This window comes from Lontra canadensis, unplaced genomic scaffold, assembly GCF_010015895.1.
Source record: "Lontra canadensis isolate GAN:19392208 unplaced genomic scaffold, GSC_riverotter_1.0 scaffold1, whole genome shotgun sequence".
In the NCBI taxonomy this organism is placed as follows: Eukaryota; Metazoa; Chordata; class Mammalia; order Carnivora; family Mustelidae; genus Lontra; species Lontra canadensis.
This window is the reverse complement of record NW_022630995.1, coordinates 63372515-63494164: the sequence shown is the minus strand read 5'-3', so window position 1 is coordinate 63494164 and position 121650 is coordinate 63372515. Positions and strand designations below refer to the sequence as shown.

General features: G+C 49.2%; 1 protein-coding gene across 4 annotated transcripts; it reads right to left on the bottom strand.

Moving 5' to 3' along the window:
* Positions 1-14191: 14191 nt before the first annotated feature.
* Positions 14192-96026, bottom strand: KIAA0232 (KIAA0232 ortholog). 4 transcript variants are annotated; one of them, XM_032855438.1, is made up of 11 exons: positions 68752-69230; positions 66702-66792; positions 62001-62499; positions 45805-45942; positions 38342-38392; positions 34141-34207; positions 32938-33019; positions 27533-30815; positions 21327-21435; positions 16732-16829; positions 14192-14618 (listed from the first exon to the last, which is right to left on the bottom strand). In XM_032855438.1, exons 3-11 carry the CDS (start codon positions 62229-62231, stop codon positions 14439-14441), a joined length of 4239 nt encoding a protein of 1412 aa, XP_032711329.1. In that variant the 5' UTR covers positions 62232-62499; positions 66702-66792; positions 68752-69230; the 3' UTR covers positions 14192-14438. The 4 variants fall into 4 exon arrangements, with proteins under 4 accessions (XP_032711329.1, XP_032711334.1, XP_032711331.1 ...); XM_032855443.1 differs by lacking the exons at positions 66702-66792; positions 68752-69230 and adding an exon at positions 95844-96026; XM_032855440.1 differs by lacking the exon at positions 66702-66792.
* Between the last annotated feature and the right edge of the window lie 25624 nt (positions 96027-121650).

The following is a 121650-nucleotide window of genomic DNA, read 5'->3' as shown; positions in this document are numbered from 1 at the left end:
CAAACCCCAGCAAGCCTTCCCCCTGCTTACTTTTTTTTTTTAAGATTTTATTTATTTATTTGACAGAGATCACAAGTAGGCAGAGAGGCAGGCAGAGAGAGAGGGAGGAGGAAGCAGGCTCCCCACTGAGCAGAGAGCCCGATGATGCGGGGCTCTATCCCAGGACCCTGAGATCATGACCTGAGCTGAAGGCAGAGGCTTTAACCCACTGAGCCACCCAGGCGCCCCTCCTCCTGCTTATTTTAGGAAAACACTAATAGGAAAATACAGACTTGCTTCAGGGCTTACTTAATCAGCAATGTAATAAATAGGATTAATAAGTCCACCTTCCCAGTGCTCCTGGCCACTCCCCCAAATCCCCTCCTGCCCTCATACTGAGTCTTAGGGTTTTAAAACCCCGTAATGACTAGGAACCATTGTTCTGAATCCAGAACCAAAAAAAAAAAATTGGGGGGGGCCCTCGGATTTACACATGGCGCCCTCTATCTGCCTTTTCCTCACCCTCTCCCCCATCCTGCCGCCCACCCCAGCTCCCTGCCCCAGCCAAGAGCCCTTCCTCCGGGCCCATCAGTCACTTAACAGCCTCAGTGAGCCTACCAATTAAAAATAAGAAGAGTGAGATAAGCTATGTGGGCGTTTGCACTCCCATCACCCGTTTGAGAACCTTGGCGCCTCCCAGCACCCCTCCGTAATAGGGAGACAACTCTGTAAGGGGGCCCGTGCTCGTGCCAGTGATCTCTGCCGCTCACTGCTGACTGCCTTGGAAAAGCCATCCAGCCTCCCCCATGCAGACCGAACCCCGAGACCCCCAGAATGATTCTCATCCCAGTTGTTCCTTTGAGGGCTGGCTGCAAAGCTGTTGCTAGAGGAAAACAGGTACGGGCTGTCAGCTCCTGCAGCTCAGTTCCGGGCCCAGGACTGAGTGACCCATCCTAGACTGTGTCCATAAGGCTTTCCCTGTCTACCAGATTCCTAACACCTCTACCTCCCAAGTTGTGCAAGGATTAGAGACCAAGTAAGTGGCAGAGAGGTTAAATGTAAAAAACTGTCTGGCTTTGTCATTTTCGGGCCTGTTTGGGAAGCTCTTGGCACCCCCCAGTAATACGGCATAGAAAGAGTGTGTTGGTCAGCCCGCCGAGGGGAGGGGGTATGTGGGCCTCCTCAGAGAGCCCACAGAGGGACCTCAGGCCTGACCTCTGAGCCTCCCTGGGCTTACAAGCAGGAGCAGGCGCCTGGTACCCATGGGAACCACTCTTGTGTTGGTCCCATGCTGGGCCCTGGCCACACCAGAGGGACAGACAGCCCATAATTCCTGCCCTCGAAGATCCCCAGTCTCGAGAGACAGGTGGACATTCACCAATTCAGCCCCATCTCCTTGCAAGGAAAACGGTTCACTGACCAGAGGCAGACCTCAGGAGGGTCATAAGCACAGCATCAGGATCCTCCAGCCCATCCCTCAGAGGGGAAACAGGCCCAAAGAGTAGGGGGTATAGGTGGTGGGCACAGGATGAGGCCAGAGGCCTCTTGCCCTGCAAAACCCCTTTGCATCTCTTCTCAGGAGATACGGGGATCTAGTCTCCCAAACACCCATTTTGCCCCAACCCTGCCCCACCCAGCCCCCAATGGGAGCTCCATAAATTTCTGTTGAATGGATGAGTAAATGCTGCTCACAGCTGCATCTGTCCCCATAACCTGCCCAGCTCACACAGTGACTTGAATTTTGTGGGTAAGGAGACAGGCGCCGGGCCGTGAGGCTCCCCGGTCCAGGGCTCACAGCATGCTTTCCACGGTCTGGAAGCCCTCGCCCATTTGCCATCCTCCCTCCCATCCTCCTTGTCCCCAGCCTCTGTTCGAGCCCCCAGGGCCAGACCATCCCCACGGGGTAGAGGCAGATTGCACAGCCCTCAATGATCTCAAAAGAGCTTCCCCTCAGCCCAAGCATCTTCCGGAATCCACCAGAAAGCTCATCCTTTCTGCCTTGAGTCCCGGGAGGGTTACCTTCTTCCCCGTGGACACGGGAGTGCTTACTTTTTGGAAACAATGCCTGGAATTTGGGGTTCTCTTGCTGCTCCTGGAAATTGAGCAGTATCATAAAAGTAACAAATAAATAAGAACGGGCAGGGAGAGCCCGGGAGAGCTGCATGCAGGTCAGGCTTCCCACAACCTCAGCCCAAAGAAGACAGCCAGAGACACAGAGATGGAAGAGTGTCAGAACCAGCAGAGAAGACACCACAGCCTCTGCACTTGGCTGCAAGAACTGGCCCTCAGACCCTCACACCAGAGCCATCAACTGGCATTTTCCTCCCAGTTTTAGGAGGTGCACTTACTGGTTTCCTACCTGCACTAGGTTAAACTCGATGAATGCAGGGGAGATGTCCTAGTAGCAAGACTTTCATCAATGAGATAAGGCATGGCTCCAGCAGAGAAGGAAGGGAAAGAAGAAAGTGTAACACACAGGATCTCTCCGGTCTGTGCATATGCTTGAAAGGAGCTATCCTTAGACAGTTACCCCCAAATTCAGGCAAAGACTAGTGTAAAAAGATGTTCACTGGTGTTATTTGCAATAGTGAAATGGACATGATGTAGATGTCTGATCACAGGGGAGATTAAATGGAGAGACTCGAATGCAGCCATTAAAAAAATGTTTATTATAAGACAGAAGATATCCTTAAGTCATAAGAGTAATACTGAATTTTAAATAAAGTATAAGCAAAGAAAACGGAATATGCATCATTCACAGTCATGAACAGGCAGAAACACTGAAATAAGTCTCAGAACACACTTGATGGTCTTCTGTCCCTGTTTTGAAACTCAGAATTCCCCACGAAAAGTACATGCTGTTTTTAAAGATGGGCAAGGATGCTCGCTGATGGGTGACCAGCAGACTTCGAGAAGCATGGTAAACAGTCCCGTGAGGGCTCCGTGTCCAGAGCCCTCCTTACCAAGAACTTTAAGCAAAGCAAGCCCCATTCCGTGCTCGCGCCCCAAGAGGCAAGAGGTTAGGGATCCATGCACAGCCAGGCAGCACAACAGAGCCCCGAAACTGGTCGGTGTGGCCCACCCTCTGTCACAGTGTCTCTAGCCGCCCTAGTGACCCTGTGATGCCCTACCATTGCCCCTTTTCACGGGAACACTTGAACCCAGCTGGATCTGGCCCGGAATCAAAGCTCATCCTTTCCCAGAGCATCCCAAGTAATTGCCTGGAAAAAAAAATGAGTTACAATGAAACCAACAGACCCTCCGAATTAGGGAATGCATGGCCTTGCTGGGGGAGTGGGGGAGACTCAGGGGGACCCCCTGTGGCCTTGGCTTCCTGAATATTCAGAGGAGCAAGAGGCCTGGAAGGCTCTAGGTATGAGGGAAGCAGAGTGCCTGGGGGCGGGGCTCCCCGTTCCTGAACACCCAAGTGGAATTTTCCAAATAGCCTGGTTTCTTACAGGCATCATTCTGTTGCCTGCTGCTGTCATCCTCAGAAAGCAAAGCCTGGTTCAGAAGCTGTGGGATGCATGAGGAGGGTGCAGAGGGCAGAAGGGGGCAGGGGGGCAGCTCCTTTCCACATGCAATGGTCCTCTGCGGGGCACCCCTCCCGGCCACCCGTGAGGCTCTGTCACTGGGCCTGAGGTCTCTCCAAGTTCACAGAACTACCAGGGTTGTCCTCACAAATCAGCCTTGGTACCTGCCCTGCCCTCTACCCAGAACTCCCAGACTCCCTTCTTGCTCAAATTCCTGGTCCCTCCAGCCAGTGCCGCCCAACACTGCCCCAGCGGCTGCCAGACCCACACCAGCCTCACTCCGTTCATGCTCCCCGTTATGATCTCGGGGCCACCCTCCCAGGTAACCTTTTGCCTTGTAGGATCTCTGCACAGTCCTCAGATCCCTAGCAGACAGCCTGGGACCCACACTGAGGAGTGCACCATGGATGTGCCCATGTCCTTCATCCTAGCACCTGGCCATGTCGTCGTGAGGAAACTGAGACTCAGGCAGAGGGACCTTCCAGCCAAGTACACAGGCAGGATTTGAACCCAGGCCCTCCAGCTCCAGAGCCCTGTTCTGGGCTGCTGTACTGTATGGTGGATTCACCTCCTGTCCCTTGTGGTGGGGGGGATGGGAGGGTAGGGGGAGGAGGCCCCACCCACAGGACTCACCCCCCACCCCCGAGCCCTAGTTTGTTCATCTGTAAAATGGAGATGCCCATGGATCGCTTGCCACGTCCTTGGGCTCTTGGGAGGACTTGGGGAGAGGCGGCCCCTGGAGACAGGGGGGCTGCAGTGGGATCTGGGAGGAACGGGCTGGAGTGTAGGTGTAGAAGGGGGCTCCTGCAGCATCACTCTGAGGGCGCATGGACTCAGGTCCATATTCTGGGGGACGCAGAGGCCCCCCAGCTTGCTCATCTCCCTGTCAGGGCTCCAAGTGGATGTCTGAGCTGGAAACAGTCGAGTGAGGGAAGGGATTCAGGACACTGAGTGACGATGGGGGCAGTGCACTGAACACGCCCGGTGGGAGGCCCGGATCTGAGGGGTAGAAAGGTCCCCCATCTCCCCTGCATTCACCTGGCCCTGGGGAATGAAGCTCAGCAAGGCCTGGAACCCTAACCCTAACCTGCGGTGGAGGGGGCACGGGAGCCTCGCTCTCTGGGGTCTGCTGTGTCCAGAAGGGAGCCTGCTCCTGGCAGAGGGCAAGGGCCCAGGCTGTGCCGCCTCTATCCCTTCTGACCCCAGTAAGGCCCTGCAGAATGAGGTCCCGCTGTGGGGCGAAAATCTGGCTTTCACCTTTCAAACAGTTTTAATGATGGAAAATGTCAAATGTGTACAAAGCAGAGCGCTGGGGGTAGGCGTGGTTGGTATCCTGCTGCTCCCCACTCCCTCCACTGGGTCAGGTGTGGCTCCCATCCAGCTTGTCCAGTGCCCGTCTCCAGCACTGTTCTCCCCGTCATCCCTCTGTTTCAATCCCTGCGTAGCCGATGGTGGAGGCCGGTGCAGGGACAGGGAACCCCAGCATGGTCCCCATCTGTGTCACCCTGCTGACAGGGCCTGCGTGGCCAGAGATGGCCCTGTCAGTCCTTTCTGATGCCAAAGTACCATAATGGGTGTAGACTGGACACAATGAACAAGAATTCCTCAGTATCCCCAATTATTTCTTTGTTAAGATTTTATTTATTTATTTGACAGAGACACACAGCGAGAGAGGGAACACAAGCAGGGGGAGTGGGAGAGGGAGAAGCAGGTTTCCCACCAAGTGGGGAGCCCGATGTGGGGTTTGATTCCAGGACCCTGGGATCATGACCTGAGCTGAAGGCAGAGGCCTAATGACTGAGCCACCCAGGCGCCCCCCACCATTATCTTTAAAAATGTCTTTCTGGGGCGCCTGGGTGGCTCAGTCAGGAAAGTGTCTGCCTTTGGCTCAGGTCATGATCTCAGGTCCTGGGATGGAGCTCCATGTCGGGTGCCCTGCTCTGTGGGAAGCCTGCTTCTCTCCCCTCTCTCTCTTCCTCTGCCCCTCACCACTGCTTGTTCTCTCTAATAAAAAAAAAAAAAATCTTTAAAAAATAAAAATTTCTTGGGGCGCCTGGGTGGCTCAGTGGGTTAAAGCCTCTGTCTTTGGCTCAGATCATGATCTCAGGGTCCTGGGATTGAGCCCCGCATTGGGCTCTCTGCTCAGCAGGGAGCTTGCTTCCTCCTCTCTCTCTGCCTGCCTCTCTGCCTACTTGTGATCTGTCAAATAAATAAAAATTTCTTTTTATCATACAGTTTATCATTCAGTTTATCTTACCAAACTGCACTTGGTAGACAGATCTCTTACACCTCTTCTAATTGAAATAGTTCCCCCTTTGTTTTTCCTGTGCTCTATACTTGTGGGTGACCCGGAATTGCTTATCTTGTAAGAACTTTGCACATCGTGGATTTGGCTGGCTGTAGCCTGGCGGTGGTGTTAAACGAGCTCTCCCCCACCTCCTATTTCCTATAAACTCAAGCAGTGGTTCTCAGCCAAGGACAACTTTGCCTCCAGGGAACATGAGGCCAAGTCCTCTGAACTGAATCCTTAGGAAGCTCTGAGTGGGGGATGGAGGCAGGGGCCCATCTCGGGGTCACTCCCAGAGTCTAAATGTTTACTTCCTCCAGGTTCCATCAGGAGGGGTGGCTCGCCTCACCTTGAACGAGGTCACCTTGCTGGCTTCTGTCATCACTAGGGCCGCAGAATGGTGAGGCCCGCTATTTTTAGCATAACGCAGTTATGACCTTAATGCTTTGTCACACACAGTTTACAAAGGGCTTTTCTCTCCAGGATGGACTACCCAAACTCCCCGCTGTGCTGGAGGCGGGCTGGGCGATCTCGGAATTATTTTCCGCAGACGAGGAGACGGGTCAGAGCGGGGAAGTGGCCTGCATAAGACCCTGAGGGCAGCAACGGCACCTGGCTAAGCCCAGGCACGGTCACCTGCCTAGAGCCCCGTTCACAGGAGTATACGGAGCTCACCCAGGGGTAGGGGAAGGAGGATACGCCACGGTGAGCCTCTCTGAAAAGCTCTAAAAGTTCTAGAAGAGTACTGTGCACCGCTGATTCTGAAATCCCTACCCAGCCTTGGAGACCACGGTCGCATGACACAAACCTTGCCCTGTTCACACCCCTCGACGCTCCCTGCTACCTCCAGGACCAACCTTTCCCAAGAGACACTCAGGGCCCCTCACAGACTGACCCCTCCCACCTCCCTACTTCCGTCTCTTCCCAAACGAACATGCGCACCCCAGCCACACCCATCCGGCCTCTGACAGACAGACCGTCAGACTAGACTCTCGGACAGACGAACCAGAGAGTCTGGGATGGTCTGACCGGTGGCTTGGGCGGCCACTGCGGAGGGAATCCGCTCCTCTCCCTCACCCCATTCGTGTAGGCACACTCTTCCTGTGCAGCCTGGCAGCTGGCCTTGCTTTGCCAGCTGTACAGGGGAGGAAACTGAGGCTCGAGAGGGTGAATGGCTTGTGGAAGGCCACATGGCAGCGGCCATGACTACTGGACAGCCGGGCAGTCTGGTCCTTGTCCCCCACCCTGGGCCCCCCCAGCTGCCCACGAAGCCTCCCTGCACAGGCCTAGGAGGTGGAGGCTCCCCACGGCACACTCCATCTGGCTTTCCAGGCCCCAGGAGGCCGTGCCCGGGCAGTGGCTTGCCCCAGCTTCCTGGGGTCTGTAGCGAGGCCAGAAAGCCAGAGCCTGCCCTGGAGGAAACCACACTGTCGCCCGCGGCCCATCTGTGGTGATGGGTGGAGACAGAGGCTCAGAGTTCTCTCTGGGATGAAATGCGTTAACTGTTCTGCAGAAAGGGCCACGACCCCTGACTGTGTGCCTCCCTCCTCTCTGTGCCCCGCCCTGAGATGCCCATGACCTTGGCAAGGCCACCAGCTGGTCAGGGTAGCAAGGGGCCTCATCCACTTCACCTTGCCCCTCCCCCCAGCCTGTGGTCTTCCCGTGGCTCCCCAAGTTGGGTGGGGCTGAGGGCCCGAAAGGCAGGGAAATCGGAGAGGTAAGACGAGGAAGAGCATCCACACGCCTTCCTTCTGAGCCCTGGAGAATGGTCGTGGCTCAGGCAGGCTGGAGAGATGGAAGAGGACCTTGAGAGAGGTTTCTGACCAGAACCAGGGCTGTGGGAGTTTTACTGATAGAGAAAAATTAAGCTTATGACCAACTTCAGGGTTCAGGCCTAGCACATAGTAGGATCTGGATACTGTCTGTTGAATGAACGAATGTTTCCAAGCCCTACTTATAACCAAGGCCCAGAGACCTCTTTTCTTCCTAATTGTCAGCTTCGTTTCGTGCCAACATAAAGACGCCCCAGCCCCCAAAAGACCTCAACGTGCAGCCTCCGTTTCCACCGTGAGAACTCAGTCAGGTTGAGGCATAACAGATCGGTAGATAATGAGGCCCCGCAGGCCCAGGACCACCGGACTAAGAGGGAAGAGGCTCAGCCTGCATCCTGGCTGGGGCCCTGTGTGGTGGGGGAGCTGCCAGGCAAAGGCAGGTTCCCATGGGTGGGGCACTGAGCCAGGTGCAGGTGTTGGGGAGGAACCGGCAGCAGGAGCCAAGGGCCAGGTCTGCCCCCGCCAAGCTGTCAGCTGAGGTCCCTGATGTCTCTGAGCAGTTCCCAGGTCTGTGATCGCTGGGTGGGAGTGGGGCCTGAGAGCTTTGTCATGACCTGTGGCCCCGCAGCGGAGCCACCCGCTGGGCTGTCCGTTATCGCCGGCTTGCAGCTTGCAGTCTGTGGGAGGATGCCGGGGGCATGCTTGACATTTGTGACCAGCAGGAACTGGGGCCCCAGACCTGGGAGGAGAGCTAGAGTCAAGCCCAGGAGGGGGCCAGGACTTGCTCAAGGCCCTCAGGAACCCTGGGGTCGCTTGAGCCTGGGGTTTAGGGCACTTGGGATGAGAATCCTTCCAGGCTGGGTCCCCTCAGCAAGGGGAGAAGGCACCACGAAGCCTCCCCGGGGCTGGGCTAGCAGCCTCTCCCAGCAGGCCAGGCCCACAGTGGGCCAGAGGTCCTGTGGGGGCTCTTCCCTCTGCCCGGGGGGCCTGAGCGAGGAAGAAGCCACAGTGGTGGGAAGGTGGGCCCCAGACTCAGCCTGGGGTCTGAGGCCAGAGAGCGAGAGGACCAGGAGACGGTGGGCTCGAGGCAGATGTGCTCTGGCTGAGACAGCAGCAGGGGGAGAGCAGGCTGACTGCCGTCCCATGTGACACGCAGCCGCATGGCCTCTGCAAGGGCCTTGCAGAGGCTCTGCTACCCACCGCTCACCAGCCCCCTGGGGGCTTGGGGGAGGAGAAGAGGGAAGGAAGGGCAGCCTGAGGATGTGATTTCCTTGAGTTACCGAACCAGGGTGCAGCAGCTTCTTCTCTGCGCTCCTGGCTTCTTTCCTGACTGCACCCCCAGGACAGGATAGCGTCCCCCCAACTCCGCCTTCTGGCTGCCCCAATGTGTTGTTTTATTCTTACAAACTACCCACGGGAGGCACCGCTAAGATCTCTGCCTAGCGGACTTCGGATCCTGGCTGCACCATGCGGCAGGTGCGAGGCCTCAGTCTTCTCACCCGTCAAATGGGGCAAAGGCACCTACGTCACAGCATTGTCGGTTAACATGACTGATGCCTGGAAGGATGCCCGCTGTTCCTGTTACTAGCAGACACGTGGACCCCATCCAAGGGCTCAGTGGGGAGGTCACTGCCAGTCCCTGCTAGTTCGGTCAAGTGACACAACTGTCCCTGGCGAACCTCTTTCCCCACACCAGTGACGCAAGGCCAGTGGTGGGCTCTCAAGCAGGAGCGCCTTTCCTGACCTCTGTGCCCATGACAGTGCCTTGCCTGTGATGCCATCCAGCCACTGCCTGCTTTCAAGAGAAACCTGGGGCTGGGCCCTTTTCTGTTCCTGGACAGCCAAGCAGACACAGCCCCCCCGCCGGCATGCGAAGCCACAAGGCCAGTGGTTGAACATGTAGGTCATTTCATGTGGAGAGGTCTGCAAGGGGCCTGGGTGGCTCAGTGGGCTGAGTGTCCATCTAGCTCTTAATTTCGGCTCAGGTCACGATCTCAGGGTGTGACATGGAGCCTCATGCTGGGCTCTGTGCTCAGAGGGGAGACTGCTGGAGACTCTGTGCCTCTGCCCCTCTCCAAAATAAAGTCTTTAAAAAAAAATTAAAGGGATTTATACCCCTTTGGTTTAGAAGTACTTAGCTGAGATGTCCCAATTCCTGGGGACAACACCCCATCTCCAGGTGAGCATGAGCACAGAGCAGTGGTCTAGCCCTGCCCCTGTACCCTGGTCTTGCAGGTGTGGGCCCCAGTGAAGCAGGCTGAAGACAGTCCAAGGCGGCCACAGGGCACACCTCCCCCGGACAACCTCCTGCAGGGGAACAGATGACCGCCATCTCGCCCCACAAACACCCTCCAGCCCAGCCTCTGGTAATTCTGGGAGGGGAGTGCAACAGGGCACTGCCGCCATTCCTGGGGAGACTCGGGCCACACCAGGTGACAGTAACAAACGGAGTTGCAGTAGCCGGCCAACAAGCCGGAAAAAAAAAGAATGAATCCGTAAGCCTCACTCCTTGTATGTAATTTACATGCTTCCAAGACTGCCTGGCTGGCTCAGTTGGAAGCGCAGGTGACTCTTGATCTCCAGGCCACGAGTTCAAGCCCCACATTGGGTGTACAGCTCACTTAAAAAAAATAATAATAAAAATAAATCAACTCTACAAAAGGTACATGGGTTCTAGAAAAACCACAGAAGTGTGTCTTTATACTCTTTTAAGGTGAAGAAAGCATGTAAAAACATGCCCACATATCCCAGAAACCATTAGAAATAAATCTTTTTTTTTTTTTTTTTAAAGATTTCATTTATTTATTTGACAGACAGAGATCACAAGTAGGCAGAGAGGCAGGCAGAGAGGCCGAGCAGAGAGCCTGATGCGGGGCTCGATCCCAGGACTCTGGGATCATGACCTGAGCCGAAGGCAGGGGCCTTAACCCACTGAGCCACCCAGGCGTACCAGAAATAAATATTTTAAAAAAGGATGAAACAACACTGAAATGCTTCTGTATGGAATCCACTTGTCCTCTGCCCCAGATGAAAGACAAATGCTAACCAGAGAAAGTACTTGCCTCAAATCACCCAAGCTGATCCTCAGCTTTCAGATGGTGAGAGAAAGGCTGTGCAACTTCCAGAAGAGGCCTGAAGGACGTCCTGCCCCACGTGCTGCTGGAACACCACGGGGACAGCAGGCACTCCACAGGCCGGACTCTCCCCTCAGGAGTGACTGTACAAGGACACCGTTTACAGGCATCCGCAGAAGTGCTATCCAGAATACAGAGCACTCTGTATGATGGAACGTTCTATAAGATGATCAGTAAGGGACATATTAAATCTCTAGAACAAAATAACACAGCTATAAAAACTTATGTACAGGCCGCCTGGGTGGCTCAGGCAGCTAGGTGTCTCCCTTTAGCTCAGGTCACGATCCTGGGGACCCAGAATCGAGTCCCTAGTCAGCTCCCTGCTCAGCAGGGAGCCTGCTTCTCCCTCTTGCTCTAACCCTCACTACTGCTGTCCCGCTTTCAAATAAGTAAAATCTTAAAAAACAAAAACAAAACCTCTCACACACCTACAATCACAGCCACGAGTTGACGTCTGAGTGAAAACCCACTTCTGAAGTCCGAAGAAGGGCGCCTGGGTGGCTCAGTGGGTTAAAGCCTCTGCCTTAGGCTTGGGTCATGATCCCAGGGTCCTGGGATCAAGCCCTGCATCGGGCTCTCTGCTCAGCGGGAAGCCTGCTTCCTCCTCTCTCTCTGCCTACTTGTGATTTCTATCTGTCAAATAAATGAATAAAAAATGAAGTCCGCAGAAGAAGGGAGAGGGGCGCCTGGGTGGCTCAGTGGGTTAAAGCCTCTGCCTTCAGCTCAGGTCGTGATCTCGGGGTCCTGGGATCGAGTCCCGCATCGGGCTCTCTGCTCGGCAGGGAGCCTGCTTCCTCCTCTCTCTGCTTTCCTCTCTGCCTACTTGTGATCTGTCTCTGTCAAAGAAATAAATAAAATCTTAAAAAAAAAAAAAAAAAGAAGAAGAAGGGAGAGCACCGTCCCGTCACATCACACGTTCTCTGCAGCCCTGTAGGAGCTCAGCTGTCTGGAGAGGCTTTGGGCACGAATGGGAGCAGCTTCCGGCGCCCGGTGGTGGAAGTGCAGAGGAGTTTCCCCTATACTTTAAAAATACACTGATTTCTTTTCTTACAATGAACGTTGATCGTGTTAACAGAGATTTTTTTTCCCGTTTTCCTGTAACAAAGAGATGGAACTTTTGTCTACACCTCTGGACAAAAATCCCATGTTTCTTGAAGGATTTAGGTAGGAGCTGGGGTTGGGGGGGGGGGGCGCGCCATTTATCCACAGGCCCCCCCCCCCCCCTTTTCCAGCAAAGCAGTGCACCAGCATTCTGAGCAAATGCCTGTAAGAGCTGCATGCCCTTCATCTGGAACGATGTGACCTGGATGCTTTCTATTTTCTCCTGACACAGGTCACTAAGGCTGCAGATCTCTACAAAGGATCCTCTGCTATGATAAACAAAGACAACCAACTGTTTTTTGAAATTTTTATTTGGTGTTAACTCCACAAGAAAACAAAAAAATCAGTTACTCTGGTGTACGTGAAATCAGAACAATACAACCACGGGGAAAAAAATCTCAGCCCAGGAATGGAACACGGGTACTTCAGTGCTATGGATATGCAAATGCGCGTCATACCACAGTGCGTCTCAGCGTTTTGCCAACTTTTTAAAAAATGCTTTTTCTTTGTGATCATCCATTCACAAAACTAAAAACCACACTTTCAACTCTGTTGCTGAAAGCCTCTGGACTTCAGCCATTTAGCTATGAAAACAAATAAATACACAATCTGTTAATCCCCTTGCCCATTTTATAATCCATCCCGGTTCCCCCGTGGAAGGTGCACTGTCCTCCCGCCAGTGCATGAGGAAGTTGGCACCTCGGCCACCTGGAGCCCTGTCTTGATAAAAAGCAGCTGTCCAAAATCAACTGAGCTAAAGGTTGTATCTGAAATATATTTATTTGGTCTCTGCTACATAAGCAACGATTTCTAGAATGATCGTCACTGTAGTGATTTTAGGAATTTACAACTTCCAATTCTTTTTTGCCTTTGCTGTTAAATTATATTTCAGTGCAGATGCTAATCACTTTTTAGGAAGCTCTGGAAGAAAGAAAAATACATAAAACCTTATAAAGTCTGTAAATAAATAACAGCAACATAAACCTTACATGCACACACACACCCCTGCACACGTACACGCACACATGCGCGTGTGCGCTCGCGCACACACACACACACACACACACACGCACACGCACACTTTTTAAAGTGTCATTAGATGTGCCAAGTACGAACAAGCCCTGGCGTGTGGTGAGACCCCAGCCCGCCGTCTGCTGGGTTTCTCCCAGCGAGGACACCGAAGCCGGGGCGGCTCTGCAGCCCTGGAGTCATCTGTGTCCTCAGTTACAAGCAGGCAACTGCACCTGCGGCTCGGAGCAAACCAGGGATCTCCCAGCCACTCCAGCTCCCAGCTAGCGAAGTGCAAGTGTGCACCGCCTGCCAAGACTCACGGTGAAGCTGTCTCGTCCACGCCAGACTTCTCTGCCATTCTTGGTGTTATGGGCACGCTAAACTGATTTTACACATTAGGTTTTGTTTGTTTGTTTTTTAAATAGAAAAACAATTTGGTTTTACAACACTGCTCCTCGTAGCTTCACCTGCTGCCCACCGGCGTGAAAACTCGAGGTGGCGGCCATCCTGAGTGGACAGGACTTGGAGGAGACGGACTGACTGCTCAGCCCCCACGGAGAGCGGGAAGCGAGTCCCATGAAACCATCACAAAGGTCTGGGAGAAAGGACGTCTCTGCCCGCCCCCAACCCACCACACAGAACTTGCCCAGAACATTCTCGCCAACACAAAATGAAATCTAAGCTCTACTCGATCACAGCCATGACAGCGGCTAGCTGCAGCAGCCAGGGCTTCTCTGGGGTGACGAGGCGGCCTGTACTGCATATCAGACGTTTATAATTTGGAGTTCTGGAGGCTTCGATTCAATGGAGGTCACCAGAAAATCATGATCTGCAACTAAGACCCTCACCACAAATAACCCTGAAGGGCGTTTGGCGCAAAAGTCACCACAACGTCAAACAGGCCAGGGGTGCGCCCTTGCCCCGCTCTGCCTCCACTGCTACCCCGCACCTCAAAGCCTTGGCTCCTCCAGTTAGCAAGAAAGTCACAAACCATAGTATCTTCCATGATACTCGAGGGGGGAGAATCCTAAGAGAGAAAACAGTATTTTGTAAGTCTCTAAAAGCACACCCTTGTGGCTCCTATGGCAAATGTACACGAGAGCGGACCTTGTGAAGCCCGTGGACGAGTCACCCATGCTTCCCTCTTGCCTTGAGAAAGACCCCGATCCATGGCAGGGGTGGGTGTTATATCCCAGTTCTGAGAGAACAAAGCCTAAAGGTTTCAAAGCTCAAGTCTCTGGAGAGCGGCAGCAGCCGCAGACACCGCGGCGCTAAGGTGACAGTGACCGGGCTGCAGCTGGAAGGACAGACAGCAACTGTGGTCAAGATGTGGAAAGCAGGGTTGCTTCTAGACAAGCACATGCACACCCATTCTTGATTTGACAACACAATCTAGTCTATTTCAGATAGCCAAGAATTCAACAGCTTGGAAAACAAAAAAATCTTCAACAGGATAGCTGTCCTCAACTCTAAAATAAGCAAGAAGAGAAAGATAATTGCTGATCTGAATCAGTTAATTGAAGAAGAAACCTAAGTTGTTGCTTTAGATTAACAGGCCTCACAAAAGGGTATTTGCCATCACATATCGCTCTCAAAAAATAATTTGTACTACGCTGCAGGATTAGAGATGAGTTCGAGAAAAGAGCTCTTCTTCGCCAGGGTCCACCCACTCGCCTCCGCCCTCCGAGCCGGAGCCCTCCGAGCCGGAGCTGGCGCTGGAGTAGATCTTTCTGCGGAAGCCGCTGGGTTTTGCTCCGGCACCTCTCTCTCCCGCACACCTTGCTTCATAAACAGAAGACACCTGGGATGAAAGAAACAGTTTTCAACAGATCAAAAGCCAGACTTTTCCCCCAAAGGGCAACATGACACACTCCCGACATACAGAGGGCAAACAGCAAACCGCCGGCTTCCTGGGGAGACCCGCAGGTGACGAAGAGCTGCACTGCTTTGGGGCAAAAAACCATCACACTCTCCTCTGCAGTCCGGAGAGCGGCCAAAAGGCTGATTCTGTATGTTGAGTCCCTGGGACAAAACGTTCCAAGTGTGAGGACTGACTGCACAAGCCAAGGTATGAGGGCCGCCCCGCTGGGGGCTGGGCCGAGCCCCGGGAACCCGGGGAGGTCGGCGCGGCCGTGTTGTCCCCGGGCTCACATTCTGGGAGAGGCCACGGCAAGCTGACCAAGCAACAGCACGGCACGCCGCGGTTTTTGTAAATGGGGTGCTGCAGCCGCCAGGCGAGGCACGGGCAGGGGACACACACACACACACACACACACTCTCTCTTTCTCTCTCTGACAGCTGTGGCAGGGGAGGCCCTTCTGAAAAGCGTCCTCACCTGAAGGCCGAGAAGCACGCCTTGTGTAAGGAACAGCCAGAGCTTTCCTGGGGGCCGGGCTTCAGAAACCGGAGTTCTAAAAACTCTCTATTGTGTGGGACTGTCCCCCACACACCAGATGGTCAGCATCTCTGTCCCCCAGGACACTGACTGCAAATGGCAGCCCCTCCCTAGTCACAGCAACTACCAATGCTCCCCGAACCCCGTCAGACAATGAGTGACACCACCCTCCCTCCCCACGGCCACCTGAAATGCCACCCCCCCACCCCACCCCGAGGTGATCAGCAAAGCTCCCGTCCCTCAGTGGCCAGAACCAAGCCGCCCCCAACGGCCAGTTATAGTAACCAGCGACATCCTGCCGCCTCTCCAAGTCACAGTAACGAGCAACGCCCACCCCCCCTCCCCCACAGTAACCAGCACACCCCCAGTCACAGTAGCTAGCAATGCCCCTCTCCAACAGTAACCACCCCCCCATCATACTAGCTAGCAGTACCCCTTCCCCAGTCACAAGAACCCCCATCACAGAACCCAGGACCACCCCCCTCCTCAGAGTAGCCAGCACCCCCCATTTCCAAATGGCAGCACTGTCCCTGGTTGGGACCCCTGAGGCAGCAGCAGAAGACAGCCACAAGGAAGGACAGGAGAAGAGAGGATGTGAGGCCAGAGGCACATGAGGGCAGAGCATGACAGGGCCTTTTTCTGGGCAAGGCGCAGGGACATAAGGCCATTCTGGTTAGGAGCAGGCGTGGCTGAGTCCCAGCGGAGGCTCGAGGCTCAGGTCTGCACTCTGCAGTGAGGCTGCATAGCCTCAGACAGGACGTCCCGAGTCTGTGCAGAATGGCATAGGGACAGCCCCCCCATCAGGCGTCGTGAGGAGCAGCGAGGGAGTGCTCAGCCTGGACAGGGTGCAGGAGGTGGGAGAAGGGGAGAGTGGGGTGGTCAGGGCCAGGGGCCAGAGAGTGGCTCCCAGGCATGGGTGTGGCGGTGGGGGTGCCACAGGGCACCCCCCACAGAGGTGGGAAAGATAGGACCACGGGTGCCAACACCCTAGGGTGCCCTGGGGGAAAAGTCCTCACAGGACAGCGCTGACACAGAAAAGAGACACGTGTCCTTATTCACCCACCTGCCTGCCTAGCGGGAGCTCACAGGCCTGGTGGGGAGGCAGTGCTACAGAAACCAAAAGCAGCCCGGGGTCAGGGCTGAGGCCAGAGTGCCACACAGGGCATGGTGAGGGCAGAGGAAGGTGGGGTCCATCCCTGGAGCTCACCAGAAGGGTCTCCCGGTGCTGCCCACCCAAGGGCTTCTGGGGGAGTGCCAAAGTCCAACTGGTAGGCAGGAATTACCAGTGGCAGCACTGGGAACGACAGACTGGGGGTAGTGAGGGCAGGAGTGTGGGAAGCCTTGGTAGTAAGCGGACAAGGTGGGAGGAGATGAAGGTGGGGACTGAGGGCCTGGGAGCTGGGTCACCCGGGACTGGCAGGGGAGTTGGGGGGAGCTCCCAGGGCTCCCAGGCTCCAGCCTGAGTGGCAAGGAGATGTGGCTGTTAGTAAGTTAGTAAGGAGGAGGACAGTCCACTTACCCTATTAAAATCTAACAGACGCTCTTCGTTACTGGGTATGTCTTTACCATCTGGACACTCTTCTATACCATTCTCTCCCTTGGCATTTGTATAACAGTCTTAATCATTTTGAATGGAGAAGGGAAAAGAGGGAAAGGGGGGGAAATTTCATTAAGACACAGTTATGAAACATACATTTTTGTTTCATTTTTTGCTGAGTCAGATCAGTTAGGTCTACCAACCCTCTGCAGAGTTTAAGCAGTCACTAAAAGCAGACATGCGCACACCAGCCAGCCAGGTGTGCACGAGCAAAATGCTACGTCCATTTAAAAATTCTAGTAAACTGTTTATCGAGTTTTTAAAAGATAGGCTGGCATAACCAGACATGCCTATTATCCCAGCATGAGACAATCATTCAACAAAGCACAAATTCACACCTGTACTAGGGTAAGCCCTGGAACACAGGATAAAGACCAACAAGGCCTGAGCTCTCACAAGCGTACGGAGTGCAGAGGGAGACAGACGATGCGGTGCGTGTGTGTTCATCTAACAAATGAACAAAGGGGCTTCCGACAGGAGGAGTGCAGTGGGAAAGACAGAACGGCGACCACCTTGTCTGTTCCCTCTCAAGCCAACATCACGCTAAAGCTCACCTGCCCTGTATCTGCAGGACAGGGAGGAGAAAGGAGGCTTGTGGTCTGAGTAGGCAAGCAGCCCACAGAAGAGGATGGAACTGGAAGATGGAATTAGAAGGAATCAAACAGATCATTTAGGCCAAAGTTCTCAGCCCTGGGAGCTTGAAGCCCAGCCCACCAGCCCAGGCCCCTGCCTGAGATCCTGATGGATCTGGGCAGGGCCAGGGGGTTCTGATGCGCAGCCATGGCTGACCACTGCCAGTCTCAATCCAGACCAGCGCCCCCACACAGCTGCGGACACACAGTGACGAGAGAGGAGACAGCTGGTAGGCCCAGGGCAGACCCTGGCTTGAAATCACCATGTGCAAGTCCTGTAATGCCCCCAGTGGAGCATGTTTCCTGTTGACTGTGGTCCAGTTACCACGAGGAGTTCAAGGAGATGACATGCTCCCCATGCGTGACATGGAAGCAGACAGGACTGATGCTCAGTGACCGCTGTGCCCTTGTACCACTGGGAGTGGGCCACATCACATTCTCCATGACCTTTAGCTCTCTCTGCCTGCCTCAGGACCTTGAAGTCACCAGCTCAGGTTCACGAAAATAACCCGGACACCGGGACTACACCCACGTGAGCGGACCCCTGCTTCTGCACTCACCTGCGATGTAACTGGCTCTCTTTGAGCCCTGGCTCCCTCAGCTCTAAAACAGAGTCACCATCTGCCCGCCTGGGGTCCTGTGCACAGCAGAAGAGGTGACGCGCGGGCAGCCTCAAGAACGGCGCTGGCATGCCGGCTGGTGAACCAACACCCTGGCCAGCTCGCCCACTCAGCCCACCTGACCAGGCACTATGGGCCCCATGCACCCCATCAGTTCATCACCACAGGAACGGTAACGGTCTCCTGGACTAGGATATGCCCTGGGTGGAGCCGGAGTCAGTCATCCCTGACACCTGCACTTCCCGGCCCCGCTGTCAGGATTCTGTATGTACAAAAGGAGCTCGTGACACCACAGGTGTCAGGAATGGGCAGTGGTGACTGTGGACAATGTTCTTTGTGATCTGCCCATGGACGGCTCCAGTGTTCCAGGTCAGGACCACGTGCCAGGGCTGTGCTATGCACGTTACTTCTCAGAAGTACCCCCTCGGGGAGGAACTATCGTTAGCCCCTTTCTACAAACACAAACAATGGAGACACAGGAGGTCTGGTCACTGCCCCCAGGTCTACCAGCTGGCCACTGGAGGCCCTGGGCTCCAGCTCCGTTCTGTCTCCTGAACCCTTAACTGTTATCTGTATGGTTTCCCTGCAGGGCTTCCTCCAGAAGACTGAGAGAACACCCACACACTTACAATGAACGAGCCTTCCAAAGGTTCAGAATTCAGTGCATGAGCTCTCGAGACCACCACTCAGGACAGACCCGTCATGGCTTGGGGTGCACAAGGCCCTCGTGCTCTGGCTGCTGGCTTCCGGCAGACCATGTCCCCACCACGCTCTCACATTGCTCCTCTCTGCCAGGCACACTGGGGTACATCAAGCGCATCCTGCTCCAGCGCCAGCCAGAGCTGCTGCCCGGACACTTCCCACTGCAGGTGGCCCCCACTGTCACAGGGCTCATGTCCTCACTCCCTGTGCTGGTGCTGGGATGTGAGCTCATCAGGAGGGTCCCCAGGGCCTGGCACAAGGCAGGCCCGTAAGCAACACTGGCATGCGGCTGCATCCGTGAAGGCACAGGTGGCAGGGTGCGGGGCTCAGACTGGCGCCCCAGCAGCAGGGTGCCTCGATCTGCTGGCTGACTCCGAGTCTCCACCTCCTGCCTTACCGTAAAAACAGATGATCCCCCTCCTCTCCGGGGAGGCTGGGAGCTGCCAGGTCACCCCTGACTCGGGGGGCTTGTTATTAACCCCCAGCCAGGCTACAAGAGACTCTAGTCACTCCTGCTGAAAGGGCAAGAGGCTCCCCATTTTCCTGGCCAACCTGCTCCTGAGACAGGTCGCCCCAAGCCCACAGGCCGCGAGAGTGAGGCTGGTCATGTCACGGTGACAAGGTACCTGCGCAGGCATTTAATGAATAGCTGTGAGGCGAAAGTCATTCCCAAGCCTGGTGGCCATTACCTACCCACTGAGAGTCTCTCTGTCACTTCACATTAAAACAAGCGCCGTGCACTAACCATCCCTTAAGGGCCCAGGCTAAAGGTCAGGACTGACTCCTAACTAATGTCAAGAAACCAGACTAAGGCTGCCAAGACGTCCTTGACACACTAATGAAGCTTGAACTCAGCATCTGAGAGCCATTCTAAACCCCCACAGGGACTGGTCTTCTGGACCCCCAGCGCTGCCTATTGCCACTTCCCTCTGTCCATCTGGCTGCACCACTCTGGGGCACTGGGCTTCCCTTAGCTGCATTCCTGTTAAACTCACTGGCGACTGGACACTCGCCGGGTGCACGGAATGGATCTATGTCACGGCCAGATCTGGGCTCCCCTGACCCTGGCGCCTCCCTGGGCACCGAGGGAAGACGGTCTGGATGCGAGCCTGAGCTTGCCGGTTAGTGCAGGATTCTGGACAAACCGTCAGACCTGAGTCTCAGCGCCTCCTCATCTGTAAACTAGTGCTGCCGCCTCCCAAAGCTACGGTGGGGCCTACATCAAAGGAAAGCCTGGGAGCACTGTAAACCAGAGAAGGCGGCCCAGATACTAGCTCAGAAGCGGAATGACCGCTCTCTAATAAATGCAGTTAAAATAAAGATGCTCCGCCATGTGCTCTTTCTGACCCAGTGAACCTCTGGGAAGGAGGAAGGCAGGCTCTGGCGAGGGCGTTCAGGGGCTCACAGCACAGAGAGAAACAAACAGCACCCCCACCATTGGTGAAGGCCAGGCTGCAGAGGGAGGCCAGCACTGGCGGCCCGAGTGCTGGACCGAGCCAGGCACGGCAGGCAGTGAGCGGCGCCACGGGCTCCACGGTCATTACATGAACCGGGAGACACGACGGACATGTGCACGTGTGAATACTAACCAACGGGGTATGTGCCACTTCCAGCTCCGATGGCAGAGACTGTTGGATGGCACAGCCCACGGCAGCCCGGGGCCGACGGCATGCCCTCCGCAGCCCTCACTCCCCCCAAGGCTTGCAGAGTTTTCATAGCTGCCAGGCATGTCCTCCCAGGAGGCTCCCAGACCCAAATCCCCTTCACCCAATGTGCTCCTGCTCCGCCTGCCCCCTGCAGGTGCCCCTCCACCCCCTCCTGCTGCTCACACCTCACAGAGTCACTCCTGAGGCCCTGGAGTCCTCGACTGAGACCTCTCCATGCTGTCCTCCCATACTACCCTTGCAGGGCCTGAGGCCAGGCCTTGACCTGGGCCTCCCAGACAGCCCGTACCAGGGGCCCAGAACCCCAGCTGGTACCAGAGCTATTCTACCTTCTCCACTCTGCTGTGAGTACTGTCTTAAAACACACATGGACCTGACAGCCTCCAATTTGCTGTCTTCTCAGTGGCCGTCCCTTCCTGCATACCACACTCCACCCATACCAGCGGTACTCCCGCACCTCCAGCTAGGCTTCTTCCCTGCCTGCCCTTCTGGCCTCAGCTACCACCCAGCTGGGCCCACTTGGGACCACTGGGCCCAGAGACCCTCCTACCCTCCTGCAAGCTGACCCTTTCACGGGGTCTGCCCTCCCCAACCTTCCCCACCTGGGCAGCTTCCTGAAGATCCCCCCCATAGGTGATTCCCCCAGGATTCACAGAGATCTTGAACAGGCCTTGGTAAAGGCCAGTCCTGCTTTTATGCATTTCCATGCCTTTCCCCACCTTTCCCCACATTAGGCTAAGGGCAGGCTCCAGTCCTCACTCATCTCTGCGTCCCTGGGGCCTGACAATGCCACCACCCAGAAGCCTCCCGGTAAGTGCCTGGTATAGTGAAAGAATGTATTGTTCTCAATGATGAGAAATCCAATTGATGAACCGATGACCTAACACAGGCCTCCTTACCTTCACACTCTGACGCAGGAAAGAGAGGAGAGTACAAGGCTTTTTCCCACCAGGTTTGCTTTTCTTGGCTCCTATTCATTCCTTGAACATCAGTGTTCAATACGGGAAACTGTTTAGGTTAAACAAATATGAAAAAAAGTTTACAAACTTTCAGGATAAAGGAGAAAATTCAAACATTATTAACTAGAAACGACAAATCCAGGATTTTTAAACTGATGAATTTCATTTTTAATATTGTTCTAGACAAGGTGAATTTATTTATTTATTTTTTTAGATGTTACTTTTAAGTAATCTCTCTACCCAATGTGGGTTTCAAACTCACAACCCTGAGATCAAGAGTCACATCCTCCACTGACTGAGCCAGCTGGGTGCTCCAAGGAGGTAAATTCAAAAGGCCTCAGGGTTGGGGCACCTGGGAGGCTCAGGTCACAATCCCAGAGTCCCAGGATTAAGCCCCGCACTGGGCTCCCTGCTCAGCGGGGAGTCTACTTCTCCCTCTGCCCCTACCCCATACTCATGCTCTCTCTCTCTCTCTCTCAAAAAAAAAATTAAAAAAAAAAAAAAAAAAGTGTTCATAACATATCAAGGAAGTTTTTCTTAAGAAAGACTTATGGTGGAAGTGAGAATGAAGATCTCTTTAAAAAACAGGACAAGGGAAGCCTGGGTGGCTCAGTGGGCTAAAGCCTCTGCCTTCAGCTCAGGTCGATCCCAGGGTCCTGGAATTGAGCCCTGCATCAGGCTCTCTGCTCGGCGGGGAGCCTGCTTCCTCCTCTCTGCCCACCTGTGATCTCTGTCCAATAAATAAATAAAATCTTAAAAAAAAAAAAAAAAGTAAAAAAAAACCCCAGACATGACAAAACCCTTCCAAGGCAAAATATCCCCAATTAATATCCAAGACAAGGCAAATTTCTAGATTTGTGAAATGCAGAGAAATAAAAGGGCGGCCCTAAGTGTCCACTGGTATGAGACACTCCAGGGAAGAGAGAGGACCCACTTCTTCACACACTCGGCAGGAAGGAGTCAAAGATGACAGCACGGGATGAAAGAAACTGAAGAGAGAGAATTACCAACTTCCATGGCTTTTTAACTCCATTATGTGCTTTGCTGAGAACCAGAGGACGCTGGGACTCAAGCCAAAGAAGGCCTGTGGACCCCGTCTGCGCCCCCTGCTTCAGAAGACATTCTCACCATGTGTTCAAGCTTAAAACCTGAGTGCTCTTAGCAAACAATGACTGTCAGTCCTCTGACAGGACTCTGCTTTTCTCTTACATGTGAACTGTCTTACGGGTAAAAGACTTTTTGATTCAATGAGTTTATTATTTAACTAATAGGAAACACCTCAAACCTTTATTTTTTCTCACTTCACATAATTTTGCAGAAAGAAATATTCTTTTTTTTTTTTAAAGATTTTATTTATTTATTTGACAGACAGAGATCACAAGTAGGCAGAGAAGCAGGCAGAGAGAGAGGGGGAAGCAGGCTCCCCGCTGTGCAGAGAGCCTGATGCGGGGCTTGATCCCAGGACCCTGAGATCATGACCTGAGCCGAAGGCAGAGGCTTTAACCCACTGAGCCACCCAGGCGCCCCAGAAAGAAATATTCTTAAGTGAGACACTGAAGGAAAACAGTACCGTGTACCCAGCGTGGCCAGTTAACTTCACTGCGTTCTCCCCCAGCTTCCTCCAACAACAGTAGTCAGCACCCCTCTGTTACGTACGCAGGACAAGACTCAGCTTCATGCAAACAAAGCCACAACAGCCAAGGTCTATGGCTAGTTCATGGACATTAACTGCATTTGGCATATAATTCACAAAACCCCTAGACCTTTCCAGAAAGGCCTTCTCTCCAAGGCGCACCTACTCTCACTATCTGGGAGGAGCAAGAGGGCTCCCTGGACAGAAGAGCTGCCCTCCTCCCCAAGGCACCACTGCAGGCAGACGGATTTGGAGGCAGCAAGTTTCCACCTGCAGAAGAAAATGTCCCCAGCAGCTGTGCAACGATTAGCATTTACTCGTGCGACCCCGTCCCAAGACCGTGGGAGTCGGGGCAAGGGTAAGCAAGGGAGGGAGAGAGAACTCATCGCAGGGTATGGGAGACGGCTGGGAGAGCAGGCCGGAGAGGTCAGCATGAACGAGAGGAGGCTAGACAAGAGTAGAGTGGGAAAGGCAGGAAGCCCGTTAGGGCAGAGCCCATGCCTTGATTGTCCGTGTGTCTCCAGCACAGGGCCTGCACAAAGTGGATGCTCGAGTCCGCTAGCCTGAAGGAAAGGCTCTCCCCCAACGCAGGTCCCCCATTATGTGGCCCACCGTCCCCCACCCCCCTTCCCCTGACCTGTTCAAGTCATGCCAGTTTCTGCTCTAGTTTTAGGAAATTTTCTGCATCCTCCCCTTGAAAGTCAGTTCCCAAGGCAGAGTTCTCTGTCCTGTTCTGTGCTACACTGAGTAACCCCCTGATGAACATGCATCATCTTAGGACATCGTTGCACAGCAGCAATGACCATGCTTTGCTTAAATAGCCTCTTCTGGATGCACGATTCCGTTTCTGGCTGACAGGGAATGGAGGGAAGGAAACCAGACGAGGCCACAGCCGTGGGCGGGCTGGGCTCCACTGTCCCTGTGCCGCTCTTCCTCTCCCCCGACAGCTGCTTGGCTCCCTTTCTCACCTGCCAGCCTGTCTTCAGACAGCACCTTCACCGAGAAGGCAGCCCCGAGCTCCAGCTTCTTGTGCCCAGTCCTCCAGGCGCCCCACTGCGCTGCAGCCCTGAGCCAGCTCTCCGCCCTCTCCAGACGCGGGCACACCGGCGCACTGAGTGACAGGCCACGGGCTGTCGCTGAATGTGACCCAGCCAGGGCAGTGCTCTGTGCTGGTCCCCCACACCCAGGCCAGCACTCAGACAGGGCGTGCTCCCCAAAAATACTCAATGATGAATGAAACCGTGAAGTAACAGAGAAGACAATTTAAGCCAGAAAGCCTGACCAGTAATGTTTTCTAGCAAAGACAGGATACTAGAAAGTCTTTAGAAGCTGGAAGCTGGGTAGGGGGCACCTCCCTGCACTCTTACTAAGCTCCTGGGTCTGGGAAGACAAAAATCCCTGCTGTTCCTCTTTGAGTTCTACTCTGGGAAGAGCACAGAGAAGTGCCCCTCACCCACAGTCCGCTCCCACCCACCTAGGTCACAAAAGGAAAAGCCAGCCCATGTAGATGAAGAGCTGCAGAGGGCCACTGAGACCAATGAGAGATGCTGCGTGGCAAAGCAGAGCAAAGAACTCAGGCTCTGTCCCTGACGGTGGACTCAGGGGCAGGGACTCCACCCCTCTGGGCCTATGTGGACTTCACAGTCCAGGGAGGGGAACAGAAACCCATCACAGAAGGTCACTGTGGGCACTCAGCGGGATAATGGTGCCAGGGCAGAGTGGGCACAGTGCTTGGCATGGGGGGCCAGGTGCCATACCCCAAGGATGGGCCCCCTACCCCCTCCACTCATCAGAGCCTTCTGATGCCACTGCAAATTGTCTGTGGGCAAAACGGCCTTCTCCCCGGGACTGGACTGCAAACTCCGGAGGGCAGCCCAAGCTTTCTGCTGCTCTTCTGTGCTCCTGGACATGTGCCGCTACAGTGGCAACAGGTCAGTGACGAGGAGAACCCTTACACCACAAACTTACGCACAGACATGCGAGACACACTGTGCTGCTCCTCACCTCCCATTTTGTATTTCAGAAGCCAAGAACTGACCGCTGGCAGATGCCCCCTCGCCTTTGCTGATGCTGATCCCTCTGCCTCAAGTGCCCTGCCGCCTCCTCACCCTCCTGCCCCGGGATGCTCGGATGTTTGCAACCCCAGGTGTGAGCCACCCCAGGTGTGCGCCACGAGTGTCCGTCCTTCCATGCTTGCGCTCACACTCATGCTCACTGCTGAGAGGGCTTCCTTGGGCTCCCGAGGCCGCCTGCGGTCACCTCCACCACGCCACCTCCCCTGCTCCCTTCAACTACTTCTACCCAGATGCCCTGAAATGTAAGGAACTGGCTCAATAAACCCTAGTATATCTGTCCATGCAGTGGAACAGGACACAGAAAATCAAAAAGGCTGATTACAATAAAGTGCCATTTCTCTGAGAAGAGAAACAGAAGAGGAAACATATGTGGATGTATCTTTGCCTCTACACACATAAACAGCCTTGGAAAGCCGCGCTGGGACGCAAGCTTGCAGCTGCCACGGGAACGCCCTGTTCGCGGTACACACCCCCTCCCGTAACGTCTGCATTAAAACCAGGTGAATCAATGACCTACTTCAGTTGAAGTAAATGACTACTTCCAAAGCAGTCTTTGTAACTAGACTGACTTCTTCCAGTGTTAGGATGGGGACCTGTTTGTACATGACACCTACCTTAGCGATGAGCATGTAACAGGTATTCAGAAAATGTTTGCTGTACTGACTGAACTAAGTTTTTGAAAAGAATCCATGCTTCTGGACACCAATTCTATCAAAATGCCTACATTTTAAGTTTTCTCTTTTCAAGTAAACCCCACACCTAATGGGGCTTGCGAACTCACGACCCTGCAATCAAGGGTCAAGGCTCTGCCAACTGCACCCGCCAGGCGCCCCTAGAGTTCCTACATTTTGGTCCACTTGCTCTGAGCCAGGTGGCCTTGCACTAGTGACCTTTACCACAGGGCTCCCAGACCGCCCTCTCTCAGGAAAAGGGGGAAGATGACTCTGGTTGGAGCTCGCCCGGACTGCCCAGGCGGTGTGAGAGTGGCAAGGAAGACACCATCGTCACTCTGGTCCCTGCCCGGCCCCCACGCTGTCCCTTCAGCTCAGGCTCTCAGGACGTGAGCCCCACCCAGCTCTACACTGGAGCACCGATGCCCAGAGCCTGGGGCTGACGGGAGCAGGCCGCTGACTGACAACCCCACAACGTCCCTGCGTCCCGTTCTAGCCGCTGAGACCTTCCGAGACAACCTGGAATTCTGGTAACACATAAATCCATCAACACACTAGAAAGTGAAGGAATATGGCACTGGTATGATGCAGAATCTCGCTTCTTCCCTCTTTTTCCTTCTTTCCAATCTGGAACCAGGTGAAATACAAAGGTACACAAAGGAATATTCAAAGCTACAAAGCAGGGACAACAAACAAACAGGTGAAGGCTAACAACACGACTGCTTCCCACTCCTGGCAGCTCAGCTTGTGGGAGGGGGCGGGGAAGGGGAGAGAGGAGGAATTAGGATGCGGGTCAGAAGGGGGGGCGGACTGAAGAGAGCCTCGCTGTCTGGGGAGCAGTTAGCAGCAGCAGAGGTGGGGGGGAACGAGCACCGGGGTGGAGAGGAGAGAGGACATTCAGCTGCTCTCCGGCCACAGGCAGCACGACTTCCAAGCACCTCCGACTGTCTTTTCACTAAGCCGCTCCTGGACAGAGGCCAGGCACTGCTGATCGAGTATGGGCTGAGAAATGGGCAGATCGCTGGGCTTTTCTGTGAAACAGATTAGCACCTTCAGTGACAGTTCCAGCACACTCCATTTAACCTCAAACCACGTCTCAGAAGTCGTCAGAGGGTACAATGACTCCCATTCACAAAACTACCACCATTAGCCTCATTTTAACGTGTGAATTGCAGCGCTTTAGGACGGTACCCTTCGTACACAGCGGGTCTCAGCTCTGTAGGTCCCATAGCGGCTCCTCTGATGCACAGGGACTGGGGGTTTTTACACGTACCACCATCTGTTTGAGGGAACTCCACACAGATGTAACTTATTTTACGTGTAAAACCTAAGTCTTAAACCAATCTGTGTTTCGGGGACTGTGAGATGGGTTGCTACCTCAAAGAGGCCCTCTTTGTCTCTGCTTCCGAAGAGCATGGGGCCTTCCTCAGGGCGAACGGCCACTTTGTGATGCGTCCGCTTCGAAGGCCGGAATGCCAGGGTACTCGGTTTGAAGCACAGTACGTGCGTATTAAGACAGACTCTTACTATCTTATAATTTAAAAATGTCTTTTCTCTGCAGAAGAGGTCTACGGTCTAGCTCCGATTTATAAATATCAAACCCATTTTAAGTCCTGACGTAAAATCATAAGCATGTAAGTTTTAAGACACTGAAGTTAATTTCCCAATAACTTCACCCTATCTCCCACTGCATGATCCAGCTGCTCCTGCATTCGAGTCCAGTTAACAACTTCGATCAAGCACCAGCACACACAGACAACCACCTACCTCTTCCAGCTGTCCCGAAGAAACAGGATTATCTTCGTAAGCAGGAAACTGACAACCTGCTTTGCAACTGCAAAAATTATTAATTTCTTCCTCACATTGTGCCATTATTTTACAATTAGCTTCTGAACTTTCTAAAGCAATTTCCAGAGATTCATTCATGCTACATTCCAAACACTGCTCCTGCTTTCCCACTGGCAGAATCCCAGCTGATTCCTCCTGAGAATCCAGTGATGTCTGAGCACTCTTTTCCATGCCAGATTTTTTTAACCTGGGGAGGAATTTTCCAGACTCCAGCTCTGATTTTCCATAGTAATGGCCTTCTTTCTCGGCATCTTCTTCCAGTGGTTGGAGATCTGCCTGTGGGTCTTCAAATGTATCAACCTGAGAAGGAATGGGAATATTTGCTTCATCTTTCTCAGATTCAAATTCTGACTCACTTCCTCCTCCCGGGGACAGCTCGGATGCAGAAATGGGGCGGAAGTGAGTCCGAGGAGAGATCCGAATCGCCCGGTACTGTGTTCTGTCGACGCCACAGATTCTGGGGTGAAAAACTTCGCTGTCTGAATCAGAGCAGAGGATTGACTTCGGTTTGAAACTAGGGCTGAAAGAGGCAATCCCCTCGGGTTCAAACGAACACTCCACATGAAGAACCTGCGAGAATGGATTGCTTAAGTCAAAGGACGAGAAGGAATATTCCAGCCCAGGATCCTCAACCTGAAAGTTACCACAAGCTCCTAGTAAGTCTTCATGGAAGATAAAAGAAAATCCCTTATTTAATCCATTTTCCCCACTCCTCGGCTGATCACTCTGTTCGAATGACACGAAGGGCTTCCACAGCTGCCTGTGACCGGGAGCGAAGCTGTTTCCTGGGGTCATGAAGACGTCCGTACCAGCTATGGTCACGACGTCGGAAGCCGCACACTGTAACAGGCTTCCCTTGGTGTGACTGGGTGGCACGACCGCCCACTCCCCGTCGCTGCTGAAGGTCTTGAGCTCGCCGTAAACTCCGCCGAGAATGAATGTGTTCTCTTTGTCTGGGGCCACGTCCCAGGGTTTAGAGGGTGTAGTGTAGTCGCCCCCGTCCACCTTCGAGAGCGCCCCGGAAACGAACGCTCTCTTCTCCAGGCTCTCCTTCTGCCCCTCCCACAGACGATACTCGGACCTCTGCACGGCCTTGTGGGGCTCCCGCAGGCTCTCGGCCTCAGCCTCGGCGTCCAGGCAGCAGCAGTAGTTACCGACGTCTGTTGGGAACAACTCCTCGTCAACTCTATCCATGTCCACTGGCGCGGCAGATCCCCCGTCTGCCATCTTTGTCCAAATGTCTTTAATAACCCCTGAGCTGTAGCCGCCACCACGTGGACCGCTCTCGCCACCCCCTCGGGCAGTTTCCATGGTTTTGTGTTCTGTCTTTTGTTCGAGCTGAATACCACAGACAGATTCTAGTTTCGATTTTTTTTTGAAAACTAAGGTAGGAATTTCTCCTAACGTTCTACTGTTTTGCTGGCAAGTTTCATCTTGCAAAAAATCTAGAAGTTCTTCATCTACATAATTTGACGAGACTCTAGGAACTACATAATTAATATCTTCTGCATTAAACTGAGTGGACTCTTCAAACTGAATATTTAACGTCTCGTTGTCTGAACGTGTTTCTTCTGAATGGGACCATGGGCTACAAGTTCTTGTTGAAAGATTAGAACAGTGTTCATTTTCTTCAAAGGCACTATTTTTGGTCCATATTAGCAATCTAGACTGGGTTTTCCCAAGCATATTAGCACTAGAATCCGTATTTTCATTTCCCAAGTTGAGAGTTTCAAACGAAAATGGTAGAACAGAATTACTGCATTGCACTTCAAACACTGAAAAACATGAGTTTATGCCAGATCCTTCATTAATATCTGAAAAGAGCTCCTGATTGCCAGCAAGCAAATGCGGACTGAGTGCTGTGCTGTCCAGGATGGGAGAGAGTCTAACTGGAGAGTCTCCGCCGAAACTCTCTCCGTCGGCATCACCCGAGCTGGATGAACAGCACTCCCAAAACTGAGCCAGGTTGCCCAGGTCTTGCAGGAAGAATCCCTCGGCACCCACAGTGCTGGTGGAATCTGTCCATATTGCACGTTCCCCTTGCAACTCCATTCCATCTAACACTATGCAACATTCTGCCTCAAAATCCGTTTTCTCTTTGCTTTTTTGTCGAATCATATTCAAAATCCGACTTTCTCCTTGCATTGTTTCTGAGGCACCAGGATCCAACATGGATTGATCAATATCCACTTCATAGAAGTGTGTTAATTCTGACAGATGAATATCATCCAGATACTTGTTGTCCCCTGGGAGAGAACAGAACGAGGTCCCAGTGAGGTCAATATCCTCATTGATAACCGCAGGCATTTCTACAAAATGACCATCAATGAAAGTACCTGCTGCGAGGTATGTTTTATGAATATTACTGTTGCTGATACAAAGACCGTGCACAGACTCTGACAACTCTTCCACCGCCTCTGACGTCAGATCACTCGTATCCTGTCGGTTTCGGTACGTGGTCTCCAGTTTGCTTTTTCTGCTCAAAGGAACGAAATACTCAGCAATCGGTTCGGTGTACCACAGTGGTTCCTCTTTATACTCTCGGTCGTTTCTGCTCTCCAGGGACAGATCTCTTCCTTCCGCGCTGCCAGCGTCTCTTCTCCCCGGGTCCTTCAAGGGCCTCTTCCCGCGCCGGCACAGCGGCTTGATGGGGGCTCCCCCACCGCCGCTCCCTGCCACGTGCGTGCCCCTCTCAGCCTTGTCGCCGGTCCTCAGCGAGAGCCTGCTTGGCCCGTTCCGCCCTTTCTTGTTACGAATCTCTCGGGTCTTGTGTCTGACTTTCACACACTTCACGGATGCTTTTAGTTCTCCCTGATGACCACTTGAACTTGAGCCTGCTTCACTCGAGCCAGAAGACCAAGAGCGAGGGCGAAGCTTTCCTTCAGGTTTATGTCGGATCTGCTTTTTGTACAAAGCAGGCTTTTCTTCCATTGTGCCATTACTGAATTTGTTCTCCTTCTCACTCTTACTTCTGCCCTGGATTTTCGTGTGTACGGTGCCTGGCGCTTCACTGCTTCTTTCCTTGCTGACTTCGCCTTCGCTGTTGCAGTCCTTGGGGGAGGATGTGTCTGTGCTAGCTGCTGGGGCTGTGGATGATGAAGAAGGGCTAGAGTAAGAACAGACTTTAGACTTGTTCCACACAGTCATGATTTCCTGCAGGCAAACTGGTTTCTCAGACAGTGGCGGAAATGCTTCATAGTACCTGAAAAACAGAGGACAGAGTTCAAAAGCCAGCATTTAGATGTACAAGATAGAGCAAAACAACATTCCCTCCCAAGTGGGGCGACGGGGTATTTCACTTTAACAGTCAACATTTACGTCATCCACAGACTAAAACTTAAAAAAAAAAACAAAACTGAATAATACAGTAAAATATACTTTTTGTTTAGTCCCGTGTATCAAGCACTTTTATGTTCAGCACTGAGGTTGCCACTAATTTAGAAATATTTAGAAAACAGGGAAGAGGACAGTTCTTATCTTTAAAGTTGTCATTTTAATTAAGGAGTCACAAAGGACAAATGCAATATGGTGGAAAGAACGTCACCTCGAGAAGAAATGCCTGCACTTGCATCTCAGCTCACGTCAGTTACTACACATGTGACTTTCAGCTCATTATCTGATGTGTCGGTCCACATTCTCAGTTGCACACTGATGAGGACAGGACTTACCTCCCGAGACCACTAGGAGCAGGGGAAACAGAAGGAGCTGAGAGCCGAGAGCATGTGCTCTGAAGCCGCGTTCCCCAACTGTGAACCCTGACTCCACCCTGAGCAGCTGTGTGACCTCAGGCCCATGACACAACCTCTCTGTGGCCTGTGAGATACAGGGACTACTACTAGCTGCCTCACAGAGCTGGGAGGAGTGAAGGAATTAATGTACAAGAGGAGCTGGAATATTACGAGGTTGTCGGTCCCCACGTGTTCTCATGAGGCCCTCAGAAAACAGGAGGGATTATGCAGGGCGTTCAAGTGGTCAAAAAAGAAGATGCTGGTGCAGCTGAGAACCCTGAGGACAAGTGGCCCACAGCAGAGCCTGGACGCTCCGGAAATGGAGCTTAGGGCCACTACTCGTGAGGCATGGGCGCCCATGTGCGGACACAAGATCCGAGGAGACCAGTGACTGCAGGAAAAGCCAGGGAGGCTGCTTTTAGAGGGATCGAAAACAAGAACTTGTTTCCAATCTGCCAAGAAGCTGGTAGCTATCGCAGATTTCAGAGCAAGATAGACTGCCAAAGCAAGAACCTGGAGTCAGGTTGCCTACCAAAGGGACTGTCATTCTGGAGGCAACAGTCAAGGTCATACACCAAGTGATAAAAGGCCATGTTTTCAAAGGGCCTATACTTGATTCTCCTTTTCAGCCTCTACCAGAGCTGTCTAACAGACATACATGGTGAGCCTCACATGGAATTCCTAATGTCCTAGAAGTCACATTAAAAGTGTAAGAAAAAAAGGTGAAACTGAATTCAATTAAGTATTTTACTTAACCAAATACATCCATAACATTATTTCAGCATGTAATTGAGATTTAAAAGTATTTTTTTAATATTAACATATAATGTACTATTAGCCCTGGGTTTACACGTCTGTGAATCATCAGGCTTACACACTTCACAGCACTCATCATAGGATATTTAAAAATATTAACGGAGTATTTTACATTCTTTTTTTCTTTTTTTTAACCAAGTCTGTGAAATCTGATGAGAATCTTACACCTAAAGCACATCTCAATTTGTAGTAGCCACATATCAAGTGCTACATAGCCACACGCAGCTTATGGAGACTACGCGGGACAGCGCAGGTCCCTACCAGCCAGGAAAAGCTATGTTCACCTTAAGTTCGAGAAGTTCAGAAGATTCAATAAAACGTATCAGAAGGAAGTTCTGCTTTTAGTGCAGCCAATATTACTAACTATTTACAAAAAAACTGCAAAGAGTATCTTCAGGAAACAAGCTCGACAAGGTCAATGACTTGCCCACATTCCTCTGTAGAAGAAATGTGGTCTCCTTGTATGTAAAACAAGGATGCCCGTATTTTCTCATGGCCGCCTCCAGGCACTGGAGTGACAGCACGCGAATGGACTGTAAATAATAACCTTACTTGTTCCATTCATTCCTCTCACAAGAACGGATTCTGTACTAAGCACAGGACCATTTTATTCACATCTGAATTCCGTGTCAAACACATAGTAAATGCTCAATGAGTGTTTCCTGAATTATCAAATACGGAACCAAATACAAGACAATGAACAAAAACTGTAAACCACGCAGCAGTTATAGTCTGATTTTAACAAATGCACACTTTATTACTGAATACAATCTTACATACATTTCCACTTGATCCTTTGCTGTAGGGGATAATTCTGCCTCTGGAGAGGGAGACCCCTCTAACTTTTTGTGAATCTTCTCTTCTGTTACGAAACAAAAATTCAGAAAGATATGTCGTATATCTAGTTAATAAACACTCCTGTTTTTTTTTTAAGTTTCTCAAGTAACTTTAATCAGAACTTATATAAACTTTATGGCTGAAAAAGAACTCTATACCCATCTGTCTTTCTAATAAAAATCCATTTCTTCACAGCCCCAGACGGAATTCTCCAGCTTAACCACACTAATGGTGGGCTGCGAGGGGACAGCTGTCTGTCTCATCTCTGATTGAGTGCTCCAGAGGCACCAGATTAAAGACTAAAATCCTCTATGTTAATTTTGCCAGATGGAGAGAACATCTGTTGAGATCCTCACAAAATTCTGCACCCATGGATTCTGTATGGACTCATGTTGGACTGACACTACTCCGTAAAGAAAGCCCATTATAATCAGCTCTCTGTTCCAACATCTAGGTAAGCAAGGGCTGTGGAGTCAACTAAAACAAAGGGCCGAGCTCTCAGCTCAGCCCTTGGGAAGCCCTTTAGTTACAAACAAACTCTTCAGCAAGGCTCAAGGCTTGGCAGGCAGCAAAAATGGCCATGAAGAGGACAATGAAACCAAGACCCTTGACCTCAATATGCAGCTCTCATTCCAAGCGCTTGCAGAAAAGTATCCACAAAAAGCTATGAGGCTTCATGCGTCAAAATGACCTTTATGAGCTTCAAGACTGCCTTTCCAAAAAAACCCGAGTCAAGGCAGAAGTTCCTTTCAAACCTGAAATAGAGACAAACACCTCTGGAGGCCTTGATGTCAACAGGCAGATGCCAACAGGGAGGCCAGGGTGGGAAAGAGAAAATATTGCTCCGGGATCCTCGTGCTTCCATGTGAAGGGGAAACAAAACGTGCCCCCCAGCCCCCGCCCCCAACGACGGCATCTGTGAATTAATATACTCCTTTGAGTGGGGATCTATCCACAAGCGACTGCTAAGGATGACCCGGGAGCCCTAACAGCTGAAGGCACAGCGTGATGCTGGCAAGGCGACACACTGAACACAAAGACCAACTTCCTTCTGTCTGTCTCTGGCCGACTCTAGCGCCTCTGGAATCAAACCCCTCGGGGCCCACAGCCCACTGCGTGCGGATGGGCTCTGGAGGCTGCACTCACCTTGCTTGCTCTGAAGGTCCTTCAGTCTGGAGCAGAGCTCCTCCACTAAAGTCTCGATGCCAGAGCTCTGCGTGACAACAAAAATACATGTTACTTCATTGCCAGGCCCTTGGACATGCTTATTTTCATACAAAGGTTTGACTAATCTCCCATGTTCTAAATGAAATATGTTAGTAATATTTAAACTCCACGAGAGGGTTGCCTGGTGGCTCAGTTGTCAAGTATCTGCTTCAGCTCAGGTCATGATCCCAGGGTCCCTGGGATCATCAGGCTCCCTGCTTGGAGAGCCTGCTTCTCCCTCTCCCACTGCCTGCTGCTCCCCCGCTGCTATGCTCTCTGTCAAATAAATAAAATCTTTAAAATAAATAAATAAAGTACATGAGAGCTGAAACACTCCAGGTTTGCTGCTCTGATCGAGCATACATATTTTATTAACTGAGTACAGTCAATGGCTTACTGATACAATGTGCAAACATTAATATGGCTCCCAGGACGGCCGGTCTTCCTGGGGGGTTAGCATCTCACTGCCCGTGCAGCCGACATACCCTCGTACCTATCGCATGGCTAGAAATCAGTCGCCAGCCAGAGTAATAGTCGGTACCTATGTGAGCAAGGTTCTGTACCAGATTCAACACACAGGAGGAAAAATCACAGAAATCTCATGTGGTTCCTCTAGGAGCTTACAGTCTAGAGAAAAGAAGGCCAGTGTTTTCTTTTTTGAAGCGAACACTGGTGACGGCAACAGAAAGAGCAGTGCACAGCATTCAGAGCCGTGCATGAGCGTGAAAGCTTTGTGTTCTCTGAAAGGTCATGAACAGGGTATTAGGCTCCACACGGGGTGGGGGGTGGGCAGCTGAGGACACCACGCGCAAGAGCCTGAAATGGGGAGGATAACCAAAAGAGCCAAAGTTGAAAGAAAAATGAATACTGGAAACAGGCACGAACAAATAATCTTCCACTATGTGGACTTTCCAACTTCAACAATTTTCCCTTTCTCAAGGAAGAAAGAAAATTCCTTCACAGGGTACGAGAGGAGCAAACGCGTTTCTGAGGCCCTTTATTCAGTGGTCAAAGTCGTGTTTAAACTGGAAGTGAGTCTGTCTGAGGTGGGCCGACCCGGACAGGTGCCCGTGACTCTGCTCAAGCGGCTGCCCTCCTGGGGCCTGGAGGGTCTAAAAATAGAACTTTTCCCCATTCACTCAACTCAAAATGACTCAGCACAAGTCTCAGAGATATCCTAAACAAGAAAGCGCATAGCTCCAATTTGAACAGCAAGAAACAGAGCACAGAGGGAATGGTTAACGGTAGACACGGACAGTTACATCCTATCCACGGCAGACCACAGCTTTTAGCGGGGAGACAGGCCAGAGGGTGACAGGGAAACGGGCCACAGAAGAGCCATCCTGCCCTTAAAACCACTCAGAAACCCCGTAGCAAATGTTAGTCACAGACCCTGCTCGGCCGCCACAATCCCATCAGAAAGCCTCGGCTTACCATAGCGCGCAAGGTGTGCTCAACGTGGCTGTTTTATTGCATTCCCTCCCGACTACGAACCTAGCCCGGCGTCAGCTGACACGCCACCTGCTGCACGCTGCTGAGTACAGCAAGCCTATGTCACCGTGTTTCTAAACCTGGCGCCAGGCTCTGGCGAGGAAGGCAGAGCCTCCAGGGATCGCCTGCTCAGCCCTGTTTGGGGCCCTGCGGTGCCTGCCAGCTGTTCCACAGTGTCTGGGGAAAATCATGAGAACCAAGGGATGAGATACTATGTTTCATGCTTTGTCTGGGAAATTGCATCCACACATCTCTCCAGCTGAGCTGTTTCTGGGCCGTAATGCAGTGTGGAAGTAGATCTATTTGCTCTTGTATATGAAGGGCAAAAAATACAGTGAGCTTACTTCTTAACTCTGCACAGAAAGGCCAGCTCTCCCCACCAGGGCTTCCGCCTTTCTTCCTGGACTCCTGCAGCAGCCTACTTAGATTACACATAATCATTTGACCGCGGGGCTATAACTGTGAACTGAGACACAAAAAGGGGTACCCAAAGTAGCACTGTACCCGGTCATCTCCCAGCAGGCATTCTGCTGCGTTAATCTGGTGCTGTGAATGAGAAATGCCATTTACTTTCCCAATTATGATATAAATCATTAGATATTTTAATATTTCCATAGTACAGCATATCCTGAAGACAATCAAGAATACAGAGAGTCTACCGGATCTTTTTAATTTTTTTAAAGTTTTATTTATTTGATAGAGAGAGAGAGCAAGCGCGCACAAGTAGGCAGAGAGGCAGGCGGGGGGCGGGGGGGTGGGAAACAGGCTCCCTGCTGAGCAGACAGCCCGATGTGGGACTCGATCCCAGGACCCTGAGATCATGACCTGAGTCACAGGCAGAGGCTTAACCCACTGAGCCACCCAGGCGCCCCGAGCCTACCGGATCTTAAGAAATAAAGTAAATCAGGGGCATCTGGGTTGCTCAGTCAGTTAAGCAACTGACTCTTGGTTTTGGCTCGGGTCGTGTCTCAGGATCGTGAGATTGAGCCCCGCGTTTGCTTGTCCCTCTCCTTCTGCTCCTTTCTCTCTCCCAAATAAATAAATAAATAAATAAATAAATAAATAAAATCTTAAAAGAAAAAAGGGAATAAAGCAACAGCGACACCTGTAAGGAACAACATGCTGCAGGTGAAAACACTGTTACCGTTCTAGCACTGAATTCATGAACTGCTTTTTCAAGCAGTATCACCTAACGGTCACTGCCCAGCGTCAAACGAACACGTAAAAATGCCGCACCCCCCCCCCCCCCCCCCCAAAAACAAGAGCATGCCAAGCCGCAAGCAACTGTCCTCCAAATCCGGACCCAGGGGAGCACACACGAAGACTGGCTCGTGCTGCGTGCACAGGCACCCACGGGGTTAGCACTGGCTTGGTCAGCAGACGGTCATGAGCACGGGTCCAGGCGTGACCCCGGGAGAGACAGGGCCCTGTCCTCCCAGAGCGGACACAGGAACAGTGCCTGCCACTCAGACAAGATGGCTGAGTAGCATGTATTTGGCCCTGGGGTCCCAGGGGCCGGGTCTGAATTCCCACCCTGCCTCGTACCCACTGGGTGGCAGGGTGGGTGCCGTTCTACCTGGGAAGCCGAGGACACTACACCTTCCCCTCGAGGCCCGCGAGGGCGAATTAGGAGGACGTGCCTGTCAGGCATCAATGTTGGTGCCATTTCTAGACTTTGTGTATGCTTTCCATTTTCCAAAATCTCATTGATGGATTGGATTCACTGCTTCTAAAATGCCTTTATATTTTGCTCTGCTTTGAGTTGGACGTTGGAGGAGTAAGAAAGATAATTAACCTGACCCAGGTCACCCCAAGTTCCCTGGATTCTGCCAGAATCCAGGGCCCCGGCACGGCCACATTCCCTCGCCAAGCCCATAGGTAGAGCAGCAGACACAGCCACGCCCCTGGAGTCCAAGCCACAGTCGAATGCAGCAGCTACTGTCCTACTGCTTCTGAGGAATTCTTTTATGTGCTCTCTTCCCACAACATGCTCAATCCTTCTCCATCCTCTCCACACTGCACATCCTTCTCAAAATGAGGAAAACAAAGGCAATCACACTCAGTCCATTATCTCTCCTCTCCACATTCAAAGCTTTCTATCGCTATCTCTCCATCTCAAAGCTTCATCTTCTATGGAGAGATCATTTGAACCGGATACTCCCTAACTGCTGGGCATGCACTCCCACCCCAACCCTGGGGTCACTAACCAAAAGGACACACAAGTGTTCCATTCACACGCAGGACCGCATGAGTCAAAAAGACCTGGTCTGCATGTCATCCCAGGGCTCACCACGTGACCGTGGCTTTCCGCACCGGGAAAATGATGACACCAGGGCTGATGTACGTCCTGTAGGCTGTTACTCCATTTCCTACACCAGCCCCAACTTCTCTCCTGCCCACCACTCCCACAGTGCTCCTGTGCTACTTACTGGGGGGTGTCCCTCCTCTCTTCCTGCCAACCCTTCAACTGAGCGTCTTCATTTCTGTTACATGTTTAGAACTGAAGACATTATTTTGTCCCCTGAATGTCTCTTCTTCACAGCACCGCTGACCTGCAGCACCACGGCAGCTGGACAGAAGAAAGGGACAGGATTCATTCACCCGTCAATTTGTTGACTTTTACTCTGCAATTTCCATTAAGGTATTTCATCTCATCTTGGGTGCCTGGTGTCCTGCCTGGTTCCATCACTCCAGAAAGTACCTATCAGGACTGGGAAAGCCTAGCACTTTGGGGACCCCAATGAGCCACATCTCCTGGCACCCCGCCCACCAGAGGTTCTGCCCACAGTGAGACACCAGCAGGTGTGATGCATGGGCTCCTGAAATGCTACCTCCTGGGTTCCACCTGCCTGTACAGAGGCCTGTACTAGCCACACAGAGGTCACAGCTAGTGATCCCCGCAGAAACACGAGACAAGTGAGGAGAGCAATCTTGGATCTTCCAGTCCCAGCTGCCATATGATTTCAAGAGCATAAGACCCCACACAAGACCAGCAACAGAACCTCCCAGCTGAGCCCTAGCTGACCCACACTGCTGTGAGGAAGTGAAAACAGCTATCAGTGTAAGTCATTAAGCTTTGGAGTACTTGGTCAGGCACCAATAACCAAGGTACACACTTCCAAATACCCATACCCTGCACATGGACAGAACTCGTTTATAATTTTTCAGATCTCAGATTTTTATTTTTTATTTTTTTAAAGATATTATTTACTTATTAGACAGAGAGAGACATAGCGAGAGAGGGAATGGGAGAGGGAGAAGCAGGCTTCCCGCAGAGCAGGGAGCCCAGTATGGGGCTCAATCCCAAGATGCTGGGATCACGACCTGAGCCGAAGGCAGAGGCTTAACCCACTGAGCCACCCAGGTGGCCACCCCCCCCCCTTATTTTAGAGAGACAGTGAGAGAGTGCACTCACAAGCTAGGGGGTTGGGGGGGTGGGGAGAGGGAGAATCTTTTTTTTTTTTTTTGAGAGGGAGAATCTTAAACAGGTTCCATGCCCAGAGCAGAGCCAGCCCCATGAAGGCCTCAGTCTCACAGCCCTGAGATCACAACCTGAGCTGAAAACAAGAGTTGGACGCTTAACTGACTGAGCCACCCAGGCACCCCTCAGACTTGGAATTTCTAAAGCAGAATTGTAAGATGAGTGGCAGGAAACCTACTGATGATGATAAACTGTAAAGAATCACTTCCATTTTAAATTGCCTTTTTAAAATGCAGAACTAAGTTAACGTTAAGCCAGTAAACAAAAGGGTACCAAGTGAGACAACAGAGAATCGATACCAGGGTTCCCAGGCTCATGCCTCAGTGGCCAGGGAAGGAACAGAAACACGTGCCATGGCTAGCTGTGATGCAGTAGGAAGTGGAGGATGGGGCACGCGCTATGCAGACAGAACAGACATCTTGGCCTACAGCCATTCAAAGATTTAGGGGAAAAAAACCAAAAAACAAAAACCCAAACAAAAAGTTGTTTCTGCCAAGGCACCTGCACAAGGGCCGCGACTCCCATCCTTGACCACCGGAAGAGCTACAAGAAGCCACCCCGGGGCTGCTTCCAGCTCGTTACACCTGCTCTCCAGAATACGGTAGAGGGGAGCAGAGAAATACCCACTGGGTACTACCAAATGCCTACCACATGCCAGGGAGGACAAGACCCACATCTTCATAGAAAGATGGACAAAAAGCACTTACAATTTGTCCTAAGAAGTAGAGGATGGCAGCGTCTGTTACAAGTAACGATCAAATAAGGTGATTCACAAAGGCTTCAAAAAAGGTAACTCCACTCTGCCTCATCTGTGGCTGGGGGCGGGGGGGGGGCAAGAGCCCCCTCAAGCACCCAGTCGGATTCACGACTCACGCCACCACCCTCACAGGTCGCCTGCTGGCCCTCCCGCCCCCTACCCTGCCACAGATTTATAGCAGTTCCCATTTCTTCCCTTTCCCATACCCTCACTTCTCGACATTTGATATTCAGGACTCTCTTGTAAAAAACACAATTTCCTACCTTTTCCAAAGAGAGATCAGAAGACCTAGCCCTGTCAGGCCCGCACCTGCCACAGTCACAACCAGTGACTGTGGAGACAAGCCTGTGCCTGGCAGGCCTCATGCTCTCTACTGTCCTACTCACTCAGCTTCCTCCTTGGCCCTAGAGACATGAGCTCTCCGGGTCTGGGCGAGACACACAGACAAGCCATCGGTCTGTTACTCCACCTCCCTCCAAACCATGCAGCAGCAGCGGCAACCCCCTCACACCCAACTGTCCTTTCCCAGTCTCCACGTGGCCTTCTTCCCACCAAGCTCACGTTCAAAGCTCTATTCATACCTCCACCCACAGATTTGTGTCTTTTCCCTAATTTCCTGTCCTCAGAAATGAAAATCGCATTTTTTTTTTTTTGAAGATTTATTTGAGGGGCACCTGGGTGGCTCAGATGGTGAAGCACCTACCTCCAGCTCAGATCATAAACTCGGGGTCCTGGGATCAAGGCCAGCGGTCAGGCTCCCTGCTCAGCAGGGAGACTGCCTCTCCCTCTCCCTCTGACGCTCTCCCTGCTTGTGTGCTCTCTGGCAAATACATAAAATCTTTAAAATAAAAAGATCTGAGAGAGTGAGCACGTGAGCAGGGGGAGTGGCAGAGGGAGAGGAGCCCCAGCAGACTCCCTGCTGAGCGCAGAGTCCCATGAAGGGCTTGATGTCCCAACCCTGAGATCATGGCCTGACCTGAAATCAAGAGTCAGATGCTCAAGCGACTGAACCTCCCAGCCAGGCATCCCTGAAAACTGTATTCTTGCAGTGGCTCAGACCGAACACCATAGCTATCCTCCCCAATGCCTCCCTTTTCTCCACCCCAAATCGAGTCCTGTCAGCTCTACCTTCAAAATACATTTAGAATCCCACTAATTCTTGTGGTCCTCTCCCTTCCAGACGGCCACTTTCTCAGAGTCGGCCCCCTGTCAGTGCAGCAGTCCACAGGGTCCTAGCAGCAGAGACGTCAGGTTACACTAGCCTCTGCTCCAGACTCACCAACACTTCACCACTTCCCAGAAGAAAAGCCAAAATCCTCCCAAAGGCCTACAGGTATCCTTGAATGCCTCCCCTCCACGGAACCCGGGGTAAGGCAGAGGCCGCGTGGGCGGGGCCGGGGCCAGTTGTGACAGCACAGCCACCGGGAGCGCACTCAGCTTTAGAGACCACTGACCAGCTTCTCGGGGGTCTGGCCTACAGACTCAGCACAGCCTCACCGCTTGCAATGTTCAGAACCCCCCTAAGTGTTACTTATCACTGTTTTGATGCTATTATCATCCAGAATGAGTTACGGTCAAAAGTCAGCATGCAAAGACACAATCAATATATACTGTCAAAGCTGACTTCCACAGTAGACCACCAGGGAAAACAGCTTTGGTACATGTGGCCCTAGACAGCACGGAAACACCACCAACTCAGATACGAGGCTGCGCAACGAGCTTTTGCTGGGGGGCTGCAGGCACTGCGGGCACATGAGCCATGGCCACAAGCCCCTGTGAGGCTCCGTGACAGCCTCAGGCCAGGCGACTGCCCAGGCTGATCAGCAGCTCTACTTCCCAAACTTCACCAAGTTATCACCTTGAGCCTAACTCACTCCCCAGACAGGGGTCCGGTGCGGTGCCTCGCCTTCCACGAACGCCCAAACTGGGCAACGACACACCAGCTGCGGAGCAGCTTTCAGTAGCCCCATTAGAATAAGCAGAAATATCACTCATTAAAATTAAAATGAAAAACAAAAACAAAAACAAACAAAAAAAACCCCCAAACAATATAAAAAGCTCCAATTCTGGGGACTGAGAAAACAGAACCAAGGAAACTTGAGGATTCCAAAATACAAGTCGGCAAACTCCAACACTAAAACAGGACAAGACAAGGTCTGGATATAGGGGACATCAGGCACACGCCCCGTCCTCGGATGACAGAAACCACTCAGGAGAGCATCCCTTGATGAAACTAGCCACCTGCAGGGCATGGGGGCCATGCCTGGCACAACCCAAGCAGAGCGAAAGCAAACATGCTGGAGCAGACAGGTGCCTGGGGAAGTGGGGTCACTCGTGGGTGCAAATGAAGGCCATCCACAAGGGCAGCTTGGGTCGGGCCTCACCAACAGCAAAGCCCACAAGGGTCACAAACTCCTCGGGGGTGTGTGTCTGTATGTGTGTGTCTTGATACCAACTGCCCAGAGTCTTCGCGGGGGTTGCGAAACTTTATTCAATGTCTAACATGAAATTTGACATAGCGGAATTTCCTACTGTTTCGGTGACATCTCTTAGACAAAATATTGGGCTGAGCAGGTCAAAGAGATGTGCTGTGATGTGGGGGCACAACCTGCTACAGGGAGAGAGCGGGAGGAGACACAGCGTCACTTCCCAAGTATATAAAGTGGAGTCAGGGAAGTCCACCATCCTCCTGAAACGACCCAGGGAAGTCTGAGGCTGTGGACGCTTTTACAGAAACAACTAGCCCAGTCCCTGGCACAGTCACACATGCACACACACACGGACATCAGGAGAAAAGAACCCATGCAGAACACGTACCAGCACCCCTACCTACCCACCTAATACAACAGCCTCATTTATGTTGCTGTCATGTAGTTATGTCAGGAACATTTTAACTGGATTGTAGACTTTTGGATTCTGGTCAGCTGGCAGTGACTGGGTGGGAAAGCAAAGCCCAGCACCACGGATGTCACCATCCTCGGTATTTAGGGAATGAACACCATACCCATATGTGAACATTCACTGTGGCCAAAACAGAAAACAAAACTTCTGCATTCTAATTTCCTAGCTAGGACCTCTTTGTACCTTTACTTTTCACTGAAGCTGCCAGACAGATTCTAGAAAGAAAAGCCTAGGGACACAGAGCCTACAGTTTATGAACACCAACAGTGATCTCTTTCTATAGTTACAGGCCATAAGGAAAGAGGGATTTTTTTCCAGTTCTTTCCATGGACTCCCTGAGTCATGCTGAGCCAGCTGGAGCGCTGGCTGAAGGACTCTGTGCTGATGCACACACAGCAGCAGGCACTCCGAGAAAGGCCGTGGGGCTCCAGAATGTCCTACTTCCTCTTCCTCCATTTCCAAGCATGACCGCAGCTCCTGATACATGCCTTGCACATTCACTTACCTGGCTCATTTTCATTTGGTAAGATTAAAAGCCATCATTAGGAAAAAGAAATGCAACAATTTTTTATAAAATGAGAAGAACAAATCGGACGACTTCACTGGGCTTGAAAACAAAAATACCCCCTTTGACTTCCCAGCAAAGGAAAGCATTTTTTCCAAAGCAACAAAGGAAAGAACCACTTTCCTCTGCCTGCACTGTTCCTGCTTCACACCAAATCCTTTCCAGCACACACCACGCTCAGCGAGGATGAACCAGATGTGAGTGCCACAAGGCAAGGGAGTCTTGTGTTAGGCTAGGAGAAGGCACCCGTACTCATCAGCGGAGTACTGTACTCCATGAGGCAGGGGAGTCTTGTTTTAGGCTAGGAGAAGGCACCTGTACTCCTCACTCTTTCACGGTTCACGTTAGGCACCCTGGTTTTCTTTTTCTTTTTTTAAAAAATATTTTATTTATTTATTTGACAGATCACAAGTAGGCGGAGAGGCAGGCAGAGACAAAGGAGGAAGCAGGCTCCCTGCTGAGCAGAGAAGAGAGCCCCATGTGGGGCTCAATCCCAGGACCCTGAGATCATGACCTGAGCCAAAGGCAGAGGCTTAACCCACTGAGCCACTCAGGCGCCCCGCACCCTGGATTTCTACTCCGCTTCCCTTCACCATGAGTCGAAGGCAAGAGTCATTTCTCAGGAACTTTGGTCCAAAGCAGAAATAAGATCCTCTCCCAGACTGAAACTCCTAACTCATATTTTCCTCTTAAGCATGACTCAGCAGCTTTGATTTTACTCAAAGAATTTACCTAAACTAAACTCTCCTTAAAAAAACCACCTGCCGGGAGCCTGGGTGACCAGGAGACCAGTGCCCAGGGAGCTCATGGTGTCAGTCCCCAAAGCACAAAGTCATAAAGGGAAGACAGAAGTGAACAATGGCAGTGGCGGACACGAGGCGTGCACAAGCAGAACAAGACAGTGCCAGGGCTCGGGTCTCAAAGATAGTGCTGGGCGGGGGGAGAACACAGAGCGGAGGCGCCCTGAACAAGCCTGGGGAGCCGTGCGTGCTGTGCGGTGGCCACACAGAAGACCCCTCCACAGATCACCCAAATGCAGCAAACCTGGTTATCTCAACATCAGCCATGAGGCAACTCCTGTAACTGTTTTATCTTCTAATATTACATAAAACATTTTGTCACATCCCTTAGCATCCTGAAAGAAAATGGTTTTAGAATATAATCACCCATTTAAATTAAAAAGTTTCTAGAGGACAGTATCTTTTCACTTCAACTCTGCTTTATAAAAGGTACTTAAACCATACCATCTCAAATAACTGCTAAAAGCAAAATAAAATAATTTTCTAAGTAGTAGGATCTCAGAGAGTATTTCTTATAGTGAGTATTAAAAATTGCATAGTACTGGGGCCCCTGGGTGGCTCAGTGAGTTAAGCATCTGCCTTCAATTCAGGTTATGACCCCAGGGTCCTGGAATTGAGCCCTGCACTGGGCTCCCTGCTCAGCGGGGAGTCTGCTTCTCCCCCTCCCTCTGCCACTACCCCCTGCTTGTGCTCTCTTGCTCACTCTCTCAAATAAATAAAGAAAAAGAAAAGAATTGCATAGTATTAATTAAATGGGTGATCATATCTAAAACCATGTTTTTTCAGGATGTTAAAGGACATGACAAATATTTTATATGAAGTATTAGAAGACTGATATAATAAAATAATCTTATATGGGGTGCCTGGCTGGCTCAGTCAGTACAGCATGTGACTCTTGATCTCAGGGTCATGAGTTCAAGCTCCATGCTGGGCACAGAACTTACGTGAAAAAAAATCTTGTAATATTTTGTAAAAACCAACAAAAAATTATGAATCATAAGCAAATGTAGTGTCCTCAAAATACTAAACTACTATCCCACTTCTAGGAATGGATCCAAAAGAAATAATCTAGAATATGGAAAAAGCCACATATGAAAATGTTCAGGAGAATATAACAGAAAATAAAGAGTGGCTGGCTCAGTCAGGAGAGCATGCGACTCGGATCTCAGGAGTCATGAGACGGAGCACAGAAATTACTTAAAAAAAAAAAAAAAGCAAGCTAAGTAAATATCCACTAATAAAGAGTGTATTATATTGCTGTTGGAATATTATTTGATGAACCAGAACTCAGCCACTACAAAGAATAAAGATAATGTAGTAAAAAGATGGAACATGTTTAATGGTAAAAAAGGATATAGAATTTGGTGTATACTCTAATTGTAACAGTACTTTAAATGAATCTATTTTAATGCAACTTCATTTATGCATTAAAATGTCCTAGAGGAAAGAGTGATACTGTTCACATTACAGCATTAAGATAACGAGTAGTTTATTTTTCTAAGTTTCTTTGGTCAAGATGTTGTAATTGTGTACTTTTAAAAAAACACCCTCCCCCCACCCCAGTCTCTTTTTTCTTCTCTTAAGCATTAGAAATAAAATGTGAACCTACTTCGTCAGAAGCAGAGCGAAGACACTGGACAGCAGCCTGTTTTTTCATTTCTTCTAGAGTCAGGTCTGAGCACTTTTTCTTACTCTTTCCCCATTTCTTGTAAGCTCCTCTTTCCCAGCCCAGGAAGATGTCATTCTCCTAAAATAAGATTAGACAGAGCTCAATGAACAGTGAACTAAGAAGCAAGTTTCAAACACTGTTCCTTCCCACATGCTCAAACACATTCCCTCCCAAGTGCACTCATCGCTAGTAAGTTCAGAGACCACAGACACAGTCAGTCTGAGCGCTTTGGAATAATCATTCGTTTGGTACCTATTACCCAGATTTGCATTATATTATGATTTATCTACGATCTTAAGGAATATGACCCACTGAAATGAAGTGGTAATAAACGCAGACATTTGTTTGTAAATCAAGTACAGTGTAAATAAACTCCAGACTGAATACACAATTAAATGTCTTCTGTACTTCCCACTCTTTGATAATGAGTATATATAACTACAAGATTTTAACATTTAACAGTTAAATGGTTCAATTGTCTAAAAAACAACAGATATAAAATATTTTATGTTGGCATTATAAGTTTATTTTTCCCTTGGTTACACAGGCCCATAATCAAAATCTGAAGAAAATTTGGAAAGTGGGAAGAAAGCAAAATCATCCATGAGACTACCACCCAGTGAGAACTTGAATTATTTGGTCTGCTTCATTTGGCCTTTTCTGTATGCTTTAAAAATCACAGACTTGAATTCATGCTAGTTATAGAATATTGTATTTGACTTAACTGACTAAACCATAAGCATCACCTCAACATTACCACAAATTCTTTGGCTATAGAGTATTTTAAGATGTAAGTTTACAGCTATTTCCCTAAGCTGGGACTTTAAAGTAATATTTTTAATTGCTTTGCTACTTTGTCTCACCCAATTTAAAAATAAGTAAATAAAAAGCCTTCCATTAGATAAATTATGATTAAAACCAGTGGACAGACAATAAGAAAAAAAAAAAGGACCAGAAAGACAATGGCAAAATTTTAAAAATTACTTAGAAGATGACGTGGCCTACAGCAGGCCCTCAGGACATGGCTACGAATATATGTACAAGAGGAGATAAAGATGGAAAAACATAATAAAAAGATTTTAAAAATCAAATCATATACCATCAACTGTGTAACCCAATTTTTACTTTGATTCAATACATAAAAATTACTTTAATGCCACCAGATAAGAGTGTGAGAACAGTCCCTCCCTCTATACCCCTCATCATTAGCATACTTTCCTTAATTTCTTGGGCATGTCTGCAGATCTCATGAACCTGAAAAACATATTTTCTGGCTGAGTGGTGTCAACTCCAGTTTTCCAAGGGAAAATGTGTTTAATGGCCAAGTAAGTACTATCAGTGTATTTCTATTTATCTGACGGGTCTGGCTGGACAACACCTGAAACCTGACATTCCTTATCAGTGATATCTTCTGGTGATCAGGTTTGTCCTCTAAGAGGAGCAGCAGACAGACCCGTAACAACACAGACCCGAAGCTTCCAAACGCAGAAAGAAACGTAGTAATTCTACTGTTCATACTATATAAAACAAAGGAAGTAGAAAAGCTATTTCTGTAATGATGAACACAGGACTCGTTTTTGTGTGAGCTATTGAGCCTGGCTCTTTCTCCTTCTTGAGATTATCAACATGTTTCTGTACTGAAGCTGTATTACAGCTCAGCAGAGGTAACACACATTCAAAGTCCTAACGAAGTTTTATTACACAGAAGGGGCTTTCAAAATTCAGTTCACGTGGTCAGGTGCTCTTTCTGGAGGCAGTCTGACAAAACATCTCAAACATCTTAAACACAGGTGTGTACTTTCAATCTAATAGTTCTATTTCTGAGAATTTATCCTAACAAAATAATCAGCTCTGTGCGCACAGGCTTAGCTGCTGTGGTACTGATCACAATGCTGTCAACCAAGGCAAACAGCCAGAAACCTAAATGCCAAATAAGGAAGACTTGGTTAAATAAGTTATAGTTTATCCAGGCGATAAGATATGTACGACAGCCATTAAGGAGACTACGCAGTGCACTGACAAAGAAAACGATCTGCAATATACTAGGAGAAACAGTCTACACAGCAGTACAACCTCATTTTGTGTGAATGTGCGTGTGTGCACACGTTACCGTGCACTAGAAGGTATCAAGAGAAATGACCTAAGAGGTCACTGAGGAGCTTCTCTCTCAGTGAGCAGGAGAAGCACACTAATATTATTTTCTGATTTTTCTTATAATTAGGTCATACTGTTTAATAGTCAAAAGTTGTTGGGGGGGGGGCGCCTGGGTGGCTCAGTGGGTTAAAGCCGCTGCCTTCGGCTCAGGTCATGATCCCAGGGTCCTGGGATCGAGCCCCGCATCGGGCTCTCTGCACAGCGGGGAGCCTGCTTCCCTTCCTCTCTCTGCCTGACTCTCTGCCTACTTGTGATCTATGTCTGTCAAATAAATAAATCTTTAAAAAAAAAAAAAAGTTGTTGGGGCACCTGGGTGGCTCAGTCATGAAGGGTCTGCCTTCGGCTCAGGTCATGATCCCGAAGTCCTGGGAGCAAGCCCCACATCGGGCTCCCTGCTAGTGGAGGGCCTGCTCTTCCCTCTCCCTCTGGTGCTACCTCCTGCTTGTGATCTCTCACTTGCTCTTGCTCTTTCAAGTAAGTAAAATCTTTTAAATAAAAAAAGTTGTGATATTGTTTTAATAGAAAATTTACGAAGTCAAAAATGGAGAAACTTGGAAGAGCGTCTGCCACTCTTCACCTAGGACAGGTTATCTGGCAGGGGCTTCACGTTTCCTACCTGGCATCCTAGGTCTACCCCTAAATGTGGACTCCCCCATTCATCCAGCAGTGACTTCAGTGTCTGCTCTGGGGCACTAGGGATCATAAGTATGAACACAGCAGAGGCCCTGCCTGCCAGAGGTGCCCAGGCTGGTATGAAATACAAACTCAAAGGCCAACACCTGAGAATGGCTGTTGCCGCTATAAAGGTCTTCAGAACACATTCTTTTTCTTGGCCTGGTTGGCCAGGCTTTTCCCTCTGCCTGCCCCTCTCCCAAACTAGTGCTCTCTCGATCTCTGGTAAGCAAATAAAATATTTTAAAAATATAAGTAAGGAGGTGCACCTGGGTGGCTCAGTTGTTAAGTGGCTGCCTTTGGCTCAGGTCACGATCCCAGGGTCCTGGGATCGAGCCCCGCATCAGGCTCCCTGCTCCGTGGGAAGCCTGCTTCTCCCTCTCCTACTCCCCCTGCTTGTGCTCCCTCTCTTGCTATCTCTGTCAAATAAATAAATAAAATCTTAAATATATATATGTGTGTGTGTGTATGTAAATAATTTTTTTTTTAATCTATTTCTCGCCCCAAAGGAAACCCTATACCATTAGCAGTCCCTTCCCATCACTACTCTACTCTCTCCTAAGTCACTGGGAACTCCTGGCCTGCCGTCTCTATGCATCTGACTATTCTGGCAATTTCATATAAATGGAGTGATATGATCGACCACCTTTTGCGTCTGGCTTCTTTCCCTCAGGGCAAGGTTTTGAAGGCTCATCCTTCGTACAGGCTGTGGCACGTACCAGGGCTCCACTCCCTTTTCTGACTGAGGAATACTCCACCGCGTTTCCTCCATGAACGCGCTAACTAACGAGCATTTGGATCATTTTACCTCCTGGCTATTCTCAACATTCACATACAGGTTTTCGTAAGGACATACAGTTTTCATTCTCCCGATTGGAGACCCAGGAGTAGAACGGTGGGGTCACGTGGCATCTGTGTGTTCAATCCTTTGAAGAACCGACATATGATTTTCAAAGTGGCTCTCATTCACCACCACACCAGCAGCATCTCAGGGTTCTGCCTCCCCCACATCCTGACACTCGCCATTCCCTGGGTTTTTATCTTAGCCGTCTCGGCGAGCAGAAAGTGGTGTCTCATCGTGGTCTTTATGTCCCGAATGACTAACGACTAACAACATGGGGCGCCCTCTCACGGTCTTGCTGTCTTCAGTTCAGGAAAGATACACCAACAGGCCATTCAAGTAGTGGCCTGTTTTAAAAGAATATATTCTGAACAAAAATCTCTCACTAAATACAGGATTTGGGAACATTTTCTCCAATTCTATATATTTTTTTCTTCACTTTCTTGATGATGTCCTTTGGGGCACAGAAGTTTCTTATTGTGATAAAGTCTCATCCACTAGGGTCTTAGGCTGCTTGCTTTTGGTGTCCTGAGAAATCACTGCCTCCAAGTTGTGACAATTCACTCCTACGTTTTCTTCCAAGAGCTTTACAGTTCAGCTTTCACTGATGACTCGGAACCAGTTGGACTTAATACTTGCACGTGGTATGAAGTAGGAGTCCAACTTCCTTTACAGGTGGCTACTCTGCTATCTCGGCAGCTTTCATTGAAAAGACCATTCTTTCCCCTCACGTGGTCTTGTTAGACCATAAACACACAGGTTCATTTCTGAACGCTCAGTTTCATTTCCTACAGCCATCCGTACACCAGGACCAAGTGGCTGTGGTTACCAGAGCCTTGTGCAAGTTTTGAAACTGAGACGTGTAAGTCCTCCAACTTTGTTCTTCAAGATTTCACTGGCTACTCTGAGTCTCTTTAGAGGTCTATATGGATTTTAGGATCAGCTTGCCAAAATCTCGGCAACAGAGGCAGTGGGGACTTTGGCGGGGCTGCGCTGTGTGTGAATCAATGCGTGGGACACCACGGTCTTACCGACATGGAGTCTCCTGGTCGTGAACACGGGAGGTCCTTCCATGTACAAGGTCTTCCTTCGTTTCTCTGAGTGACGTTTTCAGTGTGCAAGTCTTGCACTTCTTTTGTCAGATTTATTCCAAAGTATTTCATCCTTTTTAATACTGCTATAAATGGACTTTTCTTAATTCCATTCCTTAAGGTATTCTCTATACAAGACTGTGGTACCTGTGAACCATCACTTCCAAGCTGGCGGTCTTTTCTTCTCCTTCCCCAGCCGCCCTTGCTAATGCTGATCTATAATAAGACTTGGTGTATTTTGTCTTTGAAAATGTCTTTTCACACAGATACTGCCAAATACTGATATGAACCGCAGGCATGCATTTAACCAAACATGTTAATCGACTAGAAGACATTTATGAAATCTGTTAGATTCTTCCCCTTCCTATTTGCCTTTCCACATGTCCCTGTAGTGCAGACCAGTCGCCCCTAAGTCAAAGTTTGGTAGAAGCTTCTCAGCTGAACAGTGACACAGATGTGAAGATACAGACGGTCCCCGTGCACCATGGCCAGTGGGAAAGCACAGCTGCACTACAGTGTGACCCTACACAACGTCCCACCGCTGAGCCGGGCCGGAGTGGGGAGCTTGCTTCTTGTTTTCCCTTTTGACAGAATGAAAATGCACAATGCAGCTTGCCATTATTTGTGAGTCAAACAATGTTAGCTGTGAGGATGGCTTTAGACATTTTGCAGATAATGTGCTGTTTTGCCTTGTAATTTTAGGGTGACCTCACAGAAACATCATCAAGTGTGTAGAAAAAGCTATGTGAACAAGCAACATAGCAGATGCACCAGGCCTTCTGGCTCTTCCACTTACTGTATCCGAGAGCTCCCTCCTTTTTCTGGCTTCCTGTACTGTGTGAATGTATTAGGACTTCTTAAACAATAGCACTGAGCTAATAATCAGCTTTTAAAAGAACACAGTATAAAAAGACACTTCAAGATATTTCTAGGTTATTATTTTTAGTCCCCGATGCTATACTCATTACAGATCTACTTAGGCACAAACATAAAATACTGACTGTATGCCAAATATCTCCTTGATAAACTCAGTAAAATCAAGGATGATTTCTCGAAGTCGTCATCTTAAAGACAGAAAACATTACCAAGTACCAAAAGAAGATACGGCTAAAGAACATTCTCGGCTTGGAAATCTATTACCAAGTACTTTTCCAGACGCTACTGTGAGGTGATATAAGGCAAGGGTTTTGATTGACTTTCTCTGGCTGCCTTCTGTCAAAACGGAAACACTAGGAACTGGAGGAAGAAAAAGAACACGCCATTCTGAAATACAGCTGGGGTGATGACGTCTGCTGCTGGCTGCTCGGCACCCACCCCTGCCTCCCACACCTTCCTGTTAACAGCACCCTGAAAAACCCAAACCGTGAAGTGTCTGAATGGGACTGGTGCCGCCCCCATCTTCAGGCCCTAACTAGCTTAATACAAATCCACGTGTTTCATTCCTTTGGCCATAAAGATTGGCTCATACCGGCATGTGACCAATCAGACGTGGGCACTTGAAAATGAGCAAAAAAAAAAAGAAAAGGGGAACACATCCTCGGATGCCAGACCTATGCTCACTTTCATGCGCCCTCCATGTCCCTGGGAGCTGGCGGGAACAGCAAGCTGCCATAGGGAGGCAGGACAGCTCTAATGACACCAGGAAAGCTCTGAACTGAACCAGGCTCGGGCCAGCCCTACTTCCGGAAATTCAGTTATAGGAGACTTTTCCCCCTCGTAAGCCAACTTGGGCTAAATTTTTGGTTGCTTACGAATAGAAGATATAGCTAGAATTTGAGGAAGGGCGTAAGTAATAAATCCTCTTCTTTTTGCTCAAAAGAATGGAGACTTGCCTCTAAAAAATAAGCATAACTTCACGTTAATTCCGGCTAAGTCCTCAGTCAACAGGAACAATTCCTCACTGGCCTCCCTGTACTCAGCAGCCCAACCGGTCTACCCAGCAGCACACACGCCATCCTGCAGTGCCGGCCGTCTCCAGCAATGGGGGGCGTGCAACTCCCCCCCCCACAGCACACCAGTTCATCAGGATGGGTCTGCCCACCTGCCCTTCTCATTCCCCACCCCGACCCCACTCTTCTGCGGCCTCCCAGCACAGGCCCTTCCTATTTCTGTGACCTCGCATGCACTCTCCCTTCCTCCTTCCTTCAACTGCTCAAAGGTCTCTCTTCTCTGTCACTCCCACTGCCACCGTCCCCCATCCAATGTTCCTAGCTCTGCACAGCCAGTGTTTCACAGATCTCAAAACTAGCGGCTGTCTCTGGAGGACTGTTCCTAGTCAGCCCTGGATTCCTGGCACCCCGTCATAGTGTCTAGCACATCATGGACACCAACCTGCTGAATAAAAAAGCAGACATGTGCATTTTAAAAATGCAATTATTTATTAAAAAGTAATAAAAATGCAATTATTTATATTCAAAACCTTTCCTCTATTTCATTTGAAGATTCTACCCCCACACCCCCCAAAAAACACATTTTTATTATGGTATCTTAGGGAGTCTGTGGACAGGAACTTGTGGGCCCACCCACAGTGCTAACTCCCTCTCTGACTGTAATGTCGTATTCCCTATGTGTAAGGCTGACCTAATCAGGGTCTGCTGAGTACATGTATGCTGAAATACAGCATATGGGTGAAACACCCGAGCAACCCAGGACAGATCCAATTTTGTGGTAGTTATCATTAAAGAAGACAACAATCTTCCAAGGGAACACTGCAGATGCTAGCTTCCCCAGGTGGAGATGTGCTCAAGAGCAGGTCACAAGCGGTTCCAGGAATAAATGAGCTGTGCCCAATGTAGACGTCATCAGTCCAACTTAGCAATCAGTCCTGGGGTATTCTTTTTTAACCTCTGGGAACACAAATAATGTGATAATGCAGCTACATTTCTACAATGATGGACTCTGAGCTAGAAGATACAACTCAATTAGGAGATTTAAAAGAAACTGCAACAAAGCTACACTAATCAAAACAGTGTGGTACTCACAAAGAGACAGGCACTAGACCAAAGAAATAGGACAGAGAGACCAGAAACAGACTCTTGTGCATGTGTCAAATGATTTTCAACAAAGGTGCCACAACCACTCAACGGGAAAAGGACAGTCTTTTCAACAAATGGTGCTGGGAAGACTGGACATCCACCTGCAAAAGAATGATACTGGATCTGTACCTCACACCATATACAAAAATTTAACCAGAAGTGGACAAAAGACCTATATGTAAGAGCTAAATCTATAAACTCTGGGAAGAAACACAGGGTAAAGCTTCACGACTTAGTTTTGACAGTGATCTCTTAGGACAGCAAAGGCACCGGCAACAAAAGAAAAAATAAACAAACTGGACTTCATGAAAAATTTTGAATTCTGTACATCAAAGACGCTCTCCACAGAGTGAAAATAACAGAGCACAGGATGGGAGAAAATATATCCAGCCATGTCTCCGATGGGGGGGTTAACATAAAACATATGGAGAACTCCCAACATTCAACAACAGCAAGAAACAGCCCGATTCAAAAATGGGCAAATGACATGAACAGACGGTCTTCCACAGAAGACATGCAGAAGGCCAGTGAGCACACAAAAAGATGTTCAAACATCACTGATCATCAGGGAGAATACGAATCAAACCACACCGAGATACCACCTCATACCCATCAGGATGGCTACTATCAAAACACCAAAAAACAAAGGTGTGAGTGACTTTGCAGAGAAATTGGTGGGACTGTAAAATGGTGTAGCTGCTGGAAGTTCCCCAAAAAATTTAAAATAGAGGGGTGACTGGCTGGCTCAGTCAGTTAAGTGTCTGCCTTCAGCTCAGGTCATGACCTCAAGTAGGGCTCCCTGTTCAGCAGAAGAGTCTGCTTCACACTTTCCCTCTGCCCCTACCCTGTTCGTGCACTCTCTCACTCAAATAAAATCCTTAAAAATTTTTTTAAACAGAATTACCATATGACCCAGCAATTCCACTTCTGAGTATGTAACCCCCACCCCCCCACCCCCACCAAATTGAAAGCGGGATCTCAAAGATACTGTTTCCCATTCATGGCAATGTCATTCGCAATAGCTATGACATGGAAGAAACCCAAGCGTCCACTAACAGCTGGATACATAAAATGTGGCATTTTCCTACTGTGGAATATTATACATTTTCCTACCATGGAATATTAAAAGGAGGAGATTCTGAAACATGCAGAAACTTAAATGCATATTCACCTAGTGGTGATGGAAGCCGGTCTGAAAAGGCCACATACTGTGTGATCCCAATTCCCTGACATTCTGAAAAGGGTGAAACTGTGGAGGCAGTAAAGAGCCCAATGGTTGCCAGGGCTTGGGGGAGAGAGAAATGAACAGGTGGAGCACGGGGGATGTCCGGGGTAGGGAAACTAGCCTGCAGGCTACTGTGATGATGGATACATGTCATTCACTCTGCATCTGTCCAAATCCAGAGACTGTTCAACACAGAGAGTGAATCCTAACGTAATTTCGGACTTGGGGTGATTATGTACCAATGTGGGTTCACTAACAAAAGTGCTGCTTGGGTCAGGGTGTTGATAACGGGGGAGGCTCTGCATGTGTGCAGCAGGGGGTATGTAGGAAATCTCTTCTTCTCAATTTACTGCGAATCAAAACGACTCTAAAGAAAAAGAAAAAGAAAGAAAGAAAGAAAGGTAAGTGGTAACAGACCAACTCCCCTGCCCAGACTAACCGGAAAAGCCAGATAAATACAAAACCAAAGCAACATGAACACCTGTGCTGAAACATCCAGGCCTTGATAACAGGTGAGGAGACCATCCTAGGCAAGGGCGGTTCATCTGAGTCGGAGACCTGAGCCTGTTTTCTCCTCTGGGAAATGTACCCGTTCTAGGCACGGGGCAAGAGGCCGAGAAAAAGGTGGCCCTTTAAGAGACAGAGAAACCAGGGGAGCTGGGGGCGACTTCTCAGGCCTGGACAGAACACATCAGTAAGGCAGGGGCCAGTAGCCCAGAGGGAGTGGAGAACGGGCCACACGGCCAACTTCTCCTCTGGACACGCGGTGCATAGGGAGGCTGCAGGGCACCCGGGAGCTTCTGTGTTGACGGTAATGTGCTGTCTGCGTGTCATTCCGTAGATGGGAACTTCGTGACCATTCACCCATTACTATCCTGGTCAGTACAGACCGTAGGCTTCAATAAAAAGCGTAAGGAAAAAAACTCTCTTATATTTCTGCACAGAATCCCTGGTTGTTCCCAATCTGGAACCTACAAAAAGTCTACCTAAGAGCGCCTGAAGCAACCACAGAGACGGAGGGATGACCACGGGAGGACAGTCTTGGAGGAGGCGTGCAAGGTAAAACCCCTCAAAGAAACAAGGAGAACAAAGTCATGAAGAGTGGATAACATGACAAAGAGTTGATTTGTCTGAAACACAAATGTCAGAATGCAGTACCACCAGTGCGCGCTCCCCAAACCTACGAGCATTTGTATGCAGGTACTCTTGAGAGGACCACTTTCTTTCTTCCTTTCTTTTAAGTAGGCTCCACACCCAGCACAGAGCCCAGTGTGGAGCTTGAACTCACGACCCTGAGATCAAGATCGGAGCTAAAATCAAGAGCTGCACACTTAACTGTGCCACCCAGGTGCCCGGAGGACTGTGTTTTTCCAGCTCAGCACCCTAATCGCCCCAGACTACCTGTGGGGCACGACCTTCTCCAATTCTTAGTTCCTATGGCTCCAGGTGCTTGTAGCTCAGCCAAAGTCTCCTCATCCCAGTAACTGGGTCAGGAGTCGTGCCATGACCAAGCTGCCCTACCAGGAAGAGGGAGTCTGGGGTTGCAGTGGAGAGGGGAGTGGGGGGGCCAGGGGTGTGGCTCGGAATAAAGGCAATAGATAAGGCAAGCTTCACAGCTGGGGGTGGGGGGCACAGATTCTGTGGAAGGCTCTGAGTCAAGCTGCCACTGGGGCCAGCCCTAGCCTCTGGACATTCCAAGTTTTTATTTATTTATTTATTTTTTAAAAGATTTTAAGTAACTTCTACATCTAACATGGGGCTCAAACCTACAACCCTGAGATTAAGAATTGCAGGCTCGGGGCGCCTGGGTGGCTCAGTGGGTTAAGCCTCTGCCTTCTGCTCAGGTCATGATCTCGGGGTCCTGGGATCGAGCCCCATATTGAGCTTTCCGCTCAGCGAGAAGCCTGCTTCCCCTTCTCTCTCTGCCTGCTTCTCTGCCTACCTGTGATCTCTCTCTGTGTTAATAAAATCTTAAAAAAAAAAAAAAAGAAAAAGAAAAGAAAAAAGAATTGCAGGCTCACTGAGCCAGCCAGGCATCCCTGGACATTTCAAGTTTTTAATCAATAAAGGCTCCCAACTGACTGGCTTTGTGATGCTAGGCAAGTGGCTTCACCACCATGTCTAAGTCCCTCCCGTGCGCCAATGGTGAGGCAGCAGGCTGGGAGGGTGAGTGGCGCCTTGCGGCTGGCTCACTGCTCGTGGGGCGTATACGCTTGTCTGGACCACCACTTCCGTGTGAGCACAAGTGAGCTGGGCTCTCTGTGGTCATCACACGCTCCTGATACAGATTTCATGATGCTGAGAACATTAATATTACAGACACGAAAAATGTTTCAGTGAACTCTTGGATGATAGTTTTAATTTACTAATTATAGAAGAAAATTCAGAAGATGTGGAGTTCTAAGAAATGGGGTAGTGAAAGGCAGTCCTATCTTCCTAAAATAACTCTTCCTACTCACAAAAGATTATGGGGAACTTGCCGTTGACCATCAACCCAGCATAACCTTGAGGCAAGAAAAGGAAACTCCCACTCCCTTTAAATTACAGTTTTTACTGTAAGCTTCCCTTTTAACCAATAATAAGTAAGACTATCTGGTATTTCTGAGGGGCAGGTGAGTGGCTCAGTCAACTAGACGTCCAACTCTGGATTTCAGCTCAGGTCCTGATCTAAGGGTCATGGCTCCAAGCCTATACTGGGCTGCACACTGGGTGTGAAACTTGCTTATACTTAAAACGTGTGTGTCTGTGTGTATTTTGAAAGAACTTAAATCCAGTTTTTTTTTTTTTTTTAAAGATTTTATTTATTTATTTGACAGACAGAAATCACAAGCAGGCAGAGAGGCAGGCAGAGAGAGAGGAAGGGAAGCAGACTCCCTGCCGAGCAGAGAGCCCGATGCGGGGCTCGATCCCAGGACCCTGAGATCATGACCTGAGCCGAAGGCAGCGGCTTAACCCACTGAGCCACCCAGGTGCCCCAACTTAAATCCAGTTTAACACTCAGAGACCTGATGCTCTGAGTTTCCTGGCAGTGCATGCTGCCATGGCTCTCACTTTTACTTTGCAGGGACTCAACTCCTAATTCAAATGTCAACTAATACAAATGGATTTTTCCCCACCTCTACAAATCGTGAGCACATTAGAAAAAAATTAAACCAATTCCACGTGGTTTCTAAAGTTTGCCTTTATGAGAAAGTGTTCAATAATTATCTGTTATATATGAAAACAAATAAAAACAAAACACTCCCTGACATAAAAGTGGGCACGTGATCTGGGTCTGGCAGACACGAGTCTACACTCTGACTCAGTACTGTGTGGCCTCAGGAAGGTCACCAAAACTCCTCTGAACGTCCGTGTCCACACAAGAGGAACATACTACTACTCACCTGCAAGCTATGGAGTGAAGGCTACCACAGTCCCCAGGGCACACAGCTGGCGCTGCCCTGGGCCTGCTGCGGCGCTCTCTGCGTGATGGGGCCAGCGTTCCCCTCGTCCAGGAAGGCCAGCTAGTGAATGCAGAGGGGACCACGGAGCTAGAAAAATCACCAGGTACAAGTGATTCTGGCAGAATCACCCAGGCAGAGCCCAAGCACCAGTCTCCCGCCTGGGCCACCGGATGGTTACAAAGAGAAGAGTGGAGATCTGGCAGACGTCACCAAAGCCAGTACTGCCACCACGAAGCAGACTGATGTCCGCGTCCGCTGTGGTGCAGGGGAAGAAAGGGAACCCCAGGCTCATGAAACATCACTGCCATCAGCACACACTGACGCTAAATGGGAGCGAGCATCAGGCAAACCCAAGGTTAAAGGAAAGGCTGCAAAACAGCTGGCCTGCTATCTTCACAAATGTCAAAGCTGTGAGCTCCAAAGAAAGACACGGAACTATTCCAGATTAAAGGAGTCAAGACCGGCAACCAGTGAAGTCCGTGTGTGGTCTTCAACTGGATCCTGGACTAGGGGAACGCCATGATGCAGGAAATTACTGGGACAACGGATAAAATGGGAACAAGGACATATGTTATATACTAACGCACTGGTGTTAATTTTCCTGAATTTTCTATTGTGGCTATCTAAGAGAAAGTCCAGTCTTAAGACACATATGCTGATTTATTTAGGGTGAGTATCAAAATGAGAGAAATAAAGCAAAAGCAGGAAAATATGGGCAACAGGTAACTGAGTGAAGAGTACACAAGAGTTCCTCGTCCTGCTTTGTCACTCGGATGTTTGGAATTCTTTAACGAGAAGTCAAAAATGTTTAAGAAAGTGAGTATCTGAGGGCGCCTGGGGGGCTCTGTCGGTGAGGCATCCACCTTAGGCTCAGGTCACGATCTCAGGGTCCAGGGATCACCCCACGTTGGGTACTCTGCTCCGTGGGGGAGTCTGCTTTTCCCCCTGCCTTCCCCCAACTCCTTGCTTGTGCTTTTTCTCCCTCTCCCTCTTTCTCTCTCTCCCAAATAAATAAAATCTTGAAAAAAAGAAGAAGATGATGAAAATCTGATTTCTGTGCTCAAAGACCTTATAAACCCCTGGGAAAGACAATACTTCCTAACAGCTGCGAAGACGAGCTCTCCAGCAGAAACACTGAGTCTGGAAGCAGAGGACGCAGTCACGTCGGGGAGCAAGCAGAGGCCTCACAGGGCACAGGGGCCTCGCCCCACAGACAGGTTAGAACTGGGATTCCTACCTACATCTGAAAGTGACAAGAAGCGAGCTCCTAAGGGGCTGCAAGTGCCCTTACCGGAGCATGGTAATTGTGAGCCAAAGGAGAAAGGAAGGAAGGAGAAAGAGAAAGAAGAATTTGTGGAAACAAAGTGGCTGCGGGGGTACCTGGGGGGCTCAATCAGTGAAGCGTATGCCTTCAGCTCAGGTTATGGTCCCAGGGTCCTGGGATCAAGCCCCATATCAGGCTCCCTGCTCAGTGGGGAGTCTGCTTCTCCCTCTGCCTGCCGCTCCCCCCGCTTATGCTCTCTCCCTCTTTCTCTCTATTGAATAAATCAATAAAATCTTAAAAACAAAACAAGAACAAAAAAATAACTGGGGCATCCCCAATGTCCACCTGTCAGAGGTGCTCCTCACCAGGGCCGCCCGGGAACCAGCAATGCCACCGCTGCATTCACAACCCTGTGCAACTCTGCTGGGCATCCCACCTCACAGGACCATGGCGGGTCGGCCTTTCTCCTATCCTATCATCCGGGGCAGGGGCAGCGGAGACCAAAGTTCTGTGCATAATCTGTTTCTTAGGACTCAGGAGCTCTTTGTAGGGTTGTTTTAACCAAGATTAGGAAAAATGAGGAATTAAATGTGGCAGCACCAATAGCCCTAAAACTAGTCACGTGCAAGTCAAGATTAGACTCATTCATGGACAGAAGGTGTGAAACTCTCAAGGAAACAGACCCCCAAAGGAGAATCTTCTGGCCTCCACATGAGGAGCGAGACTACCACACTCTGACCCAGGAATCAAGAACTACAACTGGCTGGCGTCTGAACCACGGAAGGTGGGCGAGGCTCGGAGACTGGCCTCGGCTCTGAGCCTAAACTCTCCTTCTGGGGGGTACAGTGAGTCCATCCTCCCCCAGAGTCATGGGAAAGGATCACCAGGGCTAACTGACCTCCTAGGCCACCCCTTACTAAAACAAGTATTGTTTTCAATTCGACATTACCCATCTGCACGGGACTCAGCACTGGGTTGAGGGCAAGAGTATTTTAGGAGCCTTTATTTCCCTTTGGATTCTCCTTGCAACTCCAGACACATTGTGTTTTCGCTAACCTTTATCTGTCCTGCTCCCTAAAGACAAAGCAGCACTCTGGAAGATCAAGTTGGGCACAGAGAGCTGCCTTGCCCCTGACCCTCAGGCTCTCCTAAGAAAGGAACCAGAGGAATCACAAACTCGTCTTATCAGAGAGGTGTCAACTATAAACCCACACGGTAGGCCCGTGTTTCGTTCCCTTCTCAATGCCCTACAGCATGCAGTACGTCAATACTTTGTGCTAATAAAATATTCCAGGCGGATACTGTTAACACACAGTCCTAAGTGTTACATTTACTGGGAAGATGACAGGAAATAGTAGAGCCTTAGTAAGGAACTTATACAAAATAGTGATTACCAACACGACATGTTTTCTGATTACTGGGTTATAACTCAACCCCCCGAAAATGCGAACCTCATTCTCAGCAGCCAAGGCAGTAAGCACCCCGTTAAGCAGGAACACACTGCCGCGTCCAGCGAGGACGGGTAAGGAGCACCAGCAGAAGAGGACACACTCCACACAGCTGATGCGTGACGAACGCTAAACACAGTGGGGAAACGAGGGATTTATAGTACTTGGAGGCTTTTCTGTGGTTTGGAAGGGTGAAGCCACTTGTTCTGTCAGTGGAACTTTATTCCTGCTTTCAGCGTTAGCAATAATGGTTTAAAACACAAACAACAAAAACAGCCACAAACCACCTGGTTTCAAGTGAACTCTGCACAAAGAAGCTGCCCAGAGCCCCTGTGGTCACCAGTGACAACTGTGCTGCCCTCTGGGCAGACCTCACTTTCAGAAGCAACTCTCAGAGGGTGGAACTAGTACTGGTTTTTCTTCGTTTTTCTCAAGAACTTAGATTTGCTTACTTTCTCACTTTCCACTCAGCCCCGCCATCAGATAAAATGCATAATGGCCGACTCATGGGTGACCTACAATGACTTACACCATTACGTGCTTTACTCAGCTTTATAAGTCCACTGGTTTATAACACACACTTTGGTTAACCAGCAATTTAACATGAAAAGGAAATACTCACCCCTAGCATGTTAAGGATCACAGACACAAGGGTCACCAGGCCCAGTGGTCCCATATGAGGCGCCTAACCGGCAGAGAGCAGCACTCCTCCAAGGCAGGTCCCCAAATCTGCCCTGCCTACAACCAGAGCTGAGCCAGGGTGCGGTCCACATGGAGGAGGTCTCCCCCCAGAGCAAGCAGCTGGACTAACTGCTGGGACCACTCCCCTAAGCCCGACAGGACAGGAGTGTGTGGCCGGCACACCGACAAGCCTGTCCTGCAGCATAAAAGCACTCCAGGAAGAGAAATGCAAACATGCAGACACAACGGGGAGTTGTCCCAAAGCACAACAAGGGGCAGTACCTGTTCCTGCAGGTCGTAATCGTAGCTGTCATGCAGCAGAAGACTGAGGACATAGCGGGTATAAATCATGGCATCGATGCCACATTTCTCCAGCTCCTGCCCCAGCCAGGTCTGCACTGGGCCCAGAGCATGAAGCAGAGACATTTCAGAAACAGATACGGGGCCTGGATAAGAGCTTGAGGAGCTTTCAGATGGTAAACCATCCACAGCTACTGTGCAGACAGGGCGCATGAATTTAGGTTGCTGACATCCTTAAAATGTGAAGCATTTTCTGCAGTTGATGTTCTGTTGGTATCTGGAGGGGATTTTCACTCCAGTAAAAAGGAGAGATGCTTGACATCTAGGATAAGCATCTATTTTCACTGGCAGTCAGCCATTAGGACAGAATTTCCCTCTTCAGGCATGACCAATGAATCAACATTCTGATAGCAATACACATGTAGATGCGATTTTCTACTCTACTTTCACATTGAGGCCAAATGGAAGTCTCCGGCAGAACCTATGAAAATGAGAGAGAGAGAGAAAAAGGTACGCATTATATAAAGATATAAATTACCAATCTTTTGGGGGAAAAAAACCCCAAATGAACTGTTTTTTGAAATTTGGTGTCTTAGAACACAGATTTCGTTTTTATTATAATGTTTAACATTTTAAAATAAGTGACATCTCAAAATTTTAAGCTTAATATCATTTAAAAGAAAGAGAACTCCAAAATCTACATTGTTGTGCTCATGCTCCGTCACACCGATGCCGAGAGACTGAGCTAACAAAATTTTGTTCATCCGTAATGCTGAAAGAATTTGCGTGGTAACAAATCACTAGTTCATTTTTGAGTGTTCACAGACACAAGCAGCTGCATAGTAATTCCATTTAAACCATCGCTAAAAAGTAGTCCTTTAACTTGAAGGTCTCATAATCATAGTCAATCATCTCCTACGGCTAAAAGATTTGCATGGCTGCTCGCTACTTATTTCATAAAAGTTAAGGTAAACCACGGATTTGGCTCAGAGCCATGCCAGGCTGGATGGTTAGACCTGCTTTATTCTACTATACTTTGGCTGATGGTCTGCCTACTTGCATGAAGGATGCCATGCTCTTAATAGCTTTTTCCCTTAAGTTAACCTACTTTCATATGTCAAACTAATCTAATGGCTTTGTTAAATCACTCATGCCAGGAGAAGATGGAAACTACCACAGCGACAGGAAATCTCATCAGCTCAGATTGTGCATGAATTTTAGCAGACAATAGGAGGGCTACCATAAGTGACTTTCAGGGGCACTTGGGTGGCTCAGTCCATTAAGCATCCAACACCTGATTTAGGCTCCAGTCATGGTCTCAAGGTCATGAGATTGAGTCCTTTGTCAGGCTCCCTACCTGCTCAGCAGGGAGTCTGGTTGAGATCCCTTCCCTCTCCCTCTGCCACTCACCCCACTCATGCACTCCCTCTCTAAAAAATATAATCAATCTTTTCTTAAAAAAATGATTTTAGGGGTGCCTGGGTGGTTCAGTTGGTTAAGCAAGTGTCTGCCTTCAGCTCAGGTCATGACTCCTGGTCCTGGGATCGAGCCCCACATCAGGCTGCTTGCTCTGTGGGGATCCTGCTTCTCCCACTGCCTGCTCCTCCCCCTGCGTGTGCTGTGCTCTTGCGTGCATGTTCGCTCATTCTCTGTCTCTGACAAATAAACAAATCTTTAAAAAAAAAAAGTGACTTTAAAGAATTGTTAGTAAAACATGAAGTCTGAAAGACTCTTCACTAACGATTTAAGACTTCATTTCTTGCATTTCATGAGAACTACACAGTTTTATCTACATTAAAGAAAAAATGTTATATCTACCATATGACTAAGTTATTACATTAAGTTGTTACTAGTGTATATACTATTTTTTAAAATTTTCTCCACCATACTGTCTTTTCTGAATTATGGAAAACACAGGTGCCTGGGTGGCTCAGTCTGTGAAGTATCTGCTTTCAGCTTGGGTCATGATCTCAGGGTCCCCAGGACTGAGCCCCACATCAGGCTCCCTGCTCAGCCAGGAGCCTGTTTCTTCCTCTCCCTTGCCTGCCACTGCCCCCTGCTTGTGTACACACTCTCATTCTCCCTCTCTCTGTCAAATAAATAAATAAATAAAAACTTTAAAAAGTTTGAATTATGGAAAATAGATAAAGCAAATGTTTTTCTATAATTTTCACCTGCTGAAATTTTCTAGCTGACTCTCAAAATTAAAACATTTTTCATTAATTCTTTAGTATGTTTGAACCTTGGGATGCCATACAGATTGTCAATTAAACAATACACTGAATTCTGGGAACATCCCCTAAAGCAAGGTGACAAGCTGGTACTCATTTAGTGAAGATCAACCAAGACTGAGGGCAGACGAAGCAACAGCGGAAGCAGCTGGGTCAAAGACAACAGCAGCCTGAGCTCACAGCACACAGCACCAGAGCTCAGCAGAGGGCAGCCTCAAGAACTCATCATTTAATCAGGGCATGCATGGGAGGAAACTCCCTGAGCACAGGAAAGGGTCATCACGAAGCCTAGGAGGATAAACAGGACTTGATGCTCAGCATGGCCAGGAACAGCATCGTTTCCCACCAGCCAGACCAGAAAACCTCCTAAGTTCGGGGACACTGGGTACTTGGAAGCCTCCTAATTTTAAAAGGGGAAGCAACTAGCCCTAGACAGAAAACAGTGTGTGCCTAACACATCCTAAAAGAAAGACCTGAAAGGACCAAACTATTTCTAATTTCACTATGGTCCCAGAACAAACCTCAAGAAGTTTATAGGAACACAAAAAATACCTAGCACCTAACAAAGTAAAATTGAGAGGCGCCTGGATGGCTCAGTCGGTTTAGCGTCTGCCTCTTGGATTTGGCTCAGGTCCCGATCTCAGGGTCATGGATCGAGACCCACATTGGGCTCCAAGCTTGGCATGGAGTCTACTGGAGATTTTTCCCCCTCTTTCTTCTTCCCCCTCTACTCCTCTCCTCATTCGTGCTCTCTCAAGCAAGTAAAATCTTTTTTAAAAAAGGTAAAATTTACACTGGTTGGCACCTAATAAAAAATTAGCAGACATGCAAAGCAGAAGCAGAAATTAAGAGAAAAATAAACTCACTGAAACCAACTAAGAATTGATACAAATGTCAGATTAGCGGAAAGGACTCTGAAGCAGTTACTAGGACAAAAAGCCATATATGTGATGAACAGAAAATATAGAAGATTGAGAGTCAAACATCTACAAATGAAAACTACAATATCAGAGAGGAAAAGCAGGCAGCATGGGGTAATGGCAGATCAGCCACTTCAGAAGGAAAGAGTCCAGAGTCTTAAACTGCAAAAGAAACCATACAATGTGAAACACAGAGAGAAAAGGAATAAAATAACACAGCTTCGGCAAGCTGGGTGACAATTTTCAGAAATCTAACATACGTTTAGTTGGAAGAGAAAGAGAAGGGGTCAAGAAATACTTGAAAAAATAATGACCAACATTTTCCCCAAAATTGATGACCGCTAAAAGCACAGATTCAAGAAGTTCAATAAACTCTAAACATAAGAAACATAAAAAAAATGACACCTAGGCTTCCTGCAGCAAAACTGTCCAAACAAATAGTAAAGGGAAGCAGCTCAAAACTGCTGGGAAGAAGAGACACACTACGTAGAACACAGCAAAGGATGAATAAGGACACCAACCTTCTTGTCAGAAACATGCAAAGGAGAAGATAATCAGGCAAAAAAAGTTTAAGGACTGGAAGAAAAACCCATCAACTTAGAATTCTATACTCATCACAAAATCTTCCAAAACAAAGGTGAAACAAAGACTTTTTCAGACTTGCCAAAGCTGGAGGTTTCCAGCAGCAGCAGCAGCAGCAGCAGACAGCCATCAGAAATGTTGGAGCAGAAATAAAATGACACCAGAACAAAAGGTGTATCCACTCAAAGGAACAAAGAGTAGCGGAAACAGTATAACTACATTCTTCTTATTATTTCAGTATCTTTCAAAGACAATTCCACTATTGAAACAAAAATAGTAACAATATCTTATGAGGTTTGCAATATCTGTAGAAGCAAAATGGAGAGCAAGAGAGCACAAAGGCTAGAGGGGGGAAATCTACTACTACTACCTGCAATGGTAGAACACCACTTGGAGACAGGCGGTGATATGATAGAGGTTAATAATCATAACAAATGTAAACAGCCAAACCAACCAATTAAAAAGCAGAGAAAATCAGAATGGACTTTAAAACTGCAAGACCCAGATACATGCTACTTATAAAAATATCCACATTAAATATAAAGGCATGGATAGGTTCAGAGTAAAAGGATGGAAAATGATACACCATGCCAACACTGACAAAAGCAAGGTGGAGGGGTCCCAGTGGGTCAGTCAGATGGCAGCTGACTCTTGATTTTGTCTCAGGTTGGGATCTTGGGATCCTGGGCTAGGGCTCTGCGTTGGGCTCGGTGTTTGGCAGGGGGTCGGCTTGGGGATTCCCTCTTCCTCTCTCTCTGCCCCTCCTCTAGCTGGCCCTCTCACACATTCTCTCTCAAATAAATAAGTAAATCTTTTTTTTAGTACAAGTACAAGGTAGAATGTCCACATTAATATCTGACAGAACAGAGCATTAACAGAAGTAAAGGTCATTTCATAATGATAAAGAGGTCAATTACCAAGAAGTTTTAACAGTCCTATTTATTATATACCTGGTCGCAGAGTTTCCAAATGCGTGAAAACTGATAGGAGAAATAAACAAATCCATGATTGTACTAGATTTCAAAATCCCTCTCTCAATCACTGAAAGTAAACAGAAAATCAATAAGGATTTAGATAACTAGAGCAACATTATCATCATTCAGACAGAAGACTGAATCCTGGGCTCTAAAGAAGGTTGCAACAAACTTAAAAGGATTCAAATCACAGAAAATACATTCCCTGACCACATGGAACTAAATTGTAAACTAATCAGAGGCACCTGGGTGGCTCAGTCTGTTGGGTGCCCCACTCTTGATTTCAGTTCAGGTCATGATCTCAGGGTTGTGAGATCGAGCCCCGTGTCAGGCTCCATGACAGGCATGGAACCTGCTTGAGATTTTCTCTCTCCCTCTGTACCTCGCATCTTCCCAGATCTCTCTCTCTAAAAGAAAAAAAGAAAAAAAAAAGGTTTCAACCTAACCAACCACAGGATTCTCTCTGTTGTCACTAAGAGATTTCACACTTCTTTAGCCAAGTGCAAGGATTCAAGAAGTGAGAAAAAAAAAAAAATCAGCATACAAATGCAAAATGAAGTTCACTAAACTCCCAAGCTCTCCTCAGAGCTGGTTAAAACCCTATGAGAACTCTTCCTTGAACCTGTCCAATAGCTGACGCCATATCATTATTAAATAATGGGCCATATCCCTAGAGTCACTAGCGGTTATGATCTTTTTTTTCACTCTCTCTAGTTCAGACTGCAGAGGACCATGGAGAAGAGCGGACACTGGTAAGTCTGCTGCTGACAGGCTATCTAGCTGCTGTCTGCGCAAGAACTCTGAGTGGATCCCAGTAACAGGGTCTGAGACAGAAATAGCACAAGATGGCTCTCCCTGCACCATAACGGCAGGTCTAAGTGTTCTTGGAGCCAGTGTCCATTCTCTGTATTTTCAACAACTGTAACCAGAGGACCCCGGTACAGAATACTGGGCCATAACTAAGCCGCTTCTCCCTAAGAAGCAAGCCTCTGATAGAGGGATGAACATTCGACTAAATGAGAGACTCTATTTCTAGTTCTGAACTGAAAGGAGACTCCTAGGTATGTTGGCTCATGATTCTTAATTAAAATTTATTTTGGGTTACGATCTACCACATGGTCAAAACAGTGGAAGGGTCTGACAAACCGAGGCAAAACCCATCTAACATCTGCCTGACAAGTTCAAGAACACAGCTGGCAAACACCCAAATTTCAAACTGTTACGCTCATTCTAAATGTGAAATTTAGTCAGTATGAAGTTAAATTTCATTTGGGTTTAACTAAATTCTCCAAAAGTTTTTCAAGACTTTTTTTTAATGAGAGAGAGAGAGAGAGAGAGAGAGAGAGAGAGAGAGAACAAGTTGGGGGAGGGGCAAAGGGATAAGCAGACTCCCCACTGAGCGGAAAGCCTGTTAAGGGCTCCATCTCAGGACCCTGAGATCATGACCTGAGCCAAAGTCAGATGTATAACAGACTGGGTCATCCAGGTGCTCCTCCAGAAGAGTTTTTAAAGAAAGAGCACCACTGTATATACTCAAAGGCTTTTTGTCTTGCTTCACTTCATTTTTCAACATCTGATTCTCCAGAGGTTACAGAAAAAAGAGGGACCTTTGGATCATCTTGATTATCTTTCTCCCACACAAAACTAACCCAAATTATCCTAAAGACCGGGCTGCATAAATGACAATTTAAAAGGTTTCACAATAGAAGGGGGGCCTGGGTGGCTCAGTTTGTTAGGTGTCTGCCTTTGGCTCAGATCATGATCCCAGAGACCTGGGAACAAGCCCCGCCTCTGGCTCCCAGCTCAGCGGGGAGTCTGTTTCTCCCTCTCCCTCTGCCCCTCCCCTCCACTCTTGCTCTAGCTCAGTTGCTCTCTCAAGTAGTCTTTAAAAAAAAAAAAAAAGTCCCATTATGACACACTTATTTTAGATTTTTCTGTCTTTTTTACATCAAACTTTAAATGGTTTCCATTAAGGATGCAAAAAAATATATACAGGTATAATTAAATGCCTATGAAGTTTCTATACCACTTAGGTCTTCTTTAATTCTTGCAGGTAGCACGGGAGAGTGGAAAGTTCACGAGCCTAGCAGTCATAACATCTAGGTTTTTGTAGTCAGTCTCATCTCTGCTACTTAATAGCTGGTTTTGTGCCCATGACTTCTCGGGGTCTTTGTTTTCTCATCTGTAAAACAGAATAATAAATACAAGCTCTCTCTACACTTCAATGTCTCATAAGGTCGTTGCCAAGAGCAAAGGAGAAGCACATTTATGTTTTTGTGGGCTTTGCATTTCATAAACTGTCACACAAATGGAAGGTACTGTTACAAACTGCGCCCCTCAAACTGTTTATACCTGCTTTATTTTACACGTCCCTTCAGTGACCAGATTATGGGAATAGTATGTGTGTAAAAAATACTACTCTTCTGGAACAAAAAATTCTCGACTTCCTTACTATCCTTAAAACAAACAAAAAACTATGAAATCTTCTTCACTGATAAGAACCTAGTTTCTAATCACATCAAAGCCTTCCCTCTTAACATGTTACTCTCTGCTACAAATTCAAACGTGACACTGCAAATAACTCAAGGTGGTTGAGGTGCAGAGGATGAACACAGAAATACAATGATCCCCTTTGCTGCCCAGTTTTCTATTTGTTTTGAAATGTGCACACCTGCAGAGCAGTCTCTGCAGAGAAGCCACACCAGCCCCAAAGAGCACAGATCCAGAGGACCTCAGCACACCCTGGGTACTTTTTCTGCGGCCCAGTGTACAACTTCTAGAAATGCGATTTCTAATCAAGGATTAAAAACAGCCCTGGTGATGAATAAAAATCTTCCCCCAAGACTGGGGCAACTCTGTGCAGGCTTGGGGCTCAAGCAAAGCCTTCAGGCTTAATATTAGTCAGAGCCTGGAAGCCAAAGTGCAGAGGGCAGGGGGAAATACACATCATGCCCCCTGCTCCCTCTCAAGATAACACCCCCCCCGTCCCCACCGCCAGAAACCTCACACCATGCTGGGTCTCCAGGAGTCAGGGCCCTGGGGCCTGGGACATTTAGGATCAGATCTGGGACTAGCGTAACAAACTGAATTTTAAAAATAAAAGCACTGAGGGGAGGTGGGTGGGGGAATGGGGTGGCCAGGTGATGGATGCTGGGGAGGTATGTGTGGTGGTGAGCACTGGGTGTTGTTTAAGACTGATGAATCACAGACCTGTTCCCCTGAAACAAATAATACATTATATGTTAATTAAAAAATAAAATAAAAGCATTTAGGGACGCCTGGGTGGCTCAGTTGGTTAAGCGGCTGCCTTCGGCTCAGGTCATGATCCCAGCGTCCTGGGATCGAGTCCCACATCGGGCTCCCTGCTCAGCAGGGAGCCTGCTTCTCCCTCTGCCTCTGCCTGCCACTCTGTCTGCCTGTGCTCTCTCTCTCTGACAAATAAATAAATAAAATCTTAAAAATAAAATAAAATAAAAGCATTTAATTCTTTATCTAGTCTATATGTTTCTGAGCCATATAATTAGTCCCAAATGATCTGCCCACTAAGAAAAAAAGAAAACAGATCTAGAACTTAAGTTAATACTAAGTACTTTTTCAACAAATAATTAAAACATGGTAAGGCCACAAGTTTCAAATGAGTGACAGAATAATGAAGGCTCTTTTTACAGTGGGATAAAGGGTCAATTTGAAGGAGTTAACTGATCTTCCAAAATCTCTTTCCTTGTGTAACAAAGTTTCAAGAAATAAAATAGTGTCTTTCTGTCCTCTTTGTAACACCACACACATTCCTAGAAGTAATTCAAATTACAGCTCCATTTGTGTGCCTACAGAGTCATCTCAGGTGCAAGCAGCAGTGACTCCTAGAAGCTCGAAGAAACAGACATCCTATAGTCTGTTCCTTAGAGCTCAAGCCAAGCGGACAAGTGACCAGTGGAATTTAAATGTCAAAGGATTTCCCTTCTTCTTTTGTAGTAGGGCCCATGTATTTTTAGATCTGCTGAAAACACATTACGACTATTTCAAAAGCATCATCCCTTTCTGACACAGCTCACGGCTATCATCTGTGGCACTGTCTCCACTGGCTCGTATGGCAGCACAACCAGTCACAGAGCACCCATCAACCATTCCAAACGGCGCTTCTCAGCACATAGTGCAAAGCGCAGGTCTTGTACATGGAAATCTGTTCAACCGACGGCCTTGCTCTTTTACTCTCCAAGCACCTCTGCTTTTCTGCTCAAGTGGATCACATCTACTTTCATTACAAAAGTTGGTTAAAGTATTTTTCTAAATATGAAAACAGAAGGACACCCATACACAATTTCTCCACCTTAATATAATCCACAGTATTTCCATGTGGTCATTTTCAGTGGTTATTATTCCTTTTCATAGAACTTAAAATGTTTTCTTATTTCAACAGGTTAGATACTAATACATACTTCTGTATTCTCTGCTTTTCACCTAACATTACATCTTCCCAGTGCTGTGCTAGGGTCTAATATGGCTATTTAACATTTTAATTAAAAATCGGCCACATGTGGGCGCCTGGGTGGCTCAGTGGGTTAAGCCTCTGCCTTCAGCTCAGGTCATGATCTCAGGGTCCTGGGATCGAGGCCCGCATCGGGCTCTCTGCTCAGCGGGGAGCCTGCTTTCTCCTCTTTCTCTGTGCCTGCCTCTCTGCATACTTGTGATCTCTCTCTCTCTGTTTCAAATAAATAAATAAAATCTTTAAAAAAAAAAAAAAGCCTCTGCCTTCAGCTCAGGTCATGATCTCAGGGTCCTGGGATCGAGGCCCACATCGGGCTCTCTGCTCAGCAGGGAGCCTGCTTCCCCCTCTCTCTCTGCCTGCCGCTCTGCCTGCTTGTGATCTCTCTCTCTCTCTGTCAAATAAATAAATAAATAAATCTTTAAAAAAATTAAAAAAAAAAAAAATCGGCCACACATGGGCGCCTGGGTGGCTCAGTGGGTTAAGCCGCTGCCTTCAGTTTCAGGTTGTGATCCCAGAATCCTGGGATCCAGTCCCGTATCAGGCTCTCTGCTTGGCAGGGAGCCTGCTTCCCCCTCTCTCTCTGCCTGCCTCTCTGCCTACTTGTGATCTCTGTCTGTCAAATAAACAAATAAAATTAAAAAAAAAAAAAAATTGGCCACACCAGCCACATTTCAAGAGCTCAAGGCCATGTGTAGCTAGTGGCTGTTGTGCAAATATAGGACATTTCTGTCACTGCAGAAGTTCTGCTAAACAATACTGGCTTAGATTCTCTCCCATGTTGGACTAAGCAGAGTCACAGGCTCAGCAGAATCCACGCACCCTCCTCCCTGTACCTGTGGACTGTACAAGACACTCCCCCTCACACCTGCAAGATGGGATGCTAAGCAGAGCCACTCTGAGACAGCACAGAGTACCAGAGGGACGGTCTGAGGGAAGTGGAAAACATCTGCCTTTGTGTTTGGTGGGTCTCAAATGTCATCAGGTCAAATGGCACTGCAGTAGAAAGTAATCATGAAAGGTTCAGAGACAATGTCAAACTGTATACAGAACAGCAAGGACCATGATGCTTACTGACAAAGCAAAAAGAAAACTGACAATAACCCGGATGGGGGCCAAATTTCAAGGTCCAAAATTCAGGAAGAAAGGTTATTTAGTCAAAACAGGGTGGATTATGCTGCAGAAACAAACAATCCCCAAATCACAGTAGTCAGGTCCATCCTGGACTGGCAGGAACGCTCAGCATAATAATCACAGCACAACCACTCTGGGACTCTGCACACAAGATGACAGTGCGGTCACCAACCTTGAACCCTGTTAGTTCAGGAACCAGGGGCAAAGAAAATCTATGTCAAAGCATGCACCACTGCTTTGGAAACTCCCTCCTGGGAGTAAGCCCCTATCTCCCCAGTTAAAGCAAGTCTCATGGCATCATTCCAAGCAGGGCTCAGGGGGAGCTTGCCTCTCTCATGCCAAGGAGGAGGGGAGAGCAGTAACAGGTGTCAACAGCCCTAAGAACTACTTTAAGAGGCAAAATGTGGGACTCTTGATAGGAAACAACTCTAAAGTCTAACACTATTGAAAACCAGCTTCTGGTCAACTTGGCTGGACTATTTGAAGGAGATAAATCAAAACATTACCAAAAAAAAAAAAAAAAAAATCCCCACAAGAGAGACTAAAGTAACATGCTCAGGAAGGTTTCTGAAGGCATGAGCACTGCTGAAACATTAACACCTAAATGGCAACAGCCAACCCCTGCCCTATCTCCTCTAAGAAGCCATCCCTGACTACTTAAGGCCACACTACTCACTTTCTGTGACACTGGGGGCACTCACTGTCCTCCCTGCTCTCTGCTTCTCAATGACACGCATTCATACTATTCTCCCAACGGCCTCCTGCACGTGGGTTCCTTCACAAGCAAGGCTGAAAGTTCCCCAAAGCCAAACTATGAGATGTTCCACATGCTAATTAGCAAAATACTTGGGCCTTGGCAGGTGAGCAAAACTGTGTCAAACTAAACACTTTCCACATCTAAATGGAATAAATTCTGAGGGACAGCCTTGGGAAATACAATATTCCTAATGCTAGTGTGTGTGGGAAACCACTGGGCCCCAGTCAAGTCCTCAGCGGCCAGGTGGGGAACAACTCTAGCCCAGGAGCCCTAGTTCACTCTTCCACCACTCACATGTGTGCTGGAGGCGTGTGCCAGATACAGGGCACACTGTTAGTGATACAAAATCAATGACCCTCAGGTTGGTTCCTTCTGTATTTACCAACCTACGTTAATGGGCTTTGGGCTTCATCCTGAGGTAATCAACTTGTACTTCTTCCTGCTGAAACCCCTGTCTTCCACCTTCCTTGATCTAGTTTGGTACTTTTGCAATTTATGCCTTCATATTTTACCTGGTCTTCCGCACTACAAATTTCACAATAAATTTGACAAAGTGCTCAATATTCAAGGGCCTGAATTACCTGAAACGGTCTTTTCGTAATTCCTCAATTTTTGTATCAATGCGACTTTCACACACACACAAAAGCCTTTAAAGGGGAAGAGTAAAAAAAATATAAGTAGAAGAAAACAGAACAAAGAAAGTAGAAGCTTGAACTAAGCTTTTAGATTCTACTACTTTTCACAAAGATCCTATATATCTGCCCGGCAAATCAGAGAGCGCACATTTATAATGAGCTAATTACACACATGTACATCATCTCCGGGCGTCGATTTGGAACACTCATTTTCTTTAGTAGGTAGCAGGCCTTCAGAGCTAATCTATGGCCAGAAGAGAAAATCCACAGAAATCAGCCTAAACCAGAACTCTTATCACTGAAAAAATGACAGGCTAAAAGCTGGTCATATGCACCTGGTTAAGCTTCTGTATCTGAAAAACTATGGAGACAGGGAGAGTCGGACCTACAACTGCTTCCCCATCTAGAAACGTGCCAAGTCCTAGGAAGCGAATAAGGCTTCTAAGACAATATAAGCAATGAGACTAGTGTGGGACACGAGCGTTTTCCACGCAAATAGGAAGAACTGCATAAAGATTAAATTCCATTTTTACTAGCCAGGCTATCATAAATACACTGACCACTATATACTCTCCAGTGACAATGAAAATGAATTCTTTTATGAACGTAGGGTTGTTCTTATTGCTAAAAGTATTACTCCAGAGTAACAGGAAATAGCAAAGGTCTTACTAAATTGCACACACATAACAGACCTGGTTAATCTCTAAGGTGAAAAGATAAGAAAAAGGAAGAACAGCTAGATAATGAGAACAGGTGAAATGAAAGGACCTGGTCGCACAGAGAATCAGAAGCACGGGATAGACTTCCAAAAGCAAAACAAACGGGAACTGTACCACGTGTGTAATGAGACTAAATAAAAGGGAAGAGCTTTTCAGTCCAGCCTGGAGAAACTCTCTCCCTGGTGTGCTACTGGCGAGTGCTTACAGAACCCAAAGTCTGGGCCAGCCTCTAAGTTCTTAGAGTCCTAAAGGGGCTAACCAGAGGGAGATAAACTGCTTATGCAAAGTAACATTGTTTTATTTCTAACTTTTACTCGGAGGCCAGTTATTAGATGATTCATTCTCATCTGTTAATATTTCTGGTTTGAAAGCTGGGCTGATTTTCCCAGACCGAAATCTCTTTGCAAGTTCCATTACAATAACCAGCATTTATCACACATCTAGATCTTAATTAGACACCAGAATTCATTAGCAGGACTGAAAAATGGCAGCTTTTGTACCTTCAAAAAAGTCCTTATTGGAGACTTACAAAAATGTCGTTTTTCCCTAGAAAGGGCAAACCACACGTCGGGCACTTTACTGAATGAAAAACCATGCAGAAAGCCCTTTAGGTCAGAGGGCAGGCAGTAAGTGCACACACTGACATCTGAAAGCGTCCTCCTGCAAACGATAATACAGCTACCAAACAAAAGCCAAACATTAAAACAAAGTTCATTATTATGAAATCCTAAAGACTGCTGGAAAATAATGAAACTAAATTTCAGAAATTTAAAAATTTCAATTAGGAGAAACTATATGGACCTTCAATTCTAAGAAAAATTTTCAACACTAAACAACCTTTTTAGAAACAAAAAATCTAAACAAGCAGATTTTTAGAATTCTGAAAATGCAAAAGGCTCTACCATTATGAAAACCATTTAGTCAAGGATGAAACATTTATTAAATAAGATACTAGATCACAACAGTGTATCAAAATAGTTTCTCTGAGCGATACTGTTGCTTGTCCAACATCTATCTGTGCATAAAAATTCTACAGCTCCTGGGGTGCCTGGGGGAGGGGTCTCAGTCCGTTAAGCGTCCAACTCTCGATTTCAGCTCAGGTCATGATCTCAGGGTTGTGAGATTGAGCCCTGTGTCACTGGGTTCCTTGCTCAGAGTGGAGCCTCGAGATTCCCTCCCTCTCACTCTGCATCCCCTCAACCTACCCCCAGCCCTGCGCATACACTCTTTCAAAAAATTTTTTTAAACTCTACAGCATTCAACTACTGACCTCAAAATTACAGTGAACTGTCTTCTGAGTTTCAGTAGGTGGGGGGAAAAAGTGGCCTGAAACTCTGAGGCTCACTGGTAAGACCGTGCATTTTTAAGAAATACTAAAATAAAGCCATAAGCTAAGTGATACATATTACAGTTCTCCAAAATGAAACTGGGTAATAAGCAATAAAATTTTGGTAAGATTTGGGATCTCTCAATAAGACCTAATTCAATAAAAAATTTTAGATGATTATCTGATACATATCCTACTAGTTAGAAATTTTCAGTGATCAGAATAAAATTCTTTGATTTTGCAAAAAGAGATACATTTGAGAATTCAGAAATAGTTCAAAGTACCTGTATTTTTTACCCATTAATTACATGCTTCAAAGATTAAATTAAGTCTTTAGCTTCGACTCTAAGGATAACTATGTAGCTACAGTCCCTAGGAAGCTATTTAAATGAATACTGTCATCATTTAAAGTATAAGCTGCTACAATTCCCCTAAAGTGTATTTATTCTAGGTGATATAAAATTTATTATTTTGCTGTAGAAATTCTTCCTCTTGCATGAATTAGGGAAATACCAGAGCTGAAACAAAAGTAGGTTTATTTATTATAACTTTTAATGTGGTAGGTAATGTGCATCTGACCCTCCAGGAAGAAAACACAGTAGACAGCGTTTTCCATACTCACTTAATTAGAAATCTCTTCTGTGTTCCCAAGAACACACTTTGGGAAATAGGACCTTTTAAAACAGACTTACCATTTTCCCTAAGGGTCAAGATATAAGAAAGACCTAGACCATCTAGGGTCCTTATATCCTTAATTTCCTAGGGTTGAAAAGTTAAACTGAAGATACCATTTAGGAGTAAGATTTTAAGTATATAAATAAGTACATTTATTATCCTTTTAAAAATCTGCATATAGGGGCACCTGGGTGGCTCAGTTGGTTAAGCGGCAGCCTTTGGCTCCCATCCTGTGGGATGGAGCCCCACGTTAGGCTCCCTGCTCAGCCAAGAGCCTGCTTCTTCCTTTCCCTCTGCCTGCTGCTCTGCCTACTGATGCTCTCTATCTCTGTCAGATAGATAAATAAAAACTTTTAAAATAAATAAATAAAAATACTTTTTAAAAAATAAAAATCACATAAATTATATTGTGCTATACAGTAAATCAATCAGAACTCCATGGGATCGAAAGCTCCATGGGATCAAAAGTTCCCAATCCCTCCCTCTCCCCCAGGCACGCCTCAGTCCTCATTTGCAATCCTGGAATACCCACACTAAAGGAGCTGGACCTACATCCAATGCCTTCGACACACAGCACTTCCCCACAGCACACACTCTAGGCCCAGCAGCAAAGGAGGCACCTGAGATGTCGGGGTGCTTACAGCCCCTAAAATGATCCTGGGTTTATTTCCACTGCACAGAGCCACCAAGTTGGGTTTTCATGGCTCTAAAGACAGAGGTGTAATAGGATGCTCATGGCAGAGCCACCACTAGGATGGAACTCAACTGGCCAGTGGCTCTGCAACACTGGAAGGCCGAGTGCAGTGCAGAGGCCATGCTCCAGGGGCTGGTGGAAGGGCAAGCTGACAGAGAAGCACCTGTCGTTCATAAACATTTGCTGGGGTCAAGTACAGCTGCTAAAGAATTTAGAAATGCTACCAATTTTCAGTGTACTCCGAGGCATCCCTGAATCTGGGGAAGATGCTGAGAAGCTCCACTACTCTGGGAGGCCGAGTGGACTGGCATTAATATGAATGTTTATCTCTGAAATTCTCCATCCATCAGTGATAATTCTCAAGAATTATCAGAAATAGAAAACAGAAATACTTTACAGACAATGCCATATCATCGAAAATATATTTAAAATAGCCAGTGGCCGGGACACCCGGGTGGCACAGTCAGTTAGTTATCCATTTTGATTTCCACTCAGGTCATGATCTTGAGGCCATGAAATCGAAGCCCGCACTCAGCAGAGAGTCTGCTAGGGCCTCTCTCTCCCTCTACCCTCCCCACCTCCCCCATGCCCATACTCCCTCGCTCTCTAAAAATAAACAAAATCTTTAAAATACCCAGCAGCCTGCACAGGTCCCAACCTGCCTGTGGTCTGGGGTTTCTGCCTCATAAAGCGAAGGAGAGGGTTTGTCTTCTCCTCTGAGAAAGACTCCTACACAGCTGGCTTTAGCACCTTCCAGGAATAGGGAGGCAGGGGTTGAGCGCTCAGGAGCCTGGGTTTCAGCTGAGTTAGAGAAGATGGTGCTCACAGCCGGGAAGTTCAGAGTCAGGTGCAGTTACCTCCAGGATTCATGACTGTTAATCCAGCCTCGGTTTCATGACAGTCACAGAAGTGGATCCCTTAACAATAATGACAGTTTCAAAAAATAAAATAAAATGCACAGCAATGGAAGACACAAAAGTGAAAGATTTGGGGTTGGAATTTTACACTAATTAAAACCCTTCTCAGGGTGCCTTAGTGGCACAGTCAGTTAAGTGTCCAACTCTTGGTTTCAGCTCAGGTCATGACCTAGAGGTTGTGGAATCAAGTCCTGCATCACGCTCCACACTCAGTGGGGAGTCTGCTTGGGATTCTCCCTCTCCCCCCGCCCCTCCCACTTGTGCTCACACTCTCTCTCTCAAATGAAATAAATAAATCTTAAACAAACAAACAAAAAACAACCTTTTGAGGGCACCTAGGTGGTTCAGTCCATCAAGCAACCAACTCCTGGGTTTCAGCTCAGGTCATGATCTCAGGGTCATGAGACTGAGCTCCATGCTGGGCTCCATGCTCTGGGTGAGGAGTCTGCTGGTCTCTCTCCACTGCTCCCCCAAATAAATATAAATTTAAAATTTAAAAAAAAAGTGTTTTTAAGATTTTATTCATTCATTTGACAAAGAGTGAGAGCAAGCACAAACAGGTGGAGCAGCAGAGGGAGAGGGAGAAGCAGGCTCTCTACTGAGCAGAGAGCCCGAAGTGATCCCAGGACCCTGAGACCATAAAACGGGTTGAAGGCAGACGCTCAACCAACTGAGCCACCCAGGTGCCCCCAGATTTTAAAATCTTAGAAAGAAGAAAAAAAACACTTCTTCTCAAAGAACAGACTGGGCATGACCATCTGTAGAGCTCTATAGATGTCAAAACTCTAAAATTTCACTGATGGTGCCTGGGTGACTCAGTTGGTTAACTGTATGCCTTCTGCTCAGGTCATGTTAGCCCCACATCGGGCTCCCTGCTAGCAGGAAGCCTGCTTCTCCCCTTCCCATTCCCCCTGCTTGTATTCCCTCTCTTGCTGTCTCACTGTCAAATAAATACATAAAATCTCTTTTAAAATGTTTTTAAAATTCCACTGATATGTTCAAATCATGAAGATTACAAAGATAACTGTAATAAAAAGTAGCAGACATGTACACTCACAAACACAACAGCAGTATACATGCACAGCTGAGAAAATGATATAAATAAGAACTGTTAAGTATCCAAACACTGAACATAAAGTCACCTTTCAAATGACTCCTGTTACATATGAAGTTGATTACGCTTTTCATATAGATTCTGGTCAAGTTTTCTATCACATGAAATATTTAATTCGGGGATTGGTAGTAAGTTTTCCACTCCGGTGAATATGATAACAGACACCTCTGGAAAAAAAGGTAATAATCCCTAGAAATATTTGATAAATAAGGGTAATCTTATCCAGATGCATCTTTCAGGTGCTACCTAATGACCAGTAACTAGAACCACAGGAATGATTTAGGCGGAGTTATGTTATAGAACCCTGTTTCAACCCCTCACTGAAAAGGTCAAACACCTGTGTAGTTTATGCAGAAGTCACTACCTACAGACCAGTTCTCCACCCCACCCCCTACCCAAGGGTCTAAGAACTTTACTGCAAGAGCAACTGAGGGTAGGGTTTAAGAGGAGATGGTCACTGTGGTGGTAGACTTTGTCAGATCTTGCTCAGAGCCAGTGAATCAGAATCTCCGTTTAACCAAGTTCCCCAAGTGACAAATGTACTCATTTTCTTTAAGTAAGCGCTAGGCCCAATGTGGGGCTTGAACTCACGACCCTGAGAATGAGTGACATGTGTATGGACCGAGCCACCCAGGCACTCACAAATGTACTTTATTTTATTTTTTAAAAAGATTTTATTTATTTACTTGACAGAGAAAGAAAAAGACACCGTGAAAGAGGGAACAAAAGCTGGGGGAGCGGGAGAGGGAGAAGCAGGCTTCCTGCGGAGCAGGGAGCCCAGGGCTGGATCCCAGGACTCAGAGATCATGACCCGAGCGGAAGGCAGCCGATTAACGACCAAGACACCAAGGCGCCTTTCCCCCCGCCCACCGCCCCCCCCCCCGCCATGTACTTTAAAAGTTTGAGAACACAGGCCTTAGACCTCTTTCCCTACCTCAAGGTCAGAAAGAGGCTTGTCTGTACTTTCTTCTAAAAGTATTCAAGTTTTTCTTCTCATATTGTAGCAAAGTGAATCATTGTTTCCAACTTTGTGTTCCATTCATTCCATTCCACAGCAAGTCCCCACCATCGTCGCCATGGGATGGACTGGCAGTGCCTCCCTCAGGCTGAGAACATGTCCCTGCATTGCCTCCTGTGACTGGTGTGGCCAGTGGATCACAGTGGACATGACCTACACCATGTCCAAGCAGCTTTAAAAGTGATCATGGGATTAGGCCTGGCTTCTTCTGCTATGAAAGGAAGAACGTGTCCCAGATGAGACTGCTTCCTCAGCATGGGTCTCAGGACAAGGGGACACCTGGAAGAGCACCATAGCTATAAGTGGCAGCTGCCAATGCGTGATGTGAGCCTCAAAGAACTGTCTGGTGCTTAAGTCACTGAGATTCGGGGGTTCGGTCACCGCAGTGCAACCTTGTAAAATCTAGTAACACAATCACATTCTTAATCCACCTGTGAGTTACCTGTATCTAGGATTAGTGAAGCAGGCCCCTAACTGCATGTTTTCCTACATGGAAACCCAGCTGCGCCTGTGTCCCTGATGGATCACCCCTCCATCCCCATTGGTAACTGCACTTTTCTCCCAGATGCAAGCTCGGCGTAACCACACGTCTCTCAGGGGCTCTCTTCTGTGCTCAGCACACCCACCCCCATGCCTACACCGTACTGTTGGAGCTACTGGACTTCTACACGAAGTGTCGAGACTCCTCCTTGGGAGTGTCTTCTCTGTGCCTGGCCCTGTATTCACTCTTACAATTTTAGGATCTACCACCACATTCTATGAGAAACCCTGCTGGGTTTTAACTAGAGATACATTAGTTTTAACTAGAGATTAATGTATCTCTAGCTTTAACTAGAGATACATTAAATATATAGATCAATTTGAGGAAAACAGACCGCTTTATACTACGGAGTCTTCCCATTTATGAACAAGGACCATTTCTCCATTTATCTAGGTCTCCCCCTAGATCTTTCAAGTAAGTGTCCATGTTCAGCACATTTATTCCTAGATGCTAGGCCACAGACTCTCCTAGGTTTTATACAGAATCATCACCTGCAGATGACAACACGTTCCTGCTTCTAGTGCAGCAATCCTTGGAAAGGGCAAGGCCATCCTGGGGCTGTGCTGGCCCACTGTCACCTTGGCGGGACAATGAAGAGAAGCAGCCTCAGCAGGGTGTCCTCTGTCCTGTACCCGGCTATACAGGAAATGGGTCCACTCTTCCTCATTAAAACTGATGCTGTCCATAGGTTTTCTGCAGACATCCTTTACCAGCTAGGAACACTGCCTTCTACTTGCAGTTCACTAAGATCGTAGCTACAGCTGTCTAATCACCCGTGTCTAGAGTTAGTGAACTAAAGGTACTTCCTTTCTCATAGCATAAATGTGGTTTTCCTCCAGCAACAGCAGAAGCAGATTATGTTTCTGGAATTTACTACCAAAGTGGTTCTACATGCATGCTCGCTGCATTCCAACACCCCATGAGGTAGGACACATAATTATTCCCTTTGTACAGATGACGACACAGAAACTTAGAACAGAAACTTCATTTCTCCAAACAGCAAGTAAGAGGAAGAGCTGGGATCTGAAAGCAGACTAAGCTAACCCCAGAGCGAAGCTCCTCACCGCTGCAGGCTCTCTGGTAATAACCTGCAGCTACCCAAAGGGTCCTCTGGCCCCAGAGGGCAGGACTTGCACAGCAATGGTCTGCACCTAACTCGGGCTGTCCAGGAGGTACGTTCTGTGCACAGTCCCACCTGACCAAGGATCCGCCTTCAGGGATCCTTCAAATCATCAAAGCAGGACAAATTCAAACGGGGGGAAAGGAAGGTAGGATTGAATTTTAAATTCACATGAAATAGGTCCCAAAATTTTGAGACTGAGCTATTGTTCCAGGGACCCTTTTTAAGAGAGAAAGATGGGGCACGTGGGTGGCTCAGTCATTAAGCGTCTGTCTTCAGCTCAGGTCATGATCTCAGGGTCCTGGAATGGAGTCCTGTGTCGGGCTCCCTTGTCAGTGGGGAGCCGGCTTCTGCCTCTCCCTCTGCCCCTACTTGTATTCCCTCTCTCGCTGTCTCTCTGTCAAATAAATAGTCTTAAAAAAAAAAAGAGAAAAGAAAAAGAAACAAAGAAGTTTCAAAATGTTTTATAAGGAAAAAGAAAGAGAGAAAGAGAAAGAGAACATGCCAGTGACTGGGGGTGGGGGGGTGCGGAGCAGAGCGAGAGAGAATCGTAAATGCAGAGCCTGACATGGGGCTTGATCTCATGACTGAGCCAAACTGCTCAGACATTTAACTGACAGCACCACCAGGCACCGCCCCTGTGGGTCCTTCTTAATCAACTTCAGCATGCTGAACAGTCTACGACTGTTTTCCAGAGAACCCATTTTCCAAAGACCCCACCTTGTGATACTAAGAAAGGAACTGACTGCCCCATCAGATTCAAGTGACCCTTAACTGTATATAAATATCAGAAACCACCACCATTTGGTGACTCCGCAAGACATGGTGGGGGTGACAAAGCAGCTTAACCTGGGGGGCAGTGGTGGCATGTTCTCTAGTAATTTTAAAGCTAGGAGAATGTCATTTCATCGCATGCTCAAAAAAATCATCCTCAATGGCCCACATCATCCATCTGCTCTGCGATGACCCGGAATCCACATTTCCGCTCCATGGAAACTCTTACGTTCCAGGTTTAGGAACGTGGATAGGCTAATCCAAGGATATGCTGATCCAAGTCTGAGGAACGAGAGTCACTTCCAACTAGTAGCTTCTTTCCACTCTCTTCTAAACACTGGTCAAGCTACCTCTGTTCAGCCCCTAACCCAATGACTGATGCCCTTACAAGATGAGGGAAACGGTGACAGAGACCCGAGGAGGAGGCCACGTGCAGCCAGAGGTGGACAGGAGTAAGGTGCATACAAGCTGAGGAACACCAGAAGCTGAGACAGAGGCACAGACAGGCCTTTCCGCAGCACCTCCCCAGGACCCCAGCCTCTTGACACGGGCCTTTCGGACCCGCAGCCTCCAGAACTGCGAGGATCTCTGTCCAACGCCCAGGCCGTGGCACTCCTTACAGCAGCCCTGGGAAACTCCTGCAGCACTTCTACCTGACACCCAGCCGAAGGCACATTTCTGCTCCTGCGATCCTGCCTCCTGGAAAGTGTACGGGATGGGACAGGAGGAGAAAGAATCGGGCAGGCATCAGTGTCAGGAGTGTGCTGACTTTTACTCCAAGACATTGCCTGACCTAGGGCTGCTCAAACATCTCTCAAAGAAGCAAATCCCAATATTACACCTGAAACAGCTTATGGGGGCACAGGTGAGGAGCACGGGAAGTGCCGAAAGTCCCCTCTCCCCCTCCACCCCTGCCTCACACCTAGAATCCTTTCATTCATCTGTTCATTCAATAAACACCTGAGCCCCTGCTCTGTGCCAAGCATGGCTTTCACAGCATGGAAAAACACGGAGCTAAACCAAACCTCTGCATTTTACAGACGCAGCCTGGGGCCCGCAATGGGTGCAGCCCAGGGCCCCCGAGGTCCAGCTGGGAAGCTGCTGCTGCTTCCACCACACCGTCCACCCCTCACCTAACCTGCAGCCTTGCTGTCATACAAGGATCAAGGCAAAACCTTTTCACTTTGCATTAAGCCTATCTTTCTTAATCAAAGCTTTAGGTTTGGCCACGAGTGTTCACCAGCCCCACGGCCCTAGAGACAATTTGAGAAGCCGACGGACCTAAACTGTGTGTCAGAGGGAGAGCGAGACCAGCTCTGACCCCACTTCAGCCAAGGGCAGACTGCGGAGTGCTACCCGATCCCTCTGGAAGCTCCCCCCTGCCTGCCCTGGCAAGCCTTGGGCACGTCTACTGGAGGAGTTGCCATTTCCATGACAGTTTCAACCCCACAGCTAGGGGAAAAATGGTTACAAATACAGTTCCTCAATGTGCACTTGTGTGTTTGGAAATGGGCGCACGAAACGTAGGCGCAGCAAGGATACCATGTAAGGGGAGGAATGTTTGCCTGACACTGATCGATGCAGCCCCAGCATGGAGAGCAACATCCCACCAGTGGTGCCGCTCCTGGTCTCCGGGAGACGCTCAGGGCAGGCGCGGCCTAGGCACGAGATCGCAATGATGGAAGGAAATGAACGACAAGAGGGATGATGACAAAGTCCTCTCCCGGGGTAGCTGAGCCCACTCCCAGGGCCTAAGTGAGTGTTGACAGGCACTCTGCTCAGTTTGGAAGAAGGAAGGGAAGACATTCTTACAGGTGTCGCAGCAGGCAAAGGCTGCAGGTGGGAGGGTGCCTGAGACCGAGGTTCTGAGGGTCACGGGAGTCACCTGCCTGCATTAACTGCGTCAAAGCTCTTACACGTGCACCTTCTCCGACTGTGGTTCTTTGGCAAAGGCCACGTTACAGCACAGCTCTCACTGAACAGGCTGCATCCCCGTCTGGATGGAACTCACTTTAAAACAAAACCAAAAACAAGAGAAGTTACAGGGAAAGATCCTGATCCTCCCGACTATCTCCGAGAGCTATTCCTGTCTAAAAAGCCAGGCCCACCCACCGTATAGTGGCCAGGCCTAGCTGCTCTGATTCTTTACCACGAGTTCTAGAGAAATTTTAGTGAGGCTCACTTGCCCACAGACCACAACTGTTATCACCCCCTCTCTTCTCCAGCTCCCCTCCTCCACCAGCTCTCCAGACCGTCCGTGGACTTCCCTACCAACACTCGCTTCCTCCATTAGCACCACCCAGCTGCAAGATGTAAGTCACCAGTATGCAATTTCAAATTTCCCAGTAGCCACAGTAAAAAGGAAATGAGTAAAATTCATTGTAGTAATATATTTTATTTAACTCAATAGATTCAAAATATTATCAATCCAAACAGAATCGGGGTAAGAGATACTGATATTTTATATTTTTCCCCCATACTGAGTCTTGGAAATCTGGTGTATGTTTGACACAGCACATCTCAAATCAAACTAGCCACAATTCAAGCACTCAAAAGCCATATGTGGCTCATAGCTAACTAACTGAACAGCACAGTCCTCGCTGATGTCCAGTCCTATGAATTTAAATACCATCTATGTAGCAATTACTCCTTTCTCTCAAGAATCCAGGAATTCTAGAACCATCAAGCTACAAGACAGTTAGGTGTCTAACTGGCTTCTCAACTTATAATAGGTCTTAAAAAAAACCCCACAAAAACTGAATTCTCACCACCAACAACCTTGCTGAGACCTTCCCAATGTCAGCCAAGGTGACCTCCTGTTTCCACTGCTCAAAGCAAAAGCTTTGGCATCATCCAGACCCCTCATCCTCCTCTCAAATCCCATACCCAACCCACCAGCAAATCCCTAGTTCTCCCTTCCTAACACATCCAGAATCAGGGTCCTTCGCCTGTTCTGCTCTCCCTCTGGACGACGCTCAGCTCTTCAGAGAGCTCCTATCCTTCCCCCTTACTTCCTTCGGGTCTCAGCTCAAATGGCATCTGATCAGAGAGCCCTTCCCTGTCCACCCTATACAACATGACCCTCGTCTCCTACTTTATTTTTCCTCTTAGCAGGAGCTGTTGCTTGACGGCTGTACCCATTCGCTTACTCATATTGTCAGGACAGAACAGGGCTGCGTATGCACGGGGAGCAGGGGCCCTCGGGAGAACCTGCTGCAGAGCCCAGTGGACCCACAGCCACCCGCTGCTGCACATCCAGAGTCCTCACGGTGCCCACTTTTTAAGTAAATAAAGCCCCAAGTAATCCTACATACCCGCTAGTGGTGCTCTGTTCAACTGAGCCTGACTGATGGTTCAATTTTATTTTCATTCCTGACTTGCCTGTGATGGGCTTAGGATTCATTTTACTAGATTTCAGAAAATGAAATCCCAGGGATAGGTCTGAAACTTAAACTGTTTCCCTAAAGCTTCAAGTAAAGCACACCTTAAAAAAACAAACCAATACAAAAATCTAAAACTGCAGTTCAGTACCAACTTCCTACTGCTGTTTTTACAGCTCCTTTAAAGACTTTTTCAGTTTGTAGCATTCTAGATTAGAGGTTTTTCAACAAAATACACACTGAGTTCACATAGTCTTAATTAGTAGTTTTTAAGAACACTCAAGAATGCTGTAGGTGCATTTATATAATGCATTCCCGAAAGTCTCCAAGTTGGTAACCAAATTGTTAGTGGTGGTCACTCAGAGGTAGCAGCATAAGGAGGCATGAGGATGAGGGGTGCTTCTTTTAAATAGTGTTTACTGGACTAGGGCACGGGGCGGGGGGCAGGGGGGGGTCAGCTGGCTAAGCATCTCACTCTTGATTTCAGCTCAGGTCATGATCTCAGGAGTGTGCGATCAAGCCCTGTGTCGGGCTCCACAATGGCTGTGGAACCTGCTTAAGATTCTCTCTCCCTGGGGCACCCAGGTGGCTCAGCCCGTTAAGCATCTGCCTTCAGCACAGGTAATGATCCCAGGGTCCTGGGATCAAGCCCTGCATTGGGCTCCCTGCTCAACAGAGTGCCTGTTTCTCCCTCTCCCTGCCGCTCTACTTGTGTTATCTCTCTGTCAAATAAATAGAGGTCTTTTTTTTTTTTTTAATAAAGATTCTCTCTCTCTTCCTCTCCTCCCCCTCAACACACACACATCCCCATTTAAAAAAAAAAAAAAAAAGCCTTTATAGGACTGACATAATTGGCAGGGTCCAGTGCAAATTGAAAATGTAGGCCCCTTGATCAAAATTATTTAAGCATCAAGGCAGCTCCTCCTGTGTGTGCTCTCTGACAAATAAATATATTTTTTTAAAAATTCCTTAAAAAAAATATGTTCAAGGACACCTGTCTCAGTCAGTTAAGCATCTGCCTTCAGCCCAGGTCATGATCCCAGGATCCTGGGATCGAGTCCTACATCAGTATACCTGCTCAGCAGGGAGCCTGCTTCTCCCTCTGCCTGCAGCTACCCCTGCTTGTACTCTCTTGCTCTCACTCTCTCCCTGACAAATAAGTAAAATCTTAAAAAAAAAAAAAGAAAAAAGAAAAAAAGTGTTCAGGGCGCCTGGGTGGCTCAGTGGGTTAAGCCTCTGCCTTCTGCTCAGCTCAGGTCAGCTCAGGTCATGATCTCAGAGTGGCATCGGTCTTTCTGCTCAGCAGGGAGCCTACTTCCCCCACCCCCCTGCCTGCCTCTCTGCCTACTTGTGATCTCTCTCTCTCTGTGTCAAATAAATAAAATCTTAAAAAAAAAAAAAGTGTTCAGCAACACAGAAGCCCATCCCATCAACTAGCTCAGTAAATTCTGGCACATTCATACAATGGAATACTAGGCACATAAAAAAGCCACAGTGAATCAGATGTGAACATAAAGACCTGTGTGTGGGGATATGGAGAGCACCCCAAGAGACAAAGTTCAAGGTTTGCTTAAACACAAAACACTCTCGACAAGGATTCCCATTTTTTAGAAACACTGGTGTATTTTTTGCCTAGGACACCCAAGAAACTTATCAATGTTTTCTTCAGTACAGGATGAGTACAGGAGGGGTAGGAGCATGAAAGGAGACTTACTTTTCATCTTATAATCTGCTGTTGTTTTAGAACAATGTTTTGATGAATCATACAAAATATACTTTAACAGTTTTTTAATTTTTTAAAAATATTTATTCACTTAAGTTATCTCCACACCCAACATGGGGCTTGAACTCAAGCTGCACGATCAAGAGTCGCATGCTCTTCTGACTGAGCCAGCCATGCACTCCTACTTTAACAGGTTTGTTTTTTTTTTTTTTAGATTTTATTTATTTATTTGACAGACAGAGATCACAAGGAGGCAGAGAGATAGGCAGAGAGAGAGGGGAAAGCAGGCTCCCTGCTGAGCAGAGAGCCCGATGCGGGGCTCAATCCCAGGACCCTGAGATCATGACCTGAGCCGAAGGCTGAGGCTTTAACCCACTGAGCCACGCAAGCACCCCTACTTTAACAGTTTTAAATAAAGCTCTTAAATTTATAAAAACAAGAAACTCCTTTGCTGGTACCAGCAAAGAAAGTAAAAAATAAAAATGCAATCAGTACTCAATTATCTATGGTGGTAACCAAATAAAGCGATGGCAAATCACCACCACCAAAAAAAGAATTAAAAAAGCGTCTATTCTAATAGCCAAACTATGGAAAGAACCTAGATGTCCATCAACAGATGAATGGATAAAGAAAATGTGGTACACACACACACACACACACACACACACACACACACACAAATGGAATACTATGCAGCCATCAAAAGAAATGAAACCTTGCCATTTGCGATGACGCAGCTGGAACTAGAGGGTATATGCTTAGCGAAATAAGTCAATCGGAGAAAGACAACTATCATATGATCTCCCTGATATGAGGAAGTGGAGATGCAACGTGGGGAGTTTTGGGGGTAGGAAAAGAATAAATGAAACAAGATGGGATCAGGAGGGAGACAAACTGTAAGAGACTCAATCTCACAAGACAAACTGAGGGTTGCTGGGGGGAGGCGGGTCAGGAGAAGGTGGTAGGGTTATGGACATTGGGGAGGGTATGTGCTATGGTGATTGCTATGAAGTGTGTAAACCTGGCGATTCACAGACCTGTACCCCCTGGGGCTAATAATACATTATATGTTTATTTAAAAAATTTAAAAATTTTTTTAAAAAAGCATCTATTCTATTTCAGCTTTCTCTCCACTAAAATCTTCACAGAAGATGCTAAGAAACAAAATGTTAATCAGACACCTAAGAAAAAGCTAGTGACTGAATAAATAAATTAAATTAAGGGTTTGAATAAATCCCCAAACTGGGCCAACAATTTTTGAAACAGCTCTGTACTAGCTATTAAGATTCCAAAGGTACTCTGGAAAATGGAACTGAGCTAGAAACTAGCTCCTGGTTGAAAAGGAAAAGAAGTCCCTCCTCACTTTCCACCTCCCCATACTAACTATGGTAATAACCGCATCACCAAAAATGAAGTCTGAAAATGCACTAAGCCACATTTCCTGATACTTATTTAGCTCCATGACTTTTTTCTTCACAGATAATGGGCTCATTTCACTCTGTACTGAGCAACCACTCCCCTGTGCCAGGTACCATGAAGACTGCAGACAGTGCCCGGCTCGCTTCCAGTCACGAGAGGAGCAAATGTACGCATGTGCATGCACAAACACACACCTACAGTGCCTGTATTCATAGAACCCCCACTTCTAGCTAGAAACAAAAGCAGCACATTCTCGGGCATACTGTAATGATTAAACTACTGTCTTACTGCCATTATTTCTAATACAGACACTAGTTCATCCACTGGGATAGCCCTATCATCCACAATTCTTTGAGGCAGGTTTTAAGAGAGATTTATTAGGAATATATAGATTTCCAGGACACCGGTTAAGCATCCACCTTCGGCTCGAGTCATGATCCTGGAGTCCCCTGGCAAGCTCCCCGCTAGGTGGACAGTCCACTTCTCTCTCTGACCCTCCCTACTCTCGTGCTTTCTGTCAAATAAATAAATAAAATCTTAAAAAAAAAAAAAAGTTTCAAAATTGGGGCACCTGGGTGGCTCAGTTGGTTAAGCATCTGCCTTTGGCTCAGGTCATGATCCCAGGGTCCTGGGACTGAGCCCCACATCAGGCTCCCTGCTCAGTGGAGAGTCAGCTTCTCCCTCTCCCCTACCCCTCCCCCATGCTTGTGCATATGTGCTCTCTCTCTTTCTCCATCTCAAAAATTAAAAAAAAAAAAAATCTTTAAAAAAAAGTTTCAAAATTATATCTGGTTTTCCTTACCTAATTTCTCCCTCTCCAGCCGGGGTAACAGTGATGACCAGACAAAGGAAGAGACAAAAAGCTATGGGGAAAGCCTAGTGACCCAGAACGCTTTGGAAGGAATATCAAAATCAGAATTTAAACAGTCACTCCAAATTCTAAATAGAGAGATTCTATCACTTAATAATTACAAGACATATAAAATTAAAATGAAAACATTTGCTTTACTGAAAAATAACATAGTGTGAAATTTGACAATTCCCATTTCCACTTTCTTTTTTTTTTAATTTTTTTAAAAAAATATTTTATTTATTTATTTGTCAGAGAGAGAGAGAGAGAGCGCGAGAGCAAGCACAGGCAGACAGAGTGGCAGGCAGAGTCAGAGGGAGAAGTAGGCTCCCTGCGGAGCAAGGAGCCCAATGTGGGACTCGATCCCAGGACGCTGGGATCATGACCTGAGCTGAAGGCAGCTGCTCAACCAACTGAGCCACCCAGGCATCCCTTCCACTGACTTTCTTAAGCCACAAGCAAAAAACGTGGTTCACCTACAGATAGGTCTGGTCTGCCTGTCCTCAGAATAATTTAGGACCACTGTCACTAATCTGCTTGTGCAAGAGCCCTCTCCAATGAAGTACTCACTTCTCTGCTTGGCATCGAACTAATAAAGAATAGGATTGCAGGTGGAAAACCCAGAGGACTTTTTCTTTACACACACACTTAGAAGGATGCCCGGGGAACAATATGTGAACATTGTTACAGTAAACCAGCACATACAATCTATCAACTTAGCCAACCACTAGTGTTTTCTACACCTGCTTAAAATACTGGCTAACAGCTGCTGCTTACCGAGCACTTACTATGTGCTGGCCCTGTTCTGCATCATGGGCATGCATGAAGCTCTCACTGAGAACCATTCCAACCCTGCTTCCCCTCTGCTGAAATCAGAGACTGCTGGATGGCTGACTTAATTCCCTCAAGCATTTAATGAGTAAGTACTACATAAAAGACCACACTGCACAGTAGAAGGAATCAGCAGTGGATAAGGTTTCCGGTCTTCCCTCAAGAAGTTTATAATCCAGGAAAGGCCTCCACGTAAAGACTACACTAAAATGTCATAAAGAAAAATAACTGAGTGGGGGCATCAGTCAAGCACTGTGTGGGAGAAGAATGATAAGGAGTTAACTCTGACAACCCAGGAAAAGTTTCTTTCATGGAAGCAGAAGCATTTAAGCCAAGCTTCCAGTATTAAGGATTTTGATAGGAAGAGAAAGGCGCAAAGGACGTTCCAGAGTAAAGGAACTGGACAAAACAAGCACAAAAGTGGCCAGAAGCCTAGGGCTGAAATATGAGGTGGAGGCGGTGAGAGAGAGGCAGTACAGACAGGGCTGAGAGTTATAGGAGGCCAGGTGGCGTTGGTCTTACAGTGATTTCTTTACCACTAAGACCCAACTGGTGGTAGTGTCTCTAAGGAGAAAATCTTTGTAGGAGTAAGCCTACCAACAGAACTAGGCCATATCTCAGGTGCAGCAGAATGGTGGGGGGTGGGGGGGTTGTGCTGAGAACCTCAGCAGCGCACACTGGAGGCGGGGATGATGGGATCTGATCTACCCACTGAGCAATTCTGGCAACAGAACACGGGAAGACCAGGGAGACCAGAGAAAGGGAGGCCATCAGCAGGCCTACAGTAACAATCTACAGGAGTACTGGAAGGGCTCACTAGGGGAACTGCTGAGAAAAACGCTGATGGAAAAGAGACATGGGGGGTAGACCTCGTAAAAACCCAAGTTTCCAGCCTGGGAATGGTAATGAGGGAGACAAATGTGTGGCAAAGGCATCCTATAAGCTTCTATCTGAACAAGGACGTGCCACACACAAAGTATAGCCACTTTAAGTGACGCTGCAGAGCAAAAATAGCACAGACAAGACTGTTCTCATTTCACAGAATAAAGACACTGAGGTCCAAGAGAGATTTAACTGACTTGCCCAGGTGACACAGGGGGAAAAAGAGGAGCCAAGACACCAACCCGAGTCTTGCAAACTCAGGCCTAATGTTCTTTATTTTATTTAATTAATCAATTACTTATTTATTTTAAAGATTTTTTTTTTTTTTTTAATTTATTTGTCAGGGACAGAGGGAGAGAGCGAGCGAGCACAGGCAGACAGAGAGGCAGGCAGAGGCAGAGAGAGAAGCAGGTTCCCTGCCGAGCAAGGAGCCCGATGTGGGACTCGATCCCAGGACACTGGGATCATGACCTGAGCCGAAGGCAGCCGCTTAACCAACTGAGCCACCCAGGCGTCCCTACTTATTTATTTTAAAGATTTTCTTTATTTACTTGTCAAAGAGAAAGAAAGCACAAATAGGAGGAGCAGCAGGCAGAGGGAGAAGCAGGCTCCCCGCTGAGCAAGGAGCCAGATGTGGGACTCGATCCCAGGATCCCAGCCGGGATCAGGACCTGAGCCAAAGGCAGACACTTAACCAACTGAGCCACCCAGGTGTCCCCTAATGTTCTTTAAATAACCCTCCCAAAAACCAAGTTACTTTTAATATTGTAACAAATGTCCAAAAAAAAAAAAAAAAAAGGCGTTTTAAACAAAAACAAAAAATGCTTTAAAAAAGAGCTTTAGGGACGCTTGGGTGGCTCAGTGGTTTAAAGCCTCTGCCTTTGGGTCAGGTCATGATCCCAGAGTCCTGGGATCAAGCCCCACATCGGGCTCTCTGCTCAGCAGGGAGCCTGCTTTCCGCAACCCCAGCCCTCCCCCCACCTCTGCCTACTGTGATCTCTGTCAAATAAATAAATAAAATCTTAAAAAAAAAAAAAAAGAGCTTTAATCTGCTGGGAGTGCAATTTTATCTCAAAGGTAAGAAATATTCTGGGGCGCCTGGTGGCTCAGATGGTTAAGCGTTTGCCTTAGGCCCAGGTCATGGTCTCAGGGTCCTGGGATTAAGCCCCACATCAGGCTCCCTGCTCAGCCGGGAATCTACTTCTGTCTCCCCACTCCTGTGCACGCGCTCTCTCTCTCTCTCTTTCTCAAATAAATAAAAATAAAATCTTAAGAAGTATTTTAAAGCTTGTGCTCTTGTTCCCTCTACCCAACAGAGGGACTTACTTCCCAGTCAGCAGTGCAGGCTCATGGACCCTGAAGTTCAGACACAGAAGAGAAAGGTGGTTGTTTCTAGTTTCTATAAAAATCCCACCTGGTATTATGTGAGAGATCAAACATAATGGAAAAAAAATATTCTAAGTATTAAATACCTTCAATGTAATAAAGCTATTTTGAACTCTGTGGCTGGTACTCTTATGTTTGTTATTAAAATACTTAATAATATACTGCATAAGTAGAATGACAGACTTTGACTTTATTTAGCAAATATTTGAACACTTTTGTGTTAATGCGCCTGAGTAAGGTGCTGGGGGGAAAATAATGGTATGGCCGTCACAGCCGGAGTTTCACATACACAATGTAAAGTGATACAGGCAATGATGAAAGCAAAAGAGAGGGTTATGACTGCAGCAATGAATAATTCACATTGACAGGGTTTCTAAAGGGCTCCAGAGGACATAAAACGGGGTGTGAACTTTTAAAAATGGGAGAGGGCAGGAGTGAGAGCACTGCAATCAGAGAAAAGGACATAAGCAAAGAAGGAAGTAGCTGGGCACACTTAGAGAATGGAGCATAGTTCCATTCGGTGGGACAGTGTAGAAAGGTGACAGAGCGGTCAGGTAAAGTTCAGAGATGATTCCGGCCAGAACGAGGGGCCCTGAATGTGATGCTCGTGCATCTGGAATCCAGGCTCCAAACAACAGGCAGTCTTAGCTCTCTGAGCCAGAGACTGGCAAGATGTGATCTTGTGTTTAGGAGAGAGGACTCTGGCAGCCAGGCAGAGTGTGCACAGGAAGGGGTGGGGAGGAATCTAAAGAGAGCATCAGCCAAGAGAGGAATCTGTGGCTTCACAAACTAGCACTAATCTTGTATTTTAAAAGCAGAGGGCTTTGGACAGAATTACTTCACATCTCCCCTCACCTGATCACCCCAAGCACCCTGTGGGACAGGTATCATCATTCCTTCCATATTACAGACCAGAAAACTGACTCAGAGGCCATTAATTGCTCCATTTCCAATGCTGCTAAAACAGGGAGAAAAGGCAAGCACACTATGCAAAAATAAATAAATAAATAAATAAATAATAAAAATCCTACTGCTTCCGAAGCAAAGGTAAAGGTATATCATTAGAGAAATGCTAAAAATCCATAATTTTCTGAAATGTTGGCAGCTTGTGCAACAAATAAGCTAATTACCATTAAAATTATTACAGATTTGCTTCTTGTTTTTGACATGTTAAAGACTTGTACTATTCTTTAAAAAGCAAAAAAACCCTCTAATTCCACTTCCTATGGATTTAAATACTTAACAGTAGTAATCTCCCCTCCACTGAATATTCAGTGGCCAAACGGGCAAACATGAAAACTGATCCATGTGCCCAAACTGAAGAAGTAAACTACTTTTGAAATAATTAAAAATTCATTATTTAGCACGTACAGCAATTCAATCTAGTATATACAATAAGGCATGATTACAAAGCGCTTACCTAAAGGTAGGCAAAGGCACAATTTTGGAAATGGTTTTTGTCACAAAGAAAAGGCATAAAAAGGATTCTGAGGCCCATTTAAGAATGGATCCATCCAAAACAACCAATGACAGAATATTTGACCTTCAGGATGCAGACTGGTAGATTTCCCCCGCTTTAAGTGCATAGTCTACGAAACGGTCCAGGAATTCTGGCACGGGTCTCACACTGCATAGGAGAAATCTAGCTTGGGGATCTGATTGTTTAGTTTTATCCACAACATCACCTCCTATTAACAAAACTGCCTGCCCGCACCCCTTCACCCATCTTCTACCACCGGGTTGTCTTTTTTCCTTTCCTTTTCTTTCTTTAAACAAGCAAAGGCCCAAAGATGTAAAACCCATTCTTAGAAACTTGGCACAATGAATCCAAGCATCCCACCCAGCTCATTACTAGAAGGAATCACAATTAAATGATCACAAGGAACCGCACGTCCCCTCCCCGCCTAATCTCCTATACCTTCTTCTAGGTTAAGTCTCTATACCTCGCCCAAAGGCCCCAAACTGAGAAACCAAAACTGGGTTCCGCCACGACCGGGGCGGGGCGGGCAGGGGTCTCGTCCCGGGGAGCCCGGCAGGCCTGTCACCTGCGCACTGCCCGCGGCACGCTACCCCCTCAGGAAGCAGGCGACCCTTCGCACGCGACGGCCCCGAATCCCGGGCCGGGAGGTGCGGGGAGCTCCGCGAGCCCGCCGCAGCCCCGCGAGTCCTGCATCCCGCCGGCGCCGGCGACTCAGCGGGCCCGCAGCTCTCGCCGGCGGCCGTAACCTTCGCCGGACCCCGCGCCCCGCCCGCCCCGAGCCACAGGCCCGCGCGCCCGTCACTCAGCGCCCGCCCCGCCCCGCGCGGCCCCTCCCCCGCCGGCGATCTCCCCGCCCGGGCCCCCAAAGGACAATGCTGGAGGGGAGGGGCGGAGGCACGCGCGGGCCGAGGGCAATGCGCCGGGCGCCCACCCGCCGGTCGCTGGGGAGTCTCGCCGCCAGCCCCGCCGCCCCCGGGCCCCGCCTCGCCTCCCCGCCGCGAGCCGCTCCCCGCGCGGCTGCACCGGCCCATTGTGCGGACTCATCGTCCGGCCCCGGCGCGCCCGGCGCGGAGCGAAGCCGCAGCGGCCGGGACGGGGGGCCTCCGGGCCCCGCCGCACGCCCCGGGCCCGGCCGGGGTGCCCGCGGAGCCCGCGGGCCCGCCGGGGCAGTCCGGCCTCCCTCGGGCCGGCCCCGGGCCCCTCCGCGCTGGCGGCCGCCCCGGCCCGCGCCCACCCGCCCCGACCCCGGCCCGCGGTACCTGCCGAGCGGCCGGGCGGCGCGGCGGCCGGCGGGGGCGCCTCCTCTCGCGGCGAGGGCTCCGAGCGGCTGCCGAGCGCCGGCGGCCCTGGCCTGCGCCTTACGTAAAGCGGCGGCGGCTCCGGCGCCACTCGGCGGAGGGCGGGAGGCGGCGCGCCGCGGCCGCTCCGCTCCGTTACCCGGCAACTGGCCTCAGCGCCTCGCTAGCCGTGCGCGCTCCATATCCTTCCGCCCAGCCGCCGGATTACATCAGCGCCCGCCCGCCCCGCCCGGCCCCGCCCCTTCGACTGCCCGGCCCCGCCCCTACGGCCGGCGGGCCCCTTGGGCGGGCCGCGCAGGGGCCCCGGGCCTGGCCGAGCCACTGGGCGGGGCGTGAGTGCTGGGGGCCGCGGGGAGGTGTGGGGCTGCGGGTGGGAGCCCACCCCACGTGAGGGCCGTCGGAGGGGAAACGCCCCCTGCGGAGGGGCGCGGGGGGCGGCATCGGGCGAGATTCCCTCAGCTCCGCGGCTGCCCCTCCCCAGACCCCAGACACCGCCGGGGCCGCGCGACTTGCCCTGCACCGCCACTCCCGTGGCCCGGTACAGCCCCCGCCTTTCCGGGTGCAGGCTCCACCTGTCTGCGCCCCCTCCTACCCGCGTCCTGGGATGGCTGGAGTGGGCGGTTTAAAATAAAGACTTTAAATTTTTTTTTTTTTTTTTTTTTTTTTAAGAATCCCAGAAGACAAGCTAAAGAAATGTGACATGGCTCTTTTTATTAAGTAGGCAAAAATAAATTCTGGAACATTCGAAAGTGGGAACCAAAAATGTGCACTAACCTTTTAATCAACGTCTCTCTTCACACCCACCTTCCTTAAATGTGATTCCTAGTCCCGTCCTTAAAAAGCAAAAAACTAAGGATGATTGGCACCAGAAGGGATGAAGCCCAGGAGATTACCTACTTACAAAGAGGAAACCTGTCCAGAGGAGAAGTGCCCTACCTGGGGTCATGGTTCCGTTGATGTATTTGTTGAGCACCCACCAGATGCCAGGCGCTGGGCTTTTCTGTTGAGAACTTGAAAGGCAACCAGCTCACAGGCTCCTGAGAAGCAGAAGTACAGACTGGGAAGGGGCCAGCTGGGTCCCGAGAGGACTGCTGGAGGGACGACCATGGAGAACTATCATTTACATGCTACCTACAAAGTGGTTTTCTGCAAACATTTCTTTTGCTCTTCAGAAGAATCCTGAATACTATCTGCCCATATCACAGGTCAGGAAACTGAGGCTCAGAGAAAGTGATTGTTCTAAGCCTTGGTGCTAGCAGGGGGTGGGGGGAGGTTCCTGACTCCCCAGAACTACACTGGGTCTTGGAGGAGGCAGAGTTAGCATCCAGGCTCTGGCTCTGGAGTCTGGGGTCTTCCCTTGGGCAGCTCTTTCTCATCAGCTTCTGGCAATTTTATTTTCTGAGGTTCCTCTGGGTTGAACGTACCTCGTCATAAGTCAGTGTGTTCATTCAATCAACACATTCTTAGTGCCTGTGCTGGGTTTGGCTCCATAACGGGCAGAGGTGGCCCTGCCCTCTTGGAGCTCACTTTAAAACTGGAGGGAGAGGATGAAAGGGTGTGGGAAAGCCAGGGTGGTCTGAGCAGAACAGAGGCAAGTAAAGGAGTTTGGAAGTCTAGCTGCCAGGTGCCCCCAAACCTGGGATTTCACAAAAGGGTGAAATCTCCCATGACCAGAGTGACCAACATGTTACATTGCTAATATTGCTGTCATCTACACTCATTTTGTGAAAGAATTTATGAACAGTGAAAAATTTAAAAAAAAATAGTAACAATGTATCTCAGATATTCTCAGAAGGAAACACAGTGGGCAATGTTATAGCTATACACACACACACACATACATGCACACAAACACACACTCTGAGTTTACTGGCCTTATTTTTCTCATTTTGCCACAGACCAGATTCCCTAAACCATAAAGCAGTGAAATCAGAAGGCTTCTTAGAGGCGAATTATTGAAACTGAGCAGGCGGTAACTAGGATTAGTAGGATTTAGAATGGTAGGGGAAGATTACAGATTAGAGAATGAGAGTATCTTGGTTTCTGTGTTTCCTTAACAAAATAGCTCTGCATCCTTCAGATTGTTTTGAAAAAGTCCTAGAATGATTGGCTGACTCCAACTTCAGGGCCTTTGCACTTGCTGAATCCTCTCTTCCCATGTCTTTGCATAGCTGGCTCCTTCCTGTTCAGGGTTCAGCTATAAGGTCATACATTCAGACACCTTCCTGATCCCCAATTTGGAATGGCCTGCCTTCCCAGTCATGAGGCAATCACCCTCTTTTGGTTTTTTTATTCATCATTTTTGTCAGTTTAAGCAATTATCTTGGTTGTATGTTTGTTTGTCATTAAACTCAGCTTCCCCCCCAACCCCAAGACCTGCATCCCAGGAGAGCTGTCCTTTTGTCTGTGGTGGTCACCAACCCATCCTGAGACCTGTCAGTTTGTGGGTGAATGACTAAATGGCCATCTGGAATGGAGTCTGAGTGTCTACACGGAGAGAAAATGACCCCGCTTACTCATGTGAGCAATTGGGAACAGCATCTCAAACGTGAACCCTTCACGCTAGTGGGCCACCCTACCCGAGACCTTCTTTAAAGCTCTCGAGTAGTGATCAGAAGAATTCAACCCGGAATAAAGAGGGCTGGAGGGCAGTGATCCGCAGGGAACAAAAGGAGGCCAGAGGACTCTGGCATTAGGGCACAACTGGGGTGGGAATGGAGGAGTTATGCCTAAAGATTTTCTAAAGAGAGAGTATCTTGTGCTCAGCATATGCTGGGATCCTTCATTTCAGCTCTCCAGCCCCAGGACCCCCTCCTGCAGCTCTTTGACCCCTGCAGGAGGATGAGGCCGTGAGAGCGGGCATATGACAACTCCCAGAGCCCTCTGACCTGAATGTTCTGAATGCCAGCAAGGATCCGGGCTGATGCCAGCTAGGGCAGTGGTTTTGTAACCACATTCATAAGTCCAGGATACTGCACAGCACGCTGGTAGATGACAGCAGCCAGGCCTCCCCCACTTTCTGACCTTGGGCATGTCTGTGATCTCCCTCTCGGGGACTCAGTTTCCCCTTCTGCACAGCAAGGGATTTAGGCAAGAAGATTTCAAAAGCATCCTCCCATTTGGTTTTTTTCCTCTGAACTTTGGAAACAAAATTTCACCGAAGCCAACTTTGATAAAAGTGGGGAGGTTTTGTGGAGGGGGGCAGGGCAGGAGGGATACAGGAAGTCTCTGTACTTTCTGTTCAGTTTTGCTGGGAACCTAAAACTGCTCTAAAAAAAAAAAAAAGTCTGATTTTAAAAATAAAAGGATACGTACCAATCTCAGCTGCCACCCAACACTCACATTACCTGTTCCTGTATTGACCTCAGCTGTCTGCCAAGTGCTCAACTCGCAGTGTCCCAACCCCAACATAGCCAGTTGGCAGGGGGAGGTAATTCCCATTTGCAGTTAGAGACTTGGAGGACTCTGGACAGGTCAGTGGCTCACCCCTAGCCACACGGTTCCTTAAGTGGCAGGTTAGGTGGCTTGCCCCTAGCCATGTTGTGACTTAAGAGGCAGGTTAGGTGGCTCGCCCCCGCCACGCTGGTATTAAGTGGCAAGCACCAGGATTTGATTGCAGCCCTGCTCTCGCTACCATGCAACACAATTTCATTAAAGTCCTTCCTGAGTCAGCCTTTAGATGAATGAAGCCCAGATAAAAATCCCAGAGAAGTTCCCCCAGTTCCTCCCCACAGGCCCAACACCCTCATTCAGGATTCTGAGTGCTCATCTCAGTTAAGAAGCTGCCAGTCAAAGCAGTCAACGAACCCCTCCTTCTTGGATTTTTCCCTTACTCTCCCCAGGAGCCCTCCTGCCACCTCTCCTCTCAGGGGCCCTGCATTCCCTTCAGGGGTGGTAAATGCCATTCCAGCATCTGAAGAGCTGAGATCAAGGGGCTCCTGGCTGACTCAGTTGGAGGAGTATAGAACTCTTGATCTCGGGATCATGAGTTCGAGCTTCACATTGGGGGTAGAGATTACTTAAATACGTAAAACCTTAAAAAATAAAATTAACTAAAAGTAAATAAAATAAAAAGTTGAGGTCAAGCCTTTGACGAAGCCTCACAGTATGACTTTGAGGAGCTCACTGACCTTCACAGGGCTTCCATTCCCTAGTGTATGAAATGATGGAGGGATAATGGCCCTGTCCTGCTCATCAGTTATATTAAGGGCCAAACACAATCAGAGGTACGATGCCTCTGTAGACTCAAAGATGCCATGCAAATGTCCGGTCTCATTATCTTTTCTCAAATTTGTCCCAAGGGCTGATGGCAATATCCTCACTCTTGCCCCTCCACCCCAATTCACAGAAAATTCAATAGGATCACCAGCGACCATCCAGTCTATAGGCAGGGTGAATGCTGGCTAAGCACGCAGGCTGGACCACTGGGTGGAACCGAGGCTCTACTACTTGGCTTGCTGACATAGGGAATCTATTTTGCATCTCAGTTTCCTTGTCTGTAAAATGGGCATAATATAGGGCATCTGGGTTGTTCAGTTGGTTAAGCAACTGCCTTAGGCTCAGGTCATGATCCCGGAGTCCGGGGATGAGGCCCGCATCAGGCTCCCAGCTCCACGGGGAGTCTGCTTCTCCCTCTGACTTTCTCCTCTCTCATGCTCTCTCTCACTGTCTCTCTTTCAAATAGATAAATAAAATCTTTTTAAAAATGGGCATAATATGACGGTATCTAGCTCAGAGAGCTATATTGAGGGGATAAGTAAATCTGCATAGGGGGTCAGACAGCCCCCGTCACACAGCAAACATGCAACCCTTTTCCCTTGGCTGCTGCTCTGCTCTTAAACCCTTCACTGGCTCCCTCTTCCTCTACCCCTTGTCACCCCACTGCTTCACCGCTGCTTCACTGCTTCACTCAGCCTGCTCCTGAGTGCTTTCCTCCACTCTGCAGCCTGAGCTCACAAGGAGACAGGACATCTCTATCTCTCTCCGCACCCTGACCTTTCTCTGAGGCCCCGGACCCGCCCCCTGCACTTGTTCACCTTGCTGGGTGAGGCCTCTACCCCAGGGTGTCCATGGCTGACTCCCCATGCAAGCCGTACCCCTCACCCATTTCCATGTTACGGCATTGCCCTCTCCCCGCTGCTGAGCCAGAGTCCTCATGTACTCTGCCCTTATATCTGCTTCAGAAATGAACTTGCAGTCGGACTGGGTGTGAGTACAACACCTGTGCAACCTTGAATGCTCTGAGGTATCTCCAAAATAGTGCCTTGAGAGTCTGAGTGGGAAGCGAGGCCAAAGTCTAGCTACTGGAGCCTAAGGCTAGTCCTTGACCCCACCTCCCTCCCAATCTCCGGGCCTTGACCCTGATGGCCTGTCATTAATAACACCAAGCTCCAGGTTTCCTCTGCGCTGGTTTGCTCTTCCACAACCAAGAGAACTCTGTGTCTGGGCGATTGGTATGTAAAGGGCTTGTAGGTGATTTTTAATCAAGATATTAAACTGTGAACGTAGCCTACCAGCAGCTTGCCGGCCTTTTGTGGGAGGGGATGTTCCACCCAGGCTGTCACCCCCTCTTCTCCATCAGAAGAGGCTCCCTAGCTCCATACCAACAGGAGGGCCCAAGAAATAATGGGAGGGAATGCCGGGCAGAGAAGAAGGTCCCAATGCTGGGAAACCTGGGCTGGACCCAGATCCTCCCCATTTACCCCCACATCTTCGTCTGGACAAGTTACCTCACCTTGCTTCCCCAGGTACAACAAGGGGCAGATCTCAGCCCGGCAAGGACCACAGGAAACTGGCCTTTTCTTCCCACCCCTGAGAAGCACAGAGCGAATGTGTTCTAGTCACACTTCATAAGCACTCATGGGCCAGCTCTGTGCTGCATGCTGGGGACCAGGGTGATTCCAACACAGACCCTTTGAGGACTGCACTGACTCCTGGAGACGACACAGCCATAAATAGAGACCTAACTGTCCGAGAGCGCAAAAGGAAGGGAAGCACACTGGCCTGGCATCTGCTGAGTTTCTACTGGGTCCATTTCCTAGGGCTTCGGTTAAAAGTACCCTAAACGCGCTGGCTTACGCACCAGCAATAGTGACCTATAGCAGTGGAAGCTAGAAGCCTGAAATCAAGGTGTCACCAGGATGTGCTCCCTCTGAAGCTTCTAGAAACTTCTCCCTTGCCTTTTCAACCTCCGCTGTTGGCAGCCATCCCTGGTGCTCCATGGCTCGCAGGGGCTTAAGTCCAGGCTCTGCAAACATAGCCCAGAGCATCTCTTTCCCATTTCTCTCTTACAAGGACGCTAATCTCATAGGATTAGGGGCCCACCCTACTCTAGGATGACCTCATCTTAACTAATTATATCCACAAAGACCCTATTTTCAGAGAAGTTCACCAAGGCAGTTAGGATGTTAACATATTTTGTTGGGGGGGGGCAGAGCGTAACCTCTGACACCTGCCATGTTCTTGGCCTTGGAGGCAAGTGAACATACCTGACCTACCTCACTTGAGGCACTACTCACTTGATCAATGGGAGAAAGGAGGGCCTATTGTTTTAACGACTGGAAAACTCAGCCTCAGAGAACTGGAGTGATTCTCTCCAGGTCTACCACTCAGCTGGTGCTCCAAGCTTTTTTTTTTTTTTTTTAAAGATTTTATTTATTTATTTGACAGAGATCACAATTGGGCAGAGAGGCAGGCAGACAGAGAGAGAGAGAGAGGAGGAAGCAGGCTCCCCTCTGAGCAGAGAGCCCGATATGGGGGCTCGATCCCAGGACTCTGGGATCATGACCTGAGCTGAAGGCAGAGGCTTTAACCCACTGAGCCACCCAGGCGCCCCCAGGACTCCAAGCTTTTAACCCCACATTCAGTTTTCTTCCCTTTTCTCCTTCCATCTGTTCCATCAGGAGACCTGAGTGCAATGGGACAGGCCCTAGGCCGGACTCTGGGTAGGCACTGGTAAATAAGGTCAGCCTGTTTGCCTGGAACCTACAACCTGAGGCTGGAGAGGACTATTAAATGTTGAAATATACCATTACTAACTGTGATAAAAATTGCAAAACTTTTTTTTTGCAGCGAACAGGAGGCTTACTTAGCTATAGCTATGTTCGCTTAGTCAGCAAAAGGCTTCACTGAAGAAGTGATATCCACATCGAGTCTTAAAGAATGGGAAGAACTGGGCTCTTCATGGTCAGGAGAGTGGGCAGGCAGGCCCCAGAGAGCGTTCTAGGCAGAGGAATAGCACATGAGAAGGTCTTGTGGCAGGAAAGGTCGTAGTGCACCGAGAAACTGAAAGCCGGGCATGGCTGAAGGATGGCACATGACTTTGGAGAAGTGGGGTGTTTGTGTGTGTGTGTGGAAGTGTGAACAGAGTGCAGATCAAGCAAGGACTTTGGAACTGATACACAGTGCAGATGGGAAATGTGCGTCTACAGCAGATCCACTAGAAAGCAACTCGTGTACCTAGTCAGCAGGTCTAGATCAAGGTCACAGAACGGGTTTAGTGCTCTGGTCAGTTCAAGGCTGAAGAAGACTAGCTCTTGGCTCTGGGGGTGTTTGGAGTCTCAAGTCTCATGGTGCCAGGTCAGATCTTATTTGGAAAATGTCCACAAGGCCAGGTCACCATCCAGAAGTTAGCGTCTGACGAAGGAGCAATGAAGCGGGAGGAAGAGTGGGTTTCTGAGTCTCACCGGCTGGGTGACCCCTGCTTGGGGCTCCTGCCTCCTTCCCCGCACATGTGTGGGTAACACATTCAAAAAGAAGCCGAGAGATCTTTCCAGACCTGGGGGAGCAGGAGGGGCCCTCATGATTGCTGACACTGGCCGCTAGGAGGAGGGAGAGGTTTGGTGCAAGAAGCCCAAGAGCAAGGATGTCGACCCGGGCCCCGTGGTCAAGCTGGACAGGTTTCTGACACAGCTAACTCCGCATTTAACCACGTTGTGTCGGAGAGGGTGTTGGTGAGTCCCACCAATGGTGGCCTCTGGCCCTTTCCCGGATGATGGGGAGGAGGAAGCTCTTCCCAGCAGAGGGGAAAGACAGCTACAGTTGTAGGTGTGGGAAGCCATGAGGTACATGTCGAAAAGCTGCCCAAATGGAAGGTGTGCGCCCTGCTAGCAGGTGGCCAGCCCAGAGCTGCAACCTCAAAGCTGGGGACAAGATTCTGGCCTTCGACCAGTTGACCCGGAACCCCCGGCCCCCAAGGGCTGTGGCACCGTCCCACTCTTTGGTCCATGCAAGGGCTGAGAAGTATTCAGGCATTTTGACAAAGTCCCAGGGACCCTGCGCAGCTGCACCAGATCCTACGGGAGATCCAAAGGCTAGAAGTTCGAGGGCACCGGAGATGGCCCAGCCAGCCTCGGCTACAAAAATGAATCCCAAGGGTGCCTGGGTGGCTCAGTGGGTTAAAGCATCTGCCTTCAGCTCAGGTCATGATCTCGGGGTCCTGGGATCGAGACCCACATCGGACTTTCTGCTCAGCGGGGAGCCTACTTCCTCCTCTCTCTGCCTGCCTCTCTGCCTACTTGTGATCTCTGTCTAATAAATAAAATCTTTTTTTTTTAAAGATTTTATTTATTTATGAGAGAGAGAGAGAGAGAGAGCGAGAGCGAGCACAGGCAGACAGAATGGCAGGCAGAGGCAGAGGGAGAAGCAGGCTCCCTGCAGAGCAAGGAGCCCGACGCGGGACTCGATCCCAGGACGCTGGGATCATGACCTGAGCCGAAGGCAGCTGCTTAACCAACTGAGCCACCCAGGCGTCCCTAAATAAAATCTTTAAAAGAAAAAATGAACCCCAGATCCTGGCTTATTATTAAAAGGATTTGGGATGCAAATTAAAATTTTTAAAAAGGTGGGGGGAGGGGCGCCTGGGTGGCTCAGGGGGTTAAAGCCCCTGCCTTCAGCTCAGGTCATGATCCCAGGGTCCTGGGATCAAGCCCCACATCAGGCTCTCTGCTCAGCAGGGAGCCTGCTTCCTCCTCTCTGTCTCTGCCTGCCTCTCTGCCTACTTGTAATCTCTACCTGTCAAATAAATAAATACAAATCTTCAAAAAATAATAAAAAAAATAAAAAATAAAAAAGGTGGGGGGAGCTGAGTTGTTTAAAGAGGAAGGAGGGCAAGGTTTCTGGGCTGTGTAACTTCCCCTTCTGTTTTCCTACCAGACCTTCTGTAAAGCATGTGAGCTTCACAATGATTTTGGAACCCGACGTGACTTTGGGGGGCATGCAAGGTGGGCTTCCACGCCCCACCTCCTCAGTCTGTTCTCATCTCAGCAGCCTGAGCGGTCTGATTCTGGACCACATGGATCATGTCTTCCTCCTCGCCTAAGCCCAAGTAAACACACACACACAAGGCCCACCCACCAGGCTCCTTTTGACCCGCTCTCACAGATACCCCAAGCCTCCTGAAGTAGCCACATTGCCTTTTGCTGTTCCCCAAGTCTGCCCAGTCAACCTCAGAGCCTTTGCCCTTGCTTTGCTTCCACCTGCAGTGCTCTCCCCCACATACCTGTGTGATTACTTCTTCACTGGGTTCAAGGTGGGTCAGAAGTTATCAGGAGTTGTTTCCTGGGACTGCTGTAACAAATCACCACAAGCTGGGGGGCTTAAAACAACCAAAATGGATTTTCTGCCAGTTCCAGAGGCAGGAAGTCTGAAATCAAGGCATCAGCAGAACCGCATTCCCTCTGAAGCCTCTAAGGAGAGAATTCTTAATCTCTCTCAGCTTCTGCAGGTTCTAGGCTTTCCCTGGCTTGTGGCCACATTACTCTAATCTCCCTGCCTCCATCGTTGCTGGGGTATTCACGTGGCCTTCTCTGGGTGTCTGTCTTCTCTTCTTTTTTTTTTTTTTTAATTTTATTTATTTGACACTGACACAGCAAGAGAGGGAACACAAGCAGGCAGAGGGAGAGGGAGAAGCAGGCTCCCACTGAGCAGAGAACCGGATGTGGGGCTTGATCCCAGGACCCTGGGATCATGACAGGAGCCAAAGGCAGTTGCTTAACAACTGAGCCACCCACGTGCCCCGAGTCTGTCTTCTCTTCTTATGAGGACACTATTTGGGATGCCTGGGTGGCTCAGTTGGTTAGGTGTCTGCCTTTGGCTTGGGTCATGATCCTGGGGTCCTAGATCGAGCCCCACATGCTGAGGAGGGAGCCTGCTTCTCCCTCCCCTTCTGCTGCTCCCCCTGCTTGTGCTCTCTCTATCTCTCTCTAACAAATAAATAAACTCTTTTTTAGGCTTTTATTTATTTATCTGACACAGAAACAGAGAGAGAGAGCACAAGCAGGGGGAGCAGCAGGCAGAAGGAGAGGAGAAGCAGGCTCCCCGCTGAACAGAGCATCCCATAGGGATTGATCCCAGGACATCAGGACCTGAGCCCGAGGCAGATGCTTAACCCACTGAGCCACCCAGGAGCCCCCGGACATATCTTTTGGGTCCACTGTGTAATCCATTATATTTGGTCCTTTGTAATCTTCCATGGTCATAAATAGCACAACCCCTGCGTGGCCTGGGTTTTTCTTCCTAGCACGAAGCATCGCATGCTTCCTTGCACATTTATTTGTCTCTGGCTCTCTCCCCACTGTAAGTCCCAGGAGGGCAAGCAAGGCTCTGTCTGTTTTGCACACTGCTGGATCCCGAGCCCCTAAAACGGAGCCTCACACACAGCAGGTGCTCAAATAAGGATTTGTTGAATGAATAAATAAAGATCAGAGAGTGCCAAAGATTTACAGCTCTGTTTGGGTCATTCCTAAGAATTGTTACTAACAGCTGGTGATGCTATAGTGTTTACAGGGAAAATGAATATAATTGACACTTATTAAAATGGATATTATGTTTATGTGCCACAATTATGTCATAGTCTGATGACAATGCTTAAGTGTCCTCAGAGGAAGCTAGCATCTTCTAGAAAGAAGTGACCTGAAGTGAGAAGGTACATCAGGTATGCTCATGGCATAGGGGCCAGTGGCTTTGCTTCTCAGAGCCAACATGGAAAATTTGGACTGGGTGACTCTGCCACTTGGCAGTCGCATAGCCTTTGGGCAAAGTTCCCTTCCTGGGGCACCTGGGTGGTGCAGTCAGTTGAGCTTGGTATCAGCTTAGGGTCATGAGTTCGACCCTGCTTCGGGCTCCACGCTGATCCCAGAGTCTGTTTGGGTTTCTCTCTCCCCCTGTTCCTCCCCCACCAAAATAAATAAATATATTTAAAAAAATAATGTTCCTTTCCTGTTAAAGCCCTTTCTTTCTTTCTTTTTTTAATTAATTTTATTTATTTATTTGAGAGAGCGCACTAGTTGGGGGTGGGGATCAGCAAGCGGAGGAAGAAGCAGACTTTCCACTGAGCAGGGAGCCCGATGCGGGGCTCGATCCCAGGACCCTGGGATGATGACCCGAGATGAAAGCAGACATTTAACCAAGTGAGCCAGCCAGGCACCCCTGCTCAGGCCCTTTTGGCTCAGATGGGGAAGGGGTCAGTGGCAGGAACACCACCTGCCTGCCTCTTCTGACCAGGAGCACCCTCTCCACTGTCTCTCTGGAGCTTGGGACTTCCACAGTGGAGCAGCATCCCCCCCCCACCCCGAGGTAAATGGAGAGGATCCGGGTCCAGCCCGCACCTTGAGCCGGAACTCTAACACCTTAGCCATCATTTGCTGGGAAAGAAAGAAGGTCCCCAAAAGCATAATATCCAGGATAGTGCTTCGAATGGGTGGGGTCTTTGGAGGTTGGGGCTGGTAGGGTCCACATGTGGATGCAGGGGTCCCAGAGGACGGTTCTCTACTCAGAGGGGTGGGCAGTCAGTGTAGGCAAAGGGACTTTGATGGGAGCCCAACAGAGCAAATTTGCCTCTCATGCCCCGTTCCCCTGATACATGGTGACCTGGCAATATGGGAAGAGGAGCCAGAAAAGAAACCCGCGCCATCGAGCTTCTACATCACCTCACTGCCTTCTCAAAAGTACTCCCATTCATTGTGCAAGTGGGGAAACTGAGGCTCAGAGAAGCGAGTCACCTGAAGCAGGGTCACCCAGCATGCAAAACTCTGTGCAAGTGTCATCTTTCAACGTCACACACTGCTGGAGCCTCTGCCGTGGGCCCTCGGGCCTTCACCCTTGATGTTCCCCAAGCCTGGGGCGTTTCTCAGCTCTGATGAACTCACCTAAGTCCACCTCATGTGTCCTCTTCTCCGGCCGGATCTCCTGTGAGGCGCCCTGCTCTCCCTGTCTCCTGGCCCGTGCCTGCACTGCGATGCGTTTGCTGTCCTGTCTGTAGTCCCCACAAGACTCTTTCTCTCCAGCACCCCTCACCCAGCTGACAGTCTGTGCTCCCATGGGCCTGTGGAACAAAGCTCAAGGCCTGACCCAAATGCCACCTCCTCCAGGATGCCTTTCAGAGCAAAGCCTTCCTCTCCACTAGGAATCCATTGACCCGCCTCTGAAAAACCCTACCCCACCAAGGTCTGCCCTTCTTGTCAGGATCTATTCCTGTTTCTTTGCTTGTCTGTTGCCTCTCTTCCCTGAGAAGATGTTGGGACCTGGCCCAGAACAGAACTTGGTGCAGGGAAGATGCTCGAGGAAGAAGACCGCTCCCAGCGCCCAGCAAGTGTCCCGGGGTCAGGCACTCAGGCCTGTTGGAGTGTACGAATGGACCTGGGTGTCCTATCTCTCCCCTCCCCAGACCTTCGAGTTGGGAAGGCCCAGATGCACTCCCAACCTAACTCTCACGTAGGAGCGGAAACACAAAACCCGGAGGTGAGTGGTGTCCCCAAGCTCATGTGGCAGAAGTCCGCTGACACCCCATTCTCCTGACTTGACTCCATGACCACTGATTTCTCCTCTCTCCCAGGTTACCTTCTGTGTCTTCCCTCAGTAAAGCATTCAGCTCTTTCTGGAAGCTGCCCTCTCCCCCTGAATTTTACCCACTCAAAAGGCACCTGGCCAAGAGGTTTCTGATGGGGAGCTGCTGGCGGGGAAGCCATTCAGACCTGGGTCTGAGTCTCTCCTCTCACGTTCGGCAGCAGAGGGATGTGGGCAAGCTGGGTCCAAAAAATTGTTTTTTAATTGTAGTAAAATACACATCACATAAAATATGCTACCTCAGCCATTTCTAAGTATATAGTTCAGTGGTACAAGATCCATTCATACTGTTTTGCAACTGACACCACTGTCCATCTCCATAATCTTGATCTTGCAAAACTGAAACTGAATGCAGGGAACACTCCTCATTCCGCCCTCCCTCCCCCACCCCAGCCCTCACAGCCACCATCTATTTTCTGTTTCTAGGAGGTCTTTTTTTTTTTTTTTTTTAGATTTTATTTATTTATTTGATAGAGAGACAGAGAGACAGGAAACACAAGCAGGGGCAGGGGGAATGTGAGAGGGAGAAGCAGGCTTCCCAGCGGAGCAGGGAGCCCGACGTGGGGCTCAACCTGAGCCGAAGGCAGACGTTTAATGACTGAGCTACCTAGGTGCCCCTGTTTCTAGGAGCTGGACTCCTCTGCAGCCCTCATGTAAAGTGAAGTCATCCAGAATGATTTGTCTTTCCACGACTGGTTTAATCTCATGAGCGTGACGTCTCTAAGCTCCGTCCGCGGTGTGGCAGGTGTCAGCCTGCCCTTCCTTTTTAGGGCTGAGGAACATTCCACCACATGGATGGACCATGCTTGGTTAATCCACCAGTACCCCAATGAACATGGGTTGCTTCCACCTCTCAGCGATTGTGAATCACGCTACTTTGGTTCATTGCTTTTGAAGCTTTATTCCTCATCTGAGAAATGGGGTCCCTATCCTCAGATGCTTACATGATTTTGTTTGCCTGCTACTTGCTTGACGAGCCACAGAGGCCTTTTAAAACAGGAGGAAAATGCTGGCATTTGCTGGGCATTCACTGCGTGCCACAGGCAATTCTGTGGGCTCTGTGTGTACTTACAGAGCAAAAGCTCACGGGCCTAGGAGGCAGGTGCTGTCACTGTCCCACTTCACCAAAGCAGGGTCTGCCATGTGGCTGGGCTTATCCCACCCACCTGGCGAGATCCACAGGGGGCCGTCCTCACAGCCCACCACAGCATGCCCATGGTTCCATTTGCCTTGGGGAGGAAGATGGAGGAAGATACGAGAAGGTTCTGCAGTTTGCCTACTTGGCTGAGAGGAGCTCAGTTGTTCCTGCAAAACAGATGTTCAATCCCTCTTCTGAAAAACAAAACAACAAAATCTATGTAGCAATTACATGAAAACTCCTATTTTATACAGCTTTTGGGGGCAAAAAAAGGCTAGAAATCTCCACACTCTGTCCAGTCGACACTATCAAAGGGAGTATCAAACATTATATTCACAGGGATGTGTTCATTTAACACGCAAACCATCAGAACCCGTCACCTAGGGGCGCCTGGTGGCTCGGATAGTTGAGCATCTGACTCTTGATTTTGGCTCAGGTCGTGATCTCAGATCAGGAGATGGAGCCCCTTGTCTGGCCCCATACTGGATGTGGAGCCTACTTGGGATTCTCTACTTCCCTCTCCCTCTGCCCCTTCCCAGCCTTGCTCACATGTGCTCACTCTCTAAAAAAAAAAAAGGGACCCATCACCTAACCCATCACCTAACTCATTTCCACAGTCAGATGCAGGGAAGGCTGGACACATGGCCACAGAAACCTTCCCTGAAGGGGGAAGTGGCCATAAAATGACTACAACCTGTGTCCATCAGATGCCCTCCCCATTTGTGGCTTGATTTATGGCATTGCCAGGAAGGGGGGAATTTCTGCCCCCAAACCATCTAGCCTAATTACCCCTGTGGCTAGCACAGGGCCCGAAACTGGTGTTGGTTTTGAGGTGAAGGTCCTGGTGGGTCCTCAGAAGAGACCTGTCCCATGCCACCGAGAACCTCGGCTACCTTCTGGGCCACATCCGAGTTGACTGGGACGATCGTCGGCTGCACTAGGCGTGGAGAAATCAGCTGGTTCTTTGCATCCAGGAAACAAATAAACAAACAAACTTCTCTTACCCCTAAGCAGTTGTCAGTTCTGGGAGGTAGCAAAGCATTTATTCCTCGTTATTCTTTTCTGTAAAGGACAGGATAACAGAGCTAGCTAGAACTCCTGGTCACTGACAACAGCTCTCTTTCCTTGAGAGCCTACTGTGAGCAGCTATTCGCACACAACCGCTCTCTGACCTCTCGGTGATCCCTCAAGGTCCCCACCCCCTTTGCCAGGTGAGGCCACCGAGGCTCCGAGGGGACCAGTGAGTGGCTCCCCCAAGGCCACCGAGCAAGGAAGCTGAAGCTGCGGAGGAGAAACGATTTGAACCCAGGTCTGGCGGAAGCCAAAGCCACGCCCCTTCTCCACGGGGAGGGTTGCGAACTTTCCCTTCCTGGCTTTTTGTCTCAATTGTTCCGGTTCAAGAGAAAGTACAAGGTTGCAGTGGGTGGGACCTCAGGCAGGGGCCCAGGCTTGGAGGTGGGGATTTAGAGTGCAAGGTCAGCAGAACCTAATGTCTGTTCAGAGTCTGAGCTGCCAAGAACCTCAGAGCTGGGGTCCGTGGAGGGAGGGATCAGGATTGAGGTTTGGGGTTCTTCGACCATAAACAGGCCTCAGGGCAAAGATTCAGTGCCAATGGTTAATTATGGAGGTGAGGTCGGCAGAATAACGGCCCCCACAGAGATCCACCTCCTCGTCCCCGGAACCTGTGTCTGCAAGAGGAACTTTGCAGGGGTGACTAAGGTTATGGACCCTGCGATGGGGAGATTATCCCGGATTATCTCTCAGAGTCCTTAAAATTGGAAGAGGGAGACAGAAGAGTGGGTCAGGGAGACCCCATAGGGGAAGGACTTCACCTGCTGGGCAAGAGGATGGAGGAGGGGCCATGAGCTGAGGAACGCTGGAAGCCTCTAGAAGCTTCCAAGGCTGTGAGCTCCTGCCACCGGAGCAGGTGTGCCTAACTGGGCTCTGCTTCATCTGTGAGATACCTGGAGCTCACGCTGGGAGTAAGCGGAGACCGGCAGGAGCAGGGATTCTGGCAGCCAGAGAGTGGCCTCAAGAAGAGAGGCAAGTGCTAGAAACTGGAGGTTGTAAAGGAGGCCTCCAGGGGATCTGCGGGGAGCACACGGGGACCAGATAGCACACCGAGGCTGTGGTGTGATCGTCTGGTTGAGTTCAGGACCGGGGCTACCTGCTACCCCAGCCCAACCCTACATCCTGCCCCACAGGCACCCACCCTCCAGGGGCACCCAGTCATTCACACTTCTCCAGGGCTCGTATTCATCACACTTCTCTGCCTTTGCAAATGCTGTTCCCACTGCCTGGATGCTCCCCGCACCTCTTAACTACTGCGTTCTCCCATGTGATTGATTTCTGGGAACGCTTCCCTGCTGCCTCCCCCACCCCCAGGCTGGGGGAGAGGTCCCCTGCATGCCAGCCCTCTTGGGCCCCATTCCTTGCGGGGCTGTGCTCCACACGTCCCAGCCCTGAGGCTGTGAGCTCCTGAGGGTGGGCGGGACCGTGGTGACTGACTCCGCTGTGCCTCCTGGGCACCCAGCCCAGGGCCTGGCACACACCGGCTCAGGGGGAGACTCTGCTCTACAGAACCCAAGTCATGGGAAAGGCACGCGTTGCTGCCCACAGCCCAGCCCCTGGCCTCTCGGCCTGGCTATTTTTATTTCCTCCCCCTGCAGTGAGGAGGCCCAATCCGAGCCTGAGACCAGCCAGGCAGAGTGAAGGCATTTGCGGGTTCTGCCCCAGCCAGAGGCCAGCCGGAGGGGCCGCGGGGGCTCCCCCTGGGGAGCACAGCGCCTTGACATTGGCTGGAGAGCCACGAGGGACTGAAGGGCCCAGCTCACCTCCTGGACAGAGTCCCCTAAGACAGAGCCGTGTGACCTTGAATAAGTCATGCAGGTTACCTCATCTGCCAAAGGGGGTGGAGTCTGGCCCTCTCTTGCAGATTATTCTGAGCATCCAATGATAAGGCGATAAGTCTAACTGGAATGTCGTTTGAAACAGGGAAACAGCAACATGATTCAAGACGCAAAGTTTAGAAAGGGGTATTCCCAGAACCTCAGTGAGCTACCGCTTTACACCTATCGGAATGCCTAAAATCAAAACTAGAAGAAACAATGTCGGCAAGGATGCACCATGCATTGTGGGAACGCAAACCCGTGCAGACACTCTGCAAAACAGCACTGCGCGGCTCAGTCAGTGAAGTCTCGGCCTTCTGCTCAGGTCATGATCCTGGGGTCCTGGGATCGAGTCCCTTGTCAGGCTCCCTGTTCAGCAGGGAGCCTGCTTCTCAACCTCCCTCTGCTGCTCCCCATGCTAGTACTCTCTCTCTCCCTGACAAATAAATCAATAAAATCCTTTTAAAAAGAAAGAAAAGAAAACAGTATGGAGATTCTTCAAAAAGTTAAAAATAAAAGTACCCTCAGATCCAGTAATTGCACTACTGGGCATTTACCCAAAGGACACAAAAACACTCAAAGGGATACATGGCACCCCGATGTTTCTAGAAGCATTACCCACAATAGCCGAATTACAGAAGCAGCCCACCACCCGTCGATTGGTGAATGGATAAAGCCATGGTATATATCTTCACAGAATATTACTCAGCCCTGAAAAAGAATGAAATCTTGCCATTTGCAATGACGTGGATGGAACCAGAGGACTACTTTGCTAAGTGAAGTCAGTCATTGAGAGAAAGACAAATAGCACATGATTTAACTCACAGGTGGAATGTAAGAACCACAACAAAGGAACAAAGGAAAAATTAGACAAACAGAAAATGAGACTCCTAACTCCAGAGAGCAATCTGATGGTTCCTGGAGGGGAGGTAGGTGGGGGTGGGGGAGAGAGCTGGTGGGGATGAAGGAGGGGATGAAGGAGTGCACTTGTCGCCGTGAGCACCAGGGGAGGCATGGAAATGTTACACAGTCACTGTATTGTATGCCTGAAATCAACATAGCACCATATGTTAACCATGCTAAAATTAATATAGATATTAATTTAAAAAATATATAACTTTTGATTGTCATAGCAAAAAAAAAAAAGGGGGGGGAGTATTTTACTCAGTGCAAACCCAGCCCTCATCCCCAGACAGTCAGCTGGCTAGCTTCCCTAGGGTCCACCAGCGTGGCTCTTTTTTCCCTTACTTTCCCCCTCCTTCCTTCCCTTTTTCTCTCTCTCCTTCCTTCCCTCTTTCTCTCTCTCCTTCCCTCCCCTCCTTCCTTCCCTCTTTCTCTCTCTCCTTCCCTCCTCTCCCTCCCTCTCTCCTTCCCTCCGTCCTTCCTTCCCCTTCTTCTCTCTCTCCTTCCCTCCCTCTCTCCCTCCTTCCCTCCCTCTTTCTCTCTCTCCTTCTCTCCCTCTTTCTCTCCCTCCTTTCCTCTCTCCTTCCCTCCCCTCCTTTCCTCTCTCTCTCACAGAGAGAGCCAGGATTGTTTGTAAGAATATGTGTATGTATGTGTGTACATTTACACACATACACACACATATCCCCATCATGGAGAACCTGATCTACGCTCCGTGCTCTGGCTCACTGTCCATGCTCACAGTCGGTGCTCACCCCATGTCATGCCCTAAGGCCCTGAGAGTACAGGGACTAGCGCTAAGTCACACAGCAAGGGTGTGACGGGCCCAGAGCCAGACCAGAAGCCAGCCCTGCCCAACCCTGTCATATGGGAAATGTTTAATCAGTGCTGCGATGGGTGTCCACCTGTGCCTTATCAGGGTACCCCGAAACATCGCTGGGATTCCGAGTCCCAGGTCCAGAACCCTCTCCTGAAGCCCTGCGCTCCCACTGGGCAGGTCCCCCATCCCCCCACCCGCTACCCCCCCACCCCACTTAATTAGATCTGCAGTCCCATCCCTGCCACCACCACCACAGCACTGCTGGGACAGGGTCTGGAATAAGGCCAAATGGATGCATGAGAAATTCTGTTCCTCTGACATTAGGCATCGCTGATTTGAATTTAGACTCATAAAATGAGAACTCTGGGCAGGTGGGAAATTCTGTCATAGGTAGGTAGCCCCGGGAGTTGGGGTCCCCGGGCTTCGGACCAGGGGCCTTCTCTGAATCCCAGGTGTCCTACCTGCAGTACGTGACACAGGCCGAGTTGCTTACAGACTCTGAGCCTATTTCCTTGTCTGTGAGACAGAAGTAATAAACCCAGCGCACAGACTCAGGTGGGTCAGGGGAAAGCACCTGGCAGGTAAGGATAAGACCACATGCGCCCCTCAACAGCCCTCACACATCCTGGGCCCCGTTCCTGTACAGACACGACACTGAGCTCTGGAGATCCTCTCTGGGGAGGACGGCGTCCTTCCTACCAGTTTGCTCTGAGTTCTCATGCCTCTTAGAGCACGCAGCTGTCTGCCACAGAACACACTTGCTGGCGTGTCCGCTGCCTGCTGCCTGGCACTAGAATGCCTTGCCCAGGAGCTCAGAGGGTTCTCAGATCTGTTCACCATTCCACCCCCAGTGCCTGGAACCGCCTGGCTTGCTCGTGGGAGCAGTCTGTTGGAGATCCCCTGAATGATCGCTCACTTCAGTAACGGAAGAGGGGATAGACTCTGGCATCTTGCAGATGGGGAAACTAAGGCACAGACAGGTAGGAGTGGCTTCCTCTCCAAGGCATGACCACAGTCTCCCATGACAGGGACTGAGGGGTCAGTCTGCAAGCCCCGGAGCCACGTTGCCTGGGTTCAAGGCCTGGCCCAGCTGCCCACTGGCTGTGTGACCTAAGGCATGTCACTTGAGCTCTCTGGTCCTCAGTTTTCTGCCTGCCAGATGGAAGTGAGAATAGTAGCTGCCCCATGCGGTTGTTGTCAGAAGACACAAGGTCTCTCCTAGCATAGAGCAGGACAGAGAACATCTCCAGGAACTGCCAGCTCTCAGCACGCCATCTCTAACTGTCAGAAGGCACAGAGCCAGAGCACTGACTCAACCACAGTCACCCTGTTCAACGCCAGGCTCTGTCCACCATTCCACACCCATCCCACCCGCTGGACGTGGAGACTGAGCACAGGCGGGAGTGAGCCAGGCTGCACGCCGGGATCCCAGGATGTGGGACCAGAATGGGGAGTGTGCCCCGAGGGAGGGAAGCCTGCCTCTGCTTCAGCCAAGCTCAGACATGGACCCCATCCCGTCAGAGGCTCGAACTCCAGAGGACCCCCTTACCCCTCTCTGGAGGGCTTGATTTCCTTCACCAGACTCACAAGGACCCACTGGCAGTTCTGGAAGCCAGAGCATCTACAGACAATGAGTCACAGGTCCGTACAACAAAGAATAATCATGTCTATAGTCATGCCCCCCCGACTCCAGGACAGATTCCAATTCTGGTTAAGAACTTGGAAGCCCCCTCTGGAGATCAGTTGGGGGGAGATCACTTGGGACAAGCAACTGCAAAGAGCTGGTGTGATATGGTTCAAAGAATAAGGGTTTTAATGCCCGATAGATCTGCCTCTGTCAATTACCATTTCTGTGACCTTGGACAAATAATGACCCCTGCCTCAGTCTTCTCACCTGTAAAATGGGCATGACAGTTCTTCATAGCCATGTTAAGTGGGAAAGCATACATAAAAACCCTTCCTTCCAGAAAATCCTTTTCCCAGCAGGAAAGGACAGTACATCAGGGATTCTTCGGGTGTCCCCAGGTGGGATGGGAACACCCCATCCTTGCCACAGGGGCCCATCAGCCCCACAGTGCTACCATTACTCATCATGATTTGAAGGCTTTACTGGGAAGCTGAAGGATAATCAGAACTTTGCATGAGGCAGGGCTCTTGTTTTACCTGAATTTGGATCGTGCCTTGTGGCATGGGGCTCTGCGGGACCTGGGGTTTAGGCACAGCTCCTGTCTGAAGGGGAATGGTCCCATGCCCCTCTTTCCACCAGGGAGCAGTCCTGCCGTGGGGGTTGGTACGGAAGAGGTGGCCTGAGTGTCAGAGCTAAATTTGAGTCCTGACTCCACTGTGAGATTTTGGGCAAGCTACTTAATCTCCCTGAGCCTGTTTCCTCTTTTGGAAAGTGGCCTAACATGGCCCTGGAAAAGGTTAGTCAGTGTCTGTGACAGGCTCTGGAGGAAGAACGTCTTCCTCTCATCTCCAAGGAGGGGGTGCCCTTTCTCCCATGGCTCTGGGGACAGACACTGAAGACTATGTGGAGGGGGAACCCCAGAGGGCAGACTGAGCCCCCAAGAAGACGGGAGCTGACCTATGAGGAGGCCTCCAACACGGACGTGGGACATGGGGGAAGCGGTCAGCCGTGTGATCCCAGCCCCTGCTGCCCCCTGGAGGGACTCTTGCTGGACCCCTCTCAGGGCAGGCATCATGACAACAGGGAGATAAGCTTGGGGCTACAAGGAGGAGCTAGAGGTCTCTGATGGGCCCTGGACCCTTTCAGAGAGGGGCCTCGCATGGGGAAAGTAACTGGTAAAGTCCAGAACCTTGGACCCCGCCGTATCTGCTCCTGTCAGTTTTTTTGTGTCCCTTCAGAATGAGGAGGGTGGTGTCCTTGGTCTCAGGGGAAGGAGTGGGCAGCGGTGGCGGGTGAGGGAGGAAAGTAAGGCAGTCTGGCCCTGAGCCAGCAGGAGGAAGTCCAGCTGGGCCAGGAGAAGTGCCCCGGGGGCTTAACTGTTCAGTTTCCTGTGAGTCCCAGGAGCCTCCCACCGGACTCCCACTTTGGTGCTGTGAAGCTGAGTCTGTCCCGAGGCAGGGGCTCCCGGCTGGGACTCTGCACTCAGACACCAGGATCCGAGTGTGGTGACCTTGCAGAGGGGGCCTGCGTGCTCCTGGGGTGCAGGCCCCACGGTGCTCCCCGGTCGTGGGGGGCTGGCCACCTCAGACCCTCTCTCTGAAGGCACTGGACATGTGCTGGGGAGAAATGATTCCAGCAGGGACCTCAAAGAGCAAGGAAAATCGTCCTCGCCTAAAAGGGGTGTGCAAGTTAGACTTCTGTGGGGGTTGCTGGGAAGGCCTTTTCTCCATGGGTTCACATCTATAATGGGTTGCCTTGAGGTTGAAGGTCATCCTTAATAACATGGGTGGGCATTCTCCACTCCATTGAAGACTTTGGGAGTAAAACTGGGTTTTCATAAGAAAAAAGAGATTCTGCCCGTGGACGGCAGAGTCCCCGGCTCACAGGTCCATCCTGCTGATTCCGGACGTGCCTGCCAGACCTCACAATCATGTAAGCCAATTCCTTAAAATAAATCTGTGTTTCTCTGGCGGAAGCTGGCTGACAGAGCAGGAAACAGGCATCCCGTCCCTATCCCACCTTCCCCTTCATTCCTGGAGAGCTGACAGTGCTAGACCCAGGTGGGGAGAGGTGCACGCGACAGGTCCCCCCACAGTCCAACAGGGAAGACGAGCACGGAAAGAGCTGTGTGCGCATGCGTGATGAGCCCGGGCTCGCAGGGAGCCGGACCTTGCAGAGTGGGCTCCGCTGGGTCTGGATGGCTGGTCGCACAGGGGTCTTCCCTCGGCGTTCCGTACTACCGTTCATATTGGCAGCTTGAAGCTGCCTGTGGCCGGAGGAGCCAACTATGGAAACCGGTAAGTGCCGCCAGCCCGCACCATGCCCCGCAAGCTTACCCGTACACCACCGCCTAGAAGAATGTAACAAAGGACCCACGTAGATTGAGGGGTTGGGAGGGCTTCCCTGTGGGGGATGCCTTCTGGGAGAGACCTAAAGACCCGTCAGGATTTGACTCAACGGGGAGTGAAGGGAATAGCAGCTAGCAAGAGGGAACAGCACGTGGGAAGGTTCTGAGCAGAGAAAGAGCCCTGTGGTTTGGCCACTTTCTTACTTGTCCAGGCTTTCCCCCCAGACCAGGGGCACCTAGAGGGTCTACATGGCTCACCATCTCTGTATCTGCAGGCGCCGCAGAGACACCCTCTGAGCAGGGTGATCTCACACTGTTTGCTACACCTGTTATCTCATCTGAAAACAAGGGGAGGGGGTCTTGGAGTCAATCCAGACTAGCTCAGTAAAAAGACAGGGCAGAGACATCTTGATTAATGTTTTTTAAAGTTTTTTTTTTTTAAGATTATCTGTTTGTTTATTTATTTGATGGAGAGAGATAGCAGGAGAGGGAACACAAGCAGGGAGAATGGGAGAGGGAGAAGCAAGCTTCTTGCTAAGCAGGGAGCCTGATGCAGGGCTTGATTGCAAGACCCTGGATCATGACCTGAGCCAAAGGCAGATGCTCAACAGACTGAGCCACACAGACGCTTGTGATTAATATTTTAAAATATTTTTAAAAACATCATTCCTTTCCAGAATCTCAGATCTGATTCCTGTTCATAGGCCCTCAGGGCCCTGGCCAGGGTGCGGCCTCAGGCAAAGGCCAAGATATATGGGAAAGAACAGGTGAGATTTCCAGGGCAGAGCATGGTCCCAGGGTTACTAGTGACACTGAAGATGTGGGGCTGTTCATTGTCACGCCCTGGGTGTCCCCATCTCTGGGAAGTCCTCCCCTGCAGAGGAAACAGTGAGAATTGCTGAGCAGAGACCCCTCCACAGAGGAACCACTGGTTTTGTGTCCTGGTGGGACGGCTGCTGAGAGTCCTCTGCTGTAATGGGCACTTTAGAAAGGAAACAAAGAGAAAAATTTCCAAGATTGACCCATGGCCAAGGAGGTGACAGGGCACTGAGGCCGGTCTTCCGAAGAGATCCTTTTAGAGCCCTCAGGGGCCTCTCCAAGCCACCGGCAGGCCACTGTCCCCTCATGAGTGGGATGGCCCAGCCTGGAGAGGGACAGAGGGTGGGGTCCAGACACCCCAACCCCCTGTGCTCCAGGCCCTGGGCACAGACATGCATGCTCACAGAGCCCTCTGAGGTCAGGCGAGGATATGGTTTTGCAGGAAGGGAAACTGAGGCTCAGAAAGGTTAAACAATCTGGTTGAGGTCAGTGGGCTGGCTCCTTATTCTTTCTGATACTTCATCTCATATTGTTTCATCACCGCTTTTCCTTCCTCCCCTCCCACCCTCCCTCCCTCCTTTCTCTCTCCTTTCTTCTCTCTTTTAAAAATAATTTCTTGGAGTGTAATTGACAGATCTGAGCTTTGGGTGAGTTTGGCCCAAGGCGTGCACTCCTAACCACTGCTCCAATTGAGACACCTTGAGTCCCTTTCCAACAGACTCCCCTCCCCCACTCCCCCAATTCTGACTCCTCTCGCTGTGAATTGGTTTTCCTGTTTTCGAACTTCCTATGCATGGTTCACGCTGGCTTCTTTTTTTCTCTGCTTGAATTGCAAGATGATGTGGAGAAGAGAGGGGTACGTGAGGAAGGGCTGTGGTCAGGGTCTGTCGCTAAGGGAGCAGTTTCTGTACAGTGTGTCCTTGGAGCCCTCCTCACTCCCACGGGAGGGGCGGACGTGTACATCACATCCTCTCCCTCCACCGGCCTGCTCCCTGCCTCCATGCGACACGCTGACACGCTTTCTTCTGGAAGCCCTCCCTAACGCACCTGCTGTAGGCACCTCTCACCTAGAACTTTCTTCCACGGCCCCCAGCATGATCACGATGAAGTCACTGGTCGTGTTATTTGTCTTGAATACCTGTGCTGTCCGCACAGGTGAGCTCCCAGGGTAGGCCCAGGTGTGCCACGGTCACACCACCTCCCCAGGTGTAGCTTGTCCATGATTCACACACGCTCAGTAAAGGCTTAGTGAATAGTTGTTTGTAGGAGGAAGTGTGTCTGTGTGTGTGTATGGGTGTGCACGTGGGAGAGAGGAAACAGTGTGAGCAAGCATGGGCCAAGGAGCACTGAGGGGCAGGGGCAGCCCTGCCTGGGGGACTCGGCACGGCACCCCATGCTGGGGTTTATTAAGCCTGGCACTGCCCCACCTGCTTTACCTGGGTGCACTCTTGCCATCCTGACCAGCACCCATGAGGAAGAGACCTTCACCGCTCTCTTTAGAGACCAGGAAATAGGCCGCGGGAGCTCAGTCCTACAAATTCACCCAGCTCACCCCAGGCTAGCATCCCCTGTGATGTGGGTCAAAGAAATTAAAAGCTCCTGCACCCCAGGGCCAAGAGGCAAGGACATGGACCTCACCTCTCAATGCAAGGAGCAGCAAGGAGGGGCGCCAGGGCGGCTCGGTCAGTTAAGCCTCTGCCTTCAGCTCAGGTCACGGTCTCAGGATCCTGGGATGGAGCCGGGCATCGGGCTCCCTGCTCAGCAGGGAGCCTGCTTCTCTCTCTCCCTCTGCCTGCCTCTCTGCCTACTTGTGCTCTCTCTCTCTCTGTCAAATGAATAAATAAAATCTTAAAAAAAAAATGTTATGGGGGCCACGCATCCTGCCTGCACACACGGGTCGTGGTGATGTCGGGGATCGGGGCAACCTCAGGCATCCACAGCTCCCCGGGCCAGGGCAGGCAGCCCAGACCAGCTCTAGCAGCTGACCAGCTGCGGGCCCCTTCCATCCTCACTCAGGCCTCCTAGTTTCTCTCCTCCGGATGGGCCGTTCAGCTTTTCGGGAATGAGAGCCCTCTGCCCCCTTCCATTGCCAACTGCCAGGCTCGGCCTTCTGCACACCCGCTGGGCTGCATTTCTATGATGGAAAAATGGGTTGGCTGCCCAACATGAGGCTCGGTCTGCCCTCAGCCCCCAGAGGTGGGAGGGAAGGACTGTGTGGTGAGCATTGAGGGCCATGCAGTGACACTGAGCAATGGCTGGGCTGGGGGGCACAGCTGCCGCTGCCTTAGGTCTCAGCCAGCCAGGGGATGCCTCCCCTTGGAGGCTGGTGACCTGGTAGTCCCTCCAAGGCAGGAGGACAGGGCTGCAGGCTCGTTCCAACTGC

What these genes read in the sequence shown, in the direction of transcription:
- KIAA0232 (XM_032855443.1), bottom strand. Translation starts at nt 62,231, where the DNA reads ATGCGCCCTGTCTGCACAGTAGCTGTGGATGGTTTACCATCTGAAAGC. An exon ending in ATTACGACCTGCAGGAACAG is followed by an intron (nt 45,943 to 62,000) that starts GTACTGCCCCTT and finishes ATCTTATTTTAG; the next exon opens with GAGAATGACATCTTCCTGGG. An exon ending in CTTCGGGACAGCTGGAAGAG is followed by an intron (nt 21,436 to 27,532) that starts GTAGGTGGTTGT and finishes TAACCTAAACAG; the next exon opens with TTTCCCGTATTGAACACTGA.